Source organism: Papio anubis, chromosome 6 (assembly GCF_008728515.1).
Source record: "Papio anubis isolate 15944 chromosome 6, Panubis1.0, whole genome shotgun sequence".
NCBI lineage: Eukaryota > Metazoa > Chordata > Mammalia > Primates > Cercopithecidae > Papio > Papio anubis.
Window position 1 is genome coordinate 7,887,466 of NC_044981.1, and position 144,179 is coordinate 8,031,644.

At 40.6% G+C, this 144,179-nt stretch overlaps 2 protein-coding genes and 1 pseudogene across 10 annotated transcripts; 1 reads left to right on the forward strand and 2 right to left on the reverse strand.

The window, feature by feature from the left end:
- The first annotated feature begins 228 nt into the window (after nucleotides 1-228).
- On the forward strand, nucleotides 229-2,176 carry LOC101013676 (annotated as a pseudogene). Its single transcript, XR_645670.4, has one exon. The product of XR_645670.4 is annotated as a phosphatidylinositol 4-phosphate 5-kinase type-1 alpha pseudogene (transcript).
- A 25,925-nt stretch (nucleotides 2,177-28,101) lies between these two features.
- On the reverse strand, nucleotides 28,102-82,598 carry BLOC1S5 (biogenesis of lysosomal organelles complex 1 subunit 5). Of its 3 annotated transcripts, XR_001901534.2 has the most exons (6): nucleotides 82,432-82,574; nucleotides 80,701-80,783; nucleotides 60,167-60,296; nucleotides 41,298-41,356; nucleotides 30,022-30,374; nucleotides 28,102-28,449 (listed from the first exon to the last, which is right to left on the reverse strand). XR_001901534.2 is itself a non-coding variant. In XM_009204416.4 (5 exons), the coding sequence occupies exons 1-5, from the start codon at nucleotides 82,541-82,543 to the stop codon at nucleotides 30,195-30,197; spliced, it is 564 nt and encodes a 187-aa protein (XP_009202680.2). In that variant the 5' UTR covers nucleotides 82,544-82,589; the 3' UTR covers nucleotides 28,516-30,194. The 3 variants fall into 3 exon arrangements, 2 of the variants coding, with proteins under 2 accessions (XP_009202680.2, XP_009202681.2); XM_009204416.4 differs by lacking the exon at nucleotides 28,102-28,449 and having other exon boundaries at nucleotides 28,516-30,374; nucleotides 82,432-82,589; XM_009204417.4 differs by lacking the exons at nucleotides 28,102-28,449; nucleotides 60,167-60,296 and having other exon boundaries at nucleotides 28,516-30,374; nucleotides 82,432-82,598.
- Nucleotides 82,599-85,592: 2,994 nt separating this feature from the next.
- EEF1E1 (eukaryotic translation elongation factor 1 epsilon 1) lies at nucleotides 85,593-119,647 on the reverse strand. Of its 6 annotated transcripts, none has more exons than XM_021936980.2 (5): nucleotides 119,479-119,647; nucleotides 114,174-114,374; nucleotides 107,439-107,534; nucleotides 93,384-93,496; nucleotides 85,593-85,719 (listed from the first exon to the last, which is right to left on the reverse strand). In XM_021936980.2, the coding sequence occupies exons 1-4, from the start codon at nucleotides 119,563-119,565 to the stop codon at nucleotides 93,392-93,394; spliced, it is 489 nt and encodes a 162-aa protein (XP_021792672.1). In that variant the 5' UTR covers nucleotides 119,566-119,647; the 3' UTR covers nucleotides 85,593-85,719; nucleotides 93,384-93,391. The 6 variants fall into 6 exon arrangements, with proteins under 6 accessions (XP_021792672.1, XP_031522760.1, XP_021792673.1 ...); XM_031666900.1 differs by lacking the exon at nucleotides 85,593-85,719 and adding an exon at nucleotides 91,574-92,775; XM_021936981.2 differs by lacking the exon at nucleotides 85,593-85,719 and having other exon boundaries at nucleotides 91,574-93,496.
- Between the last annotated feature and the right edge of the window lie 24,532 nt (nucleotides 119,648-144,179).

The window sequence follows — 144,179 nt, forward strand, 5'->3', positions numbered from 1 at the left end:
CGCGGCGGGAGTTCTCCCCCATGCCAGGCGAACGGTGCGGCCTTGACCTGGTCCTGTAGCCCGGCTCCACGGGTCTGAGGGAGGCCCCAGAGGCGGCGGGGAGGCGGCCCGGCTCCACGGGTCTGAGGGAGGCCCCAGAGGGGGCGGGGAGGCGGCCCGGCTCCACGGGTCTGAGGGAGGCCCCAGAGGGGGCAGGGAGGTGGCCCGCAGAACACGGGTTCTGTAAAAAGACGTGGAGAAGATTCGATTCCGAGAAGAGGAAGCGCCGGGTGGAAAGAGAACCAGGCGGCTGAGGGGGGCAGGGCGCTGCCAAGATGGCGTCCGCCTCCTCCCAGCCGTCGTTGGCGGTCGGTTTTCCATCCTTGGATCCCGGAGTCCCTTCCTGTACCGCGTCCTCAGCGTCTGGAATCAAGAGCCCCACGGCATCCGAGGTGCTTTATGCCTCTGGCATGCCCATCAAGAAAACAGGCCATCGAGGTGTCGATTCCTCAGGAGAGACAACATATAAAAAGACACCCTCATCAGCCTTGAAAGGTGCCATCCAGTTAGGCATCACTCACACAGTGGGGAGCCTGAGTACCAAACCGGAGCGTGATGTCCTCATGCAAGATTTCTACGTGGTGGAGAGTATCTTCTTCCCCAGTGAAGGGAGCAAGCTGACCCCTGCTCATCACTACAACGACTTTCGTTTCAAGACCTATGCACCTGTTGCCTTCCGCTACTTTCGGGAGCTATTTGGTATTCCGCCGGATGATTACTTGTGCTCCCTCTGCAGTGAGCCGCTGATTGAACTCTGTAGCTCTGGAGCTAGTGGTTCCCTGTTCTGTGTGTCCAGTGACGATGACTTCATTATTAAGACAGTCCAACATAAAGAGGCGGAGTTTCTGCAGAAGCTGCTTCCAGGATACTACTTGAACCTCAACCAGAACCCTCGGACTTTGTTGCCTAAATTCTATGGACTGTACTGTGTGCAGGCAGGTGGCAAGAACATTCGGATTGTGGTGATGAACAATCTTTTACCAAGATCAGTCAAAATGCATACCAAATATGACCTCAAAGGCTCAACCTACAAACGCCGGGCTTCCCAGAAAGAGCGAGAGAAGCCTCTTCCCACATTCAAAGACCTAGACTTCTTACAAGACATCCCTGATGGTCTTTTTTTGGATGCTGACATGTACAATGCTCTCTGTAAGACCCTGCAGCGTGACTGTTTGGTGCTGCAGAGCTTCAAGATAATGGACTATAGCCTCTTGCTGTCAATCCACAATATGGATCATGCACAACGAGAGCCCTTAAGCAGCGACACCCTTCAAGTGTCAGTTGACACTCAAAGACTGACCCCCCAAAAGGTTCTGTACTCCACAGCCATGGAATCCATCCAGGGAGAGGCTCGCCCGGGCGACACCATGGAGACCGATGACCATATGGGTGGCATCCCTGCTCAGAGTAGTAAAGGGGAAAGGCTTCTGCTTTATATTGGCATCATTGACATTCTACAGTCTTACACATGTCTTAAGAAGTTGGAGCACTCTTGGAAAGCCCTGGTACATGACGGGGACACTGTCTCAGTACACAACCCAGGCTTCTACGCTGAACGGTTCCAGAGCTTCATGTGCAACGCAGTATTTAAGAAGATCCCCTTGAAGCCTTCTCCTTCCAAAAAGTTTGGGACTGGCTCATCTTTCTCTCGGCGTACGGGCTCCAGTGGCAACTCCTGCATTACTTACCAGCCACTGGTCTCTGGGGAACACAAGGCACAAGTGACAACAAAGGCAGAAGTGGAGCCAGGTGTTCACCTTGGTCATCCTGATGTTTTACCGTAGAATCCTCCTTTGGAGGAAATCAGTGAGGGCTCACCTATTACTGAGCCCAGTTTCTCACCTGTAGTTGGAGAGACTTTGCGTATGCTAAGTACAAGTACAACCTTGGAAAACTTGAACGTGCAGAGTCAGAGTTCACCCATTAAGCGCAAAGCCTCAGAAGACCTGGAAAGAGATTCTGCCTCTCTGTGATCCCAAGATGTCAGCCCTTGCCCCAGCAATGTGGAATTTTCTTCTACTTGGTCATCAAAAAAGGAGTGTAAAAGAAGCGAGGTGGGCTCTCCATCTTCTTCCTGAAGAAGAGCCTCCTCCTCTTCTCTGTCCTCATGAATGGGCATTAGTGCCTCGGACAGTTGAGGACCACAGCATCCCCTCCACTCCAGAGTTAGGTGGCACGGATTTTCAACTGGCTAACCTTGGCTTCCACAACTGAATTTTTTTCAGACCCCCATTCTTCATGCTGGAAATGAGATTACTAGACTTGGCAGTTTTCTTTCCCCTCATCTTTCACCAGGAACTGGACTCTTAATTTCCTCAGGACAGACTAGCTGGCACATTATCCCCACCTCTTTCTCTCTGATCCCTGGAAGAAGACCCCTGTAATCTCTGTAAAGGTTTTTGGGGGATAGGGGTGTTTAACCACCTCCCAACTTTTTTTTTCCCCTGAAAAAAGGAAAAAGCGCACAGCACAAAATTTCAAGCCAGTTTCAGATCAAAACTCCAGAAGTGTTGATGAGATGCCTATTCGTAGGGTTCCCTCAGAAGAGCCGCAGTGTTTGTGAAGAGAAAAGTAGTGATTGCTCTGCCAGAAGCAGCACCTCTTTAAACTCCTCCTCTCTTGATGAATTTCTTGAGGCTGAAGGAATGGAGAGAGTGGGACGTGGGGTAATCTTTACCCCTTTTGTTAAAACATGAGGCAGCCATGGGTTGGGAGATCATAGCCCTTCCTAGGCAGAATCCTATTCACTGCCAGGCTGTAATGATTATTACTGTTTTGCAATTTGAAATATATTCTGGTTGCTTTTCTAAAATATGAAGACTTACCAAGTGAATTTTAGATCATTCTCCAAAGGAGATTTTTTTGCTCTTTCCATCTTTTCCAACAGTGTTCTCCTGTTTGTGGTGCTAAGGTGAAGAGGGGACACCTCGGTCTGTTTAACAGGCAGCCCGTATCTATGAGGCCAGCAAATATTTTCTTAAACTCAAGGGGAGACAGTGGATTCTTGCCTCGGTGAGGTCATTGCTATGCCATATGTCCTACCCCCCTGTCTTCATGCAGAGAAGTTGGAAATGGGGGCTACATATGTCCTCTCCTCCCCATCTACAAGAGTTGTGGTTTTCCATCTGATCCTTCCACTGTTGTCAGGAGAAGAAGGGGGCCTGGTATCTCAGGCAGATTGTTGAATTCCTGTTCTACCCCTTCTCTATCCCACCCTGCCTTGATAGTAGGTTAGCCCATACCCCAAATAACTTTTTATATTAGATACCCCCAGTCAGTTTCTGGCGGCCTGTCTTTGCTGCCATGTTCTTTTCTACAAGAAGGAAAGAAACAATTCTTGCTATTTTTTTTCATAATTTACTATTTATGATGGATTTATGTGTTTTATTAAGGACAGAGTTCTGTAAGGGGTGGGAGGGAATATTTGAGGGAGGGCTGGGTCTTAGGGAAAGGAGTGGGAAATCCACATTTTTATGAAGTGTCTCTATTTGCCTCTACTTTGTATCGTTCAGAAAAGGCAAATGCAATATAAAAATGATATATGGTTTTAATGTAATAAACTTCAATCAGTTATTTAGAAAAAAAAAGACACTGATGGATCATTTTGATAACAATGAAGAAAGGAGACAGGGATAAGGAAAAGTTGAGGTTATCCTGTAAAGCATCTTAAAGCAGAAAGGAAGGCTCTTAGTTTGTAATTTAATACACCTGACTGTAATAATTTTAAAGCAGGAGTCAAGGAAGGAAGGCAGCTGACTATGCCATGTGTGTGTCAGCATAAGGCAAAGGCAGAGCAAGGTGAAAAGGCATGACCAGGAAAGATGATATTCATTGTCATAAATAAATGCAGAGAGAAATACATTTTTTTGTGTGAAAAAGAACTTTTTTCTGGACCCATATACTTTATAAGCATAGGGTACCACTTATTCTTCAAACTACCCAAACTAGTCATAGATGAATTTTCAATGTTTTTATATGACTTCTTTCATGAGCCTAAAATACTATTTCTTACAATGTGTCTTTCCATAACTTATCTGCTTAAAGATACCTGCTAGAGTACCAGGAGCCTTAATGAGAGGCTTCTTTAATGTTATGTTACTAGCATCACTTCTGAGACACATTTATTCATCCACTCACATACTAAACCACTCATCTGAGAAGCACTTATTAAAATTTACACTAGAACTAAGGAAACAGATAAAAGACACAATCCCTGATGCCAAGAAGTTGCCTGGCTTGCTGATGGAATTTCCTAGTACCCCATGTTATTCTTGGCTGCGCAAAAATTAAATTTTTAAACTTTTATTATTGTCTAAAATTATGGGTTATACCATTTAGAGAACAAAGCCTCACTACTGTTGCAGGTTGAGGTTACCATTGGGATATTAGGTATCAACACAGGCCCTATGACACAATCTGTGTAAAAACTGTAGCCTTTTGCATAAGGAAAAGTCTGTGTCACTTTTTCTAAAGCTGTGTGAAAACAGCAAAATTATATCCTCTTCTTTTTTTTTTTTTTTTTTTTTGAGACGAGTCTCGGTCTTGTTGCCCAGGCTGGAGTGCAATGGCTCTGTCTCAGCTCACTGCAACCTCCACCTCCCAGGTTCAAGAGATTCTTCTGCCCCAGCCCCCAAAGTAGCTGGGATTACAGGTGTGCGCCACCACACCCAGCTAATTTTTTGCATTTTTAGTAGAGATGAGTTTCACCATGTTGGCCAGGCTGGTCTCGAACTCCTGACCTCAGGTGATCCACCCTCTTTGGCCTCCCAAAGTGCTGAGATTACAGGTGTGAGCCACTATGCCTGGCCAATTATATCTTTTTATTGCTTTCAAAGATCTTCATGACAATAAAGAGAGCCAATGCTCTATCCCAGAAGGAAGAAAATGGCCATGTAACTTCTGAATGTTTGCTAGGATGCTAAGGTAAAAATGGGCTGAGGATATACGAAAGCTAAACTTCAGGTGGCACTGTTGCTTATAAGTCAGTGAAAATTAAGTCACATTAAACATTCAGTTCCTTAGACACATTAGCCACATTCCGAGTACTCAATGGTTACATATGGCTAGTGGCTACCATATTGGACAACACAGATCTAGAACACTCCCACCACTGCAGAAATGTCTACTGGACAATGCTGGAAGTAACATGGGTCTCCTAAAAAGCCTCAAAGGTAAGGTTGTACATGGTGTCCATGAGTTTGAGTGGCAAAGAAATTACCTTAAAATTATAATTAAATGTAATAAGAGATGTTTTTAAAAATTCTGTTGGAACTTCTAAACACATAATTTAGCCAAACAAAAATGATACAAATTTTCTCCTGGAACTTTGGGTGTTTGGGTCACTGTTTTGAATCTTGTCTGGGGGACAAGCAAGAGGCCATGTCCCTGTGTGTGGCCACCAGATGGGCCTGAGATCACTGACTGTGTTGTCTCGGAGTCATCCAGCTGCTGGCTGAGAGAAAAGGGAAGGACCTTCACCCTGCATGCATATACATGCACACAGACATACCCTGTCTGCCTGTTGCCAGCTTCCATAACATGGGGGAGAAACTTTTTAAAAAGAAGGTCCTCTTATTTATGTGACTGGACACTAAAAGTTTTGCCTTTGAACTAGTCATATGGAAGGAATAGAATGGACTCATCTGCAGTAGATTTTAGTTAATGCCATTTACCTGGCTCATGTTGACATACTACACTATTCTACACTCTACTTACTTGCTCAAATCGAAGTCAATTTGATACATCCTACTCTTGATCTTAAAATATAAGACAGTATATGGGTGCAGCATTTCTTGGGTTATATGGATGAATGAGACCTAGAACAATGTGAAATCTGTTACTGGGGCCTAAATGAGATTGGTCAGTGCTGGTTTCTTTTATGTCTTCTGTCTACCCCCTGGTGGAGGGATTCATTACTAGTCAGAGCCAAAGAAGGAAAGAGAAAGAGAAAAAAGCATGAATTATTTCCTGAATATCTATTCAGTTCCTCAATAATCTTGGGTTTGTTGTTTATACGAGAGTGCCAGCTCAACGGGAGAAGAGCTGAAACCCATTATTTCCCTTTGAACATGTTCTTCACTGGGAATGGCAGGAGGAGCAAAGCAGCAGGAGGGCTGTCCTGCCAAAACGCTGAACTTGGAACTGAAGGGGCTGTCGCTCTGGGTGTAAAAAAAGAGTTACGAGCTTTGCTGCTCTGTCAGGTCTGGAATCCTTCCCTTGGCTGTGGATAATACCTAATGATTCAGAGGAAGTACTGTCAACTCTTCAAAGCAGACCTAGCTAATTGTGTAATGTTATTCTGAGGCACTGGGAGAAGCCAAAAAAGAAGGGAGGCTGGGGAGAAATTCCTTCCTTTGCAATGATCAGCTTACATCCTGCACCATCAGATTTGATTATCCTTATCTTTTCTTGCATAACTACAAATGTTATGACTGGTCATAGTGACCAGACTTCCAAAAAAAAATCCAGCCACAATATTTGACTCTATGACTGCCTGTGGCGGTAAATTCCTTAGACTAGCTACATGCTGTGCAAAAAGCTATTTCCTTTGATTTATTCATTTCCCAGTTCTTAACTCCATCAGGTGCCCCCTTTATCTCACATTAGAGAATGAGGCAAAAGAAAAGAAAAGGAAAAAAGAAGTCTGTTCATTTTGCCTTATCTCTTTGCAGTTAGGCAATTTAAATATCCACTGACCTCTTTTGCTCATATTGCACGGCAATTTTTAAAATTAACTTCTTTTAACTAGCTCTTTTTTTTAATTGAATAAGTAATACAAGGACCTGATTAAAAGATTTAGGCACTACAATAAATAGAAAAAGGAAAAGTAAGTATCCCTTCCATTGCAGACCTGCAGACCCTTGATTCCCCAGACCCTACACTGAGGCAGTCATCAGTACCAGCTGCTTGTGTACACTCTAGAAATATCCAAACCCAAGCATGTATGCATTTTCTCCTTTTAAAATGTATCTTTCTTTTTCACATAATAACATCTTAGAGATCATTTCATATTATCACATTTAGTGCTAACTCATCCTTTTTCATGGCTGCATGGTATTCCCATTTGAATATGCCACACAATTGATTAACCAGTTCCATATTAATGGATATTTATGTTGTTTCTAGTATTTTTCTCATATGAAAAGCTACAACAAAGACCTCTGTACACATCTTAACATACAAATGCAAGCGTATGCATTTATTTTCATTATTTATTTATTTATTATGGGACAGGCTCTTGCTCTGTCGCCCAGGCTGGGGTGCAGTGGCACAATCTTGGCTCACCCCAACCTCTGCTTCCTGAGCTCAAGTGATTCTCCCACCTCAGCCTCCCAAATAGCTAGGACCAAAGGCATGTGCCACTGTAGCCAGCTAATTTTTGTATTTTAGTAGAGACGGGGTTTTGTCATGTTGCCCTGGCTAGTATCGAACTCCTGGCCTCAAGCAATCTGCCCACCTCAGCCTCCCAAACTGCTGGAATTACAGGCGTGAGCTACTGTACCTGGCCTAAGAATGTGTATTTTATTTTATTTTTTATTGTATTTATTTTTTTGAGACGGAGTCTCACTCTATCATCCAGGCTGGAGTGCAGTGGCCCGATCTCGGTTCACTGCAACCTCCACCTCCCGCGTTCAAGTGATTCTCCCGCCTCAGCTTCCAGAGTCACTGGGATTACAGGCACGTGCCACCACGGCCAGCTAATTTTTGTATTTTTAGTAAAGACTGGGTTTCACTACGTTGGCCAGGCTGGTCTCCAACTCCCAACCTCAGGTGATCCACCTGCCTCGGCCTCCCAAAGTGTTGGGATTACAGGTGTGGGCCATCGTGCCCAGCCAGTATGTGCATTTTAAATGTTGATAGATATTTTCAGATCGCCCTCCAAAGAGGTTATATTAATTTATACTCTCCTTTGAGAGTATGTAGGAGTCCTCTTTCTCACTTCTTTGCTAACATGTATATTCTAATAATATTTTACAATCCATCATATTCCTGTTCTGCCTGAAAAACCACACAAGGTGCAGTAACCTCTGTGTAACCATCAGGTCCTGACATTAAGCCTTTTGCCCAGTCTCCTGTAACACCACTCTCACCTGTATAAGCCCTAACATCCAACAGGCAAAAGCAGCAAGATGAAAAAAAAAAAAAAGCAAACGGGTTACATAAACCAACCAACCAGCGCCACCTACATGTCCCTGGGCTTCTGTACCACCAAATTTGTGAACTAGCCAATATGCACCTGTAATTGTTTCTGTATGTGTTTTGGGGGATGGAGTTACCAAAAGATTCCTAAAATGGTCTGCAATTGGTACTTAAAAAAGATAAGCATCAGTGATCTACGTAATTAAAAAGAGAGAAAGGGAAAGAAAATTAAACCTGGAGGACTGGATGCAGTGGCTCATGCTTATAATCACAGCACTTTGGGAAGCTGAGGTGGGAGGATTGCTTGAGGCCAAGAGTTCAAGAGCAGTCTGGGCAACACAGCAAGATCCCTGTCTCTACACAAAAATAAATTAGCTGGGTGCCATGGCATGTGCCTGCAGTCCCAGCTACTTGGAAGGCTGAAGCAGGAGGACTGCTTAAGGCCAGGAATTCAAGGTTGCAATGAGCTATGATCACACCACTGCACTCTAGCCCAGGCAACAGAGCAAGACCTTGTCTCTAAAAACAAAAAAGAGGGAAAAAAAATTGGATAAAAATCCAAATGCCTGATTTTATGGCTTAATGTAGATAAACTAAGTATTACAGTATACTTAACTACTAATATGTAAAATAATGAAATCACTCTAAACAGTGATTCTCCTATTTTAGGACTAGAAACATTTCTAAAACAAAACATGCAACCCAAAGTGGTCTTTGTCAAAGTTCTCTTACTTCAGATAGAGACATTAACCAAAAAATAGCTACCATGATCTGTCATCATTTCATAAGGTAATTTAAACACCAAAAAGTAGAAAAGCTATAACATGACAGTAAAGGGCAGTTCCTTAAGGTGGGTAAATTTAACTCTATCTCAAGTTCACTGCTCTAACCCTCACGTTCTCATTTCACCATCCCGTCTGAGAATCCAAATGACACACACAGGAAAACTCCGTCCTGTAGAATCACTGTCCATGGACTGGCATCTGAAAACTACTGCTATCAGGAACCTTCTCTTAAATTCATAAAAGCCAGGGATTCTTTCCTCTGTCTTGTATTTTATATGTGTAGTTTAGAAATCTAGAGGAGAGCAAGGCTGGGCACAGTGGCTCACGCCTGTAATCCCAGCACTTTGGGAGGCCGAGGTGGGCGGATCACGAGGTCAGGAGATCAAGACCATCCTGGCTAACACGGTGAAACCCCGTCTCTACTAAAAATATAAAAAATTAGCCGGGCATGGTGGTGGGCGCCTGTAGTGCCAGCTACTTGGGAGCCTGAGGCAGGAGAATGGCGTGAAGCCAGGAGTCAGAGCTTGCAGTGAGCCGAGATCGTGCCACTGCACTCCAGTCAGGCGACAGAGCAAGACTCTGCATTAAAAAAAAAGAAAAGAAAAGAAAAAGAAATCTAGAGGAGAGAGCCCTCGATTTTCAGTTCTGGATTTGCCACTAATTAGCTTCAGTTACTGAACCCTTCTATGAACTTCAGTACTTAATATCAGATAAGAATAACACCTTTCCTGCCCATTTCACAGGACCGACCGGTTCAAAGAAAATTAATATGTGAGCAAGTTTTTTTTGTAAGGTACCATGCTTAATATAATGATTAAGCACTAACATTTATGAAGCATTTTTGAAGTGCCAGATGCTGTTCTAAATGCTTCCCAAATGGTATCCCATCCAGCCCTGTTGGCAGCCAAGTGAGGAAACTGAGGCTCAGAGAGGATAAAGAATATGCCAAGTTCATACAGTTAGTGAGGAATAAGGTCAGGACTGGACCCCATGACTGTCTGGCTGCAATTCCATATTCTTTTTTTTCTTTCTTTCTTTTTTTTTTTTTTTTTTAAGACAAGGTCTCTCTCTGTTGCCCAGGCTGGAGGGCAGTGGTGCAATCTCGGCTCACTGCAACCTCTGACTGCCGGGTTCAAGCGATTCTCCTGCCTCAGCCTCCCTAGTGGCTGAGACTACAGGCACCCGCCACTGCACCCAGCTAATTTTTGTATTTTTAGTAGAGAAGGGGTTTTGCCATGTTGGCCAGGCTGTTCTTGAACTCCTGACCTCAGGTGATCCACCTGCCTTGGCCTCCCGAAGTGCTGGGATTACAGACATGAGCCACCACACACGGACTAATTCCATATTCTTAATCATTATGATATACTCTTTTGTAATTAGTGATATAATTATATCACTGCAGTTCTTGTATGCTACTGGCTGAATACTCTAGCTACTGGCTGAACATGCAATGTTAATTAACAATTTGCCAGACTCGAGCCCTTCTAAGTCAGCAAGACCTCCAGATGATAGCTTTTAGTTTAATAAACAAAGGATTTGCTCAGGATCCATTCAGCTAATAGAGGCCACTTTTTTATGTTCAGATATTAACCTTCGTAGATAATGACATGCCCTAGCAGGCAGAGCCCTAGTCTACATTGCTAAGTAAAAGGATTGGGCATTATCGCACTCAAGCTGGAAACATGTCATTGGGTAAAGACATAAAAAAATGGGAGGAAAATGAGATACAGAATCAGAAATGTCAAAACTTTTGAGAAGTGTAGTCAATTTGCTAAATCTTTAGTAAATACACGTGCATTAAAACAGGATATGAGGCTTGCTGAGCTGAAAACGTATACCTTAAGTGACTCTGTGGTATACTATATTTTTCTCATTCATTTGATTTTGTGATTTATCTAGAATAAAACATCACCTACTTTTTCTTTTACTCAAGGCAGAATCATTTTTAGTTAACATTGGCTTTTGGCTTTAGCATGTGGCATTAGTGCCAGGGCAGGGTCTGCTAGGAGAGAGGACAGCATCCAGAGTCCAGGAGCTGTGTGCGGGGGTGCGGCCAGCACCAGCATCCTCCATGTGCATCCTTTCTTTGGACTTTCTGGTTTTGTTCCCCCCAGCACAAGACCACATTACCTCACACTTTACTTGGCAGTTTCCCAAGTAAACTTCCAGCACCTCCACCCTTCCCCTCTTTGCTGCCTGGAGCCACACTAGTGGCAGAATAGCATCATGCTATTCTCCGTCTAGGAACTAGTTGGCTTTCCTGGTCTCTGTGGCATCTGGTCTGAAGTTCTCCCTTCAAGGTCCTACATAATTAGCTTCCATCTACTTTAGCCAATTACTTTTTCATGACTTCACCAACCCAACCCTACTTAAGGCATGCAGGGGATGTCACCTTTCTTTAGCAGACAAAATGCTTATTCTTATTCTCCCATCTGGAATTTTCTACCTGTTCCCTCTACAGGGTAATTAATATACTACGAAGAATGTAGACTTTGGAGTCAGACAAGATATAGCTATGACTCTCAGTCAGATTATCTCTCTGTCTCTCTTTCTATGTATTTTTAAACACATATTGAGCGGTTACAGCATATGAAAAACCGTGTGAAGATCTTTGTCTCATTAAGTAATTTATTCATCACTGTATACCTATGAGGTCACTATTATTAAGTTCCCGGTTTACAGATGAAACAATGAAAGCACAAGGAGATGAAGGGTAGCCAGTCGGTGAGGAGCTGAGATTCAAATCTAACACTGCCTGGAATGCAGAGCCAATCATCCTAACCATGACTTAAGAGCATCTCACTAGTTGTATAAACTTAAGCAAACTGCTTAACCTCTCCAGTCCTTAATATTCTCATGTATAAACAGGGATATAAATGTCTACTCAGCAAGATTAATGAGATTATGTGTATAAAGTTGCTATCAAAGAGTCTGGCGTTCAAAAGAGGCTCCATAAATGTTTCTGTCTTGTCTCTTTTCTGCCCAATTACATTCCATTCATCTTTTACATCCTGCCTCTTCCATGCAGCCTCTTTGGAAGATGCAATGACCTATTTCAGCCTACAGTGATTTCTTCCTCCTGTAAAATCCAAGCATTCTAAAACGTAGTTTTAAACGTTTCCCAATGATTTCATTTAACTTAGCCTTTGCTTCCTCAACAGAGGTTTTTTACAAGGCAGTAATCACATATTATATACCTCATTTACATCCCCTATAATTAGCCAAGGATACATGTGACTGGCCTAGTGATACAGTCCCTGCATACAGTCTAAGACAGATGTTGCTTTAGAAAAATTTCATTCTATATTTAACAATGCTTATAAAAAGGTATACGGCAAATACAAATTCATAATCCACCATTTATACAGTATAGGTAACAATGAATTAAAAATTCATACAGACTTCAATTTAACTTTCCTACCTGTGTATGCCTGTGCTATGCCTAGTCATTGAAGACTAACAGACAATTGGTATTTGCTTACGAAGCTATACTATATCTTGCCAAAATTCAGTATTACCAAGAAAATGACCATTCCAGAAAACATTAATAACACTTATCCTTAAATATAAACAGCAGCCCATTAGGGCTAAGTGCTTCATAGACAGCTTCATAGAGTTGAGTGTTCATGGCTGGCAATTGCCCTCTGAGGTAGCTATGACGACTAGTAAGGTAACTGGAATTTACAGAATTGGGTAACTACTGTGTTAAGCCAATCCTGGGAGTGAGCCAAGATAAGAAAGCCAAAAATGATTCCACTGCTATAAACTAAAGCCAAACAATGAAGACAACTGATTTAAGACTCCAGACACTGTTCATTCTCAAGTTCTTAACTAGGCCTAGACCACTGAAATCTGGCTCCAGCATATTCCATGGAATGAACGATGTGCCAAGGCCTATGCCTGGCCCTCCTCCACCCAGGACTGCTTTCCCCACACGGCAGGCTGCACAGCCCCACTCGCTGTCCCGTGGGGCAAGGTGGCACAAACCCTACTTCTGCTTTTAGCTTTTGTCACTGACTCTTCTTCAAGAGGTAATTTGACCTATTACCTTTTTAATAAAACAAATTGCCTCATTCCACCTATAGCTTCTCAATTTGAGTCTCCTGGCTTGAAAAGAGCCAGTGGGAGTCAAGAAACAATGAGAAAGGTAAGGGATTTTCTAACATGGATGTGTGGCCAACCACACTGTTCAGCCGGGCTGCAGCCAGGCCAAATGGAAAGATGTCTTAAAAAAAGAAAACCTCAATTTAGCGATTTTCATAATTTATGAGGAATTGGTTAATTTCAGATACAATCAGAAATAAGCATTTTTATTTTTTAATTGTTTTGTGGAGATGGGGTCTCACTACGTTGCCCAGGCTGGTCTCAAACTCTTGGGCTCAAGTAATCCTCCTGCCTCAGTCTCCTGAGGCTGGAGCCATCATATCCGGATGCCTGAAATAAGTAGTTTTAAATGCCAGTTTCACACTATACCTTTAAAAGTTATACATTTCACTACAGCAAATGTCAAGCAAATTGATTTTGAGGTGGAATAAAGAGACACGACATCGATACCTAAGCTTCCACACAGGGAAGAGGATTTACAAAGACCCAGAAAGGCAGACAGAGAATGGTCTATCTTTCTGGGAAAAGTGTCCAGAGGCAGCCGACGAGACCCCATAAGTAATGCTGCAGTGTCTCAAGTCCCTCTTCAGTCTGCTCAGTGTCCCTCCCTGTGACTCTTACATGCGATTTATTACACCTTTCACTCACAGGGGAGGATGTGTCAACACAAAGGCAAATTCAAACATTCCGATGAAATCTAAAACACAATCTAGTTTCCAAACAGCTTTCTAGTTGGCCTTGTACAGGCTCAACAGCCAGATGACTATTCTCAATTTTTTTCTCATCCCTGATTAAATAATTTACAGTACTGACTTCCCTTCAAATGAGAATTCCAGAAAGCATTGCCTAAACATTAGCAATCTTCTTAATTGTTATTCTTTGCCATGGGTACCATCAGGCTACCTTGGTGATGTTTAAATTGTTAAGGATTATAAAGATGCCTCTTCATAGGAGTATCTACCAATCCACATTCAAGGTAAAGGAGCCACGGGGACCAAAAAACTCTTACACTACCTCAACACATGTTTTGCTGAAATAGATATTCATTCTTTTCTTTTCTTTTCTTTTTTTTTTTTTTGAGATGGAGTCTCGCTCTGTTGCCAGGCTGGAGTGAAGTAGCGTGATCTCGGCTCACGGCAACCTCTGCCTCCAGGGATCAAGCGATTCTCCTGCCTCAGCCTCCCAAGTAGCTGGGACTACAGGCATGTACCACCACATTCGGCTAATTTTTGTATTTTTAGTAAAGACGGGGTTTCACCGAGTTAGCCAGGATGGTCTCAATCTCTTGACCTCATGATCTGCCCGCCTTGGCCTCCCAAAGTGCTGGGATTACAGGCATGAGCCACTGTGTCCGGCCGATATTCATTCTTTCTAGAAAGTTTGCATTTCTTATCTGGAAAGTCTGAAACAGAAGTCCCAAATTCTCTTTAGGAGTAAAAGGAAAACAAAGCTGTAAAATAAGAATAGTTCAATAAACTGCAAGTAATCTCTGGGATGGTTCCCAAAAGTGTACAAAAAGGAACCCAGGGTCATCATCTCCCAAGAGGCTGGAAGGCAGTACAAAGACAAAGAGCTCACCATGGCCAGAGCCCCTCTCAATAGTGCCGAGTGCTTGCTGATTTATTACCTCTGGTCTCTGGACTGTACTGAAGGAAACTGGAATGTCATACCTTCATTCACAACACTGTCTCATGGAATTATTTTTTCCGGATTCCTTGGGAAGTTAAAGTATTTGAGAAGAATATCAGGAACTGTTGTTTCAGCCTGTTTTGTGAGTAGATAATTGCCTTCCAACTCCATTATTTCAGGAAATGATGTGTGCGGCATTGTTCCTAGATGAGGGGAGCAATGTGTTTCAGCAAGACCCATACATGCATATGAAAACAAAACAAAACAAAAGGCGTGCAGTCTAAGTCACTTCACTGAACTCAGACTTTTAAAATCTGGTCTCTAGATAAGAGGCTGGCCCCAGACAACCTACTCACATACCAGTAACATTCTTTTGAAAGGGTGTAAGCAAAATTTGTTTTAAGAAGTGAGAAATTTTTACGAAAATTACTAAATGTGGTAATAAATAACTTGGACAAATTAAGTGCTATCAAAATGGGTTCAGCAGAGACCTATTTGAAAGGCTAAATTTTTCTCTAATTTGGGTCTGAGTCAAAGACCAGCATGGGAACTAGAAGTAAAACACATTTCATCCTGAGAAATACCTTTGATTCTATGGAATATATTAGCTGATCTTCCTGAAATGTGACATCATTTGTGGTACCAGCTGTACGGGTGTGCCATCTAAGGATTTACTAAACTAGTATTTCTTTGGTTTAATATGTATTTTAAGACCACAGAAAAAAGTCTAATCCAACTAAGTGGTCCAGGGGGAACTGTTATGGACTTCGTCCTAAGAAGCTTAAATTTCTTATGATCATGACCTGTTGACCTTTTAATGGATGGATTACACAGAGCAAATTCCCAAATGGACATCTAGAATTGATAATGATAATAACTGTTACAAAGGAAACATTAAATATAGCACCTATGAGGTTCTATTTTACATATATTAACTCATTTAATTCTCAAAACAAACTTATGAGGTTAAGTATTGGTCCTTTTACCATCCCTGTTTTACAGATGGGGAAACTAAGGCACAGATATTGTCTCAGTGCAGATACTAATCAGGCAGTCAAATATGTGACGGAAAAAAACAGGGCTGCAGATACAAATTGGGGAGTTTATAGTTAACATCCTAAGACTGGCTGCAAGGAAGTATCTGCAGGGAAGAGATAGTTGGAGGTCTGGCCTTGAGACATATCAATAATTAGAGGTTGGAAAGAGGAGGAACAGCCAGAGAGGCAGAAAGCAAACCAGGAATAGCTGGTCATCAAAAAGCCAAGTGAAGAAAGTGTTTCTAGGAGGGAGTAATCAATTGTACCTACTGCTGTGGAAAAATAGTGTGAAAACTCAAGACCATCGGATTTGGCCCAATGAAGATGGCTGGTGGTTTCAGGGGAGGAGAAGTACTGAAAGCCAGGCTGGAAAGGGTTCAAGGGAGAATACAGAATGAGGTAAGTGGACACAGCAGCAAATACTGGCAGCTCTTTCCAGGTATTTTGCTATAAACGTGAGCAGATAAATGGCGCAGTAGCTAAAGGGAAAATGGGGAGCATAGGGAAGGCTTCTTGGGGTTAGGTGGCAGTTATAATGCATTTATAATATGCTGAATTAATGATTTTGCATAATCTAAATTTTCTTCATCTTCTGAAAAAATAAAATTAGTTTGATAATTAATGTTCAAAATATGCATTTTTGTTCTGCATACATTTAATCCACGTTGTTTTGTTTTGCAAGAAGCAGGATAGGTTACAAATGGTTGTCCACACTTGGTTCAGCCAGTCAGTCAGCCTCAGCAATGAGTGTTCCAGATTACTTTTCAGTTGCTATAGCCTGCAATTTTGCTGTCCCTAATACTTACAGAGGGAACTTGCTCTTTTCTTCATGAAAACTTAGTCTAGATGCTCCTAGGTGGGCAATGGAGGGGAAATGTCCACATAGAGAACAGTAACTAGACCTCATGGGACAACATCCACCTTCTCCTTTGAGATTGCTCCCTGCCATCACCACTATCCAATACATTTGGTGTTGAGGGACAACCCCTTGCTTAACTTCCTCTACACAGCCGAGATCATGTTGGAACATTTAAAAAAAGTTTCATGCAGAATTTGGGGGTTACAACATGGAAATGGCTGCACAATAAAATATAACTAGAAAATCTGGTTTACAAAGCATAACTCACTCATCTCTGGTTCAGGTGCTCCTACAAAGATGACCGTGTGACTTGTAGTCCACTTCCATGAGGCAGAGGTTATCTGTAACCCCTGCCCACTGCGGAGGGAGAGGGAGAAGAAAGGGGCAGGGGAAGAGAGAGGGTGAGAGAGAGAGAGAGAGGTAGGTTCTCACACCCACCTAGTCCTCTTTAAGAACGCATCCCTTTCTCAGGTGATTAACATTAGTAAGGTCTATTCATTTCAGGACTTAAGTATAGAATTATTCTTGGCCTTAATTAGATACCTACATAAGATTTTAACACAATAAACCCAACATCCATACAAGGCACGCGCGCACACACACACACACACACACACACACACACACACACACCAGATACAGAAGAGAAGAGGGATTTCGTTATGCTCTCATGGTTTCAGATACCACCAGGACCTGGGATCTCCAAGTGGGAGCCTAATTCACTTCATAAGATACCTAGGTCTGTGAAAGCCAGGAGGAGCCAGTTGGAGCAAGAAGGAAGGGGTGAAAACAAATCCTTGGGGACTGCTCTGCACTTTCACCAGTCATTTGTTCAGCCCTAGGGGAATCCCGTAGGCAGCAACCTCAGGGCCGACTTACCCCACAGAACATCCCACAAGAAGGAAACCAAGAAGAAAATGTTACAGACCTCGTTTAATGTGCACATGGAGATGCTTTTATCCAGTGATGCGTTTAGGGAACCATCAGTGTCACCAAGCGCTTTAAGTTGTGTGTGTGTGTCTAGTGGTGGTAGAAAGGGGTGCTTCTCATCTGCTTCTCCTTTTTGTCAAAAATCTTAGTAAAAACTTCAAAATCTCTTCAGCACCAGATAAAAGGGAAACTGTGAGACTTTTTCTGGAAGTGAGTTGAAGAACAAACTGTTTTGAGGTAGGAAGTAAACAGAAAGGGAAGCAGGCCGGTGGGAGGCTGGGGCTGCGGCTGCAGAGTGAATGGCCCTAAACAGCAGACGCCTCCTTCAGGGACCGGGAGCTAAGAGATTCTGCTCTGCTTTCCCACCTGGCAATATGATTTTCAGAGCTGCAGCCAAATGGGTACATCCCAGGTCCCACAAGTTAAGACTCAATACAGTTCTTTAAAAAAAAAAAAAAAAAAAAAAAAACCTCAAATATAGTGGCTGATGATTAGCTTAGAGCATTACATATCACTACTGGCACTATGGTATTTTGAGGCATGATACCATCTTTGTGGGCCAGCTAAAAGCTAATCACCATGTGCATCATTGTTTCTATTGGGAGATGCATTCCAAGTTCCAAACAAATGACCTAAGTGAGGTTTTGGGGGAAAACACTGCTAATTGGGGTAATTTTTTTTCCAAAAAGGTAAAATTTCAAGTTTCTACTTTTGCAGTATATAGCTTACTTTAAAAGCTTCAAAGCCTTTCTAGAGAGAAATAGCAAAGTTTATATACCAGGTGATGACAGACTATTGAGGATCCTGAAGTTTTTATTAGAAACAATGAAACACATTCATCTAGTCTTTATGCATTCGTCATATTCAATTATTGTAAAACATAAATGCAATGTAAATAGCAAGGATAACTCAAATCTTCCTTAACCAAACTAACACACGGTGAGCCTTGTAATACAGCAAGAACTTCCCTTTTCTTTTCTCTTTATTTCAATAGTTTTTGGGGAATTGGTTGCATGGAAAAGTTCTTTAGTGGTGGTTTCTGAGATTTTGGTGCACCCATCACCTGAGCAGTGTACACTGTACCCAATGTGTAGTCTTTTATCTCTCACCCCTTTACATCCTTCCTCCCAAGTCCCCAAAACCCATTAAATCATTCTTATGCCTTTGTATCCTCATAGCTTAGCCCCCACGAACTTCCTTTTTTAATATGTGGTCAGCACATGTCCTATGCAAGGGATATAAAACACCATAACAGCATAAAACACATTCTTTGTCCTTGAATAATTTAGTCTTCTGGGAAAGGAAATGGGAAATCCTTAATTAGAGGTAGCTGCTTAATAAAGCCTGATGTATTTTCACACTGATTATAAAAAGCAAAATACTTGCCTAAAAGACAAAGACCATTTAATAACTTTCTTGATTTCCTACTTATAGTAATGGTGTTCTCAAAAGCAAAAATTGAGTCACTTTGGGCTAAGAATTACTATTTTACATAAAAAAGAAATAGAGATTATCTAAATCTGAAGCCATGCCAGTAATTGTCATAAAGTAACATAAACAGTCCATAGACATATCTATATATGGATGTTAAAAATTCCCATAATCTTAAATTCCAAACCAAGATCTTCATCTCTATCCCTGCCCTGTCTAGACTAGGAATTACTATTTTCAGCTACATTCTAAAAAAATCCTTATGCAGGCTAATAATTTCCTCGATCTATCAGTCATACATCTGAGTCCACACAGTAACCTTCCTGTAACACTTTCATCGTGTCACTTACGCTAAGAGTCCCATTACCTACAGGATAAGCACAAATTATTAAAGTTGGAAATGATGTGAAAACCATCTATGTAATGTGTTTAAAGTCTCTGTACAAATTTAGTGATGGACGCATGACCAAAATGCAAGTCTTCTCTCAACCCAGTGAACTTTCCAATTTCCAGACTGATCCACTACTGCTTCAACATCAAAGAAGTCTATGGATTATTGTCTAAACTTCCCAAAAGTATGCCCACCTGTGTTTTTGATAAACAAGGGCAGAAACCGAGCTTCAGTCAGCTTCTTAGCCCTAGTTCCTGGAACACAGGTGCTTGCTGAACTAAACTGAGTTGGAAAGGTTCTGCCATCCTTTTCATAATGCAAATCCTATTGCATTCAAGTTTTATCTTTATTACAAATGATTCCCTGATCACAACTCACAAAGACAGTTCCTACTTGGGACTCTTTAGTCATACACAGCCTGCTTAGCATATCACAGTCTTTGGTGTGGTATTATGTAATGTTACGGGCTTGGTTTTCTACTTTATTATTACATGTGCACAACTCAATTATAAATTCCTTTATGATAGAGTCCTATTTCTGACTTATCTGCTTTTTGGAATACAATCCTAACAGAGAACAATGCTCATATGTTTATTAAATCCTACTCTGGCTTCCATGCTAGGTGGGGAAAAAAATATTGACAACTAGCTCTTAAATTTCTATTTTCAACCAATTGCTGTATTTTTGTGCCTGTAAACATTAATTTAAAAATTATAACTGCCTTAACTTGGAGGAATGAACCAAGAGTTTTTTTTCTCTTTTCTCTTTTTTTTTTTTTGGAGATGGAGTCCCGCTCTGTCACCCAGCCTGGAGTGTAGTGGCACAATCCCGATCAGTGCATTGCAACCTCCAACTCCTGGGTTCAAGTGATTCTCCTGCTTCAGCCTCCCGAGTAGCTGGGACTACAGGTGCGCGCCACCATGCCCAGCTAACTTTTTTTTTTTTTTGTATTTTTAGTAGAGACAGGGTTCCGCCACGTTGGCCAGGCTGGAACTCCTGACCTCAAGTGACCCACCCGCCTCGGCCTCCCAAACCACTGGGACTACAGGCGTGAGCCACAGTGCCCGGCCAACTTTTCCAAAACCCATATAAAAACATTATTAGGAATATTCCATTTCTTAATTTGATTTTGGTTATACAAGGTGTAGCTTACTGATTTGTGTACCATTGTATACTTCAACATAGCCCAAATATAAAGGGATTTCTCACTGTACTTTTATTGCTAATAAAACCGCACATCACTTACGTAATGAAAGAATCTGTATGTTTATGACATGAAGAAAGTGAGAAAAAAATACAATTCTCCTAAAAATACAGCACTCCTAAAAAAATATAGCACTCATAACTATCACGGAACACATAGGCTTTTCCTACATTTTGGTATTTTTATTCAGCTATATAACTTACATTTATTATCTCCTACATATCTTTGTCCATAGATGGTATGCACCCATCCACATAAAACTGTTCAGAGGGGGGAAACATGTTATTACAGTGACACCTGCTGGTGTTCAGTTATAAATTTTATATTCTAACTGAAGGACAGATTTTTTGGTGTCAAAATTTTTCTTAATAAAATTTAATATTAATGTTTTCCACTGAAATAACTTGTATAATTGTTACAAACAAATCTATGTAATACACGGCTGACCACCTAAGATTTTTATTTTGTGACAATTATCTTACTGTAATTTTATTAACATTTTCTTTAAAAAGACACTTTCCCAATAAAGCAGCGTAAGTATTAAGATGACATGAAGTTTTTTAAAAAGTGAAATAACGTGTGGTTTTCTTTTCAAATTCTCTACAAATTCTATTTTAAGGGAAACTATTATATTAAATCAACATTTACAGAATATTTTCTCTGAATGGTAATGTTAGCAATATAAACAATTTCACAAAAGTCAAAAATCAGGTCTATGTAGAGAAAATCTTAAGTATAACACAGATAAACTTGTACATTGACTTCTATTATGGTAAAACTTCACACTCATAAATGGTGATAATATTTGCAATGGAGGCTAACTTTTAATGCCTGCCAGGTCTCAACCAAACTTTTGTTTTTTAAAGTTAAAAGGGGAAAACAGGCTGGGCCCGGTAGCTCACGCCTGTAATCCCAGCACTTTGGGAGGCCGAGGCAGGCGGATCACGAGGTCAGGAGATCAAGACCATCCTGGCTAACACGGTGAAACCCTTTCTCCACTAAAAATACAAAAAAAAATTAGCCAGGCGTGGTGGCAGGTGCCTGTAGTCCCAGCTACTTGGGAGGCTGAGGCGGGAGAATGGCGTGAACCCTGGAGGCGGAGCTTGCAGTGAGCTATCGCGCCACTGCACTCCAGCCTGGGCAACAGAGCAAGACTTTGTCTCAAAAAAAAAAAAAAGCTTAAACAGGGGAAAACAATTGCTCCAAGGAATGCTGGAATGCACATATCCTCATTCATTTGAAGTTTTTTAAAAAAACCGGTACTGACCACATTGGCTGCAGAGTGGTCCTGCTGGCCACAGGGGACTGATGAAAGGGCTGGATCTTGTGCACACACTCTCTCCTCTCTTGCTATCAGTAAATGCTGCACCACTTGAGCCTGGTGTTGTCTGCTCTAAATGTCCTTGAATCATGCACTGGCCTCTTCCCAGGGTGGCACTTATCTATCTTAATCTTACCTACATTCATGTTACATTCTTTTTCTTTTTTCCCATTTTTGTGTAGAGACAAAGTCTCACCATGTTGCCCAGTCTGGTCTTGAATTCCTGGCCTCGTGATCCTCCTGCCCCAGCCTCCCAAAGTGCTGGGATTACAGGTGTGAGCCACTGTGCTTGGCTTTTTTAAATTGATAGATAATTGTATATATTTATTAGGTACAATGTGATGGGTTGATACATGCATACATTACAGAATGATCCAATCAGGCTAATTAACATATCTATCACCTCATGTTATATTCTATCCTACGGCAAAGCCTGACCACACAGCGAATGGAGAAATAATAGTAAGTATCTCTAATGATTCAAAATATTTCAGAGCAGAATTTCACATATTGACTTATTGTTTGTAGTACATGAGACTATCACTTTAGAAAGCAATGTAATTATAAAGAAAAAATTTTGGATTCATCTGTACTATGGATTTTCATATCACTTACGGAATTTTTTAAATACCATGAAGGTATTTAGTCTATCTGATGTGTTGTTGCTAGCTCAACATCAGGTGGGCAAAACACTATATTCCTTGTATTTCTGCGCTGTTTTGCTCTCTCTTTAAAAAAATATAATGGGTATTTCTTGGTTATAATGATGAAATAAGATTAAACTACATATGAAGCACTTAAAAAGTAGGCTCTACATTGTGTTATACAAATATGAGTATTGTGTTTAACTTACCTTAATTTTGACTATTTCTTCAGAGATAATTTGAACCTTGAGTTTTTGTGAGGATCAAATGTTAATGTACGTACTAACTTACTGCTCTTTGATGTGTATCACATCTGAAAATCCAAGTTTGTTTTCTCTTGCTTATGGAACATAAATAGGAAAATACCAGAGGAAATACTGTTTTGCTATTGTTGCCAGACCAATCACAAGAAAGCATTATTTGTAGCAGTTAAGATTCAAAAATGAGCAGAGAGCTGGGCACAGTGGTTCACGCCTATAATCCCAGCACTTTGGGAGGCTGAGGCAGGTGAAGTCAGGTGTTTCAGACGCCAACGTGGCGAAACCACATCTCTACTAAAAATACAAAAATCAGCTGGGTGTGGTGGCAGGTGCTTGTAATCCCAGCTACTTGGGAGGCTGAGGCAGGAGAATCGCTTGAACCCAGGAGGCGGAGGTTGCAGTGAGCCAAGGTTGCACCATTGCACTCCAGCCTGGGCAACAAGAGCAAAACTCCGTCTCAAAAAAAAAAAAAAAAAAAAAAAGGCGGAATGAGGAAGAGCAGGCAGTAAGTGATATGATACAACTGATTTCCAGTCTCCATTCATTGTATGACCTTGATTTGCACCAAGTCAATAAAATATTAACATTTTATTGGGGTTGAAAATTATGAAATAATTATAAAACCTTTCTGAAAGACTAAGAACAAGCTACTAGAAAATATATCGTCTGTAATGGAAGCTTCAAATATTTTGACTGAATTAATGTTTAAAATATTTTTCAGGTATTTTTCATCCTGACAGAGACTTACAGCCCCAAATGGGCGGGGGGGGGGGGGGGGGGGGGGGAAGCCTCCAGGGTACAATTTCAAGAAAGGCAGACATTATGCTAAATTCCAAAGCAATCAAACCCTCTACCTTTTCATTTGCAATGGCCAACAGAAAACCCACTACCTCTAGACATATGCACAGTAGAAAACTGTTCAAACAGCACATGGAAATGTTCAGATAGAAAGTTTATGCATTATAAGAGCAAAGAAGAGAATTCACTATGTATCTTGGAGGCATCTGTGACTCCTCCAGATTTTCATGGCACTTTGGGTTTAATAGCACAGATCAAGCCCCTTCTATCTAACATGCCCATAATAGTAGCCTGAGACATTGTCGCAAACCACGATAATGTCCTAAAGATTAAAAATTCCAAAATTGAGTATTCAGATAAGAGTTATGCAGGTTTAGAACACTACTGGACTCTTCTTTGCCTTCATTAGCTCATAAACAGTAAAAGGCCAATCCAATAGAAGCAATAGAGACAACCATTATTAGTTCATGGATAATAGGAAATAATCTAATATAAAAGATTTAGTATAATATTGAAAGAAAAGTAAAAAACTATCTTTTACACTAGAATATGGGCATGTTCTTTTTTGGAGAAATTTTAGTATAATAAAATCACCATGTACTTGTCTAACATGCCATTTCTGTACAGAGAAATCTGTCTAGCCACTGAACACCAGTAATGCTAGAAAACAATTTAAACTTTATTTATTATTCTTGGTTGAATTTAAGGCAAATTAGTGACAACAACTGAAGGCAGATCAGGAGACAGGGACATTCCATAGGGTAACTGAGCTCTGGATAACTGCCCTAAAGGCGTCCCCATCCCTGCAGCCTGGGAAGGCCCCACTTGTTAGAAGCCATACCTGCCTGAGGGACAGGAATCAAAGTGAGGGACTTCCCACCTGCCGTAACAAAACACCACAGGCTTGGTGGCTTAAATAAAAATTAATTTTCTTACAGATGTGCTGGCAAGAAGTCTAAGGTCAAGGTCCTGAAAAATGTGGTTCCTATGAGGCCCCTCTTCCTGGCTTGCAGATGGCTGCCTTCCTGCTGTGATCTCAGGACTTTTCCTCTATGTGCAGAAAGAGAGCTCTGGGGTCTCACTTCCACGCCCTATGACCTCATGACCTCATTTAACCTTAATTACCTCCTTAAAGGCCGTATCTCCAAATACAGTCACACTGGGGTTACAGCTTTACTCGATGAATCCAGGGGAGACAAAATTCAGTCCATGACAAGGACTGAGCTGGATGAGCAGGAGGATTTGTAAAGCCTCAGAGGGCACTGTCCTCAGGAAGTAAACTAGGAGAACACCTAAATTTACCCTTCTTCATTATTCAAGAAGAGATACAAAGGAAGGAAAATGTCTCCTCTGGGAACGCCTCATCACAGCCAACAGTCACGGGTGTGTAGGGCTGACATCCACATTGTGTGTGAGTGTGGGTGCAAAAGCTTAAGGAGCAGAAAAGGCAGAGGCAGGGAATCCAAGGTGAAAACTGATTTTGAAGTGGTCTGTGGTTTGTAGTGTCACAAGAAACAAACTGATGCTACAGGGGGAAAAAAAAATCTTCTCTGTAGGACTATACTTGAAATTTTTAAAAAACCTCCGAAAAGAAAGTTCAGAGGAATGTGAGCTTTAAATAAAAAATGACTGACCACATTAGGAAACTAGTCACCATAAACTTGTTTCAGCAAAAACAACAAGCAACAAACTATAAATTCAGATCCACAAAAAATATTGAAATTACCACACACAGAATGTAAAATAAGTACTTTTAATATGTTTAAAGAAAAGAAAAAGAGGGAATAATGGAACTACCCCAGGCAACCCAGGAAAGTTTAAGAAAGAACCAAACAACTCTTCTGAAAATCAAAAAATATAATAACTGTAATTAACAACTTAATAGATGGGCAAAATAGGTTAGAGATAGAGTGAAGACAGAATTAATGAAATAGATTTAAAGAAATTATCCAGAATTCAACACCTAGAGACAGAGAGATGGGAAATATGAAACAGGGATTAAGAGATACGGAGAGGATGGTGAGATCATAAAACGGAAATGTAATCTGATTTCCTGAAGGAGAGAACAGAGAGAATGAGGGAGATACAATATTCAAAGAGGCAGTAGCTGAGAATTTTTCAGAATTTATGAAAAGTACCAATTCTCAGATTCAGGAATCTCAATGAATCCCAACAGGACAATGAAAAGAAATACGCAGCTAAACATACTGTAGTATGGCCACATTTGACTGTAGAACACTAAAGATAAAGATCTTAAATATGACTTGGGAAAGAAGGCAGATTAGCTACAAATACTGATCAGACTGACAACTGTCATTTCAGAAGCAGCAATGGAAGCAAGAAGACAGTAGAATATTATTAAATACTGAGAAAACAGCTGTCAATCTATAATCGTATACCTAGCTAACTTTCAAGGATAATAAAATAGTAAACTTCTAGGTAAATCTACATAAACACTGACTGTACAAAATAACTACTTTTGTAGTTAAACGGAGATAGAACTAGAATTCCAGGCAACAATTTGTAAGTTGAAGAGATAAATCAGACTTTGTACAAAAATCTCTAATGTACAGGAAGAGAGTAAAGATGTTTACTTTAGATTCTGTTAACTATGCAAGTTAAATTTCCTACTAAGCACTTCATTAAAAGTTAATTTTTACATGTAAATAAAATACATATCAAAAGTGGTTTGGAAACTGGGAAATGTTTAACTTTGAAAGTAGAAGAAAAGTAGATGGAAAAACAAAACAAAAACTCAAGCTGAAAGAAAGCAAGAAACAGAAAAGGTGGGACAAAAAGCACAAAATAAGATGATATAAATAAATATCAATATATCAGTAATTCTGACAAATGTAAATGGATTGAACTCCTTAGCTGACAAATGATCAGAAAGAAAGAAAAACATCCAGTCACACTTTTTTTTGTTTTTTAAGAAAGAGTCTTGCTCTGTCACCCAGGCTGGAGTGCAGTGGCGTAATCTTGGCTCACTGCAACCTCTGCCTCCTGGGCTCAAGCGATTCTCCTGCCTCAGCCTCTTGGGTTAGCTAGGACTACAGGTGCACGCCACCATGCCCAGCTAATTTTTGTATTTTTAGTAGAGATGGGATTTCACCATGTCGGCCAGGATGGTCTCGATCTCCTGACCTCATGATCTGCCCACCTCGCCCTCCCAAAGTGCTGGGACTATGGGCATGAGCTACCGCCCTGGCCCCAGTCACACAGTTTTTAAGGGGCATATCTAAAACATAACAGCAAGGTTTAACAGAAGGATTAAAAAAAAGATATATCCTATAAATCTAGCTAGCTGGCATAATCTATATAAATATAATATATATTTTATGTATTTTTATATGTCTATATTTATAATTATAACAAGACTTCAAAATATATAAAAATATATAAAACTAAAATTGACAAAATTATAGGGAGAAATTGGTAAGTTCACTAGAATAGAAAATTTCAACACATCTCAGAGTCTGAGAGATTAAGTAGAAGACAAAAGAATAGTAAAATGGAAAAAAATTGAACTACATAATTAACAACTTTGGTCTAACAGACATCCAACAACTGAAAAACAAGCATACTTTTCAAGCAATCATGAAACATTTACAAAAACAAGTTATAATCTAGGTCATAAAGCAAATCTCAACAAATATTAACAGATCAGTCTTACCTGTACCTATTTTCTGTCCACAATTCAAATTCAATTAAAACAGAAATCAATAAACATAAAATTTAAAAATATACATGCTAGGAAATGGGAAAAAAAGCCTCATACATATGTTAGTCCAGAAAGAAATCATAATTAAAAATACACAGAACTTAAATCTTTCTATAGTGCTTTAAAAATATAAAACATTATTTCATTTGATCCTTACAGTAATCCGATGAGCAATGTAGAACCCATAGTATCTCTGCTCAACAGCATAAACACAGCAGAAATGTTACAAACTGGCTGGGCACAGTGGCTCATGCCTGTAATCTCAGCACTTTGGGAGGCTGAGGTGGGCAGATCACTTGAGATTAAGAGTTCAAGACCAGCCTGGCCAACATGGTAAAACTCCTTCTCTACTAAAAATGTAAAAATTAGCTGGACATGGTGGTACATGCCTGTAATATCAGCTACTCAGGAGGCCGAGGAACAAGAATTGTTTGAACCCAGGAGGCAAAGTTTGCAGTGAGCTGAGATCACGCCACTGCACTCCAGCCTGGGTGACACAGTGGGACTCTGTCTCAAAAAAAAAGAAAGAAATGTTACAAATTATGCAGTTATTAAAATTATTTTTTACATGTAAATAAAAAACATATTAAAAGTGATTTGGCAACTGGGAAACAGAAGCAGAAGTGTTCACCACTAAAAATATCAAAAGGAAGGTAAATAAACCAACTCTTATAGAAGCTATGCTGAATAGTTAAAAATGTTACAAGGAAATAACTGAGTATCTTAATGTCTAAAGCTCAAAAAGCCCATCAATTCATTTTGGTTTAGGAAGTCCCTTAGGTATTTATGGAATATGTACAAACTTACAAGGTAAAGTATTATTCACATGAGATGAACACAAACTATCAGAAATCTTTGCTATACAAGCTGGGTAGCCACAGTTAAGAATATATTCCCCTCACACATACAATCTTAATTTCTTGGTTACAGCATTCGTTCAATGATGTGTTGGCAATTAATCGCATTCCAAAAAGTGTCCATGGTACAAAGGGAATTTTCATTTAAGGCTCCCCTCCCTTTTCATGTGTGGGATATTTTTGGAAGTATTTTTTTTTCCATCCACTGAAAGAGAATTAAGAAAATTCCAACATGCCTTGGTGTCAGCAAGTGTGCTTTTTAGTCCAGGTACCAGCAAATGATTGATGAGCCTGTCAAGCCTACAGTAGCGGATAGAGAAAGTTGGCAGAAGTTCAGTGTTACTGAAAAAAAATCTCAAATACTTATTTCATCTCCTCTATTAAGTTTAATCACATTTTCAACATGCAGCCAAGAATGAAGCTTTGACAGTAAGCCATACATTTACACAGGCAGGCATTGTCAATTTTCTGCAGTCGCCACACTGAGATAACACAAGAGAGCTGGATATTTTCTTTCGTGTGCCTTTCTTTACTAAAGAGCAATAAAAAATATGTGAAAGATTTATCCATACCTCAAATTCGTTTACCATAAATCTCTTGAAATTATTGCATTTACTTTTGCTTGGTTTATGGCAAATAAAAAATCAACTTAGTTCTTCAGTTAGATTTTTTTTTTTTTTTTTGAGACAGAGTCTCACTCTGTCATCCAAGCTGGAGTGCAGCAGTGCCATCTCAGCTTACTGCAACCTCCACCTCCCAAGTTCAGGTGATTTCCATGCCTCAGCCTCCTGAGCAGCTGGGATTACAGCGTGCACCACCACGCCGGGCTAATTTTTGTATTTTTAGTAGAGACAGGGTTTCACCATGTTGGCCAGGCTGGGCTTGAACTCCTAGTCCTCAAATGATCCGCCTGCCTCGGCCTCCCAAAGTGTTGAGATTACAGGTGTGAGCCACTGCACCCAGCCTCAAATTAGATTGTTAAATGCAGGTTTTTAAAGATCACAGTGATGACAGAACTGGTACATGTTTCATCATAATATACCTGCTTATGAGAACAGACATTAGCACTAAAAAGGATTTACATTTAACATGGACCATTTGCCATGTGGGCAAACACTTCTGGTTCATTCAAAGCCAGGAACTTTATATGGTTCCAGAGGGACTCCCTGGCAGATTTTGTTGATTACTCCACTAAACAGTCGAAACATGTATAGATATTATTTATCTTATAAAGCTTACCCACAGCAAAACAGACACAAAAATGAGGTAAATACTATGGGCAAGATTATAGTTCTTGGAAAAACTAAATGTCAAAATATATTTTTGGTAAGCTGTTCTTACTAAGCATGATGTAAAAGCTGAAAATAGTTAAGTGTTGGAAGGCCACAAAACTTAACGTGTCTTCTCATCCACAGAAGCCCGTGGCATTACGCTGCACTGTAAAATGAGCAACGCTTCCCAAGAGGCAGTTCCAATACCAACATGGCCATCTTTGCCGCAGTAGGGACAATGTTGTCACTCCCACCTCTCTGAAATGTGAGCTCTGCTCCAAGGACAGTTGGGTTTTTTTTTTTTTTTTTGGTCTGCATTACTCATGCAGTAACACTTTGTACGTTCTTTCAACAGCCAAGGAGGCTGTGACAGCTAGCTTCTATACCTGCCCATTAAGCCACAACAATAAACAATTGTTAACCCTATATAGAAATGAATTAAATGATCTTTTTAAGAAGTCTATACCTACAGTTCTCTGAGCTAATCAATGGAAAAGATGATCAATTCTGACTAACAAAGAGTACATTTATTCCATTGTCCTTCCTACTTCTCTTCATTCAAATAATCATATAGGCACTTAAAGCTGGAAAGATGTAGCACCTTTCTTTAAACATCCAATCAGAATGCCAGTAGAAGCTTCTTTCTTCTGATACAAGAGTGCCACTGAATATATTGCTAAGCTTGAAGCAGAGGCTAAATGGTTTGGTGGGAATATTTTTCAGGAGAGAGGTGAACATATTCACATTAGTTTGTGATTGTTGTGGTTCAAGTTCTTAAAAAGTTGAAAATTTCGCTAGGTCCTTCTCCATCTCAGCATATTGTTCTTTAAGCCTCCCCATGGCTTTTCTGTGCTCTTCATCCACTTCAGCCCTTTTGTTGGGTTGCTCCTTCATGAAGTCGTCCCACTGGAGCGTATGCTGTTTCTCACTAGCTACTAAGTGGTCACTATGAATCTGAGAAAAGAAATTAGAAAGTCACATGACATTTTCCAGACAATAATTTCATAACATTATCTCTTGATATTTGGTTACCGTAACAATCGGCTGGGAAGTCACAAGGAAAAAGTTGTGTTATAATATCCAAAAAAAGATGACACACTAGAGACATCTAAGGCTTCTCTCATTAAAATTAAACATGGATATTCTCATTTCCTAAATTTTAAAAGCAGGCTGGGCACAGTGGCTCACGCCTGTAATCCCAGCATTCTAGGAGGCCAAGGCGGGTGGATCACCTGAGGTAAGGAGTTTGAGACCAGCCTAGCCAACATGGCAAAACTCCGTCTCTACTAAAAATACAGAAATTAGCTGGGTGTGGTGGCACATGGCTGTAGTCCCAGCTACCTGGGAGGCTGAGGCATAAGAATCGCTTGAACCCAGAAGGCAGAGGTTGCAGTGAGCTGAGATGGCACCACTGCACTCTAGCCTGGGTGACAGAGTGACACTCCGTCTCAAAAAAAAAAAAAAAAAAAATTTTTTTTAAAGCATATAGTATAAAACGATAAAATCAAACACAATCCAAGTATTTTTTCATATTTCTATTTCTCCTCAAATACCATTTCACTGCAGATATTTTAAAACCGATTTTTAAAAATACATGCTAAAAGAATCATTGCTATAAGAAGTCAAAATGTCTGTCTTACATAAAATATTTTTAAGTGCATTAAAAAGAATCATAAATTATTAGTCACTAGAGGAGAACTCGAGAAATCTCTTCTGGGCTGGGCACAGTGGCTCGCGCCTGTAATCCCAGCACTTTGGGAAGCTGAGGCGGGCAGATCACCTGAGGTCAGGAGTTCAAGACCAGCCTGGCCAACATGGCAGAACCCTGTCTCTACTAAAAATATAAAAATTAGCCGGTGTGGTGGCGTGCACCTGTGATCCCAGCTACTCGGGAAACTGAGGCAGGAGAACTGCTTAAACCCAGGAGACAGAGGTTGCAGTGAGATGAGATCACGCCATTACACTCCAGCCTAGGTGACAAAGTGAGACTCCTTCTCAAAAAAAAAAAGAAAGAAAGAAATCTCCTCTGGGTCAGTTCTAGTCCTTAAAGCAAATCAACATCTCAAACATCTGCGTCAAATGTCTCAGTTCTTGAGATGTTCCTTAATACTGCTATATAAGGATGAAAGGTTTTTTGTTTTTCTTTCTAGCACCACAGTAATACAGATAAAATGCTGTATAAATAAAAAAGGTATAAATTTAGTTTTCTCCCTCCTTCCAAAGTATAATTTCAATTATTAACTTTGAATACGTACAACAAAAATCTAAATAGAGAGTATGAAAAAATAACTTTACATCCCTATTTCAACTATTCTACATGTATGTCATTAGCAGTTAAGTTTTGATACAGATTAGGTTCTATTAAACAAACAAAAACTGGGATATGCAAACTATAAAAACATACAAGGTCGAATTGCTTGAACCCGGGAGGCGGAGGTTGCAGTGAGCCAAGACTGCACCATTGCACTCCAGCCTGGGTGACAGAGCGAGACTGTCTCAAAAACAAAAACAAAACACCCCCCCCCCCCCAATAAAGCACCCAAAGTCACTGTTAATTCTGGCATATTAATTCCAGCACTTGAATGAAAAAGGGACACGCAGCGTACTCAGATGCTGGTTAACTCAGATGTCAGCCACTAGAAAAACAGCTACTAGGAAAAAGAAACCATCTTCAGGCTGTTCATCATGTTCTTGCTGTTCTATTTTCTCTCTCATTCGGGTCAGGACGACAAACAGGATGAAGGGCTGAATAAACCAATGTGCTCTAAGTACCCATAAAATGCAAATTTCTGCTAGTTGTTTTGCATAGCTACTTCTAAAAGCCTCTCCTTTAAGATGACATTATTCTCATTTTACAGACAAAGAAATTAAGGCTTAAGGACACTTTATCCTACATGGTCACTCACCTAATAGCTTGGTTGTAGATTCAAATTTAGTTCTCTCTGATACCCAAACCTATGCCTTTTCTATCACAGAGTACAAATCAGATCTTTCTAGAGGAAGTTTTACATAGGTAGCTAAAAATCTCTTTCACAAGACAAACGCTCTTGTGAGAGCCTTTTTGCTAGGCTGATCTGAAGCTCCCCAGCACCAAGACTGTTCAACTTCAGACTCACGTCAACTTCTTTCCAATTGAAAATTCTTGGTCAAACATTCCTCTAAAATGTTTGACTGTTCCTTTACAGTCAAACATTGCTCTAAAATATGTCCCACAGACACTTGGGATCTGAACAGATATTACAGTGGTAGGGACAGAGGATTAGGGAGGGGTTTACTCATCCAATAAATTTGTTAAACAGGTTAAACAAAATGCAAAGAATTATTTTAACTTTTCAGCCTTATAGATTATAACTCTCCAAAAGATGCATGAAGAGTTTATTGAACTATTCTGATGGAACTTTAGAAATAACTGTTACAGTCTAAGAGAAAAGCCACAGTCACACTAGAAAAAGAAAAAATGCAGATAAACTTCATCAAAATGATATTTAGCTTTAGTTGTGTTTTAATAAACACAGAGAATATTAAACATGCATACTCAGATGTTATTTAATTTGTTCATTTCTTTGTAAATGAAAAGTCATCATTGGCTCAGCTGACCCTGCGATGTGGACCACAAGGCAAGAGCCCGTGTTCCCCTTCCCAACCAGAATGCATTTTATCCAGTACAGCCCAATAAAGAAAAATGTAGCTTTGGCAGGCATATAAACCTCGCTTCAAATTCTGGTCTACCTGTCACTAGTTGCATGATGCTGAGCAACTTAGTTTCTTTAACTTTAAAATGAGGAAAATAAATACTCCGCATCCATAAATAATACTTATAAAGACTAGAGGTAGAACATGTCAAGTTCCTAGCTCAGTGCCTGAGGAACTTAATAAAAGGTAAATATTATACAAATCACAAGCGAAGCATCTAGAAGGCAGATCACTCTACTTTTATCCCCCTGCCATTTCAGTTTTTGTTCTTTAATTTTAATAATTTTAGCAACATATTGTAATAATTCAAACAATATAGACAACTCAAGAGCAACAGACTTTCCCCTCCATTCTTATATTCAATTTAATCCTCGATGCAGCCATTATTAACCATTTGGCTACAAGAACAGCCTTTAAGATACTGCAATATATTAGTGAATAAGATACTGCCAAAGATCAGTATTTCTATTGTGTAGTTTCAGAATATTATGAATAAAGATAAACATATTCAAGTAGCCTGTTCATATCAGGCATATCGCTTATTGGCCTTGTAGGCTGAGTGAAAATAAGCTAAAAGATGACAATCGCCAAATCCAAATAAAAATCTAGTTTTGCTTCCTCATCAAGAAGTTCTTACAGTCACTCCATGCTATCGTTTCCTAGTTGCCCAGGCTGGAGGGCAGTGGCACAATCTTAGCTCACTGCAACCTCTGCCTCCCGGGTTCAAGCGATTCTCCTGCCTCAGCCTCCCAAATATCTGGGATTACAGGCGCCCACCACCACACCAGGCTAATTTTTGTATTTTTAGTAGAGACAAGGTTTCACCACGTTGGCCAGGCTGGTCTGGAACTCCTGACCTCAGGTGATCCACCCACCTCTGCCTCCCAAAGTGCTGGGATTACAGGCATGAGCCACCGTGTCCGGCCCATTCTTACATTTTTTACAACAATTAGTAAAGAAAAAAGGGGAGGGGGTCGCCTATACATTCATGTATTGACAATACTGCGGTCTTTACATACAAATAAAACCCAGCTACCTGGAAATAACATTTATCTGAAACTTAGTTGAGAACGTGGTAAGACCTTTAAGTCATCCAAAAGAAAAAGGTACTACAAAGTCCATTTACAAATATTGCAGGGCTCATGAAAAGCTCTTCTGATTCTGAGCCTATTTGACCTACATTATACACAATTCTAACCAGCTTAGTTAACTGGTTTCTAAGACAACACCCTATTAAAAAATCACAAGTTAGAAAATGAAAAGGCTGATAAACGAGGGAAGAATAACAGGCATCAGCCTTATAGCAAAAGAGGAGGCAGATAAAAAACTTAAAACACACAGTATCTGAGGGCGGCTGCTACAGAAACAGCACAGTATCTTTCTCCTTCCCTAATGACATCACCATATTCACCATTATATAAAGTCGGATATGCTCAATAATGCCTGATTCCTACAAAATTATTCTGTAACATTTAATAAATTTTTTAAAAAACATAAAAGTATAGAATATCTTTTTTAAGATTTCCATCCAAAGTCATCAAAGTTCATGGTGACAGATGACAAGAAGACCCATCGAGACATGGAGACCTACAACATCTCCATTAAGGAGATGCCCCTCAATGTTGCTGACCTTGTCTGAGAGGCTGTCCTGCTACCTGGCCCCAGCTAGGGGCAGAGGAGCAGCAGGCATGTGAGGATGGCATGGACATCTTGTCACTTTTTTCTCTGTACAAATACCACTTCCTGAGGCAAAAGAAGTTAACTGTGAACACGTCAGACACCCTTTTCTTTGGGGTAGGCTCTTGCCCTAGGGGCCATTTCTTCTCCCCAAAAACACTAATTCATTTCCCTAAGCTAGTTACCTCCAGATTCCAGAGGCTCTCCCCACCCCAGCTGAGTTTCTCTGGATATCATTCAAGGGACTATGTCACTGAACTTCATTTGCTGGAACAAATCTGGAGGGAGAGCTCATAAAACTCCTGAGTGAGGCTGCCCAGGGGATTGTCCCCATGTAGGGGAAGCAGAGGAGAGAAAATGGTAGCCATTTTTACATTGACATTGTTTTGTATAGTGTTTATTGATTCAAGAAACATAAAATTCTGAATAAAATGACGTGGAAACTGCTCCTTAAAAATAAAATAAAGAAATCAGAAAAACAACAAAAAAAGTGGTTAAAGTTATAAGAACGTTGTGCTTAAAGAATATAAAAACCTTGGTTTTTTCATAGAATTACCATACAAAGCAGCAATTCCACTATTGGGCATATTTCCAAAAAAATTAAAAGTAGGAACTTGAACAGCTATTTGTACACCCACATTTACAGCAATGTTATGCATAATAGCTAAAGGTGGGAGAACCTAAATGTCCACAGACAAATGAACAGATAAACAGAATGTAGTCTACACATACAATGGAATATTATTCAGCCTTAAAAAAGAAGGAAATTCTGACACATGCTACAGCATGGACGAATCTCGACGACATTACACTAAAGAAATAGGCCAGTCACAAAAGAGACAAACGTTATATGAGTCTACTTACACGATGAACCTAGAGCAGTCAAATTCATAGAGCTAGAAAGTAAAATGGTGGTTTCCAGGGGTGGAGAGAAAGGGGAATGAGGAGTTACTGCTTACTGGGTACAGAGTTTCAGTTTTGAATATGAAAGAGTCCTGTGGGCTGGGTGTGGTGGCTCACGCCTGTAATCCCAGCACTTTGGGAAGCTGAGGTGGGTGGATCACCTGAGGTTAGGAGTTCAAGACCAGCCTGGCCAACATGGCAAAGCCCCGTCTCTACTGAAAATACAAAAATTAGCTGGGCATGCTGGGCATGATGGCAGGCGCCTGTTGTCGCAGTTACTCGGTAGGCTGAGGTGGGAGAATTGCTTGAACCTGGGAGGTGGAAGTTGCAGTGAGCCGAGATCACGCCCCTGCACTCCACCCTGGGTGACAAAAGCAAAACTCCATGTCAAAAAATTAGTAATAAATAAATTTAGAAAAAAAAGGTTCTGTGGATGGATGGTGGTGATGGTTGAACAACAATGTGAATATAGATAATGCCACTGAAATGTACATTTTAAAATGGTTATGAAGGTAAATGTTATGTTATATGAATTCTGCCACAATAAAAAAAAAAGTACATCAAGTTTCAGTGGGCTCTTCTTAAATGGAATCAACTGCACTCTTCAAGATAAACTTAGAAAATGCCAACTTTAAAAGAAAATGAAGAGAATTTATTAATAATCTATAACTACACACCAAAAGCAATTAACTATAATGGTGCTATCTCTTTCTACTTAGTAAAATATATACATAAGTTACAACAGAGAAAGAAATAATAATAAACTGGCATGCATGCAGGCACTCACCGCCCTCCACCAATTACAGATAATTTGAAATAGAAACCAATCCTGAAGACAGGTGTCTAGAACCAGGTATATAAAAGAAGTCTGGATTACGAAACAGAAACACACTTCTGCAGAGATTCGTCTAAGTCAGTGATTTTCAATGGGGGGCAGGGGAGGGCATTTTACACCCCTCTCCCCCAGGAGATTGTTGGTTATCATAACACAGGTTGTGGGAAGGTGCTACTGGCATCTAGTCGATAGAGGTCAAGGATGCTGCTAAACATCCTGCAATGCACAGGATAGCACCCACAATAAGGAATTACCAGGTCCAAATAGTGCTGAGGTTGAGAAACCCTGGTCTACGGGAAAACTCTGAATAATCCAACTAAGGTCTAAAAGGTCTTTTAGAGCATCTGCCAGTAATGTACATGCCATTAATGTTATATATGCCTTACAGAGACACAGGAAAAACCACTTCCTTTGGTGAGGAGTGTCAGTATAACAACTGCCAAAAACGATTTTACATAGAACAGTATGTACTGATACGTTACTCTATTTTCAAACTCTATTAAAAACAATGTATAAGCCATTTGAACTTGCTGCTCTCATGAAAGTAATCATAAAGAAGGATAACTGCATCTAATAAATATTTGTGGACAAGGTGAATCAAAAGCATTCACATTTACTTCATAATTACTTCCAGTCTGGTTGAACAGGGCTTCAAAAATTGACACCTGTGCATGAACCTAAATTTAAATTATTGACAGATATTATTAACCATCTCATCTCCACCGGTGGCATATTTTTAAGAGCCAGTGAATTTTATAAGCCAATAATATTTTCCTTTCACTATTCTTATTGCTAGTGCCCAAAATGCAACTTTGTACTAGTGGTAGTTTTGAAGACATGTCAAATAACTAGGGAATGTGCATTTATTGTTCTTCTGAATGTCCTTTTAGATATCAATTGTGGGAAATATGATTTGTATGAATGACGTTTATCAGTTTACTTCCTACAGAAATCCACAAATTGTCTTGACATAAAAGAATTAATGATTTCAAGATCAGCCTGACCAAGATGGTGAAACCTCGTCTCTACTAAAAATACAAAAATTAGCCACAAGTGGTGGTGTACGCCCGTAATCCCAGCTACTTGGGAGGCTGAGGCAGGAGAATCGCTTGAACCCAGGAGGCAGAGGTTGCAGTGAGCTGAGATGGCGCCACTGCACTCCAGCCTGGGTAACAGAGTGAGACTCCATCTCAAAAAAAAAAAAAAAAAAAAAAAAAAAAAAAAGAATTAATGAGTAATGGCAGGAGTCTATTTGATTTCATTACTACTCCCATCTTTGTTCTGAGAACCTTTCAAATATATAAAATGTATGCAATAGTATAACCAAGGGCAACAATTAACATTAGGTTGAAAATGCAGCTAGAGGTCAGGTCTTTTGCTTTGTTTACATTGGCTAGATGAGAAATTAAACTTTACCTTTATGACATATGTGTGTGTGCACACACATGTGTATGTGTGGGGTTTGAAACCTCTGCCATGTCACAGTTTCAGAAGAAGCTACATATGGCAGTAAAACAAAAAAGTAAAAGAAAAAGAAAAAAGAAATAAAGACACGACTGAAAGTTTATTGCTCTAATAAAAATGTAAAGAATTTTTACTTTTTTCTGAGCAAAGAAGTACATCTGTTTATGACTTTAAGCTGGTTAATTTATTAAATTATCTTCAGGAAAGAAAATCAGGGTAACAAATCTAAGTCTGCTTACAAACTAAGTCTCACAGACTTACCAACTTCTGGTGAAACAAAGTTTCAGTATATTTTAAAATACTAATTTTTAATATATATTCTATAAAAATTAGTTTTAAAATACCCCTAGACATAATATCTATAAGAAATGTCCTTCAGGCTGGGCACAGTGGCTCATGTCTGTAATTCCAGCACTTTGGGAGACTGAGGCGGGTAGATCATCCGAGGTCAGGAGTTCGAGACCAGCCTGGCCAACATGGCGAAACCCTGTCTCTACTAAAAATACAAAAATTAGCTAGGATTACAGGTGTAATCCCAGCTACTTGGGAAGCTGAGGCAGGAGAACAGTTTAAACCTGGGAGGCGGAGATTGCAGTGAGCCATTGCACCACTGCCCTCCAGCCTGGGCGGCGACGGAGTGAGACTTCGTCTCAAAGAAAAGAGAAAAAAAAAAGAAAAAGAAAAAAAGAAGTGTATTTCATATTAAATATTAAAATATTCTTTTTTTTTTTTTTGAGATGGAGTTTCACTCTTGTTGTCCAGACTGGAATGCAATGGTGCAAACTTGGCTCACCGCAACCTCCGCCTCCCGGGTTCAAGTGATTCTCCTGCCTCAGCCTCCCCAGTAGCTGGGATTAAACGAGGCATGCACCACCACGTCCAGCTAATTATATATTTTTTAGGAGACACGGGGTTTTTCCACGTTGGTCAGGCTGGTCTCAAACTCCCGACCTCAAGTGATCCGCTCGCCTCAGCCTCCCAAAGTGCTGGGATTACAAGTGTGAGCCACCACGCTCGGCTTAAAATATTCTTATTTCTTGTGGCCAGTGCTTTTTAAACCATGGGATAGACAGCACTTTTTAATTTGCAAAATCATCAATGGGAAGGTTTCTCAAGTGCTTCTTCACAGACTCTAACAGACTATGGCAGGGCTCTTATCCACACAGTGACTGCTCGCATCTTAAACAAATAGTGAGTTGGCAGGAAAAAAATGCTACTCTACATTTTGACAGTGAGATACAATTTTCAAAGTCATTTCAAATAATTTTTATAATGCAATTTACCCTTCGATCTATCAGATAAGTAGAATAGATCATTATTTTGCAGACGAGGAGCTGGAAGCTCAAGGATTTGTCCAAGGGCTTATAGCTAGCTAGTAAAGGGAACCAATACCAGAAATAAAAGAAGCCAGGTATTCTTACCCAATCTGGTCATCTTCCTACTATACACAGGGCCAATACACCACATGTAGAAATAGTTCAAAGCGACAAGAGAAACTGTTCAAATTAAAATTTAATTTTCAGTTCCTTCTGCTCAAGAATGACAAAAATTGCCATTTTTCAGAACTATAACTGCTTTGACAATGTCTTAGAAAAACAGACCAATTAATGTGCTGGTGCACACTCACCTGAATCTACTTAAATCATACAGCAACATGTCAGAGAGGTAACATGTAGCATGCGATACGTCTTCATTTTTATTTTGAGAGCCAAGAGAACCGCATGTGTTGAAATATACAGCCAGTGTTCTATCAGATAGTTATTCGGCTTCTCAAAAAACGGAAAGTTTCTGATGTCCCCACAACAAATTGTTTAATACAGCATTTAAGATCATCCACAATAATCTCTAGAAATGTCCATTTAGACAGTCTCCATACCAGGTCCACGAGACCATATTGACTTCTCACATCTTTCGCCTTCACTTACAATGTATTCCTTGCCCTACAATATCTCTCTTCTCATCTTCCAGTAACTGAATTCCTACCAATCAAGGTCAGGCTTGAATGCCATCGTCTTCCTAATAAATTATACTTTTGCCAAGATCCTAAAAAGTTATTAGTAATGATCACAGTTCTCACTTTATCCTCTATTATTACAGGGTTAGTGCTTTGGGACTCCAAGACTTTTAGCTCCTTAAGTGTAGGAACTGCCCTAAAATTAGCAAAATCCATCATCCCCAGTGGCACCTAGCACAGCAGAGGAATTAAAAATGTATCTGCTGTCCAGTCTGTCATGGTCCACTTACGTACCCCAGCCCTGCCTGCCTTTCCAGCACTCCCTGCACGCTGTGCAAGCACCCCATCCTGACACAAACCTCCCTGACCACAGATCTGCCTGGCCACTGCATCCAGGAGCTCAGCCATGGCCCTGCTTCCCGAACGGCCTGCAGGGTCCCACTATCCTTGGGCAGCATTCCCATCTGTCTTAAATGTCAAGTCCTTTCAATAAAGTGTAAATTAGCAAATTGTTGACTTTTCAAACTTTATATCAACGTTTAGATTTAAGCAGAGGGTACAGAAACTGAAACTCTGAGAAGGCTCATTCCATTATATTTTTATACAGGGACAGATCTGAACTATTATTGTGGATTAACCACAACACATTCCAGATAAATGGAGACAGTAACATTTGTCGATACACACACACAAGCAAAAAGGTATTATTTTCAGAGTGACTTAGTCTTTTCAATGTTTTTTAATAAGTGTAAGATGTATCTTCATCAGTTTAGAGCAATGAGTAAGTTACAAAAACACTTGATGATAATTGCAAGTGAAAAACACCAAATTATCACAGGAACTTAAATTCTTGTGCTATTTTTCCACATCTGAATTTAGTTAATATATAATTCAAATAAGCAAAGCACTGCCCAGCAAATGATTCAAATACTCCTATGGCTATTCATTAAATAACCTATCCACAGGCATGAATGCTTCCTTTTCCAGAAGAAATATACATAATATACTCAATACTTCAGGCTCAGAGGAAAGATTTATATCTCCAATCTGGTGGATATTTGTTGTTACATGTAAAAGTCCTATTTTCTCTCTCCTCCAGGAGACAAATACCACTTTCAGGGAAAAGATGGAAATGTTGAAAAGGAAAAAAGAGAGTTCTGCAATTTCAATTTATAAAAATATTGATGGTATGACCACGTGACCATACCTTCTCAACACATCTTCAATGAATCAGCCATTTTAAAATATGTAAAAATCACTGCATTCAGAGAATTTTCTGATCAAAAGCAATTGCTAATAATGTAACAAACACCCAAGACTTATATGCCCCGTTATCTAAATGATCTTTTACCTTTTTTCGTTCCTGTTCCCTCTGTTGGAGTCTACAGACTGAATCATTAGCTGCTTGCACTGAAATAAAAAAGACATGGGTTTTCAGTCAGCAGACCGTGTTCAAGGAAACACATACCTGGGGGAGGAGTATGTGTGGAGAGCATGTGGATTGTTTTAGATCTCAAAAAACTATGAGAAAACTGACATTATTTTGGTGGTGGTGAGATGGCCAGAAAGGGAAAGTAAGTTTTGCCAATATATTCAGGATGTCATAATTAGAACAATAATTCTTGAGCTTTGAGCTATAAGCTGAAGGACATTTAAATACTAACTCCAATGACAGACTGTCTACGACCACCTCAGAATTCTCCAAAAAGATATAAAATGCCAATAAATTTATCACAACATTCTGATTGTGACGTTACATTGTCTGTCTGTCCCCACCGTCCCCCCTTTCTCTCATTCATACTACTGCTCTCTCACTGCAGTACCTGGTAACTACATGACTTCAACACCTTTCTACTCTTCCTGCCTGTGCTCTCTTGATTTCTAATTTATCCCAGCTGCCACTGCAAGATTCCGCTTCCTCTAGACCATCTCCATTAAGTCATTTCTCTTTCTCAAGAACTAACTGCTAGTAATAATTATTCTAATTATTTATTGAGTATTTACTAAGTGCCAAGATCTATGTATTATCCCTCTTAATCCCACATTCGTATTAGGAAATGATCACTATTCCATTTTACAGATGACAAAACTGAGGTAAAGAGAGGTGAAGCTGTCAATCAAGGCGGTTATACAACTAATAAGTACAGGAAACAGGATTTCAAATCAGATCTTTCTGGCTCCAAAGACTTGGCTCTTACTATCAACACTTTACTGCCTCTTTAATTATTTCATCAGTGAAACCAGTTGTAATTCTTCCCTTATTTAAACCTTTTCATCTGCCAGACACATTTTTTTCTGTCGATAAATGTTCTCACTTACTTCATCCAAATAAAGACATGTAGTGTGCAGGCTAAGAGTGAGCCTTAGTCAGTCAAATTTGGCACTCAGTTGTGTGAATGATCTTGGGCATATTTGCTCGCTCAATTATTCATTTGTCAAATGTTTACTGAGCATTTGCTTTGTGCCAGGCACTGTTCTTGTTGGCGCTCCTATCTCTCAGCACCTTAGTTCCTCATCTGTAATATGAACATAACTACTAATGACAGGGCTTCAGAAGTGACATAAAATTTAAATGAGAACACAGTACATACTATGCTTAAAAGTAAATAATTTCAATATTAATAATGATAACCACTTAGAGTAGTTCTTTATATAAAATAAGCAGTCAGGCCGGGCGCAGTGGCTCATGCACGCCTGTAATCCCAGCACTTTGGGAGGCTGTGGCGGGTGGATCACCTGACGTCAGGAGTTCGAGACTAGCCTGACCAACATGGTGAAACTCTGTCTCTACTAAAAATACAAAAATCAGCTGAGAACGGTGGCACACGCCTGTAGTCCCAGCTACTTGGGAGGCTGAGGCAAGAGAATCGCTTGAACCTGGGAGGCGGAGGTTGCAGTGAGCCAAGATCGTGCCACTGCACTCCAGCCTGGGTGACAGAGCGAGACTCCATCTCAAAATAAATAAATAAATATATATATATATATGTGTGTGTGTGTGTGTATATATATAAAATAAGCAATCAAGAACTGTTCACTGTTACCAATATTCTATTTATTGTACTATCCCTAAAGAAAATCCTTTCCTTATTTCTTTTCACTAATTAAACTGTTTTGTTTCAAAAGCCCAGTTCAAGGTTTACTGTCTTCATAAAGCCCTCCTGTTAGTCTCTTCCCTCTGAGGATTTTCCCTATTTGAAATTCCTTTATCAGATGTGTGTGTGTATCCTACCATTTATTAATATCTTGCATTTGCTGAAATTGGAGGTTTGTCTAATTGTTTTAAAATTATGTCTTCCCACCCCACCCCAATCCGGCCCCAACTAGGTCACAAGTTCCACAATAGGGCAGGGACTGTGATTTCTCTTTCAGAGAAATGTTAGGCCTTTCCCTCTGGGAATATGGTAGAAGAGAAGAATTTTGTTTTCAAAAAGTTGTGTTTTTATCAGTAACCATTAATTTTAGCTATATCAAAAGTAATATTTAAGTACTGAAAATTAGGTTCCCAATCATTTTTTTTTAATAAAAGAAAATATTTTTTTAAAAAAGAGTTGATTAGATCTGCCTTCTTTCTGTGGCATATTAATATGACATCATCTTTCCCAAGCAGTGCTTCTATCATTTCCTGGGCTGGTTTTTTCCCCCACTGGCTCTGCGAACATAACTTAAAATCCATTTGGCAGCTGTTAGGAGCTTCATCACTTTCAGAAGATTCTGAGCCTAACCTAAAAGAAGAGTTACAGGCTTCTGCCACCTACTTTGTGATTTGTAACGTCCTTTAAAATTGTAATCAGAACACATCTGACAAAAGTGCACTTCTGTTCCGCATCACGATTGCTACGTTTAGACAGAATATCCACTTTCAGAAATCACAGTCCCTTTGAAGCAATTTGCCTTTTAACTCTTCAGGCACACAATGGAAAAGGTTTACTTTCTGAATTTATGAAACTTGCTTTTCTAAAGTTGAAGACAATCACCATACTGCACCAAACATTCCCTTTTTGATCAATTAGTGACACCAAGAAGGCCCATTTCTCTGAACCTTCCCATCACATCTGCATCACTTACTGGCTGTATAACTCAGTACGAAGCCATCTGCCCTGTTGTCTCAGTGTTTTAGGAGAGACTTAAAAAAAAAGTCAAGAATTTATCAAGTGCTTTTCTCTTAACCAAAAGATTATTCAAGTAGATCTGTGCCACGCACCACAGTTAACAATGTCCTATTTTCCTCACATAAAAGAGAAACAAATTCACTATATCATGGTGTCTATAAGTAAACCTCAAACACACACATAAGAAAATAATTTCAGGACTTGCAGTTCCAAAATGCGGGTATAGAAGCGAGCTAGCTTCACTCTCCACAACAGAAAACGAAAATCAGGTACACAGTGCCAGCAATACCCCAGAACTCAAACATGTGGGTGAGACAGTTCTCAGGGCCACAGAGACATGAAAACACTCTGAGGAGACAGGAACAGAATCGCACTTCCATCTCTGTACCATTCCTTCCCCAACCTGCCTTGGCACCAAGCACATGGGAAATTTCCCTGACTCATGGTTTCTATGCTAAAAGAGGGATCACAGTGAACGACCAGCTTCCCCACCATCTTGGGCTCCCTGGCAGGAGAACTGTCCCTGCCTTAACCCATGGAAAGCATTGGTGATACCTTAGAGGCAGACATATCCTCGAGGACAGCCAGAGATAAAGGAGAGAGGTGCCACTTCCATCCCTAGCCTTTTAGAAACTCTGTTCTGTAACTCAGCCAAAGAAGACATCAAATCAAAGTGGCTACTCAGCAGCACCACACTGCAGGAGATTCGTTCCACAGGTGCCCTGGGTACAGAGGCTGCCTAGCCAGCCTTCCCACACTAACAAGATATCCCTTTGGGGACCTCCCCTATTCAAGATGAGTGGCATTTTGATTGTTTACTAGAACTAAGGCAGACGGGTTTAAGATGCCATCTAGTGCTGAAAAGAAGCAGTGACCTAGTAAAAGAAAAAAGAAATCTGCAGGTAAAATACAAAGAATCTCTAAGCAAATGGATCCAATAAAAACAGAAACAAGACAGAGGAAATGGGAATAAATAACTAATGCTTCAATGCAAAGACACAGATGTACATCCACAAGAAACAACAGCAAACAAGGAACGTCTGAAGATCTCCCTAAACAGACAAAGCAAAGAACCAGTCAGTGAATGACCTCAGTGAGATGGCAATAAATGAACTCTCTGACCAACAACGCGAAATAGCAGTTTTAAGGAAACTCAGTGATCTACAGGATAACACAGAAAAAATAATTCAGAAATTTAACAAAGAGATTAAAATAGATTTTTTTTCTTTTGAGACAGCTGTTGCCCAAGCTGGAGTGCAGTGGCACAATCTCAGCATACCACAACCTCCGCCTCCTGGGTTCAAGTGATTCTCCTGCCTCAGCCTTCTGAGTAGATGGGACTATAGGCGTGCACCACCACGCCCAGCTAATTTTTGTATTCTTAATAGAGACGGTGTTTTACCATGTTGGTCAGGCTGGTCTCAAACTCCTGACCTCATGGTCCACCCGCCTTGGCCTCCCAAAGTGCTGGGATTACAGGTGTCAGCCACCACACCCAGTCAGATTAAAATAATTTTAAAAAATCAAACAGAAATCTTGAAACTGGGAAATACATTTGCTGAACTGAAAAATTCACTAGAGACTCTCAGCAGTAGAATGAATCAAGCAGAGGAGAGTCAGTGAGCTCAAGAAAGGTCAGACACAGTGGCTCACTCCTGTAATCCCAACACTTTGGGATGCCAAGGCAGGCAGATCACTTGATGTCAGAAGTTTGAGACCAGCCTGACCAACATGGTGAAACCCTGTCTCTACTAAAAATAGAAAAATTAGCTGGGTATTGTGGCAGGCGCCTGTAATCCCAGCTACTTGGGAGGCTAAGGCAGGAGAATCGCTTGAACCCAGAAGACACAGGTTGCAGTAAGCCAAGATCACGCCACTGCACTCCAGCCTGAGCGACAGAGCGACAGTCTAAAAAAGAGAAAAAGAAAATCACATCTCAACAGACTCAGAAAAAGCAACTGACAAAATCCAGCATCTCTTTATGATTAAAATCCTCAGCATAACTGGTATAGAAGGGACACACCCTAAGGTAAAAAAGCCATCTATGACAAATCCACAGTCAACATTAGACTGAAGGGGAAAACGTGAAAGCATTCTCCCCGAGAACCGGAACAAGACAAGAATGCCTACTTTCACCACTGCTATTCAACATAGTACTGGAAGTTCTAGCCAGAGCAGTCAGACAAGAGAAAGAAAGGGCATCCAAATCGGTAAAGAGGAAGTAAAATTGTCAGTGGTCGCTGATGATATTATTGTATACCTAAAAACCCCTTAAGACTCATCCAAAAAGCCCCTATAACTGATAAATGAATTCAGAAGGTTTCAGGATACAAAATCAATGTACACAAATTAGGAGCACTGCTATACACCAATAGCAACAAAGCTGAGAATCAAATTCAGAGCTCAACCCCTTTTAGAATAGCTGCCAAAAAAGCAAAATACTTAGGAATATACTTAACCAAGGATGTGAAAGACCTCCACAAGGAAAACTACAAAACACTGCTGAAAGAAATCACAGACAACACATATGGAAACATATCCCATGCTCAGGAATGGGTAGAATAAATATTGTGAAATCTCCATAATGCCAAAAGCAATCTACAAATTCAATGCAATTCCCATCAAAATATCATTATCAATATTCACAGAACTAGAAAAAAAAATCCTAAAATTCAGATGGAACCAAAAAAGAGCCCACATAGCCAAAGCAAGATTAAGCAAAAATAACTAACCTGAGGTCATCACATTACCTGACTTCAAATTACACTACAAGGTTATAGTCACCAAAACAGCATGGAACTGGCATGAAAACAGGCACATAGACAAATGGAACAGAATAGAGAACCCAAAAAGAAAGCCAAATACTTAGAGCCAAATGATCTTTGACAAAGACAACAAAAACATAAACTAGGGAAAGGACACCCTATTCAACAAATGTTGCTGGGATAATTGGCATGTCACATGTAGAAGAATGAAACTGGATCCTCGTCTCTCACCTTATGCAAAAATCAACTCAAGATGGATCAAAGACTTAAATATAAGATCTAAAACCATAAAAATTCTAGAAGATGGCCGGGCGCGGTGGCTCAGGCTTGTAATCCCAGCACTTTGGGAGGCCGAGACAGGCGGATCACGAGGTCAGGAGATCGAGACCATCCTGGCTAACACGGTGAAACCCTGTCTCTACTAAAAAATACAAAAAACTAGCCAGGCGAGGTGGCGGGCGCCTGTAGTCCCAGCTACTCGAAGGCTGAGGCAGGAGAATGGCGTAAACCTGGGAGGCGGAGTTTGCAGTGAGCTGAGATCCGGCCACTGCACTCCAGCCTGGGCGACAGAGCAAGACTCCGTCTCAAAAAAAAAAAAAAATTCTAGAAGATGACAGTGGAAAAACCCTTCTAGACACTGGCTTGGGCAAAGACTTCATGTCCAAGAACTCAAAAGCAAATGCAACAAAAACAAAGATAAATAGATGGGACTCAATTAAACTAAAAAGCTTCTGCACAGCAAAAGAAATAATCAGCAAACAGACAACCCACAGAGTAGGAAAAAAATCTTTGCAAACTATGCACCCCACAAAAGACTAATATGCAGAATCTACAAAGAACTCAAACAAATCAGCAAGAGAAAAACGATGCCATCAAAAATGGGCTAAGGACATGAATAGACAGTTCTCAAAAGATATACAAATGGCCAACAAACATGAAAAATGTTCAACATCAATAATTTTTGGGGATATGCAAATCAAAACCAGAATTTGATACCACCTTACTGCTGCAAGAATGGCCATCATTTTAAAAAATTTTTAAAAATTGATGGAACGTATCTCAAAATAATAAGAGTTATTTTATGACAAACCCATAGCCAATATCATACTCAATGGGCAAAACCTGGAAGCATTCCCTTTGAAAACCGGCAAAAGACAAGGATGCCCTCTCTTACCACTCCTATTCAACATAGTGTTGGAAGTTCTGGCCAGGGCAATCAGGTATGAGAAAGAAACAAAGGGTATTCAATCAGGAAAAGAGGAAGTCAAATTGTCCCTGTTTGCAGATAACATGATTGTATATTGAGAAAACCCCATTGTCTCAGCCCAAAATCTCCTTAAGCTGATAAGCAACTTCAGCAAAGTCTCAGGATACAAAATCAATGTGCAAAAATCACAAGCATTCCTATACACCATTAACAGAAAAACAGAGAGCCAAATCATGAGTGAACTCCCATTCAAAATTGCTACACAGAGAATAAAATACCTAGGAATCCAATTTACAAGGGATGTGAAGGACCTTCAAGGAGAACTACAAACCACTGCTCAATGAAATAAAAGAGGACACAAACAAATGGAAGAATATTCCATGCTCATGAAGAATCAATATCCATGAAAATGGCCATACTGCCCGAAGTAATTTACAGATTCAATCTATCCCCTTCAAGCTACCAATGACTTTCTTCACAGAATTGGAAAAAACTACTTTAAAGTGCATATGGAACCAAAAAAGAGCCCACATTGCCAAGACAATCCTAAATCAAAAGAACAAAGCTGGAGGCATTCAAACTATACTACAAGGCTACAGTAACCAAAACAGCATGGTACTGGTACCAAAACAGATATATAGACCAATGGAACAGGACAGAGGCCTCAGAAATAATGCCACACATCTACAACCATCTGATCTTTGACAAACCTGACAAAAACAAGCAATGGGGAAAGGATTCCCTATTTAATAAATGGTGCTGGGAAAATCGGCTAGCCATATTTAGAAAGCTGAAACTGGATCCCTTCCTTACACCTTATACAAAAATTAATTAAAGATGGATTGAAGACTTAAATTTTAGACCTAAAACCATAAAAACCGTGGAAGAAAATAGGCAATACCATTCAGGACATAGGCATGGGCAAGGACTTCATGGCTAAAACACCAAAAGCAATGGCAACAAAAGCCAAAATTGACAAATGTGATCTAATTAAACTAAAGTGCTTCTGCACAGCAAAAGAAACTACCACCAGAGTGAACAGGAAACCTACAGAATGGGAGAAAATTTTTGCAATCTACCCATCTGACAAAGGGCTAATATCCAGAATCTACAAAGAACTCAAACAAATTTACAAGAGAAAAACAAACAACCCTATCAAAAAGTGGGCAAAGGATATGAACAGACACTTCTCAAAAGAAGACATCTATGCAGCCAACAGACACATGAAAATATGCTCATCATCACTGGTCATCAAAGAAATGCAAATCAAAACCACAATGAGATACCATCTCATACCAGTTAGAATGGCGATCATTAAAAAGTCAGGAAACAACAGGTGCTGGAGAGGATGTGGAGAAATAGGAATGCTTTTACACTGTTGGTGGGAGTGTAAATTAGTTCAACCATTGTAGAAGACAGTATAGCAATTCCTCAAGGATCTAGAACTAGAATTACCATTTGACCCAGCCATCCCATTACTAGATATATACCCAAAGGATTATAAATCATGCTACTATAAAGACACATGCACCCGTATGTTTATTGCAGCACTATTCATAATAGCAAATACTTGGAACCAACCCAAATGTCCATCAATGACAGACTGGATTAAGAAAATGTTGCACATATACACCATGAAATACTACACAGCCCAAATGGATGAGTTCATGTCCTTTGTAGGTACATGGACGAAGCTGTAAACCATCATTCTCAGCAAACTATCACAAGGACAGAAAACCAAACACTGCATGTTCTCATTCATAGGTGAGAATTGACAATGAGGTCACTTGGACACAGGGCAGGGAACATCACACACCGGGGCCTGTCGTGGGGTGGGGGGCTGGGGGAGGGATAGCATTAGGAGAGATACCTAATGTAAATGACAAGTTGATGGGTATAGCAAACCAACATGGCACATGATACCTATGTATCAAACCTGTACGTTGTGCACATGTACCCTAGAACTTGAAATACAATAATAAAAAAAATTGATGTTGGCATGGATGTGGTGAAAGGGGAACACTTTTACACTGCTGGTGGGAATGTAAACTAGTACAACCACTACGCAAGACAGTGTGGAGATTCCTTAAAGAACTAAGAGTAGATCTACCATTTGATCCAACAATCCTACTACTGGGTATCTACCCAGAGGAAAAGAAGTCATCATACGAAAAAGACACTTGCACACGCATGTTTACAACAGCAGAATTCACAATCGCAGAAATATGGAACCAGCCCAAATGCCCATCAATCAACAAGTGGATAAAAAAATGTGGTGTATATATATATACATACACACATGCACACAGATATACACACACACTGTGGAATACTATTCAGCCATAAAAAGGAATGAAATAATGACATTCACATCAACCTGGGTGGAATTAGAGACCATCATTCTAAGTAAAATAACCAAATGTCGTTATGTTCTCACTTATAAGTGGGAGCTAAGCTATGAGGACACAAAGGCATAAGAATAATACAGTGAACTTTGGGGACTCAGGGAAGGATAGGAGAGAGGCAAGGGATAAAAAACTACACATTGGGTACAGTGTACACTGCTCAAGTGATGGGTGCACCAAAATCTCAGAAATCACCACTTAAGAACTTATCCATATACCCAAATACCACTGTTCCCCAAAGTCTATTTTTAAAAAGGAATAAGAATCCATTTTTTTTTAAAGGCATAGAGTGGCTGAATAAACAAGACCCATCTCTATGCTGCCTATGAGAAAGGCACTTCACCTATAAAGGCATGCAAGTTCTATGTGCTGATGAAAAGAACACATATTCTGCAGCAGTTGGGTGAAATGTTCAGTAAATGTCAGTTAGGCCTTACATTTCCATGCAACCAGAAAAAGATATTCCATGCAACTGGAGACCAAAAAGAGCAGGAGTAACTACATTTAAATCAAATAAAGCAGACTACAAATCAAAGACTGTAAAAAGAGACAAAGAAGGTCACTATATAATCATACAGGGGTCAGTTCAGCAAGAGGGTGTAACAATTATAAATATCTATGTACTCAACACTGGAACTCCCAAGTACATAAAGCAAACATTAATAGATCTAAAGGGAGAGACAGAAAGCAATAGAATAGCCGCAGGAGACTTCAACTTCCCATACTTAGTAATGGACAGATTATCCAGACAAAATCAACAGAGAAACATTGGAGAGTTCAACTACAAACTCGACCAGGCCTTAGTGACACTTACAGAACCTTCACCCAATTGCAGGAGGTTACATGTTCTTTTCATCAGAACACAGAACATTCTTTGGAACAGATCATATCTTAGGCCACAAAACAAGTCTTAACAAATTCAAAAAGATAGACATCATTATCAGGTATATTTTCTGATCATAATGGAATAAAATTAAAAATCAACAACAAGAGGAAACTTGGAAAATACACACACACGTGGAAAGCAAACAACAGGCTTCTGAACAACCAATGGGTCAGGTAAGAAATTAAGAAGGAAATTTAAAAATCTCTTGAAAAAAATAAAATGAAAATACAACATACCTAAATCTATGAGATACAGCAAAAACAGTACTAAGAGGGAAATTTATAGCAACAAAAGCTTGTATCGAAAAAATAGAAAGACTTCAAATAAACAACCTAACATTGAACTTCAAGGAACCCAAAATTAGTAGAAGGAAAGAAATAATAGAGACCAGAGTAGAAATAAATAAAATTGAGGCTAAAAAAAATCAAAGAATCATTAAACGATTATCAACAACTATACACCAACAAATTGGAAAAGCTAGAAGAAATAGATAATTTCCTAGACACATACAAGCTACCAAGCACAAACCATGAGGAAACAGAAAGCCTCAACAAGCTAATAATGAATAACAAGGCTGAAGCCATGATAAAGTCTCCTGTCAAAGAAAAGCCCAGGACTCGATGGCTGCATTGCTGAATTCCAACAAACATTTAAAGACAATTTAACACCAATTCTACTCAAGTTCTTTAAAAAACTTGAAGAGGAGAGAATATTCCCAAACTCATTCTACAAGGCCAGCATTACCTCGATATCAAAATCAGACAAAGACAAAACAAGAAAAAAAAAAGAAAACTACACACAATATCACTAATGAATGTAAAGGCAAAAATCCTCAACAAAGTAGTAGCAAACCAAATTCAACAACACATTAAAAAGATCATTCACCATGGTCAAGTGGGATTTATCCCAGGAATGCCAGGATGGTTCAACATATGCAAATCTATAAATAAACCATATGGTAATTTCAATAGATGCTAAAAAAGCATTTGATAAAATCCAACATTTTTATGATAAAAGCTCTCAACAAACTAGGTATAAAAAGAACATAGCTCAAAACAATAAAGGCCATATATGGCAAACCCACAGCTAACATATTGAACGAGGAAAAATTGAGAGGCTTTCCTATAAGATCTGGAACAAGAAAAGGATGCTCACATTCACCACTTTTATTCAACATAATACTGAAAGTCCTGCCAAAGCAATTAGGCAAGAAATAAGGGCACACGAATTGGAAAGGTATTAAGTCAAACTATCTTTGTTTGCAGATCACATGATCTTATATTTAGAAAAACCTACTGACTCACCAAAAAGCTCTTAGAACTAATAAATGTACTCAGTAAAGTTGCAGGATACAAAATCAACATACAAAAATCCATAGCATTTATATACGCCAACAGCAAGCAATCTGAAAAAGAATCAAGAAAGCAATCCTGTTTACAATAGCTACAAAGAACATAAAATAGCTAGGAATCAATTGAACCAAAGAAGTAAAAGATCTATACAAGGAAAACTATAAAACACTGATGAAAAAAATTGAAGAGGGCACACAAAAAAGGAAAGATATCCATGCTCCATAACTGGAAGAATGCCATTAAAATGACAATAATACCCAAAGCAATTTACAGACTCAATGCAATCCCTATCAAAATACCAATGACATTTTTCATAGAAATAGGAAAAATAAACCCTAAAATTTATACAGAACCACGAAAGACCCTGAATAGTCAAAGCAATTTTGAGCAAAAAGAACAAAGCTGGAGGCATCACACTACCTGATTACAAAGCGTATTATTAATACAAAGCTACAGTAACCAAATCAGCACGATACCGGCATAAAAACACACAGAGCATGCATGGCACAGAATCAATAACCCAGATATAAACTCGCAAACTTATAGCCAGCTCATTTTCAACAAAGGCACCAAGAACATACAATGGGTAAAGGACAGGCTTTTCAATAAATGGTGCTGAGAAAACTGGATATCAATATGACTGGGAAAACTGGATATCCATATAAAGAAGAATGAAACTAAACCTCTATCTCTCACCATACACAAAAATCAAACAAAAATGGATTAAAGACTTAAATCTAAGACGTGAAACTATGAAATTACTAGAAGAAACTCTAGGGGGAAACACTCCAGGACACTGGTCTGGGCAAAGACTTTTTTCTGTAAGACCTCAAAAGCAGGCAACCAAAGCAAAACCAGACAAACGGGATTACATCAAGCTAAAACGCTTCCGTGAAGCAAAGAGAATAATCAACAAGTTGAAGAGACAACCCACAGGAGAAGAAAGTATTAGCAAACTATTCATTTGACAAGGGATTAATAACCAGAATATATAAGGAGTTCAAACAACAATATAGCAAAAAACCCAAAGAATCCAATTTTAGAAATAGGCAAAGATCTATTTCAAAAGAAAGAGACATTTCTCAAAAGACATAAAATGGCCAACAGGAATATGAAAAAAATGCCCAAGATCACTAATTGTCAGAGAAATGCAAATCAGACCCACGAGGCAGCATCTCTAGTTAAAATGGCTTTTATTAAAAAGACAAAGAATAATGGATGCTGGCAAGGATGTGGAGAAAAGGGAACTCTCGTACACTGTTGGTCAGAATATAAATTAGTACAACCACCATGGAGAACAGTTTGGAGGGTCCTCAAAAAACTAAAAGTAGAACTACCATATGATCCAGCAATTCCACAATACTGGGTATATATCTAGAAGAAAAGGAGAGCGACATCTGCACTCACGTGTGTATTGCAGCACTAGCCAAAATATGGAACCAACCTAAATTTCCATGAATGGGTAAGAAAATGTGGTATACACAATGGAATATTATTCAGCCATAAAAATGAACAAAATCCCATCTTCTGCAGCAACATGGATGGAACTAGATGTTACTATGTTAAGTGAAATAAGCCAAGCACGGAAAGACAAATACTGCATGCTCTCACTCATATGTGAGAGCTAAAGAAATGGATCTCACGAATATAGAGAGTAGATTGGTAGCTACCAGAGGCCAGGAAGTATAGTGAGGAGGAGGGCATGAAGACAGGTTCATTAATAGATATAAATATACGGTCTGATGGAAGAAATAAGACCTAGTATTTGATACATCAGTAGGCTGACTATAGCTTACAATAACCTATTACGTAATTCAAAATAGGTAGAAGAGATAATTTGAATGTTTTTAGTGAAAAGACAAGACAAATATTTAAGGTGATGAATATGTGAATTACACTAATTTGGTCTTTACAAATTATATGAAAGCATTAAATTACCATAAGTATCCCCAAAATATGTACATTATACAATAATACAAAAGTAAAGTTATTTTCAAAAAGCTAAGTAAACGTAGTATTAACTTAAAAAAAAATAATTTCAGCTTGGCATTAGGAACAGATTTTGGCCGAAGGCTCACTCATTCACTTCAATGAACAAATAACTACTGAGTGGCTATAAAGTAGCAGGCACTGTTCTAGGTGCCTGAGATACCACAGTGAACAACAAGAGTCCTGAGCTTACAGGGAAGACAGGGATTTGGGACCAGGCTAAAACCACAAATGTGGAATTTAATTATTGATTGGTATACAGATGATATTGAAAGGCGTGATTCTGTATGAGCTCACCAAGCAAGTGAGTTTAAACAGGAAAGAAGTCACGGAACCAAGCCTGCAAGCGCCGCAAGGTTAAAAGTCATGAAGGTAAGTGGGAACTAACAAAGTAGACTGAAAAGGAAGAGCCCGCGTTGTAGGAGGAAATCCAAGAAAAAGTGATAATCCAGGAATAAAGGCAGACTTTTCTTACTACCTTTTCAAAGATATATAGAAGTAACATCCTGAAGTGGAACTTGAGCTCTGGAGGCAGAAGAGCTAGGCTTGCATAATAGTTACTCCAATTATTATTGGAGAATCTGGAGTGTTTAACCACCATAAATTTCAGTTTTCTCAACTATAAGGCGGGGAAGATGATAAACACTTATTTTACTGGGTTATGAGAAAAAAATGAAAAAATACAGGCGAAAAGTCTAACTAGTAAAGTGCTATATAAATTAGTTTGTATTTTAAATTACAGTGTGTTCTTAAAGATTTCTAGGTAAAGATGGCAGAGTGAAGCAAAATCACACAAACAGTCCCTTAGATGACTCTCAAGACAAAGTTTTTTAAAAGGTAAAATACTTCACCATTTACTAAACAGTAAAGAATTATAATTGCATACAATAAACTTTGAAAAGTAGTAACCAAGAATAGGAACACAGATTGTAGTCAAGAACTGAGATTCGTGGTGGCTCATGCCTGTAATCCCAGCACCTTGGGAGGTCGAGGCAGGTGGATCACGAGGTCAAGAGATTGAGACCATCTTGGCCAACATGGTGAAACCCCGTCTCTATTACAAAATTGTTAGAACTCTAATACGCTTTAATTTGTAGAAAAACAGACAGGGGAGGGGAGAGGAAAGAAAGGAAAAGAACATATGAAAGACAGATAAGACAAAGTATCCATCCTGGAAGAAAACCTAATAAAAGTCTCTATAAGTCCTTTGCAATAGAAAGTAGCATTATAAGCTCAATAAATGTGATCAAACCTGATGATAAAAATACAGAATGAAATGAAAAATGAAACTACAAAGCCAAGGAAACAGAGAACTGTAACATCATTACAGATACAATAAATAAAATCAGAAACAAAGGAATTGAATCAGGTTGGTTGTGGTGGCTCATGCCTGTAATCCCCAGCACTTTGCAAGGCAGAGGCAGGCGGATTGCTTGAGCCCAGGAGTTTGTGACCAGTCCGGGCAACATGGCAAACCCTGTCTCTACGAAAAAATTAGCCAGCATGGTGGCGCATACCTGTAGTCTCTGCTATTTGGAAGGCTGAGGTGGGAGGATCACCTGAGTCCAGGGGGTCGAGGCTGCGTGAGCCGTGACCACACCCCTGCAATTCAGCCTAAAAAAAAAGGAATTGAATTGTCTACAATTAAACATTGGCAGAATTTTAACTGTAGAACAGAAAGCAAGTATTATAAACCCTGACAAAGTTAAATTCACAAGTGAGAGAGTAGTGGAAAAGTGGCAGGAAGGGAGGGTTGAAAATCCTCCATCTCTCATGGCAAGGCATTAATTAATGCTACTAACAATTTGGACATAATACAAATGAACAGAAACAACATGACTACAACTTTTAATTGTTTTCTATAATTATTTTCCTCATAATGATCTTTTAGTAACTACTATATTTGATGGTACGAAGTACTTGTTTCAAGGTACTGTCTTCCATTTTACTTTAATTTTTGTTCTAATTCAAATGAAATTAAAGTTAATACTTTAACTTAAAAGTTATATGATCCCATTCTTATCAAATGTTTTCTCTCCCTCTCATACCTTCCCCCCAACTTCTCCTCCCCCCTGCTCATTTATCCAGCTATCATTCTCCATACATCGTTCTTGAATACACATAAAGATGCCTGGAATGGTGTTCACCAAAGTTAAAAAGCAACAGCTTTTTTAAAGTAGGTTGTTGTTGCTGTTGTTGCTGTTGGTTAGAGACAGGATCTCACTCTGTTGCTCAGGCTGGAGTGCAGTGGCATCATCATAACTTGTTGCAGCCTTGAACTCCTGGGCTCAAGCAATCCTACCACCTCAGCCTCCCAGGTAGCTGGGACTAGAGGCGCACCTCACCACACCTAGTTAATTTTTTTCAATTTTTTTGGTAGAGAGAGGGTGTCTTGCTTTGTTGCCCAGGCTGGTCTTGAACTCTTGGCTTCAAGCAATCCTCCAGCCTAGGCCTCCCAAAGTGCTGGGATTACAGGTGTGAGCTACCATGCCTGGCCTGTTTCTTTCTTTTTACGATTTATTTTCTTCTTTATTTTTTGCTTATTACTAAAATACATTAGGTTTTACTTTTAAATAATGCAAAAATAAAGTCACTGTTCTTAAAAAGAGAGAGGGAGACAAGGAGGGAGGGGATATTCTTTTATTATGGTCATGTTAGTTTATTTGAATGAGGAATAACCTAGAAGCTGTCCATCCTCCTTACTCTCTGAAAATCAAAGGCTGAGTCCTTGATACTAAGACAAGATCTCCTGACACCAAACGTGGTGAAATTTACAAGTCTATTAAATAATTAATAAATAGAACACAGACACCTTGTCTCAAGGATGAAAAAAAGGTAATGGCTATATCTTCATAACAAGTTACTTTATGGGTTGCTCTTACATACCTTGATGGAGCTCCTGTTTACTTTTTTGTGGTTCTTAAGGAACTACAGAAGAGTTTTGGTTCTAAAGCCTCTGCTCACCTAATCTCAGGACACTCTGCAAAGTAGGTGGCAATGCAGCCAAAAGCAGAAATGGTTCCAAGCTGAGTTCTGTACTAGGTCTCCATTCAGAGAGTTCTAGCTGGTCCCACCTTCTTGGCCCTTCATCTGTTAGTTTTGTGCACAATGTCAGAACAATGTGTAAGACCCACATTTGTAGTGTTCTGAGAGGCACAGCTGACCACACACATAGTGTCAAACACGTATATGAAGAGATAAATGTGATGGTTCTACTAAAAAGCACAAAATGAAACCCAACTTATCAATAGTCTTGTACTATTAAATACTGAGATCAATATATTCGATACATAAACTTGCTTAAATGATTTTGCACAACTCCCAGATCGATTGGTAGTGAAAATAAACAAGTCAATACATTATTTAAAATGTCACTTTTAAACATGAAATTTGCCATGAAAGACAGCTTGGCCCAGACTAATTTTCAAAACTACATCAGTTTTAAAGGCAGCGACACTCAGCGATAAAAGGTACAAGAAAATACTTCTGTCAGAGCTTACTACAGAAACTTTTCCTGCTTCCAGCAGAAAACTGTTCGGAAAGCCATTGCCTGGTTTCTACAGCTGGCAAGACCCAATGTATTCCACACACAATGGAACCTCAATTACTAACTTCACATTTTTATGTTTTAATTCTGCCTTTCAAGAAAACGCACTTAATCTGGATTGTAAATTATCAGTAATACTTTTGTACTTCACTGAGAAGACCGTAATTTTAAGAGGCTCGTCCTCACATCTTCAATAACTCTAGCCCCAGAATGAAGTAAGTCAAAATAGTTTTCACTCAGTTTTACAAAATTTAGTTTTATATACTTACAATGTGGAAAAGGAAAGGTGTATGCATGTCTGCAAGGCATACGTAAACATCTTATTGATAACGGTTGCAGTTTTCCTTTTAGCATGCTAACTAGAATGTTTGACAGGGTTAAGGATGTGGTTATGAACAAATGAGGGCATGTTTGTTGTAAAATGCAAAAGCCTAAGGCCAATTTTATACTTCTGCTGTTCCACTCCGAGAAACCAAATGTGACCTGGGAGATCTATGTTTTCCAACCTCCTTTTAGCATTAGAGTACACAAAAGCATTAACTTGGACCTGGACACAAAGACTTATTTAATTCAGTTATTAACCAAGATCTCTCTGCTGCCTTTCTTCACCAGCCATTCTACTGCAGGTCAGGTTTTTTGTTTTTCATGGGGTTTTTTTTGGCTTTTCTTCTCCTTCAGAAAGATCTGTTTCCATTTTGTACTTCAGTAACCCAACATTATTTACCAGCGTTATCCCCACTTGTTGCTCTTGAATTCCTTCCTGCACAACACTTGGACAAGCTGAATATTGGCAATATAAATCTGGATTTTCTTAAATACTTCAAATTTCTAAATCAGTTACTAATAAAACTTTTATTTATTTTGTTATGGTTTGATATTAAAAATATTCATTTTGATCAACTATCTCTCCACATTAAAATATTTTACTTAATGAAAAAAAGTGATAAAGTATAAACATTTATGAAAACATTATTTTCTAAATAAAGCTACCTCTAGTCCCCTGTGTGAAAAAGAAGTTTCATCTCAGATCTTCCCAGTTCCTGGTCATCAATTTTTTTGTTTTTTTTTTCCGAGATGGCGTCTCGCTCTGCTCACTGCAACCTCCGCCTCCTGGGTTCAAGGGATTCTTCTGCCTCAACCTCCCAAGCAGCTGGGACTATAGGCGCGTGCCATCACGCCTGGCTAATTTTTGTATTTTTAGTAGAGACGGGATTTTACCATATTGGCCAGGTCGGTCTCAAACTCCTGACCTCGTGGTCTGCCTGCCTTGGCCTCCCAAAGTGCTAGGATTACAAGCATGAGCCACCGTGCCCAGCCTCAAATTTTATATATATATATATATAAATTTTTTTGTAAAAATAGGACGGCCATGGTGGCTCATGCCTGTAAAAAATTCCAGCACTTTGGGAGGTTAAGACAGGTGGATCACTTGAGGCCAGGAGTTCGAGACCAGCCTGGCCAACTTGGTGAAACCCCATCTCTACTAAAAACACAAAAATTAGCCAGGCGTGGTGATACACACCTGTAGTCCCAGCTACTCAGGAGACTGAGGCACGAGAACCACTTGAATCTGGGAGACGGAGGTCGTAGTGAGCCGAGATCCCACCACTGCCTTCCAGCCTGGGAGGCAGAGTGAGACTGTGCCTCCAAAAAAAAAAAAAAGAAAAATTAGTAAAAATAGGTGAAAAATATTTTGACTTTCTCACACACTAAACAGACTGTCTCGTGTACCACAGATGCACACAACTCACTTTGGAGATTAATGCTGTTTGGAGATTAATTAATGGCAACACACATTAATCACTAGAAAACCACTTTCTCTGTAACTGAGCTTCCCTCTCATATATCCAGGTTAAGAACTTTCCCTCTCCACTTCTCACCATAATACCCAAGAAAATACATTGTGGTGTAGCATTCATTTGAAATGAAAAGCAATTAAAAAAAAAAATCGCTAACTCACATCTCTGGAGAACTTGGCTGAGGTTGTCTCGCATTGTGTCTCTACATTTGGGAAGAGTATGTTCATTTGTTTCATGGATCATATTCTTCAAATTTTCAAGAACTCGCATTTCTCGAAGACCACGCTTTTCCTATTAAAAGAAAGTAAATGACTAATAAATATGGTGTCTTTTTCTTTTTTTTGTTTTTGAGATGCAGTCTCACTCTCTCACCCAGAGTGGAGTGCAGTGGTGTGATCTCAGCTCACTGCAACCTCCACCTCCCGAGTTCAAGTGATTCTCCTGCCTCAGCCTCCCAAGTAGCTGGGACTACAGGCTACAGCCACTATGCCTGGCTAATTTTTGTAATTTTTTTCTTTTAGTAGAGATGGGGTTCCACCATATTGGCCAGGCTGGTCTCAAACTCCTGACCTTGTGATCTGCCCACCTTGGCCTCCCAAAGCGCCGGGATTACAGTTTGGAGCCACCATGCCCAGCATATTGTGTCTTAAATCTTAGTAATTACTTTCTAAGATATCCACCCAGGTTTTGGTTGTTAGGTTATGACTTACTACTGAAAATTTATGCAGACTCCTTCTAATTATTTGGCAATAAATGCCTCATAACCCAGAGGCATTTTTAAAATTATGAAATGCTCCAAAAGTTGCAATATGAGTAATATTTTTATAGCAATGTTAAAAAATTGGCAAGAGAAATACTAAAAGAACCAGAAAAATGGCCCAGATTGCCACATATTTTATTAGAAGGAAATTAAACACCCCTGATCTGATCTTAAATTTCATTTTGTCATTCTTACTATCATATAGCTTCTATTATTATGTGCTATATTTTTTATCTGATTCTTTTTTCTCAAAATAAAAATGGGTAGTAAAAGTAATATGTAGATACTTCCCTATATAGAAAAGAACACTGAAGGCCTGAGGCTATTATCATTAGAAAGACCTCCTCATATGGTTGGCCCTGGCTTGGGGCTGGAAACTTGACTAGTAAACAGTTCCCTATGTTGGTATAAAACCCTTCCATAAATTACAAAAGTGGTTCACTGTGCCTGAATGGTTTACACCAAGCTTGTCCAACCCGCGGCAGATGGGCTACAAGCGGCCCAAGACGGTTTTGAATGCAGCCCAACACAAATTATAAAACTTCCTTAAAACATTATGAGATTTTTTGTGTGACTTTTTCTTTTTTAGCTCATCAGCTATTGTTACTGTTAGTGTGTTTTACGTGTGGCCCAAGACAATTCTTCTTCTTCCAGCATAGACCAGGGAAGCAAAAAGATTGGACACCCCTGGTTTACACAAACAATGTGATTAATGTTGAATATCTCTTTCCTTCTGGAAGTCTGAAAATGTACATCCTAGGCAGAGGATGCCTCCTTGACCAGTCCCCAATGAAACCCCTGGACACCTAGGCTCAGGCAAGCTTCCCTGTAAGATTACACTTTACATGTGTTGTCACAACTTGTCACAAGGGGAATTCAGTGCATCCTGTGTGACTCCACGGGGGGAGGACTCTTGGACACTTCTACCTGGGTTCCTCTAGACTGCTTCTACCCGGGTTCCTCCAGACTGCTTCCCAAGCACCTTCTCCCTTTGCTGACACTGCTTTGTACTCTTTTGTCATAACAAAGCTTGCCACAAGTATGGCCATATGCTGACTTCTGTGAGTTCTTCTAGTGAATCACTGAACCTGCAGGTGGTTTTAGGAACTCCGAAAACATCTCCATTACAGAAAGTAGAGCAAAACCACCCTCCCTGCCCAAAATGAGGGTGGGCTATACTTAGTAACTTGCTTCCAAATAATAGAACAGGGAAAGGGAAAAATAGTAACATTATAGTAGAGAAAACTAGCAACATGATAGTTGAGAAAACCAGCAAATGCAGTAATACCTCAACCAAGCCAAGAAGGTTCATATTATCAGTGGTGTCATGTTGATAGCACGCACTCCTTGATATAATGTGATAAGGGTACTTTACCTTTGTGGTATTCTTTCCCAATACCCAAAACCCCAGTCTAGTCATGAGAAAAACAACAGACAAATCCAGATTGGATACCTAGCCAGTACTCAAGACTTATGTAAAGGTCATAAAAAATAAGGAAAGGCTGAGGAACTGTCACAGACCAAAGACTAAGGTGGCATGATGATTCAATGCAATGTGGTACCCCAGATTAGATTCTGGAACAGAAAGGGGATTGTAATAGAAAAACTGGTAAAATTCAAATAAAGTCTGGTGTTTCATTAACAGTAACGTATCAATGTTGGCTTCTTAGCTTTTACAAATGCAGCATGGTAATATAAGAAATTAAATAACGAAAGAAAGTGGGTGAGGTGTTGATATGGTTTGGCTGTGTCCCCACCCAAGTCTCAACTTGAATTGTACCTTCCAGAATTCCCACATGTTGTGGGAGGAACCTAGGGGGAGGTAATTGAATCATGGGGGCCAGTCTTTCCCATACTATTCTCGTGATAGTGAATAAGTCTCTGAGGGACTTATCATGGGTTTCCACTTTTGCTTCTTCCTCATTTTCTCTTGCCACCACCATGTAAGACGTATCTTTCAGGCCAGGTACGATGGCTCACGCCTGTAATTCCAGCACTTTGGGAGGCCAAGGCGAGTGGATCACGAGGTTAGGAGTTTGAGACAAGCCTGGAAGCCTGGCCAACATGGTGAAACTCTGTCTCTACTGAAGATACAAAACAATTAGCCAGGCGTGGTGGCACATGCCTGTAGTCCTAGCTACTCAGGAGGCTGAGGCAGGAGATTCCTTTGAACCTGGGAGGTAGAGGTTGCAGTGAGCCAAGATTGTGCCACTGCACTCCAGCCTGGGCGACAGAACGAGACTCCACCCCCCCCCAAAAAAAAAAAAAAGGAAGTGTCTTTCACCTCCTGCCATGATTCTGAGGCCTCCCCAGCCATGTGGAACTGTAAGTCCAATTAAACCTCTTTTTCTTCCCAGTCTTGGGTATGTCTTTATCAGCAGAGTGAAAACAGACTAGTACAGTAAATTGGTACCAGTAGAGTGGGGCGTTGCTGAAGATAGCAGAAAATGTGGAAGCGACTTTGGAAATGAGTAACAGGCAAAGGTTGGAACAGTTTGGAGGGCTCAGAAGAAGACAGGAAATGTGAGAAAGTTTATCAAAGCTGAATGGCTTTGATAAAAATGCTGATGGTGATATGAACAATAAGGTCCAGGCTGAGGTGGTCTCAGATGGAGATGAGGAACTTGCTGGGAACTGGAGCAAAGGTGACTCTTGTTATGCTTTAGCAAAGAGACTGGTAGCATTTTGTACTTGCCCTAGAGATTTGTGGAACTTTGAACTTGAGAAAGATGATTGAGAGTATCTGGTGGAAGAAATTTCCAAGCAGCAAAGCATTCAAGAGGTGACTTGGGTGCTGTGACAGGCATTCAGTTTTATAAGGTAAGCAGAGTATAAAAGTTCGGAAAATCTGCAGCCTGACAATGTGAAAGAAAAGAAAATTTCATTTTCTGAGGAGAAATCCAAGCTGGCCGCAGAAATTTGCATAAGTAACAAGGAGTCCAATGTTAATCCCCAAGACAATGGGGAAAATGTCTCCAGGTAATGTCCATGGTCTTCATGGCTGTCCCTCCCATCACAGGCCTAGAGGCCTAGGGGGAAAAAGTGATTTCACGGGCCAGGTCCATGGCCCCCGTACTGTGTGCAGCCTAGGGACTTGGTGCCCTGTGTCCCAGCCGCTCCAGCAGTGGCTGAAAGGGGCCAACATACAGCTTGGGCTGTGGCTTCAGAGGGTGGAAGCCCCAGGCTTTGGCAGCTTCCAAGTGGTGTTGAGCCTGTGGGTGCACAGAAGTCAAGAATAGAGGTTTGGGAACCTCTGCCTAGATTTCAGAAGATGTAAGGAAATGCCTGAACGCCCAGGCAAAAGCTTGCTGCAGGGGCGAGGCCCTCATGGAGAACATCCGCTAGGGTAGTGCGGAAGGGAAATGTGGGGTCGGAGCCCCCACACAGAGTCCCTACTGGGACACTGCCTAGTGGAGCTGTGAGAAGAGGACCAGCGTCCTCCAGACCCCAGAACGGTAGATCCACCGACAGCTTGCACCATGCACCTGGAAAAGCCGCAGACATTCAACGCCAGCCTGTGAAAGAAGCCAGGAAGAAGGCTGTACCCTGCCTCCCGGCCACAGGGCCGGAGCTTCCCAAGACCACCCACCTCTTACATCAGTGTGACCTGAATGTGAGACGTAGAGTCAAAGGAGATCATTTTGGAGTTTTAAAATTTGACTGCCCCACTGGATTTCGGACTTGCATGGGCACTGTAATCCCTTTGTTTTGGCAAATTTCTTTCATTTGGAACGGCTGTATTTACCCAATACCTGTACCCCCATTGTATATGGGAAGTTAACTACTTCACTTTTTATTTTACAGGCTTACTAGGTGAAAGAGACTTGCCTTGTCTCAGTGGAGACTTTGGACTGTGGACTTTTGGGATTAATGCTGAAATGAGTTAAAACTCTGGGGGACTGTTGGGAAGGCATGATTGGTTTTGAAATGTGAAGATGTGAGATTCGGAGGGGCCAAAGGTGGAATGACATGGTTTGGCTCTGTCCCCACCCAAATCTCAACTTGAATTGTATCTCCCGGAATTCCGGGGAATAGAATTCCAGGAATTCTATTGTGGGAAGAATCCAGGGGGAGGTAATTGAATCATGGGGGCCGGTCTTTCCTGTACTATTCTCTTGACGGTGAGTAAGTCTCACGAGATCTGATGGGCTTATCAGGGGTTTCTGCTTTTGCTTCTTTCTCATTTTTGCTTGCCGCTGCCATGTAAGAAGTGCTTTTGCCTGCCACCATGATTCTGAGGCCTCCCCAGCCATGTGGAACTGTAAGTCCAATTAAACCTCTTTTTCTTCCCAATCTTGGGTATGTCTTTATCAGCAGCATGAAAATGAACTAATACAGGGGTACATGGGAATTATCTGTACTATCTTTGCAATTTTTCTACAAATCTAAAATTAATACAAAACAAGAAGTTACTAAAAATAGAGTGGTAACCTTGACTATGAAAAAATAATAGGTTAGTTATGTTACTGAAGTGTTTTTATTTTTTTTTTGAGCCATTCTTATATGGCCAGCTTCTTACTTTTTCTAATTTTCTCATAATAAGATATTAACAACTTATACAAATGTTGCAAGAGAATAATATAATGAACTCTCATATACTCATCACCAATCTTCAACAGTTCTTACGACTGATTTTTTCCCCTCCGTAATGCTCCATACACCTCATCCCCTCTAGATTATTTTGAAGCAAATCCAAGAAAGTATATCATTTCAACTGTTAAATATTTCAACCTGTATCTTTTTGTTTGTTTGTTGTTGTAGAGACAGGGTCTTGTTCTATCACTGAGATCACACTACTGCTGGAGTGCAGTGATGTGATCATGGCTCACTGCAGCCTTGAACTCCTGGGCTCAAGCAATCCTCCTGTCTCAGCCTCCCAGTAGCTGGGATTACAGGTGCACACCACCACACCTGGCTCATTTTTCTTTTTTAAAAAATTTTGTGTAGAGACAGAGTCTCACTTTGTTGTCCAGGCTGGCCTCAAACTCGTGGGCTCAAGCAATCCTTCCACCCTGGACTCCCGAAGTACTGGAATTACATACATGAGCCACCATGCTCAGTCTCAACATATATTAGTATCTTTAAAACACAAGACTTGCCGTAAACAAACAATAAGACCAGTTCTCTCTCTATCACACACACACACACACACACACACACACACACACACACACAGACACAGTTAACAGTAATTTTTCTTTTTTTTCTTTTTTTTTTTTTTTTTGAGACAAGGTCGGGCTCTGTTTTCCAGGCTGGAGTGCAGTGGCACAATCTTGGCTCACTGCAACCTCTGCCTCCCTGGCTCAAGCGATCCTCCTACCTCAGCCTTCCAAGTAACTGGGACTACAGGCGCACATTATGACACTTGGCTAATTTTTGTATTTTTTATAGAGACAGGGTTGTACCCATCTCTCTATAAAAGACATTTGTTGACCACGTCTGGCCAACAATTTTTTAGTATCATGAAATATCAAAGTAATGTTCACATTCCCTCACATGTCCTATGTTTTTTATCTCCCAGTTTGTTTGAACCACAACCTAAACAAGTTTTATGTACCGTAATTGATTAATATGTTTCTTAAGTCCGTTTTAACCAATAGATTTCCCCTTTCACTTTTTTCCTTTGCAATTTGTTGGAAAAAAGTGAGTCATTTGTTCTGCACAGTTTCCCACAGTCTGTTGTTTGCTGAATGAATCCCCATGGTGTAATTTAACATACTCCTTTGTCTGTTCTCTTTCCTGTAAATTAGTCGTTAGAACTAAAGCCCTGATCAAATTCAGGGTTCTATTTTTTGTTTGCAAGAATTTTTCAGACATGAGTTGTATATTCTCAACAGCATCTTGGTAGCATTCTGTCTTTGTTTACTAGCAGAAATACTCTATGAAGAGAAACTGCCCCTATCAACAACTTGGTTACTCCGAGGAATGTTCACATACAAAAGGCAAAACAGAACACTTGATTCTTTCTCCCTTATTTACCAGTTTCAAAAATAATGAGTTTGCTCCCTAGTATTCACTAAAGGTGATTAGAAAGGTTTTTTGTTTGTTTGTACATATCCCTATGACTCACAGATTTAAAGATATTTGAAGTTTTTCAATCCATTGCAGTATTTCTCACAGAATGAACGCAAGGCCTTTTGCACCAGATAATTGGTACTCAGATTATCCTAGCTTTGTCCAGTGGGAGCCTATTCAAGCTGGCTCTGGAATGCTTCAGACAAAACTCTAGTATTTTGTAGTAGGTCATTTGCTTTCTGGCATGATCTGATGCTCCAGGTTCATCCTCTCCATCTCCTGCTCTGGACTTGGAATGAGCATGTGTCTAACTCCCACTGGGATGGAGAAAAGGAATTCGGAGACTGAAAACTAAGGCTGCTCACTGCTATTGGGTTGGTCACTATTTCTAACTTTTCAGTGGACAAGGCTAGGAAATATGTATTTTTAAAAAGAATAGATATATCTTGAGTTTATATTGATAGTCAAACTCAAATTCAAGACCATAGAATTTCTAATTACCCTCTTCTGTTTTATCTCTTCCCAGTTATCAAAACACCAACATAATTATTTTTTATCACTGATTCAATCAAGTCGTAATACCAATACTAGCATCAAGAAAATGATTACTAAAAAAAGAAATTTAAGATTTTTTTTAAAATTTTTTATTTTGAAGATATATTTCACTAGGATGTAAAGTCAAATCATTGTGCCTTGAAATTACATGGAAGAGTTGGCCGGGCGCGGTGGCTCACGCCTGTAGTCCCAGCACTTTGGGAGGCCGAGGTGGGCGGATCACCTGAGGTCAGGAGTTCAAGACCAGCCTGGCTAATATGGTGAAACCCCATCTCTACTAAAAATACAAAAATTAGCTGGGCATGGTGGTGCGCACCTGTAATACCAGCTACTCGGGAGGCTGAGACAGGAGAATCGCTTGAACCCAGGGTGGCAGAAGTTGCAGTGAGCCGAGACCACACCACTTCACTCCAGCCTGGGCGAACGAGACTCCACCTCAAAAGAAATAAAAGAAAGGAAATTAAGAAAGAAAGGAAAGAGGCCGGGCGCAGTGGCTCATGCCTGTAATTCCAGCACTTTGGGAGGCCGAGGCGGGCGGATCACCTGAGGTCAGGAGTTCGAGACCAGCCTGGCCAACATGGTGAAACCCCATCTCTACTGAAAATACAAAAATTAGCCGGGCATGGTGGCAGGCGCCTGTAATCCCAGCTAACTGGGAGGCTGAGGCAGGAGAATCTCTTGAACTCGGGAGGCGGAGGTTGCAGTGAGCTGAGATCGTGACACTGAACTCCAGCCTGGGGGACGAGCAAGGCTTTGTCTTGAAAAAAAGCAAGAAAGAAAGGAAAGAAAGAATGTGGAACAATTTCTCTCTAAGTAGCAATGTCGCCATCCAAAAACACAGACTTGTTTCTTTAAATTTTACTTGACTCTTAGGAATTGCTCTTTAAATTTAAAGTTTACCTTAAATTATGTAAAATATTTATATGGCTCCAAAACTACATCTGTAAAACAAAATACATTCAAAGAAGTCTAGCTTCTACTATCCTCCTATCCTTTGCACCCTATCTCCTCCACAGCTTTCCCTTTAGGTAATTATTAACTTATTCAACCACTGTTTTAAGTATATACATGCATATACAAATGCATACGTGTCAATGTGTGTATAATTACGTATATACCTTTTTTTTTTTTTTTTTTGGAGATAGGGTTTCACTCTGTTGCCCAGGCTGGAGTAAAGTGGTGTGATCCTGGCTCATTGCAACCTCCGTTTCCTGGGCTCAAACGATCCTCCTGCCTCAGAACCCAAGTAGCTGAAAGAACAGGTAAAAGCGATATGCCTGGCCAATTCTTGTATTTTCTGTAGAGACGGGGTTTCATCATGTTGCCCAGGGCCGGTCTCAAACCCCTCAGCTCAAGCAATCCATCCACCTCAGTCTCCCAAAGTGCTGGGATTACAGGTGTGAGCCACTGTGTCCGGCCAATGTATATACTTCTAAGCGTACACAAGCATACCTCACTTTACTACGCTTTGCAGATACTATGTTTTTTAAAAATTGAAGGTTTGTGACAATCCTGTTTCAAGCAAGCCTATTGGTGCCATATTTCCATCAGCACGAGCTCACTTTGTGTCCCTGAGTCACATTTGGGTAATTCTCATAAAATTCACAAGTTTTCATTACTATTACACCTGTTAGGGAGATCTGTGATCAGTGATCTTTGATGTTACTGTTGTCATAGTTTTGGGGTGCCACAAACCACAATCATATAAGACCACGAACTTAATCTATAAATGTTGGGTCTGTTCTCACTGCTCCACTGACCAGCCATTCCCCCATCTCTTTCCCTCTCCTTGGGCCTCCGTATTCCCCATGACACATTGAAATTAGGCCAATTAATAACTCCACAATGGCCTCTAAGTGTTCAAATAAATAAAGAGTCATACATCTCTGACTTTAATCCAAAGCTAGAAATGATTACACTTAGTGAAAAAGGCATGTTGAAAGCCAAGGCAGGATGAACGCGAGGCCTTTCGCACCACATATTTAGCCAAGATGAGAAGGGAAAAGAAACATTTTTTTTTTTTTTTTGAGACAGAGTCTCTCTCTGTCACCCAGGCTGGAGTGTAATGGCATGATCTCAGCTCACTGCAACCTCTGCCGCCAAGGTTCAAGTGATTCTCCCACCTCAGCCTCCCAAGTAGCTGAGACTACAGGCAAGCACCACCATGCCTGGCTAATTTTTTTGTATTTTTAGTAGAGACGGGGTTTCGCCATGTTGGCCAGGCTGGTCTTGAACTCCTGACTTCAGGTGATCCGCCTGCCTCGGCTTCCCAAAGTGCTGGGATTACAGGCATTAGCAACTGTGCCCAGTGGAAAAGAAAGATTATTGAAGGAAATTTAAAATATTACTCCATTGGGAGGCCAAGATGGGCAGATTACGAGGTCAAGAGATCGAGACCGTCTTGGCCAACATGGTGAGACCCATCTCTACTAAAAATACAAAAATCACCTGAGCGTGGTAGCGCACTCCTGTAGTCCCAGCTACTCAGGAGGCTGAGGCAAGGGAATCGCTTGAACCCAGGAGGTGGAGGTTGCAGTGAGCCGAGACTGCACCACTGAACTCCAGCCTGGTGACAGAGTGAGACTCCATCTCAAAAAAAAAAAAAAAGGTTATTCCAGTGAACACACAAATAAGAAAGTGAAACAGCCTTATTGCTAATAGGGAGAAAGTTTGAGTGGTCTGGATAGAAGACGAAACCAGCCACAACATTCTCTTAAGCCAAAGCCTAATCCAGAGGAAGGCCCTAACTCTGTTCAATTCTATGAAGGTTGAGAGAGGTGAGGAAGCTGCAGAAGGAAGGTTTGAAACCAAGCCAGCAGAGGTTGGTTCATGAGATTTGAGGAAAGACACCACTTCCATAACATACAAGTGCAAGGTGAAGCAGCAAGTGCTAATGTAGACTGCAGGATCTAGCTACGATCATTGGTGAAGGTGGCTGCACTAAACAACAGACTTTCAATGTATATGAAACAGCCTGCTACTAGCAGAAAACGCCATCTAGGACTTTCATAGCTAGAGAGAAGTCAATGCCTGGCTTCAGAGCTTCAAAGGACAAGCTAACTCTCTTGTTAGGGGTTAATGCAGCTGGTGACCTGAAGTTGAAGCCAGTGCTCATGTACCATTCCAAAAATCCTAGGGTCCTAAAGAATTATGCTAAATCTACTCTGCCTGTGCTTTATAAAAGGAAGAACAAAGCCTGGATGACAGCACATCTGTTTACAGTATGGTTTACTGAAGCCCACTATTGAAACCTACTGCTCAGAAAAAAAGACTCCTCTCAAAATAGTACTGCTCAATGACAATACACCTGGTTACCCTGGAGGTCTGATGGAGATACACAAGAAGATGAGTGTTGTTTTCATGTCTGCTGATACAACATCCATTCTACAGCCCGTGGATTAAGAAATCACCTTGCCTTTCAAGACTTATTACTTAAGAAATAAATTTCTTAATAGCTGCCAGAGACAGTGATTTCACTGATGGATCTGGGCAAAGTAAATTGAAGATCTTCTGGAAAGGAGTCACCATTCTAGATGCCATTAAGAACATTAATGATTCATGGGAAGAGGTCAAAGTATCAACATTAACAGGAGTTTGGAAGAAGTTGATTCCAACCATCATGGGTGATTTTGAGGAATTCTAGGCTTCAGCTGAGGAAGCTGTTACAGATGGGGTGGAAAAAGCAAAACAACCAGAATAAGAAGTGGAGCCTGAAGGCCGGGCGCCGTGGATCACGCCTGTAATCCCAGCCCTTTGGGAGGCTGAGGCTGGCAGATCACGAGGTCAGGAGATCGAGATCACCCTGGCTAACACGGTGAAACCCCATCTCTACTAAAAAACTACAAAAAAATTAGCCGGGCGTGGTGGCAGGCGCCTGTAGTCCCAGCTACTCAGGAGGCTGAGGCAGGACAATGGTGTGAGCCCAGGAGGCGGAGCTTGCAGTAAGCCGAGATTGTGCCACTGCACTCCAGCCCGGGCAACACAGCGAGACTCCATCTCAAAAAAAAAAAAAAGAAGTGGAGCCTGAAGATGTGACTGAATTGCTGCATCTCATAATAAAACTTGAACAGATGAGGAGATGCTTCTTATGGATAAGCAAAGAATGCAGTTTCTTGAGATGGAATCTACTCCTGGTGACATCAGGCCAATTAATAACCCTACAATGGCCTCTACAAGTTCAAGTAAAGAAGAGTCACACAACTCTCACTTTAATCAAAAGCTAGAAATGATTACACTTAGAAAGACGTGTTGAAAATGCTGTGAACACTATTGAGATGACAACAAAAGTTTTAGAATATTATACAGACTTAGTTAATATAGCAGCAGCAGGGTTTGAGAAGACTGAAATTTGGAAAAAACTTCGACTGTGGGTAAAACACTACCAAGCAGCATTTTATGCTACAGAGAAATCTTTGTAGAAGGAAGAGTCAGTTGATGTGGGAACTTGATTGTTGTTTTAAGAAATTGCCACAGTCACCCCAACCTTCAGCAACCACCACTCTGATCAGTCAGCAGCCATTAACGTCGAAACAAGATTCTCCATTAGCAAAAAGATTATGACTTGCTGAAAGCTCAGATTATTAGCAGCCTTAACAAGAAAATATTTTTAAATTAAGGTATGTACATTGGTTTTTAGACATAATGCTACTGTAAACTTAAAAGACTACAGTATAAACATACTTTTCTATTAATTGGTTACCCAAGTAATTTGTTTAACTTGCTTTATTACAATATTCACTTCATTGCAGAGGCCTGTAACCAAACCCACAATATTTCTGAAATATACCAATAATATTGTACATACTTTTAAATTACCATTCTTAAACAGAAACGTGATACAGACTTTTCTTATTTCATGAGTCAAATTCATACACACATACATAATATACATATAAAATCTTTCTCTATGTGATCTTTGTTTTCTCTTTTTGGTGCATCTTTTTGTTATTTAGAAAAGTTGGTGTTCTTGTTCTCATGGTTATGTTTATATTAACACAGATCAAAGATCCCTAACTCGAAAATCCAAAATCTGAAATGCTCCAAAATTCAAAACTTTTTGAATGCTAACATGATGCTCAAAGAAAATGCTTATTGGAACATTTTGGATTTTGGAATTTTTGATTAGGGACATCCAACCTATACTTTATATAACTTTGTATATAATACCTTCATCTTTTTGGTGACTGTTTATTGGTTCCTTACTTATTAGCAATATTAATATTAGGTGTTAATCTTCTCTTTTCCCAGCTTTTCCCTCCTTTTCGGGATCCAATTTGAAACAGCATCCTTTTACTTCCAGTTAATATTTACAAGGCAATCGGTAAGGAAATCCTACTTTTCATAGACGCTCACCATTTCCTTCTATTTTCTGATAGTTGCACTACATCTTCACTGTCAGAACACAGAGCCACTGGATATTACACTGTCTGCCTTTAACTATGGTTTAGTCTTAATTCTGAAAGTAAATATATATTGAACGCTTACCCACTGTTGTTAGGCAGAAGTCTCTCTAATCATTTTGGTTAGCTGAAATTCACTCTGTTGTATAACAGATTCCTTAGGAAAGGCTCATTGGAACAATCATCCCAGAGTCCTTGCGTGACCTAATAGTCTGTGGTTCCTGTACCTGGGGGTCAGTTTGGCTGGATATAAAACCCCTGGCTGTTATTCCGTTGTCTTCTGGCATGAGACAGATACATCTGTTAACAACTGTGTTTTCTTGCCCTTATAAAGGACTTAGCCATTTTGTCTGGATGCCCAAAGGACTTTTTTCTATAAAGTCTAATAGATTTATTGTTAACTATCTTAGTGTTGTCTGTTCTGGGTTAATTTTCCCTGAATGTAGTGTGCCCTTCAATATAATTTTAGTAGTATTGTACTTCAAGAAAGTTTTATTGACTCCTAGTTTTTATATTTATATTTGCTCTATTATATTGCTTTGGTCTTCTTTTCTAGTGGCTCATTATCACACATATTTCAATTTTTCATTTCAATTTTCAACTTCACTTAAGGACTCTTCAGTTGTTTATTCACCCGTGTTCCTTTTAGTTTAGTTTTCATTTCTGACATGTTTTTAAATTTCTTTTTCCTGAATTCTTTCACCTTACCTTTTATTTTTGCTAATTATTTTACCTGACCATTTCTGAGTTTTTCCTTTTATGAGGTATATTGTTCTTTCCTTGCTTCTACAATTTTTTTTTGTTTGTTTTGTTTTTTGTTTGTTTGTTTGTTTTGAGACGGAGTCTCGCTGTGTGGCCCAGGCTGGAGTGCAGTGGCGCGATCTCGGCTCACTGCAAGCTCCGCCTCCCGGGTTCACGCCATTCTCCCGCCTCAGCCTCCCGAGTAGCTGGGACTACAGGCGCCCGCCACCACGCCCGGCTAGTTTTTTGTATTTTTAGTAGAGACGGGGTTTCACCGTGTTAGCCAGGATGGTCTCGATCTCCGGACCTCGTGATCCACCCGTCTTGGCCTCCCAGAGTGCTGGGATTACAGGCTTGAGCCACCGCGCCCGGCCGCTTCTACAATTTTCTTATGCTCCCAGAGCTCATCTTAAAATACTAGGTTTGGCTGGGTGGCTCACGCTTGTAATCCCAGCACTTTGGGAAGCCGAGGCGGGTGGATCACCTGAGGTCACGAGTTTGAGATCAGCCTGGCCAACATGGTAAAACCCTGTCTCTATTAAAAAATACAAAAACCAGCCAGGTGTGGTGGCGGGTGCCTGTAATCCCAGCTACTCGGGAGGCTGAAGCAGGAGAATCACAGGAACCCAGAAGGTGGAGATTGTAGTGAGCCGAGATCACACCACTGCATTCCAGCCTGGGAGACGAGTAAGACTGTCTCAAAAAGTATATAAAATAAAATACTAGGTTATAGTTTTATTTTTTGTGTAGTCAAATCTTTCTTATTTCCTTGAGGAATATTATTCTGTTCTTTATCCTCTAATAAATTGTGTGGGATTTGACTCTTGCTCAACTGTAAGTGAAATTAGTTTTCCACTATTTTTAGAAGGGAGGGGTGGTCACAACAGCCTTTTTAACTTCAGAGTTGTAGAACTCCCTCTTTTGTTTCACAAAGTATTCAGTTTCCTACAGCTTTTCTACAGTGTAAAACATTATTGTGAAAGGGTGTTTTGGTTTGGGAGTTCCAAAGCCCCTGACTGCTTCAGCACCGTTAGGCTTTCCAACAGCCCGCTAGCACCTACTCCTAAGTTGGAGCCTGTGAAGTCCCCTCCCAGTTTCTGCTGCTGTTCTCCAAATGGCCCAGTGCTACAGTTTGAATGTATCCCCCAAAACTATGTGCTGGAAATATAACACCCAATGCCACAGTGTTGGGAGGTGGGGTCTGGGCCTAATGAGGGGTGATTAGTTCATGAGGGCTGTGCCCTCATGAATGGGTTAAGGTCATTATCAAAAGTATGGGTTCCTTTATAAGTAGACAAAGTTCAGACCCCTTATCTTTCTCTCTTAACTTTTCTTACCTTCTGCCTCCCACCATAGGATGACATAGTCAGAAGGCACTCACCAGATGAAGCCCCTTTGATAACTTCCCAGCCTCCAGAACTGTGAGCAAAATACGTTTCTCCTCATTATAAATTACTCAGTTTCAGGTATTCTGTTCTAGCATCACATGACAGACTAAAACACCCATCAGGCTTCCCAAATCTATCTGGTGGGAATTTTGAGGTTGTCTAGCACTCAACGCTCTCACAAGTCCCTCTGCATTCTTTCCACTCCCTCTGGCAGTTCTTATACCACAGAAGCCTTTTAGCTGTTGGTGACTTGGCCACTGGTATCATGGGTACCCTGTCGCCTGGTTTTATTACAGATGTAGATTGGTTTTGCTATGCTAATTGCTCTGTTTTTAGATATATTCAAGGAGAAAAAAAAAACAAACATAAAACTATGCCACCACCACTGCCACCTTCTCCAGATGGCACTGTAATACGGAAAAATCAAGAGAGTAGGGGAAACGACTTCATTGCTTATGGCAGACTAATTTACATGTACAAGAAAATGATCTCTCAATTCAAAGACAAACAAAACTAAGAACAGAGAGGGGAGCTATGCAGTTCCATTCACAGGACAGATTACTCCGGGGCCTATAAATGGGCTTTGGGGTTCCAGGGTGCTCCTGAAATTGTAGTCAAATTGAAGACATATGTTCTCTATGCATTTTTCTGGGGAAAAAAATTCTTAAAGGAGTCCGTGACCTACTAAGAGAACCACTTATTTAAAGGGTTATTTATTGTAGCAGGCAAACTGGTACTTACAGTAAGTGAATTAGTAGCCATACCTCTCTAACAGCCCATTAATAATTAATTTAAAAGACAAAAAAAGGCCTGGCGTGGTGGCTTACATCTGTAATCCCAGTACTTTGGAAGACCAAGGCAGTTGGATCACCTGAGGTCAGGAGTTCAAGACCAGCCTGGCCAACATGGTGAAACCCTGTTCTCTACTAAACAATATACAAAATTAGCTGGATGTGGTGGCATATGCCTGTAATTCCAGCTACTTGGGAGGCTAAGGCGGGAGAATTGCTTGAATCCGGGAGGCACAGGTTACAGTGAGTTGAAATCACACCATTGTACTCCAGCCCGGGCAACATGAATGAAACTCCATCTCAAAAAAAAAAAAAAAAACTCATGACACTATTCCACAAAAAAGACATTAGAAAGTCTCTTCCCTTAAACTCACCATCTGGTATGCGTTTGTTTTTATGCTGATATTTTTAACTGAGGGGTACTGTTCACACTTATCACACAAGGAAGAATATAAACTAACATTTGTTTATTTATATATGTACATTGTTTCTGGCATGAAAATTCTCAGAGCAAAGCTCAGCACTCATAAAACTTGGTTTCTGATGTAATCTGACAGCATCAGAGAGAAAATGAGAGACTGATATAATTTAAATTTTTCTTTCAGTCACAAGATTTTAAACCATACAGTGTATACATATACTTATCACATGTTATATGGAACAGACACTCTGATAAAATGATGTTTTAACCTGACAGTGTCTCTAGTAATCTAACTAAAAACAAGAAATCAGGAGGTCAAGTGAAATTCTTGTGCTGCCTTTGGAGGAATTTTCTCTTGCTCAATTTAACCCACATTGGAATTAATTAAAACAGTCCCTCTCAACTCCTGTGCTTACTGCACTGTTAAACACTTTTCTTTCTGCCTCTAATTTCAACCAACATTGCCTTTACTTTTCCTAACCCCTATTTTTCTTTCAGTCCAAACAGCACCTGCTCTATGAAACTTTCCCTGAGCTCTCTTAGAAGTTTCTCCAGTTGTTTCCTCTTCTGAGCTCTCAAGTCTTTTGTGCTTATTTTATTATAATAATTACACCATGACGATTCTTTGTTTACATGCCTTTCTTCTCCCTAGATGGTAAACTTCATGGAGGTGGGAATTGTTTCCTATTTATTTTTTACATGTCTGGTATGACAGGTATCTCTGCCTCCATTCTCTTCTCTCTCATTATCAACACCTAAATTTCATTTGGAGTGGCAACATGCCTATAACAGAGACTGCTAGCTACTTCCTACCTGCCTTCCTTTTTGCTACATGAAATGCACATGTAATGGGTGGAGGTCCAAAAGCCACCTTGTAGGCTGAGCATGGTGGCTCATGCTTATAATCCCAGTACTTTTGGAGACTGGGGTAGGAGGATCAGTTGAGCCCAGGAGTCCAAGTCCAGCATGGGCAACATAGTGAGACCCTGTCTCTACGAAAATTAAACAAAAAAAAAGGCCGGCCATGGCGTTGTAATCTGGAAGAATCATGAGAGAGCAGGGTAAACTATTTCATTCCTTATGGCAAACTAATTTACATGTACAAGAAAATGGTCTCTCAGTTCAAAGACAAACACAACTGAGAACAGAGAGGTGAGCTATGCAGCTCCATTCAGAGGATAGGTTACTGTGGTCCCAGCTACTTGGGAAGCTGAAGTAAGAAGACTGCTTGAACCCAGGAGGTTGAGGCTGCAGTAGGCCATGATACTGCCACTGCACTCCAGGCTGGGTTACAGAGTGTGACCTTGTCTTAAAACAAAACAAAACAAAAAAGCCAACTTGTAAGCATAAGGACAAAGGCAACATCCCAAGGGGATAGAAGGTAAAACTGGAAGAAAAAGCTGACATCATAGGACCACCATTCCAGCCCTATGCTAACTCTAAACTCTGCATATTGTGATAGAAAATTAAGCACTTGTTAAATCCACTATTTTTCAGATATCTGTCACTATCAACTAAACATATTCCGTACTAATATACATAGGTATTCAGTAACTATTCCATAAAGCATTGCATGAATAAAGTTTGCTAAAAACGCAACAAGGAACTTATACAGGATTATATACTCTCTAAGCATGTCTAAATACTTATTGACTACCATGAGTCTCTGCTCTTTTCTACATGAGAAAGGCCATAACAGTTCCTCCAAGGCTAGAAAGACAGTGGCACAGAGGACAATGCCTTTACCCACTGATACTATGACATGAATACTCACTGGAAGGATTTCACCTGAAAGGTGAGATCCTTATGAATCTCTGTCCATAATGTCCATTGGAATCAAGGGGAAAAGAGTTTGTATAAAGTTAGGAGAAAGACAGTCAACTGTCCTTAAATACTAATGAAAACAAAAAGAGAGTTTAAAATAGCCTAACAGTGCTTCAGTAATTTAAGTAATGCTGCCACCATGTGGCACTTACTCCCTTCTTTTACAAATAAAATTTTATAAAGAAAAAGCTAATTGTTGCCATATACCTTAAGTTTTTTAAACATATAAACAACTTCAGCTTTAAGTGCTAGCCAGTTTTTCTTAAAGTAAACAATATTCAAATGGCACAGAAAAGACGGCACTTCCAGGAGGTGCCAGCAGCTCTGCTTCGCCGCTCTTCTCTATCTAACCACGCCGCTTTGGGCAAAGACCACATTTATTCATTATCTGATATCATTGTTTCGGCCAAGATAGAAAAGAAGTACAAATAATGCAGATGTATATTCAAACCTAAAGCCTCTGAAACACGTTCAGCTTTTTCCCTCTAATCTGAGAGGAGAGTATAACAGACAGAAAAGGCATTTGAGCCTGAGGTTCTACGCTACACTAAACCCTCAGGAAGACCAATGAGGGAGGGAAGACCAATTGCTCTTGTGTTGGTCACTGTGTGAAAAGACTGGATCAAGCACTTTTCAAGAAAAGCAACTCAAACTTAGCTGATAAAATGTTCTTGAGCCCTTCAGAGATCATTCTTCAAAAATAAAGACCATTCTTCAAAGCACTGTAAGAATGAAGGGTGGGACTATGTCTGTCTTATTCACTGGTAAATCATTACTTCCTGATATTATGCCTCACATAAAATAAGTGCTCGACACATTTTGTTTGACTTTATATAATCAGCTGTTACTATAAGCTGTTTTGACCTGTTAAATTTGTAGTAATTTATTACATAGACTTAGAAAATGAATACAGTGCTATATAGAGAAGTAAATTAGGGTGACATGATAGAGTGTACTGATGATGGCCTTGGACTAAAGGGCTGGAGGTGATATTTAACCTGCAATCTAAACCAAAAATAATGAGTCCTGCGAAAAATGAGAAGTAGCAGCATCTTAGGAAGATGGAATTGCTGATGCTTAACAATAGTGATGTGTTAATGAAAAAGAAAGGAAGAATTGTGGCTGAAACACAAGGAGTGAAGAGTTGTATACAATAAAGTCGGAAAGACAAGGAGAGGTCAGAGATCATCTAGGATTTTTAAGAACAGCCAAGATTTGTAGGCAGCACGGTAAAGGAATAGTCTCTGGATAATTTTCTATGTCTCCCACATTATTCTTATTCATAATAATAAAAAATAATGATGACAAATAAATAAATATCAAAAAGATAAAAAAGACTTAATTTTTTTTAATGATGACAATATGGTATAATCAGATTGTGGGAACTTACTGCTTAATGAACAATGAACCAATTATGTACATTAATTAACATATTAACTAAACCAATTATACAAATTAACATACATGTTACTTAACGTGTATAATTAACTTGGTTATGTATCTAGTTAATTCCTAGGTACCAGACAATATTCTAAAATGCACATATCCTGTAAAGTATTACACAGTTTTTGAGTCACAGCATCTTTTGCACCCAGAGATGGTTATCTAATGCAACAGCTCTGGCCCTCTACCTGAGTGCTCTGTACCAACTGGGTTTATTAAAAGGTTCTCTCCTTTTGGCATGTTTGCACATCCTGATTGGTCAGTCTCAAAAAAACTGAAACTTATACAGAATTACAAAATTGTTTGTGTAACACCATTTACCATCCCAACGGTAGTTTGAGAAGTTACCACTTAAAGCACAATAAACCAATTATACATGTACAAAGCTACAGTAATATGAAACAAGATGGCATGTTCGTGCATCACTGTCACTGAAACATAGTATGTAAGGTAGAGTGGCAGGTGGTTAAGCTAGAAAAGCAGGAGTCAGGTCACAGAACAATGCTTGGACTTTATCCTGAAGACAGAAATATTATCAAAAGTTTTAAAAAGTGAAATAATGTTAGATTCCCCTGGCAGCAGGGTGAAAACTAATTTGACTTGGTTGATAAAGCAGGCAAACCTGTCAGAAAGAACGGACATTTATGAGGTAAACATCTAGGTAACGTCTAAAAGATGTGGTCACTGAATGTGGAACCTATAAGAAAGGAAATAGCCAAGGATAATTCTCAAGTTTTAATTTGACTGCTTGAGTGATTGGTGATGTCTCAATTGAGGAAAAAAAATACAGAAAATGAGTCTGGAAAACTCAGACCCATCAATCTCTAAAATCCCTTTTTTTTTCACTGTATCTCATTTTATAGATTTAAAAATCCTTTTTTTTTTTTTTGAGACGGAGTCTCGCTGTGTCGCCCAGGCTGGAGTGCAGTGGTGCGATCTCGGCTCACTGCAAGCTCCGCCTCCTGGGTTCACGCCATTCTCCCGCCTCAGCCTCCGAGTAGCTGGGACTACAGGCGCCCGCCACCTCGCCCGGCTATTTTTTTGTATTTTTAGTAGAGACGGGGTTTCACCATGTTAGCCAGGATGGTCTCGATCTCCTGACCTCGTGATCCACCCGCCTCTGAGATCGACAGATATTAAATGCCCCAGAGTAGGCACCAGAACTTATGTCTCCTGCTGTTTAGTATGGAATTTATCCCATTAAAAACAACAATTTTTACCTCTTCATCATTTTTACTTCGTATATTTTATGAACACATGAACTAAAATCAGATTTTAAAACTGGGGAATTTCTCTTCTGTATAATAACACACTAACAATTAGGGAAGTACTTTTATAAAATAAGTTTAAATACTCACTTCAAATTCTTTTACAAAATAACGAGTTTCACCTTGAATAACTGGTCTGTGATCCAAAAGCCTTGAATGAATTTCTCCAAGATCTGTAAAGATAAAATGAAATTCAGGGTTAATCCATGCTAAATGGCATCATCTCTAGCTTGTTTTACTCTCTGTCTTCCCCACCAAGAGATGAAGGTTAAAATCCAGTTTAGACTACGGACTAAGAGGAAATCTCATCCACTGCCAGTGGATGCGTGCACTGATGCAACTGCTTTTGAGAACAATCTTTCAGTATCTAATAAAGTTGAAGACATGTATACCTAGCATTTTCATGCCTAGGTATGTAGCCTAGAAAACTTGCACAAATTAATAAGGCCATTTATACATATTTATTACAGCATAGGTATCAAAAGAAAAAACGGGAAACACCTTAACCATACTCATATAATGGAATTCTATGAATCATCAAATAAAAATAAATACATCAGAGTTACACTTATCAACATAAATATAATAAAAAATATAATACATATTTTATAATAAATATAATAAAAAGCAAGTTTCAGGAGGATTAAAGCCACTTACATAAACCTTTAAAAATATTCAAAATATTTCCTTTTGGGATAGAGATAGAAGCCACAAAACTATAAAGAAATGCGCAAGAATAATAAACACCAAATTCTGAATGGTGGCTACCTTGAGAGGGGGGAGGGGAATGAGTGCAATTAGAGCAAGACACAGTGGGGCTTTTAGTAATTTATTTATCACGGTGGATGGTGAATGTTCACTGTAAGTCTCTTTTTCATAAGTCTGAAAAAGTCATTAAGAAGGTCTGAATTTAAGTCTTTTGGTGACTCAATTTATTATTCTTCTTAGTTACAGCTATGCAGTTTAAAATGCAAATCTCAAAATTCCTTGAGAAATTAAAGTAAGAAAATGTGGTATTCATGTTCATTCACTGGCAATGTTCCCCAAATTTTTCATTTTTGCAGACATACGATGGGCAGATTTCAATTCTCTATTTTAAAGAATTTTATTAGGACATATCTTCTTAAGCAGGTCAAGTAGAAAAAATACGAATACAAGCACTGTATATAAGCACCGTATATATCTGGTATATATAAAGAACTACAATTCAACTGTCAAAGACTTTCCCGCAGGAAACAGCGTTGTGAGCTTTAGGAGTCAAACCTAATGCAGGTTCTGTGAGAATCTAGGTTGTAACCTTCTCCCAGCTCAAAGCACACAGGACACACGGACATTTCTGAACGTGAATGGTTCTTTACGGTGCTATAGGGCGCTTTCGTAAGTGTATCTCTCACTTACTCCTCGCACGACCAGGAACAGATCGGGGAGGAGAGTGGGTAAAGCCAATGACCCGAAGTCACTCAACTCCTAAGCGACTGCCCCCGCCTCCCAAGTCCAACGCCCTTTTCACTATATGTCGGTCACGAGGCTGCCCAAAGGCTCTGCGCCCCGGGGTCCTGAGCTTGCGGAATGGACAGGGGCGGGCCTGATGGCTCAGGCAGGGGCGAGGAAAGCGGGGAAACACGAGGAGCTGGGCTGGTTGGTTGTAGTGGGACGCATTTGGAGCGGGGAAAAAGAAGGGAACCAACCACCACGCCCCCACCCGCACAAACGCACGCGCGCCAGCCCGGGAGCCGGGGGTCGGCCCGGGTCAGAGGGCGCCGCCTGGGAGGTGAGGCTGTGCTAGGAACCACCAGGGACTATAGCCCTGACACTCCGTACCCTTGATAATGAGGTGCGCTGAGCCTGCAGTCCCCAGGGAGTCCCTCTTCTTGCTGCCACCGCCCGGGGAGGCCTCACAACCCACAGGGGTCTCTGTCCCTCCGCCACTCATCCCGACCAGTTCCGCCCACCCGCGGCCGCGCTGCGCCTGCGCAAACCTGGCCGCCCTCTTTCAAGGCGCGCTCGGGGTTTTTTTTGCGTCATCACAGGGCGCCGGAGAAATTCAATCTATTCAGCGGGCGGTGCCGGAAAGGCGTCTGCCGTGTAGTCAGGGTGTTAACTGGCAGAAGCTCTTGCCGCCATGCTGGATCAGGGCGGATGCTGCTGGAATAGGAAGGTGCTTGAACGTTGGAGCTAAACTCAGAGCCCTGGTTATTTGGCTCAAGGCTGATGCATTCCAATGCAGTTGCCACCTATATCTGCTGAGAATACATTCCAAGACCCCCAGTAGATTCCTGAAACTTCATATAGTACTGAACCATGTATATACTATGTTTTTTCCTGTATATACATATGATAAAGTTTAATTTATAAATTAGGCACAGTAAGAGATGAACTATTAGAACAATTTAATGAAAGTTATGTGAATGTAGTCTCTCTCTCTCAAAATATCTTATCGTACTGTCCTGCAGGTAATGAAACCGCAGAAAGTGAAACCTCAGATAAGGAGGGACTACTGTATAGCAAAGTCAATCAGTTGGGGGCTGTTTCTCTATTATGCCATGAGTGTGGCAGACTATTCCTGCCTTTCTTTTTAGACACCTGTTTCCTAGAATGCTTTTCTTGCTCCCTCTGCCTATTCAAGTCAGTAAACTTATGCTGTATAATAAAGAATTTGACTGGACTTTGACTCTGGTTCCTGGGAGGTACCCTCAATCCTTGGAATTTCCCAGGTGATAGAATTGTCTTTGTTATTAATGCTGGGCCTCTGGGAATGCACCTGAGTTTATGCTAATGAGGTGACTCATGGAGGGCCCAAGATGATTTCAGAATGGCGGTTGACCACGCCAGAAGGGCCGGCCAACCATGAGGGCTTAGGCTTTGAGCCACATAAACAGGCCTACCTCTGGGGAGCAGATGAGGGCTGGAGACTGAGTTCAGCCATGTGGCCAATGATTTAATCAACTATGCCTACATGATGGAACCCCAATGAGTACTCTGGACATGGAAGCTCAGGTGAGCTTACTGGTTGGTAATCATTCATCAAAGTGCCAGGAGGGTGAAGCGTTCCTGAGGACACGTAAGCTTCTATTTGGGAAATCTCCCATATCTCGCCCTGTGCATCTCTTCATTTGGCTGGTCCTGATATGTGTCATTTATAATAAAACTGTAATAGTAAGGAGAGCACTTTCTTGAGTTCTGTGAGTCATTCTGTGAAACCTGAGGGAGTAAAGCAAATAGCAATGAAACATCATGTGTAGAGAGAAGCTGCATGGGTGAGAACTGAGGCACCCTAGCAGACAGTGCTCGGGCCCTGGGCATATGACAGAGACAACTGGTCAGAAATGCAGGTGGCCTGGGAACCCCAGAGCTTGTGGCAGGTGTCTGAAGGGGAGTCTTGAGGAGGAACATGCTTTGACCTCTGAAGTCTGTGCTAACTTTGGATAGCACTGCGGTTTAACAAACACTTACATGGCACTTGCTACATGCCAAGTAATACTGTAAGTGGTCTACAAATTTGCATTCGTTTAATCCTCATGGCTGGCCTTAGAAGTCGTTATTATTATTGTCCTCATTTTACAGATGAGGAGGCTGAGGCACAGAGAGGTTAAATGACTGCCTGACTTGTATGTGGCAGAAACAACTGACTCTGTGTATGTGTTTAAGTATAGGTGGTGGGTGAAGAGAGAATGGGGAAGGGAGATTTGGAGAGAAGGAAGAGAGAAGCCATATTAACTTTAACAGGCCACATGGGCTTTTCATTTTATCGTTCAAAACATTTAACAAATACTTTATTGAGCAGCTGCTATGTGCCCAGCACAGTGCTAGGAACTAAGATATAGTGGTGAACAAGACTGATGCAGCCTTTTCCCTTCCTCATGGAGCCTACAGGGGCGCCAACACTGAATAAGTACACAATTACTTTTCTGCAAGTCTGTTGCTTGTAGCCTGTGAATATGTGTTCTAGCCATTTGATTATACACTATTGAGTTGTATTGTTCTCTGCGATGGTGAGGTCCAGCATATGCCTCTGTTCTCTCTCTGCTTTTACAGAAATCTTTACACAGCAGCTCAGACAGCTAGGAGACTGAGAAGCAACACTGGCAGTGCCATTTCACCTGGCACATTCAGCTGCTATGAGTGTGTCCTTGGGCTTTAAACCATGAAATCTCAAGAGTTTTGGGACTCTTATCCTCTCCCTGAAGGTCTTGTATTATCTCTTATTGTCTCTGGATTGACGAGACTTTTCTTGGATTTTTTAATGAAATTTGTATTGAGATATTTGTAGATTCTCATGCAGTTGTAAGAAATAATAGAGTTTCCTTTTACACTTTGCCTAGTTTCCCCCAGTGGTAACATTTTGCAAATGCTAATATTACAACCAAGATATTGACATTGATACAATCCACCAATGTGATTCAGATTTCACCAATTTTCCTTGCATTCATTGTGCGTGTATATGTTTAAGTTTATGCAATTTTATTATGTGTAGGTTGATGCATCTATCATTACAGTCAACATACTGACCAGTTCCAGTGCCATAAGGATCCCGTTAAGGTTCCTGTTTATAACCACAGTTACCTTTCTCCCTGTCCCCACCCTGACTTCTGGTAACCTATCATCTGTCCTCTATTTCTAAAAATTTTTTCACCTCAAAAATATTATAGAAATGAAATCATACATTAAGTACCTTTACATTTTTAAGAATAGCTGTACTCACATCATAGCCTCTCTACAAGATTGGAGAATCGATATCATATACAAATATAACCATGGGATTATAAAGGGATTTTTCCAATTACTGTGCTTTTTGAGAGTCAAGACATCTAAATCATGGAGATATTGTCAATTTAGTAGAAGTAAAGTTCTGACTTTGGGGATAATTATTTGCTGTAATCCCATATTGAATCTTGTGAAAATTTAAAAATAAATGAGTAATTACATGTATACAATGAATAAAATTATAATTTATTCCTTAGTATAAGCCCATCAAGGGGAACCATAATCGGCACAGGGTGGGAGATGGAGGGACTCCTAAGTTTGTTTTGTGTTCTATCAAATCCACGCCACGAAATTTCCTCTGCAACATCTTCTATTGACATTATTTCTTATCTTCATTTGTCTAACCTAATTTAGAAATGGGTTAAAAAATAAAAAATAATGCAAAAACTGATTAAGGCAAAGGAGGAGAAAAGAGTAGGTGGTCTTGCTGTTCGCAGTGGCTCATGCCTGTAATCCCAGCACTTTGGGAGGCTGAGGCAGGCGGATCACCTGAAGTAGGGAGTTCAAGACCAGTCTGACCAACATGGAGAAACCCTGTCTCTACTAAAAATACAAAATTAGTTGGGCATGGTGGCACATGCCTGTAATCCCAACTACTCGGGAGGCTGAGGTAGGAGAATCGTTTGAACCCGGGAGGTGGAGGTTGCGGTGAGATGAGATTGCACCATTAATCTCCAGCCTGGGCAACAGGAGCAAAACTCTGTCTCAAAACAACAACAACAACAACAAAAAAGAGCAGGTGGTCTTTTTGGGTGAGGTACTAAATATTACTGTGTAGCAATCTCATAAAGTTTTGGAAATGCGGCCAGGTGCGGTGGCTCACACCTGTAATCCCAGCAGTTTGGGAGGCTGAGGCGGGTGGATCACCTGAGGTCAGGAGTTCAAGACCAGCCTGACCAACATGGTGAAACCCCTCTCTACTAAAAATGCAAAAAAACTTTAGTATTAGCACCGTGCGTGGTGGCAAACACCTGTAATCCCAGCTCTTCGGGAGGCTGAGGCAGGAGAATCGCTCAAACCTCGGAGGCAGAGGTTGCAGTGAGCTAAGATTGCACCACTGCAGCGCAGCCTGGGCAACAGAGCAAGACTCTGTCTCAAAAAAAAAAAAAAAAAAAGTTTTGGAAATGCTTAGGGCACACTGGGCAGGAAAGCCAGTTTACTGTGAGGTAACATGCTTTGTATTAGCATTAGCGGTCTTTTAGGCTGAAGCAACTTTATAATCCAGTACTGAATCTTCCTGTACCAACTGCTGCTAGTAGTTCCCCCAGAGAAACTTCTGGTGTAGCTCCACCATTCGGAGAACATGCAGGGCTTACTGCAAGAGCTACTAGAAAGTAACTGCTCCGGTGACAGAGCCAACGCACTGGAACACAGAATGCATTCCCTCCACCACCCTGGGCACACCTTCATTAAACTGGACTCAGCTGTGCAAAAAGACAAAAGCATGAGTTGTTGTGTACATGCAGCTAACTCTGTGTATGCCTGTCACCTAAGCTTTGGACAGGTGTAGTGCAGTGGTTTGCATGGTATGGTCATCACAGCAGCAGTATTAGAATCCTCCTGAATCAGAAACTCAAATTGGATCCCAGAAATCTGTGCTTTGAGAAGCCCCAGGTGATTCCCATGCATGCTAAGGTCTGAGAACCAGTGCTTTATTGCAGTGTCTATTTCCTGTTCCCTCAGCATCTGATAATGAGAGTCAATGATAGAGTTCTTGTATCCAAGTGACAGTGCTCAAGTCAAATGGTGAAAGCGGTCAGGAACTGGAAACCTCATGAGGTCAGTCTGAGAGTTGAAAACTTCTAAGGGTTTTTAAGACAAGGTATGTGTGTTGCAGAAGGTCAGGAAAAATGGGGATGGGGAGAAGGAGAACTTACATTACATGAACAGACTAGTTCATAGACTGCACCAAAGCAGCTTTGGAATTTGTAATCAGGTGGCTGGAAGTTTCTCATCTTGCTCAAAGCAAGCCTGCGGCCTTATTGTTTAGAGCTACGTATGCCTTGTCAAATTGGTCATATGGCTACTGTATTTCAAGCTTAACTTGGATAGACAGGCCTGCCAGGCACAAATTTCTCAAGCTGATGATATTGGGGAGAACAAAAATTATCCACTGCAAGACTCCGAGGACAGATGACACCCAGCAGGAATGGCAAGCCAAATCTGCAGGAGCCATAATACTATTGGCTAGCCCTAGGGACCTGGCCTCTTTGAAGTGGAAGAGACAGTACGAATGAGCCATCAAATTAACTCACTGGGCTGAAAAAGATGCAATGCTTTCATTACCCCCAAAGAAACAAAAGTTTAAAACATTAAAACATTCCTAAAGGAATCATGATAATGGAAGCAGAAATCCTTGAGATAACAGCAAAAATGGCCAGCATCTCAAATTCTCCTGCCTTCCTGCCTACCTTCTTTTGGCCTCCCTTCCTTAAGTGAAAGATGAGTTTTGCTAGATTAGGTAGCAGTTGGAATTAGTTTTATTTGCTAGCAGTATTGGGAATAAAGGCAAAGCCTGCAGGAATGTGGGCGCCAGCAACAAGTAATCATTATTGCAAAATCAAATTCTCCATCTCATCTCTGATATGCCTGTATGTAACCCTAGAGCTGGGCTTCACAGTGTTATAAATCCAGCATACAAGCCACAGAGCAGTGGGATGTGGAGCCCCTTGTGTATCTAAAAGCTCTGCCCAGCAAGAGAGATATATGACGGTAACTTTCTCCCCATTGCTTTTGCAATAAAATTCACCCAGTGCTCCAGGAAGAGTTGGGAATGTAATTCAGCTTCAATAAATCAAGACTAAAATTAAGATGGCCAGATATATAGCAGCCTGCTCAGGTGTATGGAGAATTTGAAATTTAGTGCCCTGGTAATGGGTAGTAGCAGATTATCTAATTATAGAGAGAAAGAAGAAATATTGCTCTCTGGGGGAAAAAGCTAAATGCTCTAATCCATTAAACTACCACCTCCCTGCCAAAGCTAGATTAATATTTAAGTTCATGTAACATCTGACTTTTTTTTAAAAGGCATTAAGTCAAATGTTAGAAAAAAATGTAAATGAAAAAGCTATAGTTCACAATAATTCTAATTTGACCACTTGTCAAATAGTGTATTTTATCTTTGGGTGTGATGTACATGTACCTGATTATAATGGAGTTCTATTCCATCCTAACAATATATCTGCTTAAATTTTTATCAACATATCTTGAAGCTATTCTGGGCAGACTTGCTATTCTGGACGGACTTTCAGCGAGTCTCTCATGAATGACTTTTTTTTTTTTTGAGACGGAGTTTTGCTCTTGTTGCCCAGGCAGGAGTGTAATGGCACGATCTGATCTCGGCTCACTGCAACCTCTGCCTCCCTAGTTCAAGCGATTCTCCTGCCTCACCCTCCCGAATAGCTGGGATTACACACATGCACCACCACATCCGGCTAATTTTGTATTTTTAGTAGAAACAAGCTTTCTTCATGTTGATCAGGCTGGTTGCGAACTCTCGACCTCAGGTGATCCGCCCACTTCGGCCTCCTAAAGTGCTGAACCACCGCGTCTGGCCATGAATTACATTTTTAAGGGGGCACTGACGGTATGACGCACTGGCAGTGGGTGATGGTTCACATTCATTCCACTCCTCCTTTCCCGCCTTCTTCATCCCTGTGGGAGATCTAATGTGCTTATTTACTGACTGTGGTTAACCGTGGGTTCAGGTATAATTGGGTGGGGTCAATGGAAGATCAACGTGTAACTGGGGGTAAACATGAGAATTCCTATATATCTGCTAAAAACCTTAGTGAATAATCTTATTGCTGAACTGGGGGTGGGAGATGGGGTGTTTAACTGGGAAGTCAGGTCATGGATGAATGATTATGTCATTCTTGGAGCTATGTCACCTTTTCTACCATATTGTGATAGGCGTCGCTTGGGAAGAGACTCGCAACCACAAAACTACACAAAACACTTCAAGATCTCTTGGATACTTGGGTATAACCGTGGCTGTGGTCGTTTGACATTGTTCCCATTCTAGAATTTCTATTTGTTTTAAAACTCGTTTTTATTCTAATTAATGAAAAAGTTCACGGATGTTTGGCTGAAGAGTGATTCTTCCCTACTTGGAATTTTTGGTCTGTTCTTGAAAGTTACACATGGAATAGGGACATATATCTAATCAGGGCAGTTGAATCAAATCCAGTGAACATGGCAACAGATGGTCTTCCAACCCTGAAATCATACAGTTCCCATTTCAGCCATGGTCTAACCAAGGTGGTGGTTAGCATGTGGGTTAGTCTCTGCCTCCTCTCTAGCTCCTAAATTAACACGAGATCATATTACTGTTGTAAAATTCCCATACAGAGCTCAGAACATATTAAATACTCAGTAAATGATATCTAATTATTTACTTTCAAACAATGCTGAGTGGCTGGCAGCCTCCCAAAGAGTGCTCTATACACCCTGTTTCAGGAATATGTTCACAGACCATTGGATCGTAAACTTTATGAGAGCAGGGATGTGACTGTGTTATCTGCAGGGCCTAGCAGAGTGTCTGTTACACAGTATGGCCTAAATAATATTTGGGTTATCATTGGTCAGTGCTGTAGGCTTCTCGGAATTACAGAAAGGAAATCCTTGGAAAGGGGCTTTCACTTTTCTGAAGGAAGATCATTCACAAAGATAACTGTACTGTATCTTAGACAGGTCTCATCAATCTTTGTTTTTAAGAGACAGGGTCTCACTCTGTTGCCCAGGCTGGGATCCAGTGGCACAATCATAGTTCACTGTAATCTCAAATCCTGGGCTCAAGTGATCCTCTTGCTTCAGCCTCCCAAAGCACTGGGATTACAGGTGTGAGCCACCACACCTGGCTCACTGATCTATTAGAAACAAAATAAGAAAGACAGCATCGTCCTTTTTTTCAACAGCTTGAAAAATGTAAGAATCAGACTTTTTTATTTTTTTATTTTTTGAGACAGAGTCTCACTCTTTCACCAGGGCTGGAGTGCAGTGGCACAATCTTGGCTCACTGCAACCTCTGCCTCCCGCGTTCAAGTAATTCTCCTGCCTCAGCCTCCCAAGTAGCTGGGATTACAGGTGCCTGCCACTACACCCAGCTAATTTTTTGTATTTTTAGTAGAGATGGGGTTTCACCATGTTGGCCAGGCTGGTCTTGAACACCTGATCTCGTGATTTGCCTGCGTCGTCCTCCCAAAGTGCTGGGATTACAGGCATGAGAGACTTTTTAAACTGGTAAGTAATGTAAATTCGTGTTTTATCAAAATCTCAAGATGCTCTGCCACCATTTTTATCTCAGATAGGCTCACATGTTGAGCAGGTTGGTACTTCAGGGATGATTGGCAGGTGGGAAAAGTCTTAATAATTTGGCTTTATGATTTTACAATCTTCCATAGCAGTTTGTCCTTTACTCATAACTTTCTACATATTAGGCACAGTGCTGGGTAATTTTTATACATTCTCACTGCAAATTAAACGAGATCAGTTATCTTTACCCCCATTTCATCGGAGAAATTCCATGTGCAGTAACTCGAGTGAGGTCTCATAGTTAACACATGGTGAGGCTGGTGTGCTCGACTCCACTGCTTCCCCACCCCCAAATTCTTTCATGCTGTAATTCACATATGACAACATTCACCATTTAAAGTGTACAAGTTAGAGGTTTTCCATATATTCCCAGAGTGGTGCAACCATTTCATTTATTCTTAAAATTATGCACCCATTTATTTTATCTAATACTTAGGGCAGCTTTTTCTAGGTTGGCAGAAACTGATTCCACAAGTTAATTAAGTGGCATTTTATGGCACCCCCTGTAAAGCAGTTTACGGTGAAGTTTGAGCAGACATTTGTGTCTGAATCTCAGTCCCTTGACTATTGGTTGGATGATGTTGGGTTAGTTCCCCACCTCTGTGTGCCTCAGCTTCCTTATCGGCAAAAGGGGACAAAAAAGGAGTGAATTCACTTAAAGCACTTAGAATAGTGCCTGATATTCACTGAATGCTCAATAAATGTTAGCTATTATTATCGTTATTAAAAGTTTTAACAGATATTTTAAAAAGCATTAACAGATCTTCATAACTCTGCATACTACAGAATCCTAAAATTGGCTCTGAATCATGAAAATTAAACTGTCAGTGCAATGTGGTCAGTGGAAATTGTATTATATCCCAATTCTTTGCAAACTGATGATCCATGTGATGTCAGCAATTTATTAACAAAAGATCTTACACAATTGATCATTTGGCACTCAGAAGGCATTTTCCCATTTAAGCGTTACTCACTGTGACAGAGGTAGCTGGTTGCCCATGTAGTATCCCTTTTCCTTCTTTTCTCATTGACAGAGCAGAGCTTTATTCTGGGTGCCCTCCGACTACACATCTGGCCTCCTCCCAGCTGGAGTGGCCAAAATTGTAAATCAATACAGCTGAATAGGGCTTCCAGGAAAGGCCGTCCAGGGGAATTGAGAAGGCTGGGAGAGAAGCCTTTTGCTGTCCCCGTCTTGCTCTTTCTTTGGGTCTTAATCAGATTTGATGTCTGGAGCTCTGACATTAATATTGGACCATACATTGAACTTTAGAATGGAAACCACTCGTTCAGCATGGAGCAGCAGAGACTGGAGCTGGATGCTCACACCAAAGGTGGACTATTTCCTAACTTCTTTTACATGAGAGAAAAACAACCCACCTTGATGTTATTGGGTCTTTCTGCAATATACAGCTGTACCGGTAACATATACATGTAATTTACACTTATACTTTTCTCAGTCAGCTCAAAAGGAACTTAAAAGAACAGAACATTCTTTTAACAGATTGAGCACCGACTGTGGTGTGCCAGTGATTGTTCTGAGGGCTGGATAAGCAAGGGAAAATATAGTCTCTGCTCTCAAGAAATTACTGAGCCTGGCAGAAGAAACAGATAATCAAAAACAGTACAATGATGCCAGTGCCAGAATCAGGGGCTAAGGGCGGGACAGACTTGCCTTCCATGAGGACATTGACAAAGTAGAATACTGAAGAGGTCATCAGATGAGAAGACAAGGGCATTTCAGGCAAGTGCCCGACAGAAATGACCCAAGAAGCACAGTAGAAATTCTACAAGGAAATGAATTGTTTTGATCTGGATGCTGAGAAGATGATCTAACCCTTGGCTGCAGAAGCCAGGTCTTCATCTTTCGACCATCCCTTCATCCTCCAAGATCTAAGTTAGTTGCGAGAAGTCCTGGGACTTGGTGGTACCAAGTAATACCTGTTCCATCAGTGTTTTGCACAATAAAGAATTGCCTAGTGGACTGAGGGATTCAGAGGAATTTAAGACACAGGAAGAAGTGGGAAGAGGGGTCGCTTGACAAAGAGGTGGTCTCCCTCTCTGTCCTCCCGCCCTTTCCTCACTGCTGACCTAAAATGAAGGAAAAGAGTGAAATAGTTGGGATGAGAATGCTTGGTGGCCTATTTCCTGTTGCCTCTATCTGTCCTGCTTCAATCCTCCTGCTGACTGGGAGGAGAAGACAGAAGTGTTGGGGCTAGGCGAAATTTGCAGCAGTGAACCATAATGTGGCATGCTTATAGCAGCCCCAGTGGTTAGCGCGAAAAGTACATAGACTTGGCCTGCCCCTGTAAGACACATAACAACTCCCGCAATTAATGTGAACCCTGTAGTCTCCGAACATACACGAATACAAATTTACAGTTTTTAATTTAAAGATCATGTCATAAAACTAAAAATACTCTGAGGGCAACAAATTGTGAAATACATCATGTAAAAACTGTCTTGATCTGTTATACAGGAAGATGTGAAAGACTGTGGGTTCCTTTCTAGAGCACCACAATAAAGTGAGTATGACAACAAAGTGAGTTGCACAACTTTTTCAGCTCCCTAGTCCATAGAAAAGTTACGTATATACTATACTGGAGTGTATTCAGGGTGCCACAGTATCATGTCTAAACCACAATGTATACACCTTAACTAAAAAATATTTTGTTGCTAAAAACAGCATTAATGATCACCTGGGCCTTTAGGAAGTCAATCTTCTTGCTGGTGGAGGGTTTTGCCTCCATGTCAATGGCTCCTCATTGATCAGGGTGGTGGTTGCTGGAGGTTGGGGTGGCTGTGTCAATCTCTTAAGACAACAATAAAGTTTACCACATTAATCGACTCTCCTTTCAAAAAACATTTCTCTGTTGCATGTAATGCTATTTGATGGCATTTCAACCAAAGTAGAACTTCTTTCAAAATTGAAGTTAGTTCTCTCAAACCCTGCAGCTGCTTTGTCAACTAAGCCTATGTAATAGAATAAATCATTTGTTCTCATCTCTAGTGTTCACAGCATCATCACTAGGAATAAAGTCCACCTCAAGAAACCACTTTCTGTATTTACCCATAAAAAGCAACTCCTCACTGGGTGCGGTGGCTCACGCCTGTAATCCCAGCACTTTGGGAGGCCGAGGCCGGCGGATCACAAGGTCAGATTGAGACCATCCTGGCTAATGCAGTGAAACCCCGTCTCTACTTAAAATACAAAAATAATTAGCTGGGCGTGGTGGCAGGGGCCTGTAGTCCCAGCTACTGGGGAAGCTGAGGCAGGAGAATGGCGTGAACCCGGGAGGCAGAGCTTGCAGTGAGCCGAGATTGCACCACTACACTCCAGCCTGGGCAACAGAACAAGACTCTGTCTCAAAAAAAAAAAAAGTAACTCCTCATGTGTTCAAGTTTTACCAAGAGACCGTGGCAATTCAGTACCATCTTCAGGCTCTACTTCTAATTCTAGTTGTCTTGTTATTTCCACCACATCCGTAGTTGTTTCCTCCACTGAAGTCTTGAACCCCCTGTCATCCTTTAGAGTTGAAACCAACTTCTTCCAAACTGCTGTTGTTATATTTTGACTTCTTCCCGTGAATCTCACAAATGTTCCTAATGGCATCTAGAATGCTGCATCCTTTTCCAGAAAGTTCTCAATTTACTTTGCCCTCTCCATCAGAGGAATCACTATCTATGGCAGCTATAATGGTGGCTATAGCCTTACAAAAATGCATTTTTTTTTTTTGAGATGGAGTCTCGCTCTGTCGCCCAGGCTGGAGTGCAGTGGCTCAATCTCGGCTCACTGCAAGCACCGCATCCTGGGTTCATGCCATTCTCCTGCCTCAGTCTCCCGAGTAGCCCACCACGCCCGGCTAATTTTTTGTACTTTTAGTCGAGACAGGGTTTCACCGTGTTAGCGAGGATGGTCTCGATCTCCTGACGTTGTGATCTGCCCGCCTCGGCCTCCCAAAGTGCTGGGATTACAGGTGTGAGCCACCACGCCTGGCCTACAAAATTTATTTCTTATTAAGAAATAAATTTTTATTTATTCCGTTCACCTCTGCATCTCAAAGTGCTGGGATTATAGGCATGAGCCACCTCACCCAGCTAGCACTTTCAATTTCCTTAAAACTTTTCCTTTGCACTCCCAAGTTGGCTGTTTGGTCCAAGAGGCCTAGCTTTCAACCTGTATTGGTTTTGACATGCATTCCTCAAGAAGCTTAATCATTTCTAGAGAGAGAGACGTGCAACTCTTCCTTTCACCTGAGCACTTAGGGGCTACTATAAGTTTACTAAGTGGCCTAATTTGAATACTCTTGTGTCTCGAGGAAGAGGGAAGCCCGAGGAAAAGGGAAGAAACGGGGAACAGCTGGTCAGTGGAGCGGTCAGAACACACACAACATTTATTAAGTCTGAAGTCTTATATGGACATGGTTTGTGGCACCCCAAAAATAATAACAATAGTAAAAAAGGTCACGGGACACAGATCACTGTAACAGATACAGTAATGAAAAAAATTCAAAATAATGTGAGAATTACCAAAATGTGACACAGAGACATGAAGCAAGCACAAGCTGATGGAAAAACGGTGCCAACAGACTCGCTCGAAGCAGGGTTGCCACAAACCTTCAATGTGTTGAAGATGCAGTGAAATGAGGTGTGCCGTGTTCACACACCTGGCCTGTTAAGCCTCCTGACTCAGTAACTTAAGAGGCAAAAATGGGGGCCTGTTACAATCCTCATTTTGTTATAAACAAAAAAATCATGATTTGCCTGGAGAAGAGAAAGGAAACTAACCTTACTGATGGCCAAGAGCTACGTATTAGGCTTTTTTCTTCATGTTGTCTACATTAATCCTCCTAATTTAGCATTATCTTTTTATTTTTGGAGATTAAGAAAACATGATTAACTGCTTTGTTTACAGTCATACAGCTACTAAGTGATTATACAGGACTCAACCTGAGTGCTGTATATTTCCCAAGTATCTGCTCTTTCTGTTAGAACTTTGACGGGTCCACTGGTCAGACTCAGCATCAACATGAAAACATTAAGTAGCATTAAACGGGAAAGCCCCCGAAGACCCCATTTTTCTCATTATTCGTAAAGATAAGGTCTTTAGCGCTACAATAACTATTATTTATTCAACCAGCAAGAGTTATAAAATATACAGATCTTTTAATGAGGTGCCTCCGCTCTTCACACAGCACTTTAACAGCAGTTCTTTCCATGAGAGTTGGCTTTCAGTTTGGAAAAAATCTAGTAATTAAAAATCCAAAATTAGTGGGACAGTAAGACTTTCCCATCTCCGTTTTTATATTTATTTTCCTCCTTACAGGAGGAAGAATTTCCCATATCTTTTTGACCACTGCATATTACAATAAGCCTAACAACAAAAAAGAATCATTAACTCAAGAGGACCTGGAAGAACGTATCTTCCTCCAGTTTCCCGGAGGGCAGTTCGGTAGTTAGTTTCACCCCAATGAACACTGACTACAGAAAGAAAGGAACAACCAAGAAATATTTTTTCAACCACATTTACTAGCTCACATAAATATTTAAAACAAATCCATCTGTCTTCCCTGTTTCCTTGGCACAATTTATCACAGTTCTTAACAAACTACCATAAATATCCATAAGGGGAAAATGAATTTTAGAATATGAAAGAGAGATTAATAAATAGCCAAATATGTCAACCATTGAAAGGACCACCAATTTTTTTTAAGATTAAGCCCCTGATTTGCAACTTTTATTGAAATAAATGTCATCTATTAAAAACAAGGTTAATTGATAACTTGATCTCAACTTGTTTAAGAGCAATTGAATTTTGACATAAAAATTGCAAAACTTCAACTAAAGAACAAATAAAACATTCAGACACAAGTTTACACTTCAAAAATTCTATCAACTTCAACAAATAATGACTGACTGTATATTAATTTACATTAGTCCTGTGGCCCAGAGTACATTTTCCATTTAAAACATTTTTAATACATCTTCTGTATGGCATGGACAGCTTCTAGTGGGAATTAGTATAGAGTCTGTTCTTGATGAAGACAACACTAGACAGATGTTGCCTGATGCCTGGATAATGCTGAATGTGACAAAACCAGCGAGACACATTAAGGTATTTCTCCTTTTCTTGAACTGTCAGGTCAACCTAAGTAGAGATTAAAAACATACACACACAACACAGATGTTACATAAGCACAACTATTAATACCACTTAAGTAGGAGATAGAAGTTGAAAAACAACAACATCAATCCCCCAAGAGTTCTCAAAAGCCAACATATTCAGATAGGAGTAAAAGTTTCAGCCCAATGAACACTGACTTGTAAAAGTTCTTCATGTTCAATGCTATGTTCAGTTCAAAACCAGATGTGCTTCCTGGGAAATATCAAGTTTTCAACAAATGCAAAATTTACATTAACTGAGGATTTGGAGGTCAAAGAATTTGTTTTTTACTTCATTGGAAAGGAAGATAGATTAAGATACAGTTCTTTCTCTACTATTTTTTAGTAGACCTAAAAAACCGAAATGATCCATTTCAAGTGAATATTGCTTAATATAAGGGGGGGCTATTGCTAGTGGCATGTGACTCAGATGAAGGAGGCTGAGTAAATGCATGAGAACAGACTTTCGTAATTCTGTTTGCAATAAAGCTGAACTCAGTCTTTTAGTGAATGTAGCAGTTCACCCAATTTGCTATCAAGCTACAAGAATGCTCAGATTTGGTTAGAGGGAGATGTGATACAAACTGCAGGTGCTTATCATTTCACTGGGCTCAAATTCCGAAGTAGGTGACTCAAAGACTTTTCTCTAAGATAAATTTTGGAATTATTGAGAGTTATCAGGTAGAGAGAAAACCAGCAGGGCAGTAACTTGCAGCCATGCCCCATGAATGGGTAGTGTAGTTCCTTCTCCTAAGTCACATTTACTAAACAGATAGTGCAAGTCTCTATAACACTGACAGGAGTGTTTGCAGAAAGAAAGAACTCAGTCACCCCGTAAGCGGTACAAACCCACCAGCTGCCTGCTTGTTGGGAGACATTTTTAGTGAGATGGATGTCCTTTGCTTTTCAGAATTTAGCACATACTTGTTCTACAGGCAAGCATTCTGCTGTTACCAGATCACCAAAGGTGAAGGACAAATCACTCTACATGCAATCATTATTACAGAATACAAAAGGATATTAACAATACAATGAAAAAGTAGGCAGTATTTTCTCATTAAATGTTCATTTGGAATCATATTTGTTGGCTCAGTTGACTTAAGTTGTTAGCAGGGAGAATCTTCACTGCTTCTGTTTCATAAAAATGTAAGTTCTGGGTTTTAGTGATACTTACTGAAATCCCACACACAAGCTGCTCTAGCACATCATAAAAACATATTCATCTGTTTAAGGTGTGTAGGTTGTGTCTACTTAGAAAGATGTTACTATAACTGTCTCATCTATAACAGTCAGTCCATGGCACAGAGATAAAGAACACATCAGTCAAGAAAACTGGCCAAGAATGTCTTTTTTAATGTAAAAGTTTAATGTTTATTAAGAAAATTCATGGTTTCACACGTAAAGAATTACATTAGGCTACCTGGTAGATTCAAACTGAAAGGAGCATCTCCGTGTCAGGTGTGTTTTCATAGGCAGCACTTAATCATTTGTGGACTAAACTGAGCATCAGTCTATATTTCAAAAATATTTTGAAAAATATTTTGTAAAAGAGCATTTTGTTCTCTTTCTAAATCTTTACTATATGTAAACTTCACCAAGGACTTCAAAAGAAAATGTATGATTTATTAAAAGCTCAACCAGTAATAAACACAGCTGCAAATCTAACAAGAAATGGGAGCTTTCTTACGAAAAATGAATGAATGAATGAATAAAATTCAAAATCAACTTCGACAAATTTATTTGCTGATAGTTAAAGCAAACAGATGTAATAATAAGTTTTACTCCAACTTGATTTCATGTTAGCTGCTGAAATATATGATGATTCAAATCTGACCTCTTTCTTACCATTTTAGTCCTTTCATAGCTCTTTCATTTCAGGTAATTCTCCACTCAGCTATTTGGTAAAGCACTTCCAAACAACAGGGTACTAATGCTTGTTTATATTCAAGTTGTTCACACAGATTTTAAACTAGGTAAAAAGGGCAATGTTATCTGTATGATATTTGTATTTCAGAACAGCATTTGCTGTCACAGAGGACTAGTATATGTTGCTCACAGGCCTATTATTTAAAACAATAATAACACACAGAACACAGCAAAACAAATATTCTCCAACTTAAACATTTTACATTTGGAGTCTCCAGTGTCAGGATTATCAACAGACCCACAGTACAAAATAGTTTTTATTCCAAGAGCTCCTAAAGCTTCTAATGATTCCTAATTTATTCCAATGATTTTTTTTTTTTTTTTGAGACGGAGTCTTACTCTGTTGCCCAGGCTGGAGTGCAATGGCGCGATCTGGGCTCACTGCAACCTCTACTTCCTGGGTTCAAGTGATTCTCTTGCCTCAGCCTCCCGAGTAGCTGGGACTACAGGCACATACCACCACGCCCGGCTAATTTTTTGTATTTTTAGTAGAGACGTGGTTTCGCCATGTTGGCCAGGCTGGTCTTGAACTCCTGGCCCCAAGTGATCCACCAGCCTTGGTCCCCCAAAGTGCCTGGGTTACAGGCGTGAGCCACCGTGCCCAGCCCCCTATTCCAATACTTTTTAGCTAGATGATCCATTTTACAATAATTTTAGATGATCTATTTTAGAGACTACATTTATTCATTTTCCCTCAGGAAACTTTTGCCAGAAACTCACAGAGTTTTTCAAAAAGGATGAGGTTATGGTTACCAGTTTCACCTCTTTTTACAGTTTAAACTTTGGAACTTGTCCCTTTGAGTCTGAGATAATTATGAATGACCTTGACTTCTTAACTCTGCTACTTTTTTGGAAGACATTCCCTATATAAACTTCCTGTAAACAAAGAAATGAACAGATTTCTCCCCTCACCAAATTTACAGATTTTAAAAACATTTCTGATGGGATCCCCTGGACTACTTCACTTACAACACTGGTTTTCCACCATCCCTTTCTAGCTAAAGTTCTTTTTCCTTTCTTACAACAGGAAATAATGCAATTGTTCTAGTTACCATTTCCTGCTTCATGTCAGTCTGCATGCCAGTGTGTCTATAGTGGTGCTTGGCTCTTTCTGCCTAATAATTCCTTTTAATTTATATTGGCACTCTATCACAACTTTGAACTTTAAAGCCAAGCAGATAATATTCTGAATCACTAATTTTCCATGAAGTCATGTGAGAAACACTTTAAGTGACCCGTTCCAGATCAGGGTGACACGCTGCTTTGTTACCTTTCCAACTGGCACCACGCTGCCGCCTTTGGGACATTCTTTAGGGCCAGGGCTCCTGGACTATTTTGCAGTTATTTCTTTTATTTTTCCTTTCTTATAAAAGAACCACATGCCTCCAATGGTGCTCCAAACTTCAGAACAAAAGTATTTCAGTTGATAACAATCTTACAGTCAAGAAGCACATAATATTACAAAGGATTTTAATAATCTTGAGTAACAGTCTGTTCACAGGGATGACTATCTACTAGTGAAATCACTTTAAGAAAGCAGTGAGTCACTGGTGTTATAATAAACAGCCACACTAACAGGCAGTATAACAAAGGAAAGGCAACATAATATTCCTCAAATGGAGTTAAGATAGACCAGATCTCAGAATAACTCAGCCATGACTAAAACTGGGCTCACAATGAAACAAAATACAGTGGGATTATCTGATGACTCGAAGGTTCCTTGACTGCTGTTTTGTACACTGTGCTGATTACATATTCCGTACTGAATAACATGAACAAACAAATGAAGGAATGCATGAGGCCAAAAATAAGTAATACTGCCAAAGCAAACAAAGCACAAAGACCTGGTAAATATCAGCAGGTGGTCAACCTGCACCTCACACCTACCCTACCTTAATTTAACACCTAGAAATCATTTATTCCACATTTGTATGTATTTGTACCCAACTTAACAGGAATGCCATTTAACACCGCAGTGCGATTCTGCCATTGTGTAGGTTTTAGTCTGTGAGGCCTGTTCCTTGAGAAGGTGTTTATTTCTGATTACTTTGCCTGCACTTGGACTAGAGTGGGAGAGATACTTTGACTCATGACAGGAACCCAAAAGGATGGTCAACAGTGATTTACATATTAATCTATTCAATTTCACTTTGAAAAAGATAAGGATATCTTTAATCATAACATCCTAGTCACTATATATGAAGAGGACATACATTCCAAAATAGAAAATGTTAACACATAGAGAGTGCTAAATATTGTTAAAAGTAACCCTAACTTTAACATGCAGTACTGAATGAAACACTTCTAACCTGCCTAAAAACCAAGTGCCCTCCAGTGCACTTAGACTCGTAATTAAATAACTTTGCAGATAGTGCTATGAACATTTTGCACTATAGGATTATGACCTTGTTCATTCTGCTGGCAAAGGAATTCCAAACAAGTTCCCTCCTTTTCAGAGCATTTCCTTTCCTTACTGCAAAACCTGCATAAACTAGAGGAAAGGAAAATTTAATTACACACTTGGATTATGAGTTGCACTTCAGTATCATCTTTTTTTTTTTTTTTTTTTGAGACGGAGTCTTGCTCTGTCGCCCAGGCTGGAGGGCAGTGGCGCATTCTCGGCTCACTGCAAGCTCCAACTCCCGGGTTCACACCATTCTTCTGCCTCAGCCTCCTGAGTAGCTGGGACTACAGGCGCCTGCCACTGTGCCCAGCTAATTTTTTGTATTTTTTAGTAGAGACGGGGTTTCACCGTGTTAGCCAGGATGGTCTCGATCTCCTGACCTCATGATCCGCCCACCTCGGTCTCCCAAAGTGCTGGGATTACAAAAATACTCTCCTTCTTAATGACAGCCCGATGCCACAGCAAGCCAGATCTTGTGGGTCTGAAAAGACATTCACTAGCCTGCTGGCTGTCATCACACAGGATGACTGATGACATTTTTCCTAATATAAAGCTTAAAAAGTTAAATGTCAAAACATATGTCACATTTAAATATATATATTTTTAAAAAGTCAACAAGTTTGTTATTGTGGTTTTCAGATAGAAATTGTTCTTGGAGCCCTGTTGGGTAGCCGTGCTCACAGCAGCACAGTCTTACTAAAATCAAGTACAGACTCCCCCAAGTTCAAAGACTGTATGTAGGCTGCCACCAGGAGAGAGATGCTTAGATACCTTAGCAGCAAATCCTCTTTACCTTAGAGGCTTTTTCATTTTGAAATGAGGTAAGTTGTGCCTCATCATCATTTTAAATTCCAAAAGCTACTAAAATATATTGAACCTAGAATGGAATAAAAAGAAGCTGGTAATCAATGTATTTCAACTCCAATAAACTTTCTCTACATTTAACTAACATCACTTAAATTATATTACACTTTCACTACAAAGATAAAAATTCTGAAATAGGAACTATAAATGGGTACCAGTTGTTAAATATTGTTTTATTTATTTTTTTAAGACAGGGTCTCTCTGTTGCCCAGGCTGGAATGCAGTGGTGCAATCATGACTCACTGTGGCCTCGACCTCCCTGGGCTCAGATGATCCTCCTACCTCATTCCCCCAAGTAGCTGGGACTACAGGCACAGAGCTACCATGCCTGGTTAATTTTTTTCTTTTTTTTTTTTAATAGAGACGGGTTTTGCCCTGTTGCCCAGGCTGGTCATGAACTCCTGGGCTCAAGCAATCTACCTGCCTCAGCCTCCCAAAGTACTGGGATTACAAGCATGAGCCATCATGCCCAGACTTAATATTGCTAATCTCAATACGTATTTAGCTGTGCAAGGCACTGTGCTAAAAGCCAAGAGGGGATGAACAGAAATCAGACATATCCTCTCCCGTCCCTTATTTTGTGTAAATTGAATCATATTCTTTGTAAGTATGGGGAACATTCATTCTACTTCACTCCTGTTGTCCCAATGTAATTATTAACAGGTCTTCTTTCTTTTTTTTTTTTTTTTTTTGAGACGGAGTCTTGCTCTGTCACCCAGGCTGGAGTGCAGTGGCCGGATCTCAGCTCACTGCAAGCTCCGCCTCCCGGGTTTACGCCATTCTCCTGCCTCAGCCTCCCGAGTAGCTGGGACTACAGGCGCCCGCCACCTCGCCCGGCTAAGTTTTTTTTTGTATTTTTAGTAGAGACGGGGTTTCACTGTGTTAGCCAGGATGGTCTCGATCTCCTGACCTCGTGATCCGCCCATCTCGGCCTCCCAAAGTGCTGGGATTACAGGCTTGAGCCACCGCGCCCGGCCAACAGGTCTTCTTTCACAGTCAAGTGTTTTGGATGAGAAATCATGTGGTCACCCTATTTACAAAGAACATGTGTAATCAAACTTATCATAAGCTTTCCAAAACAATGAAAATTCCCTTAGATAGCCAAGGCCATCCAAATCTTCAGATATTTTTCTGACAATTTTATGATTCTATATTCTACTCATCTGCCTCGTTCATTAATAACATAATATTCTGACCAGAGATTAGCACTGGATTCCATTTTCTCTACTTCATTAATTGCTTTCATGTAAAACAGTCTAATTTCTTCAATAAGATTAATATGCCCCTGAAAATAGTTTTATACTTCTGTTGTCTCCCTCCCAAGTATAAAATAGTGGGCATACACAGTGGGCTTTCAATAAATCATTTAAAACTCATAATAGTCTTACACTAAATGAAGGATCATTCTAAGCCATTACAATAATGTTGTAGAATTTAACATAATCACTGAGGGATCTTTGAGGAACAATTCACAATAAAGTCAAGTAAATTCAAACCTAGGGATTATAGCTTGAGTAGGGGACTAATAACTGTATTATGCATTATTACAGTATGTTTGTGGGGTGAGGGGAAACCAAAAGGAATCCACTTCTACGACTGTCATGAAGCCCAGGAGTTCTGGAGGGAACTACATTCCATTCTGAATTTTCTGGTTACAATCCCTGTCTTCTCTCTGCAACCTCAACTGAAAACCCAGACTCATGAGGCCTCAATCTGTGCCCTCTTATTCTTGGCAAATGGCAAAGCCAACTATGTAGGAGGCTTTTTCAGAGGAGAAAACGACTTTGTTTTTCCAAAAGACAAACCCTCCACTTTGCTTTATGAGGCAGATAGCAGCCCCAAACCATGGACAGGTTGGGGCCTGCGCAGGCCTCAATTATTACGGTATTTCATAGTTTATAACACAAAGAGCTTCCCCACACATTAAGACACTTCAGTCAGAAGACCTAGTTTGGCCCTTCCAAAAACTGAGCACTGCGCCTTTAAACCTCAAGTTTCCTAAGCATTAGTTTCCTTCTCTGTAAAAGGAGGCTAATAACACTGGTCCTATTTCCTTCTTAGTGATGAGGCACAATGAGAAAGTATATAGGAAACTCCTTGAAAAGCATAGAGAAATACGTTTAAAATTTTATTCAGTGTTTATGCAGGGGCGACTACATACACGTGCCAGGAATTACCTCAGACAATGGTGTTACAAATATGTGCCGCTACAATCATTGAGTCAAGCAGCTTATAATTTAGAGAGAGAGATTTTCAAAGAATTACAGTAAGAGTGAAACAAGCTAGACCTAAGGTGTATATGAGGTACAAACATACACACAGGAAGGAGCACCTCAATACGGTTTAGGGGCCTGAGAGGGATTCAGCCGAGGAATGAGCGGGAACAGAGAGATACTTGGAAAATGCAAATGAAGTGGGGAGGAAAGGAAGGGCTGGGACCAGGGAGCAAAAGAGAAGAGCAATGCAAGGACGCTGGGTAGAAAGAGCCCAGCATCCAGCAGGCTCTGGGGCACATGTTGTGGCTGAGAGAATGACAGGAAGGAGGATAGCAAGGGAGGTAGGAGTCAGACGAATTGAGACAGAATTTCACTCTTGTCGCCCAAGCTGGAGTGCAGTGCTGCGATCTCTGCTCACTGCAACCTCTGCCTCCCGGATTCAAGTGATTCTCCTGCCTCAGCCTCTGGAATAGCTGGGATTTCAGGCACATGCCACCATGCCCGGCTGATTTTTGTAGTTTTAGTAGAGACGGGGTTTCACCATGTTGACCAGGGTGGTCTCGAACTCCTGACCTCAGGTGATCCACTTGCCTTGGCCTCCCAAAGTGCTGGGATGACAGACGTGAGCCACCACGTCCGGCTAATTTTTGTGTTTTCAGTTGAGATGGGGTTTCGCCATGTTGGCCAGGTTGGTTGCAAACTCCTGACCTCAGGTGATCCACCCGCCTTGGCCTCCCAAAGTAGCTGGGGTGAGCTACTGCGCCCAGCCGAGTTAATTATTTTGAGAAAGAAAAAGACGCGGTCATGAGAAAGACTGCTCCAAGGGTCACCAATCTCATGTCTTACAGTCCATCCTCTTTAGATGAACAAAAGATTCTAAATACTGGAACTTGGGCAATGTCATCGGGATCAGAGGAAAAGACACATGTGAGAGGCATTCAGGAGCTGGACATCAGGATCTGACTGACTGGATGCATGAGGTGCACAATGCACAAAAATGCATGAGTTTGTTTTTTTCCACGGGGGAAGATGGGTGTTGGGGTGATGGGGAGCTGAGCCAAGCTTTTAGGCAGAGAGATGGGTGTAAGAAAGCACACACTCTGGGGCCAAAGTGTCTGGTTTCTGGACCTTGTTCCACCACTTACTTAGGCAATCTCAAAACATTTGACCTCTCTATGCCTCAGTTATCTCATCTGTAACATGGGGCTGATAATATTAGTGCCTATCCTATATGGCTGTTATTAGGACTAAATGAGTCAACATTTATACAGCATGAAGAACAGTGCCAAGAACATACTGAATATTATGTCATTGTTCACGAACAAATTTAAAATAAAGAGACTGACCATGTAGGTAGTGGGCAAGACTGAAATAAAAAGAAAGGAAATACAATCTGGAGCAAAGATCCAGAAAGGGGGCAGGAGGTGGAGAGGAGATTGAGGTAAGAGTCAGATGAATGGTGATATGGTTTGGCTGTGTACCCACCCAAATCTCATTTTGAAATGTAACTTCCACATGTCACAGGAGGAACCTGGTGGGAGGTAACTGTGTCATGGGGCAGGTCTTCCCTGTGCTGTTCTTGTGATAGTAAATCTCATGAGATCTGATGGTTTTATAAGTGGGAGTTCCCCTGCACCAGCCCTCTCTGCCTGCTGCCATCCATTTAAGACATGACTTGCTCTTCCTTGTCTTCTGTCATGATTGTGAGGCTTCCCCAGCCATGTGGAACTGTAAGTCCATTAAACCCTTTTTTCTGTTTATATTACCCAGTCTCAGGTATGTCTTTATCAGCAGCATGAAAATGGACTAATACAAATGGATTGGTCTAGGAAAAAGGCAAGGCTGAGACCAGGAAAAGGAGACAAGATAGACAAGGATGCACAATCAGGCAGGCTGGAAAATGAAGGGATTCAGATGAACAGCCTCCATTTTTCTAGTCGAATGATGGAGGAAGGCTTGGTGATAAGGACTAAAGATAAAGGAGGAAGGACAAGGAAGGGGCTTAAGGAAAGAAGTGAAGGTTTGGAAGTATCCCTGGGAGAAAAATAAAAAAAAAAGGAGCTGATCCAGTATGAGAGCCCGGCTGCAATTGGATAGTAAACATTTTTAGTGGCAGTAATCTACAGTGTTGTAATTTCTCCAGTAGAGCTCAGCTTGGATCTTGGATGTAAGAATGAAGACATTTATTTGGACTGGCCAAGAGCCGGGAACTTACAGGGAAAAGGTGGTGACTGTAGGGTAAAGCAAAGGAGCTGAAGATATTAAGAGGATGTAGCTGAAGTTACACAAAAGGGGGTCTAGGTTGGGTGGGGAAGAAAGTATACAGATTTGGAAAAGAGGAGTCAAATTACATCAGATAGAAATTAGACACTAAGAGATTAAAAGAGCTAAGATAAGCCGTGTATTAGTCAGGGTTCTCTAGAGGGACAGAATTAATGGAATATATAAATACATAAATAAAGGAGTTTATTAAGTATTAACTCACACAATCACAAGGTCCCACAATAGGCCATCTTCAGGCTGAGGAGCAAGGAGAGCCAGTCTGAGTTCCAAAACTGAAGAACTTGGGAGTCTGATGTTTGAGGGCAGAAAGCGTCCAGCATGGGAGAAAGGTGTAAGCTGGAAGGCTAAAGCAGTCTAACCTTTTCATGTTTTTCTGCCTGCTTTATGTTCGCTGGCAGCTGATTAGATGGTGCCCATCCAGATTCAGGTTGGGTCTGCCTTCCCCAGCCCACTGACTCAAGTGTTAATCTCCTTTGGCAACACCCTCACAGACACACCCAGGATTAATACTTTGCATCTTCAATACAATCAAGTTGACACTCAGTATTAACCATCACAAGTGGTTACACAGAAGATGGGGGTACTGAAGTTAAGATCTAGAGGTAGAATGGTAGGAATATGGGGTCCAGGGGATGACGACAAAACCTAAAGCATGGCTGGAGAAGTCACTGCTGAAGAGGAGCAGAAGCATAGGAAGAAAATCAAGGTCAAAGAAAAGGAAGCAACTGTGTTAACTGGATATGTGAAAGGAGTTTTTACATAGGCACCTTGTATACGGTAATTCCTTTCATTTTTATTTGATAAGCTGAAAATGCAAATCTGATTTAAATTCAAGATAAAGTTTTAAAAATCATTCTGAACACTACAGAAAAAAAGCTAGTAACTATTCAAATACTCACTATAAAGCGATGAAGTCCATAGTACAATAGGATATCTGCTAAGGTAAAGTTATACCCTGTAAGGTAGACTTTATCTTCAAGATATGAATTAAGATCCTAGAAAAAAAAACCAAATAAATATTAATGTAAAAAACAGTAATAATAAAGTTAATTACCATATAACAACTTAAAAGATTTAGGCTACTAGAAAACAAAATATCGCCATTTAATAAATTTACTCTTTGACATTAATATTCATTCAAAATCACAAATCACACGCCAGTCACCTTATTTTAAAAAAATAGGCTAAACATTACTAGTCTTAAAGAAACAAGAAAACATTAGAAAATGATATTCAAAATGCCATCTATGATCATTTTAAAGTCTAGCTTTTTGTTTTTAGAAACATTTTGTTACTCATGCTCGTTAGTTACACTTATTTTTTCCATTACAATATAAAAAATTCCCCAACAATTTCAATCTCTTTAGAGAATTCTAAGAAACTCTACATCCATGAAACAATAATTCACCCATTTCCCCTTGCCTCTAGGTCCTGGCAACCACCATTCTACCTTGTTTCTATGAATGTGACTACTTTAGATACCTCATATAACAGCAATCACAAAATATATGTACTTTTGTAACTGGCTTGTTTCATTGAATATAAAGTTCCTCCGTGTAGCATGCAGCACATGTCAGAATTTCCTTCCTTTTTAGGGCTGTATAATATTCCACTGTGTGTATAGACCACATTTTATTGATTCCTGTGTCAACAGACATGGTTGTTTCCACGTTGGCTATTGTAATGCTGCTGTGAACAGGAGTGTACAAACATATCTTCAAAACCATGCTTTTAATTATTTTGGGTATATACCTACAAGTACAATTGCTGGACCATATCGTAATTCTATTAATGTCTTGAGGAAGTGCTATTCTGCTTTTCATAGCAGTTGTACATTTTACATTCCCACCAACAATGCACAAGGGTTACCATTTCTTCATATCCTCACCAACACATGTTACTCTGCGGGATCTTTTTTGGTAGTAGCCATCCTAATGGGTGTGAGATGATATCCCATTGTAAACGTGATCTACATTTTCCTAATGATTAGTGATTCCAGCATCTTTTCATATGCTTGCTGGCCACTGATATATCTTCTTTGGCTAAATGTATACTAAAGTCCTTTGCCACTTTTGAAATCAGGATATTGGGTTTTTTTGTTGCTGAGCTGTAGGAGTTCTTTACATATGCTGAGTATTAACCCCTTATCACACATATGATTTACAAATATTTTCTCCTACTCTGTGGGTTGCCTTTTCACTCTGTTGTCTCCTTTGATTATGTCCAGAAATGTTTAATTTTGACATAGTCCAATTTATGTATTTTTACTTTTGTTAGAGGTATTGTCTGGCAGACCAGCATGAATACGTCAATTTCCTGAGATGGAAACTGTTGGCTTCTCTTAAAATTAACACTTAAATTTAGCAGAACAGGAATTTACATTGAATTACAGTCAATTAAGTGAAACAACAGATTCATAAAACCTTCAGAGGAAGATTTTGTAAATAAGTTATATGAACTATTATTAGATATTCTTTGAGGCTCCTCTAAAGACTAGATATAAAACACTGTCCAGTGATCAACAGCATTTATTCTAGAATAATTCCTTAAACTATAGAGAGGGCATTTTGTTCCGATTCTCAAATCACATCTGTCTTAGTTCACTTGGGCAACTGTAATAGAATATATAGACTGGGTGGCTTGTAAACAAGAGAGATTTATTCCTCACAGTTCTGGAGGCTGGAAGTCTAAGATGAAGGTGATGGCAGATGCAGTGTCTGGTAAGGGCTTGCTTCCTGGTTCACAGGCAGCCGTCTTTTCACTTGGTGGAAGGGGTGAGGTCTCTCCCAGGCCTTTTTTTAGGGCAATAATTCCATTCATGAACGCTCTGCCTCCAGGACCTAATCACCCCCAAAGACCCCACCTCCTAACTCCATCACTTTGGGGGTTAGAATTTTAACATATAAGTTTGGGGAGGGAGAGTCAAACATTCAGACCATAGCAACATCCCAAAGTGTCTGGAATATAGTGGTTCAGCAGTCAATAAAAAATGTTTGCAGAATTTAATTTAATCTCTTTGAATTTGCAAACAAAGTGAACATGATACATGCTCAACATGAAGAGAACGCGGAGGAAGACCTTTATGATAATCCACTTCCACTTAATAAAGAGTAAACACATTTTCTCTTATGATTTTCATTTAAAGACAGTCATTTTCAAAACAGTATATGAATATGGGACCCTAAAGGTGGTACAGATGAGAACATAAAGGAATATAGACATAAATGAGACAGGCATGGAAGAATCAAAATAAAATTTCGGTGGAAAGGGTAGAATGTATTGGTATATTAGGGACTACCACTTAAATTTTACGGTAATCTGTTGAATGGATATGATTTCTCTCCAAATATCTTCAGAGAAATCAACTTTGAGAAAGTATAAGAAATTAAATATCTTAATTAAATTTCAAATAAAATAAATACATCTTCATTTAATTTCAAGAAGAAAGACCTGAAACAATAACAGTTTTGTATATTTTCTCCAAAAACAGAATCTATATGCATATTTTAGGGATAAAGACCCCCCCTTTTTTTTTTTTTTTGAGACGAAGTCTCACTCTGTTGCCCAGACTACAGTGCAGTGGCACGATCTTGGCTCACCACAACCTCTGCCTCCAGGGTTCAAGCAATTCTCCTGCCTCAGCCTCCTAAGTAGCTGGGACCACAGGCACACAACATGCCCGGCTAATTTTTTGTATTTTTAGTAGAGATGGGGGTTTCACTATGTTGGCCAGGCTGGTCTTGAACTGACCTCGTGATCAGCACGCCTCAGCCTCCCAAAGTGCTGGGATTACAGGCGTGAGCCACCGCGCCCGGCCAAGACTCTTAAAAATGTAGTTTTTATAAACGATGACTAGGTAATATTTTCTGGGTTCATGATATAACTAAAATTTTTCCTACCAAAAGACAGAGTTTCACACATTCAAAATATTCACAGGTGAGAACTAATTATGTCTGACGTTTGCGTCTTTTTTTTTTTTTTACAATTCTTTCTGATGCTATTGTCAAACTTTTTAAATACTTCCCCTACAATTCCACCTGATTTTTATTTTTCCTTCCGTCTATCAAACTTTCTAATAATACAAAAAAGTTGAAAAAGCAGTAAAATAAACAACTATATATACCCTCCATCTAGATTCAACACGTTAGTGTTTTGCACTGCCTGCTTTTTGAAATTATATACTACCTTATTTATGAGGCATTTAAACTTAGCATTGTGGTTTTAGCACTGAAATGGAACTTTGACAAATAAGAATTAAACCCTTTCATAATATCCTAAAAGCAAGAGTTTTAAAAATAAATAATAAAAACCTATACAGCCCAGTATAAACACAGGCAAAAAATACATGTAAATTTTTAAAAATAATAAAATAGCTCATAAGCAGTATGAAAATGACACATTATTAATTGTATTCAAAAAAAATAAGCAAATAATTTTTTTGTTTGTTTGTTTGAGACAGAGCCTTGTTCTGTTGCCTAGGCTGGAGTACAGTGGGGTGACCTTGGCTCACTGCAACCTCCACCTCCCAGGTTCAAGTGATTCTCCTGCCTCAGCCTCCTGAGTAGCTGGGACTACAGGTGTGCACCATCACGCCCAGCTAATTTTTCTGTTTTTAGTAGAGATAGGGTTCCACCATGTTGGCCAGGCTGGTCTCGAACTCCTAACCTCAAGTGATCTGCCCGCCTTGGCCTCCCAAAGTGCTGGGATTTCAGATGTGAGCCACTGTGCACAGCCTCAAACAAATAATTTTTAAATTTTCTTGTTTTGGTAATTAAATTGGGGTAGTGAAGGAGAAAGAGGTAATACCATGTTAGTTTTGGGGAAGAGGCCACTCTATTATGCTACGATACTATAATGATGTACTTTTCTAGAGGACAAATGAGCAACATAGCTTAAACATATATAGCTTTTAGGCTAGCAGTTTATCTTGTAGGAATTTAGCCTAAGGAGGCTGGGCGCGGTGGCTCACTCCTGTAATCCCAACACTTCAGGAGGCCAAGACGGGCAAACCTCTTGAGGTTAGGAATTCAAGACCAGCATGGTTAACATGGTGAAACCTCATCTCTACTAAAAATACAAAAAAATTAGCTGGGTGTGGTAGCATACACCTGTAATCCCAGCTACTTGGGAGGCTGAGGCAGAAGAATCACTTGAACCCGGAAGGCAGAGGTTGCAGCCTGTGTGACAGAGTAAGACTCTGTTTCAAAAAAAAAAAAAACAAAAAGGCTAAGGAAACAATGGGAATGTGCTCAAATATTTAGCTACAATCTAGTAACTACCAAGGGATACATAATTTAAATTGTGGTATAATTACAGTTAACCCTTGAACAACGCAGGTTGGAATTGCACAGGTCCACTTAAACACAAATTTTCTTCTGCCTCTGCCACCCAAGAGAACAAGACAAACCCTTGCTCTTCCTCCTCCTCCTCAGCCTACTCGATGTGAAGTGAAGACTATGAGGATAAAGACCTATATGACAATCCACTTCCACTTAATGAATAGTAAACGTATTCTCTCCTCATGATTTTCTTAATAATATTCTTTTCTCTAGCTTACTTTAAGAATACAGTATATAACACACATAAAATACAAACTATGTATTAATTTGCTTTATGTTACAGGTAAGGCTTGCAGTTAATGGTAGGACATTAACAATTGAGTTTTTGGGGAATCAAAATTATACATGGATTTTCAACTGCTCAGGGAGTCAGTGCCCTGCATTGTATATGATGCAACACTAACATGTTATTAAAAGGAGAATGTAAGTGAATACTTGTTGACGTAAAAAGGTGTTGACAAGACATTGTCAGTGAACAAAAAAACAGTTTACTGGCCAGGCGAGGTGGCTCACACCAGTAATTCCAGCACTTTGGGAGGCTGAGGTGGGAGGATCATTTGAGTTCAGGAGTTAAGACCAGCCTGGCCAACAGAGAAACCCTATCTCTACTAAACACACACAAAAAATAAGGCATGCATGGTGGTGCGCACCTGTAATCCCAGCGTACCTGTAATCCCATTTACTTGGGAGGCTGAGGCACATGAATCGCTTGAACCCAGGAGGAGGAGGCTGCAGTGGGCCAAGATTGCACCACTGCACTCCAGCCTGGGTGACAGAGTGAGATCCTGTCTCAAAAAAAAAAAAAAAAACAAAACAACCCTTTTCTCATCCGTGCATGTGGCCAAAATCACACTGCAATCCACTCTATACATAATCAGTCTCGCCTGCCAGTCTGAGTTCTGTAAGGGCAGAAACTGTGTCTAATGCACCACCAGCCCTTAGAACTGCATCCTGGTGCATTGCAAGTGCTTATGTTGTAGGTGCAGATGAGCAGACTGCGGTCAAACAAGGAAGACAATGCAAACTGCCCAGCTCCACATACATTTCAAAAACAATGCAAATTGCCCAGCTCCACATACATTAAATAGAGGCTCCCAATTAAATATTTACATGTCTCAGAGACAACACTTTGGAAGTTACTTCTATGCTTCTAATACCACATCTATTAATGTAACTTTTGAACCTTAAAAACCCAATTCATTGAAATTCTGTTCCTATCTTTCAGAATCAAGTTCATTACTATCCTTTCCTTTGGAAAACTATAAAAGAAGGTTGTGTTCACTTTTTATTTGCCTGAAATCTCAAATTCACCTGGAGGGAGGATATGACTGCTTCCCCCTGGAAATACTGTCAATAGTAGGGGCACAAGAGAAGGGTCCCTGTGAATGACCACTATGGTATTAAGAATAAATGGTTGATCACGACAGACATACAGAGGGCCAAGTTCTGAAACTGAATTTCTACCAGTTCTCTTGATGGCATCTATCAAGAACACAGTTTGAGCCATTTTGCCCAACGTGATAAAGGAAGACCTTTCTTGCGCAACTTTTATTGCCATGATAAAACAATCACAATAAAATTAAGAAACAGAAGGAATTTCTACAGCGATATGCTGTTGTCTGGATAATCTCTCAAGTTTCTCTCAAATTTAAAGCTTCAACAAAATCTTTTAAAATCTGCTTTCTTTTTATATAAATAAATTAACAAAAATAACTTTGGAATTTTTTTTATTCTTGGTAACTCTGAAGCTATATCCAGTAGATTATTTTATTATTTGATGCCTTTGAAAATAAAAATTTAAAGCAATGATTCTCAAAACAGGGAAAGGTGAGCTTTCTCAGATGAGAGTTTTTTCAAACTACAGCCCTAAAAGATTCTGATTCTCTCTTGCCTCTAAGAAAGTACTTTACCTGTTAGAGAATCGAGATTGTCGAGTGGAGCATCACATTAAAAAAACAAGAAAAGTCATATTATGATACTGTAATTACTATGACAAAGGTTCTGAAGGAAAAGCACAGGGTGCTGTGACTGCATATAGAAAAAAAAACCTCATCCAGCTGAGAGAGAAGTAGTCAAGAAAGTTTCCAAGGCAGTTACCTCAGCTGAGATCTGAGGGGGAGGGCGGGGCGGGGGGAGGACAGAGTCTGTTCTAGGCAGAGGGAATAACAGATGCAAACTACTGAGGCAGAAGGAAAGAGGTGAAGAAAGCCAACAGCTGCAGCTTTTTAATCTGAGGGGAAAGAGATTTCTGATTAACAGTTCATGCATTTCAGCCTATAAGAGAAGTCATGATACCTTCAGCAGTGTGTGGATATCATTTTTACTGGAGTGTCCATCTATCTGAGTGACCCTGTACTCTAACCATTGCTGAACGATTGCTTTTTCTTCTGCAGTACTCCCCAGCAAATATTCTTTGTTGGCTTGCTTGACGAGATGAGCTGCTATAGTAGTCAATCCTGTTAGACTTGGACCATTGTTTGTCTGAAGAACTGGAATCTTAAAAAGAAAAAAAAAAAGTTCACAGAATTTAAAAAACAAAGACCACATCATGATTACAACTTCTAAGTAACCACAAAATCCCTCAACTGTTTTTTGAAATAATCCCGGATTTTACTCTAAGATACTAAATTACATACAAATGAAAGTCTGGAAAATAGCAGTTAAATAATTTACAATGTGGTAACAGATGCTTGATGATGAAACTGCTATTAACATTGCAAAAATCAGTATAATATTACTACAATAATTTTAAGCTATGTACAATGAGAGAAAATGGAAACTCTAATTATACAGTATTAATTTCAATCAAGCTTACCTGCACCCTATTATATAGCAAAGTGATCGTATTTAAATAAACCTGACTTCATGTTTCCCCTATTACAATAGCAACACAAGTTTGCTTGTGTATAAGAAATTGACAATTAATTTAAATTTTCTTGATACACAAATAAGCATAATGCATTATGAGAAATGTAAAAGAAAATGGAAAGTATTACCTAATGGGAAGACTGACCAAACACAAACAGTAACTATACAATCTCAATGACTTTAAGCAAATGAAAAAAGAACTATTTTTTTTTTGGTAAGACTGCTGCTTTTTTCTGCAATGAAATAGCATCTTTTTTTGGGGGGGGGACGGAATCTCACTCTGTCACCCAGGCTGGAGTGCAATGGCATGGTCTCAGCTCACTGCAACCTCTGCCTCCTGGTTCAAGCGATTCTCCCACCTCAGCCTCCCGAGTAGCTGGGACTACAGGCATGTGCCAACACACCCAGCAATTTTTTGTAATTTTAGTAGAGACGGGGTTTCACTATGTTGGCCAGGCTGGTCTCGAACTCCCGACCTCGTGATCCACCCACCTCGGCCTCCCAAAGTGCTGGGATTACAGGTGTGGGCCACCGCATCCAGCCGAATTATATCTTGTTCTCTGTAATGATTTACACTTTGCAAGGCATTTTCATACACCTACATCAACAGCACTTGGTGAAGTCTCCAAGGAGATTAATACTCTACAGGATACAGATTCAAAGTCAGGAAGTAACTTCAAAGTAAAGGTGGTAAAAGTTCTTTCCACTTTCCATTCACTATTCATAGCTCCTTGACTTCTCACTTCTGCCTTCAACTCAAATGAAACCACAATCTCTAGGATCACCAATAAATTAAATGTACTGAAAGAAAACAATACGGAACCCTCTGAGGGGTGCCAGTAATGTTCTGTTCCTTGACTGGGTGGTTACCTGAGTGTGTTAACTTTGTGGTAACACCAAGATGTGTGTACTGAATGTATGGTATATTTGGGGGAAAAAAGAGAAATCAAATGACTCACAATGGCTGGGCAGGAGGGGACAGAACTAACTCTAAAGACAATTATTTGTAAAAATAAATTATCCACAACCCAACCATGCTCTAAAAAAATTCCCAGTTACCTTCTCATCTAAACATTACATCTTGTAAGATAAGGTAAGTAATCTCATCCTCATTTTACAGATAATAAAAACCAAGGTCGCTAGGTTTGCAATGGCAGAGCCAGTGTTTGAATAAAGTCCTATTGGCTCAAACGTCCATTTTCTTTCCTTTACATAGCCCTAAAGTACACAATTCTTATGCAGTTGCAATTATGAGACATATACTATTTTCACATTCATTTTAAGGTTCCATAGTCCTCAAAGTAATTACTTTTAATGGCTGCATTATGCAATAGCTGTGTACTGCATAATGATGTTCTGGTCAACGATATTCTGCATGGCATATCCAATGGCAGTCCCCTAAGATTACAGTCAAGTATTTTTACCGTACCTTTTCCATGTTTCAATATATTGAGATGCACAAATACTTACCATTGTGTTACAACTGCCTACATTATTCAGCACAGTAACACATGCAGTACGGGTTTGTAGCCTGAAGGAGCAATAGGCTACAGGCTATATCATATACCTACTGTTTGTGAAGTAGGATATACTATCTAGGTTTAAGAATACTCTAAGGCTGGGCGCGGTGGCTCACGCCTATAATCCCACCACTTTCGGAGGCTGACGCGGGCGGATCACCTGAGGCCAGGAGTACGAGACCAGCCTGACCAACACAGAGAAACCCCGTCTCTACTAAAAATACAAAAACTAGCCAGGCGTGGTGGCCCATGCCTGTAATCCCAGCTACGCAGAAGGCTGAGGCAGGAGAATCGCTTGAACCCAGGAGGCGGAGGTTGCAGTGAGCCAAGATTGCGCCATTGCACTCCAGCCCAGGCAACAAGAGTGAAACTCCACCTCAACAAAACAAAACAAAACAAAAAACCCCCAGAACATTCTATAATGTTCACACAATGATGAAATTGCCTAACGATGCATTTCTTGAAACATATCCCTGTCCTTAAATAACACGTGCTGATGTACCATAATTTAGAGAATCACTCTCCCGGATAAGGATCTCTGAACTGCTTTCAGTTTTTAACTATGATTGGTAATGCTGCAGAGAATGCCTTATTGCTGGCTCACTGCTATCAGCTGTCTTCCCAAAAAATGGCTGAATCTTACCACATATGGCCAGCACTTTCCCCATACAAGCAAACAGAAATTTTCACTAGCTGCTCACTGCTAAAATGCTTTAATTAAAATAAAATTTAAAACTACACTCTGAACTCCAGAGTCTTCACAGTTGGGCCTCAAACTGTTGATTTGGGGTTTACCTTGCATTGCATCATTCCTCATACTGGTTTACTTACTGCCATAAACTTCCCAATCCTTCATCATTTATTGGTTTTACACATCTTTCAAAGCATAATCCCTTAAACGCCAGCTCTTCCATGAGTTTATAAATCCATTTTTAGAGTCAGAATTAACTTCCCTTTTCACACTCCTCAACAGTGTTTTCCTCCATGTGGAGTCCTAATTAGTGAAAAGAAGTCAGGTTGAGGGGACCAAGGGAAAGCAAAAAGAGAAGGCCGATAAGCTACAAGTCTGCCTTTCTTCATGGTCCAGGACACAGCCTTTCTGCACAAATAACTCAATAATCTTTCCGTGTCCAGCTATCACCGAACCTCTGGCTGATAGAAAACTCAAGTTAGCTCACTGCAACCTTAGTGTTATCAGTACTGCACAAATCCCTCTTCAGCACACAGCAGAAGTACTATTCCTGAAATCCCCGGCCAGCCTTTGTTTCCTTGCAGTTAGCTCCTCTCTTACTAACTTGCCCATTGCACTCTCGCAACATATTTTCATACTTTCTCTAATAAATCTGCTTTTCTTTACCTACAGCTGTCCTGGTGAATTCTTGCCCTGGCGCCACCAGCCCCAGAGAGTTGCTGCTCACCCGCGACAGTCCATAAAGTGCTTATTATGTTGTGCTTTAAATTATTTGCTGATGATTGTTTCTCATACTAGGTAATACTCATATCTTGGCAATGGTCCCTAAAAAATATAAACTACACCAGGCGCGGTGGCTCACGCCTGTAATCCCAGCACTTTAGGAGGCCAGGGCAGGTGGATCACCTGAGTCAGGAGTTCAAGATCAGCCTGGACAACATGGTGCAACCCCATCTCTACTAAAAATACAAAAATTAGCCAGTCGTGGTGGCGCACACCTGTAATCCCAGCTACTTGGGAGGCTGAAGCAGAAGAATCGCTTGAACCCGGGAGGCAGAAGTTGCAGTGATCGGAGATCATGCCATGGCACTCCAGCCTGGGCAACAGGCGATACTTCGTCTCAAAAAAAAAAAAAAAATCTATATATATGTGTGTGTACATATATATGTATGTGTACATATATATGTGTGTGTACATATATATGTGTGTGTACACATATATATGTGTGTGTACATATATATGTGTGTGTATATATATGGCACTCTTTCCATTTAAATGGTTGCAATGTTTGTCCACTCGGTCATATATATTATATTTATATTATATATGTATTACGGAATATATACAGTAAACTAGCGAGTAGGGGCTTGAAGGGACAGAATCATCACTGGGGCAGAGGAAACACCAAAAGAAGGTCACTTTGGCTCCGATGCCTACTCTGCCACCAATCACAGGGCTGAACACTTAACCTCTCTAGGCTTCAGGTTAACTTAAATAAAAACCATACTACTACTTTCTAAACAAGATCTTCACATGGACCAAATGAAGAAGAGAAAAAATTAAAGACAAAAAACAAACATCATTTGGAAAAAGATCTCAAAGGAGCAAAAAAAAAAACATATCCAAAGTAGTCTTCCTACAACCAATTTCCTTCTCTAATACATTCCAATACATTCCCTCTACGACAAACAACTGTAAAACACAAACGTTCTAACAGTGCCTCACCAGGCAATCTCATACCTTGTGATGTAATCTCCTCCTCTAATACATTCCCTCTACGACAAACAACTGTAAAACACAAACGTTCTAACAGTGCCTCACCAGGCAATCTCATACCTTGTGATGTTTCCCTCATTCTCTGTGGGTCGCACACTTAAATTGATACCCCAAGGCTTTAGAAACGCCTTCCCCGAATCGCCTAGATTGGGCCAAGACTCCTTAGGTGTTCTCTTTGCCATTTATGGTGCAACGTGGCACTCCTTCAATTTAAATGGTTGCAGTGTTTGTCCAACCGGCCAAAAAGCAAGCTTCCTGAGGGGAGGAAGCGTGTTCCCCTAAATCAGCACTGAATTCCCCAGGCCCAGCACAGTGCTACCTGGTACCCTGTTAGCTATCACGGAATCGCTGAGTAATAACTGAATGAAAGGTGCGATTACGGTTAAAAAAAAAAAAAAAAAAAAGCCAGTTAATACTGAATACAAACGCGGGGCTTCCAGGTTGGTCTAAGAGCCCTGTGAGGACCCTCCTGCAACTGGTTTCGTTTCTTCATAATGGGATGATTTCCCAGGAGGTGAAGTTCAGGCCGAGCCCGACCTGAGCTAGTTACCCCCTCCCTCCGGGAGGTAGGGCGGCAGGGGCCGAGGCCCAGAGGTGCCAGCCTGCTCGCGGCGCAGACACGTGGGGAGCTGGGTAGCAGCATCCTCACTCCGCCGGTATTGGGTGGCCGGCCCGGGTACTGCCAGGGCTCGGCAGGCCCCGCTCCCGTCCACCTCTTCCCCTCTGCGCCGCCTCTCCTTCTCACCTGTCGCTCGCCCTGAGCACTGTATTTGTTCCCCTTACTCAGTCCCAGGGACTTCTCCAGCAGCGACAACTCTGCGGCCGCCGCCATCTTCCGGCCGTAGCGCCGTAGCTCCTGGCAGAGGCGAGACCTGCAGAACAAGAACCTCCCGCATTGGTGGAAACGGAAGTCCCACTGCTGCAAACTTCAGCGGCGATTGGCTGAACGGAATGGGCGTGGAGAGCGCGGGCCAAAGCGCAGGAGGTGGGGCCAGTGGAAGGGGCGGGGCTGAGGGCGGGGTGTGAGACAGGTGGAGAAGTGATGGCAAATTTCCACTCGAAGTGTTGGGGAGTTAGTGGTAGAGCGGCCCCAGGGCCGGGCTTCGGTGGCTGCAGTAGACTGGATCTCTAAATAGCAATCTATTGACATGGCTGCCAGCGGTAACTCGTTTATTAACTCATTTGCTAGTCTAAGAGAATTTATATATGATGGGAACTGAAATTTACCTTAGTTTGGCTCAGAAATCTATACATTTGAACAATCAAATTGAATAGCAAAGAGTTCACAATCCATTAGGAGTTTCTTTTTTTTTTTGAGACGGAGTCTTGCTGTGTCTCCCAGGCTGGAGTGCAGTGGCGTGATCTCGGCTCACTGCAAGCTCCGCCTCCTGGGTTCACGCCATTCTCCCGCCTCAGCCTCCCAAGTAGCTGAGACTACAGGCGCCCGCCACCACGCCCGGCTAGTTTTTTGTATTTTTAGTAGAGACGGGGTTTCACCATGTTAGCCAGGATAGTCTCGATCTCCTGACCTCGTGATCCACCCGCCTCGGCCTCCCAAAGTGCTGGGATTACAGGCTTGAGCCACCGCGGCCGGCCCCATTAGGAGTTTCTAACGTGTAGCATAATTCATGAGGATTTTAATTGTGTTATAGTGGTGAATTCGAAAAACTGGTTTTTCTACTGTTAATCTGCAGCTCAACACTAGCAGTAGAATTATACATTTAAAGATTATTCACAGACCCCTATGTTAGATAGGGGTCAAATAATTACAGCTCAGGGAAATCAGCCGTTAATGGAATTAATGATCTTTATTTGCAGTACCAGAAAGCTAGTTACGTAATTTATGAAGTTTTGGTATATAAACAAGGTGCATAACTTTGCGCCACTAACTTGCTACATTCTTGTATCTTCAAAAAAAAAAAAAAAAGAAAGAAAGAAAATTAGTAGTATATTAGTAGTATATATTGAATATTTCTAAAAGATTTGTGAAAATACTAAATATTTTCCACATTGAAGAATGAATAAACAAAGTGTGTATTAGTCTGAGAGAAATAGAAAAATCCTACAAGGTAATTCATCATTGAGTCAGAAATATCAAAGTGTAGTGGGGAATGTTGTTACTGTGTTACACCTTCCCTATCCCAGAATACTTAATGAGTTTACTCTGGCAGCAGAAGTAAACATAAGGAAAAGAAACTTTTGCCAAATCAACATAACAAAATACAAAATAAATTTCAGTATAAGTGGATTGTTAATGCACTAATTATCTGTATTACTTTCCATATTCAGATAATTGAATGACTATTCTACTACTTTTTAAAAGACTAGCCCTCTAAGATAATTCACGTATCTATTTTCAGTGTTTAGGTACACTTCTTGCTTGTAATAAAACATTTAAAAAAATTTAACATTTATCCAATGCCAATGGGTGGTATAATTAAAATAAGGTTTGACCTTCACATAATTATAGAATATCAAATTAAAAAAGAAATCTGTAAAAAACTGAAAGCAGAACAAAGCATATTGCACATCAAATTGATGACATCATCACCCAGTGTGGACCTCTTTTAAGTAACTTTATAGCACAGTCATTTAATTGTATACTCTTAGTAAGATATGCTTTAAGGACAAAATTCATGAAAAACTGTTTTTGGTTCTTTTTGTTTGTTGGTTTGGTTAGCATCTTGGCAGTGTCAGTGTTGGTATGGTGCTGCATATGTACTGTGGAATAAAGCAAAGACTCAATCATGTGGTGTTGCTGGGAACCTGGGTTTTTGTTGTTGCCAAAAACAGAAGCAGTTGTAAGGTAGATGACATTAAATCAAAACTTTCTGGTCCTGAATTTGAATTCTAATATCAGTATGAACTTATGATGCTTTTATCTTAAGGAAAATGAAAAGTATTTCCTACCTAGTTCTGTTTACTTAAAAGGCCTAGAAACAAGGACAATTGAATGGCAATGAGCACCCCAGCACCCAGATTCTGGTTTCAAATACTATTTCCCACAAAAATAAATGAGGGCTCTTTGGAGATTGGCTGAATCCAGACCTGGGCAGGAGATCAGTCTGGACCACCTTGTTGTGGTAGAAAGGAAAGAAAGTATCTAAGAGTAATGAGGGGAGTCAAAGGGTAGGGTCAGATCACTTGAGGGTCAATAATAGTCATTACAATTTGAGGGTCAATAAGAATAATTGCAATGAATTGAAACATGTTGAATATGTTTAAATCTATGAGTTCATAATGATACTAAAAAAAACAAGAACAAAATAAAAATAACCCTCATTGGTCATCTTTGGAGGATACTAGAGATCCAATTCATTATTTTGAAAAATTATAAAGAAAACACATAAAGAAACCAACATTTTTTTTCATGATTATTCTCAGGGAAACTAAACTCTGATGAGAAAAATGTCTTTATAGAATTCTAACTAATAAAAACAGAACAATAGAACATCATTGTTTTGCAGCTACTGATATAATAATGAATCTAGGTGACAATTATCAATAACTATTCACCTCATAAAAACAGAGACAAACAGACATAAAGTGCTTCTGAGAGAGGGGTAGATCATTGCCCAGTCTTGCCAATCGAATGTGAATTTGACCAAGCCTTTTGATCTGTCAGTCAATTTACAAGAAATAATAGTGGGAAAGAGGATCATGTTAAATGATGTCATGGAGATGCAATGAGCAAATTCTAGATCATGAAAACTATGGGACAAATGATCCAGTTGTTTCAACAGGTAAATTGCAAAGCAAAAAGAAAAGGCAGAGAGAGGTGAACCTATAAGTTGAAAGCGTTATAAAGGAACTGTCAACCAATTGCAATGTATAAATCTTTTTTTCAAGTCTGATTCCAACTAATAAACTGTTAGTTTTTTTTTTTTTAAGTGGATTGTCACGTCATGATTGTGGCCAATGTCTACTACATTCCATTTTATATACTATGGATATTGAATTACATGCCCAAATTCACATAACTAATAGAATCATCTGGGGATTTAAAAAAAAAATCCATGTCATACTGGAGATTCTGACTCACTTTATCTGGGGTGGGACTGGGCACTATTATTATTATTTTTTTAATCCCCAGCTGTGTCTAATATGTGGCTGGAGTTGAAACCCTCTATGGCCGATGGAGAATTTCAACTCTGCTTTCTAGCTTTTAAACAAACCACACCATTCTGACTTTCTAATGTCTCCTTTCTCTGTTATTATGGTGAGCAGGTGCAAGCTTTACTTAACATTAGACATAAGAAAGAGGAGAAAGCTTATATTTTATTAGAAGGAATCAATAAATGTATTTTTAGATGGTCTGCATATTTGATCTGGAGATATCTATATCAAGACAGCCTTCCTCATAATAAAAGTAACTTGATGAATTGATTTTGTCAAATAGAACACTTCTCTAATCTGCTATTATCATAGTCAAGTTTTAAATCCACAGTACCTCAGGATATAAATTAAATGTCAAATGAAATTAATTTGGCAAGTGGAACATGAACTGGATGGCTTTTCTTTTTGGAGCATGCCTGACAGCTTTCTGTATGTCATACAGGCATCTGTTAAAATGAGCTGCATATGCCAGAAACTGTTACTGTATCAGATTGCTCTTAGCAATGCCATCATCTGCAAATTTTCAGTTTTAGAAGAGTTTAACTTTCTGTTTCAGAATATGGTAGGGTTTTAAACTTAGGTGTGAATGATATTAAATATGTGGTAAGTGAAGTGATGCAGGTGCCATACATGCATTTTGTTCTCTCTATAGATACTTCTCATATCTATGTATGTCTTGCATTTATCACACTTGTTTCTTGAGCCCTTACTATGCACCAGGCACTGTACAATGCACTGGGGACACATTGATGAACAATCCCCATCAAGCTTAGAGTATCTTGAGAGGAAAGACACTAGAAAAATTTTGTGATAAGGCAACGATCAGGAAGTGGAAGGCATGATAAAGAACGCAGAGAAGGCACCCGGCCAGGTGCGGTGGCTCATGCCTGTAATCCCAGTACTTTGGGAGGCCGAGGTGGGTGGATCATGAGGTCAGGAGTCCAAGACCAGCCTGGCCAAGATGGTGAAACCCCGCCTCTACTAAAAATACAAAAATTAGCCAGGTGTGGTGGTGGGCACCTGTAATCCCAGCTCCTCGGGAGGCTGAGGCAGAGAATTGCTTGAACCTGAGAGGTGGTTCAACCTCACTGGGAGGTTGCAGTGAGCCAAGATGGTGCCACTACACTCCAGCCCGAGTGACAGAGTGAGACTCTGTTTCAAAAAAAAAAAAGATTGCTTCCAGGAGGTCGTGGTGCTCAAGTTGAGACTTGAAGGATGAATAAGAGTTGGTCAGGTGAGAGGTGGGGTGGAAAACTGAGGGAGAGTTCTGAGCAATGGGAATTGCATGTGCAAAGGCTGCAAAGTGGAAGAGAGCATGATTCTTTGGAGTAACTGTTCAGGCTAGACAGGTAAGCAGATGCTGGATCAGAAGGGTCCTTGAACGATGCCTCTAAAAATTTTTAGAGGCATCTGGGCATCCTTTGTTTTTGGTGGTTAATTTTGTGTGTCACCTTGACTGGGCTTCAGGATGCCTGGCTATCTGGTTATACATCATTTCTGGGTGTGTCTGTGAGGGTGTTTCCAGAAATGATGAGCATTTGAGTTGGTGGACTGAATGAAGAGGACCACCCTCACCAGTGTGGGTGGCCATCATCTGGCCATCATCTGGTCTGTGAGGACCTGGATGAAACAAAAGAATGAAGGAAGGTGGAATTTGCTCCTGACCTGACTGCTGAGTTGGAACACTGATCTTCTCTTGCCCATAGTGCTCCTGGTTCTCAGGTCTTCAAACTCAGATGGGAATCTGCACCATCGCTCTCCAGCTCTCAGGCTTTTGAATGATACCCCCATGGATTAGTCTGTTTTCACGCTGCTGATAAAGACATACCTGAGACTGGGCAATTTACAATTGGAAGTGGTTTTTTACAAGAGGAAGAGGTTTATGGGACTTACAATTCTACATGTCTGGGGAGCCCTCACAATCATGGCGGAAGGTGAAAGGCACATCTCACGTGGTGGCAGACAAAAGAAGAGAGCTTGTGCAGGGAAACTCCTATTTTTAAAACCATCAGATCTCATGAGACTTATTCACTGTCACGAGACCAGCATGGGAAAGACACACCCCTATGATTCAATAACCTCCAACCAGGTTCCTCCCACAACACGTGGAAACTGTGAGAGTTACAATTCAAGATGAGATCTGGGTGGCGACACAGCCAAACCATATCACACCATCTTTCCTGGGTCTCTAACTTCCAGATAGCAGATCACTGGACTTCTCAGCCTCCACAGTTGTGTGAGCCAATTCTTGTCTACAGTCATATTATTTATATACACCTATCTCTATGTATCTATATCTTTAGGTATTGCATTCGCTGTTTGTATCTCCTATTAGTTCTGTTTCTTTGGAGGACTCTAAAGCCTCCTAGGCATCTCAGACTCATGTCTGACCTGAACTATTATTTTCCCCCAAGCTGCTCCTTCTGCACTAGTCTTGATCTTGCTGACTGACGTTCAACCAGTTGCTCACATCAGAAGTCTACATGCCATCCTTGACTCTTCTCCTCGTTCATGTTCTATATGCAGGCAACAGTGAATGGACTCAAGCCCCGTGACAAAGAAATCCTCCTTATCCTGCCACCCCAGCATGGAAAGACTGGCTAGAAGTCTGTACACTGGATTTGTGTTTGGGCCCAGACTTCCTCTGATTTCTGTGGATCCCCTGATGGCTGCCTTTACAGCCACATCTCTCATCCCTACTGCTCATGCCTTAGCACACCCACCATCACGGGCCATCTGAAATTTGTCAGTGGTCTCCCACCTGAGGTCCCAATATCTATTTAGTACCCTGCCCCATCCGTCCTCCACTCTGCAGCTCAGGTGATCTTTCTTTCTTTCTTTTTTTGAAAAAACTTTTTTTTTGGAGGGGGGACAGAGTCTTGTTATGTCATCCAGGCTGGAGTGCAATGGTGTGATCTCATCTCACTGCAACCTCCACCTCCCAGGTTCAAGCAATTCTCCTACCTCAGACTTCTGAGTAGCTGGGATTATAGGCGCGCACCACCACGCCCAGCTATTTTTTTGTATTTTTTAGTAGAGACAGAGTTTCACCATGTTGGCCAGGTTGGTCTCGAACTCCTGACCACGTGATCCACCCACCTCAGCCTCCCAAAGTGCTGGGATTACAGGTGTGAGCCACCACGCCTGGCCTCAGGTGATCTTTCTTAGCTGCCAATCTATTTGGTGACTCCTTCCAGAAAACATGCCTGTGGTTCTTCACGGCACTTAGAATTTAGTCCAGACTCCTTCATCTGGGAGCTAAGGTCCTTTGTAACCTGATCTCTGCTGCCTTTTTCACGCTCACTTCTAGACACTTCCTGCGTGGCATTTTTTGCCGCCAGCCCTGGCCATCTCCTCACAGTTCCTGGGAGCCCAAACTATTCTCTTGTCTCTGGGCCTTTCTGTCTCTGGTTCACTCCAGCAGGAATGCCCCTCTTCCTCTCTTAGGGCTGAATCTGAGCACTCATAACAGCCTTGGGAATGCTCCCGACACAAGACAGACCCCAGTGTGCTGAGGCTGCCTTCTTGGTGTCTGCCTGCCCTGGCTGGCACACTGACTGAGAACACAGACCGCATCGTGTTTGTTACTGAGTCATCGCACTGGGCACCAGCCTTGGAACAGGGTGAGCACTGGGTACATTCATTTGCTGAATAAATAAAGAATCATGCAAACATATGAAATGATGTTGAAAGCTAGGTCAGTGGGTCAAAACAACTAACATGCGAACTGTGAGGATCTTATACAGTCTCATCTTTAAGCAAACATTAAAAACCAAAAATTTAAAAACCCTTATGTGATGGGTTGACCGGTGCAAATGAAAATGACTCGAAACTACAAGTCAGGAATGGGCAACCAATGTACTGAAAGAAAAATTGTTTTCTTTCACTAGTCTCCCAAACACTCATTCATTGATCCCCCAAACCACCTTCTTTGGGCTCAGGAAGTGGCCATTTATTACATTATCACCATCATCATCACCATCGTCCTCATTCTCCTCCCTCTTGGTATCTGGCTATCAAGCATTTATTCATCATTGCTGTGTGCTGGTCTGTGTTCTAAGCTCTTGAATTAACTCATGAATTATCACACCAGCCTTTGAAGCAGATACCATTGTTATCCCTATTTTATAGATGAGGTAATTGAGGCTCCAAGAAAGGTAAGAAAATGAATTTTCAGAGCATTACAGATAGAAAAGTATCTTAGAAAAGAACAAAGTATCCCCCAGATTATGAGGCCTGCCCTGACATCCTCTCTGTCGCCTCCTAATTCTCCAACTCAGCGCCAACTCAATTTAGAACTCCAGGCTCTACTCAGGGGATGCCAGTTCATCAAGGCTTGGGTGGATCTTGGCTTGAGAGCCATGCTGGGGACCCTGCTGCACAGTGTCACTGAGATTGTTGCAGAGGAGGTGTGAGAGGGGAGCTGTCAGCACAGCTCCAACCACAGCCCTGGGGACAATGACAGCAGAGAGTCACAGGATTTTTAGCGGCAGAACATCTTTCCCACACTCTCTGGAGGAAGGCTCAAGGGTGGAGCATGTCCTTGGTGCCACCCTTCAGGTGAAGAGTCAGCCTGATCTGACTCTTGTTGGTGACAGGCCAATTCTTTCTGTTCAAGAGCAGCACAGGCCATTGGAGGGACATGTGTCCTGAGAACTACTTCCTTTCAGACTGTGCCCAGGGTCACCTTCTCTCTGAAGACTTTCCTAATCCCTTCCCACCCTCACCCCCAACCCAGGCAGCACTGGTCACTCTGTGTTGTGGGTTCTGCTGAAACCCTACATTTGCTCCCTACAAAGAAATTTGCCATACTTCATCGCACCTATTTATTCACATTTTGGACTCTTCCAAATAGACTCTAAGTCACTTGAGATGAAACTGACAGAGTAGGCATTCAATAATATTTCTAGAATGAGTAAATGAAAGTTAAATGAATAGTAATCATTGGGGTGAAATATTAGAGGGACAGAGGAATGTTGAAAGAGAATGGGGCTGGGTGTGGTGGCTCACGCCTGTAATCCTAGCACTTTGGGAGGCTGAGGCAGGTGGATCACTTGAGGTCAGGAGTTTGAGGCCAGCCTGGCCAACATAGTGAAACCTTGTCTCCACTAAAAATACAAAAATTAGCTGGGTGTGGTGGCGCACGCCTGTAATCCCAGCTACTTGGGAGACTGAGGCATGAGAATCACTTGAACCCGGGAGGCAGAGGTTGCAGTGAGCTGAGATCATGCCACTGCACTCCAGCCTGGATGACAGAGTGATACCCTGTCTCAAAAAAAAAAAAAAAAGAAAATAAAAAAAAGAAGATGGACTTTAGAGTGGTGCAAAGGCAGCTGGGCATGGTATCATGCACCTGTGGTCCCATCTACTTGGGAGGCTCAGGCAGGAGCCCAGGAGATTAAGGCTGCAGTGAGCTATGGTTTTATTGTGAATAGCCACTGCACTCTAGCCTGACCAACAGAGCAAGACTTTGTCCTAAAAAACAAAAACAACAACAAAAAACCAAAGAAACACAAAAAGAATAGAAAGGAAGAAAAAAAAAAAAAGAAAAAGAAACAAAACAATATACAGGCTCAAGGACTAGCCATCCACAAGCTGATGTTGAAGGGCTCCACGTGTTCCCATCTGTGACAGGGACTGTTGGTTTCCTACCCCAAAGCTATTTTCCTCTCCTTTTTACCATATAATGGAGCACAGCTTGCATAATACTGCCAGGAAGTACAGGGGCAAAGCTTATAAAACAAAGGTTGATAACTTTGGTCCCAAGTCGGTAACTTATTCTTTCATGGCATTTCTCCGCTAATAATTTTTCAAATGGTTTCTAAAGAGTTACCTTAGAATCTTTTGTAAACTTCAGTTCATTTTAGACTTTTTCTTTCTCCATAACATTCATGTGTGTATTAGTTACAGTTGTCTTGATAATAAGTACTTCCACTGTCTCAGGGGCTTAGCACATAGAACACTCACGCCACAGTTCAATGTGGGTCTCTGATTGCCAGTCATTTAGGAACTCAAACTTACAGTCTAGTGATTCCATCATCCTCTAAGGCCTCAAAGTCCCTTTCTGGGCCCTAAGCTCTTGTCATTTGAACTATAGATGAGGCAAGAGGGAGACCATTGAGGACTAACTAAGTATTATGGGCTAGGTCTGAAAATGTTGCACATCACTTCGGTCCACGTCTCATTGGCTGACACTCAGTCAGGAAGACACACCTGGCTAAAGGGAGGCTGAGTGAAGTGATCTGATCTGTGTGTCTGCTGGTTATTCTGCACCTGCCACACAGTTTTATTCTCCATTCTCCTTTGCCCTGCTCTTTGACACAGAAGACTGACACTGTGGATGAAATTACCCAGAGTCTCCTACCTTCTGGCTTCCAGATAGGTTCAGTGTGGGAGGCACAGTTAAGAGATTGGAGAGCATGAGTTTGGAGTATTTATGCCTTTCTCCCTTCCTGCATTTGGCTGTGCAGTAGAGTCTGACTCTGTTTGTAATGTTTGACTGTTCACAGCATTTAGGCCTCCACCCACCCTTGCCCTGCCCACCATCATGCATCTGGGACTTCATGTAAGGAACTCCCCATCCCCAAGCTCCTGAGCTCTTGATGCAGTGGTGTGTTTGAACCCCTCAGCTTCATCCAGCTTGCACCTGCCCTTCCCCAGAAGTCCTCCGTATGTTAGTAATAGACTTTCTTTGTTACTCTCTTGGTGCATGAAGGAGGGTCATTAGTCTCCACATCTGATCTATTGATTGGGAAGAAGTCCGTTCCCTGTTGGTGGAATGACCAGAAAACAGGCTGTGTTATCTGAGAGCAGTTGGTAACCTAGAAGTGGTCATGGCTTTCTATTCTTGCGAGTCCATGGGCACCTCAGCTTCCCAGATTGATTTTCTTAATGCTTTCCATGCTTCTGTATCTAGTACTTTCTTTAGAGTGTCTTGGAGCATCAGAGTCAGATTCTGTTTCCTGCAGGAAACCTGATGGTATGGGAAGAAGAGGGAACTGGTTTGGTGAGCATTTAGTCAGTTGCTGCCACATTATGGTCAGTGCCAGTTTTTAAGTTTTATCCTTGGTTTGCAGTGAATGTGGATATATATGGTCAACATCATTTGTCTAATATAAATGTACTTATATATATATAAAATACATGTACTGATGAAAGTAGATGGACTTTTATGAGGAAATTTAGTAGATGAGGGTCTTTTTCATATTGAAAAATTTTACTTTCAGATGCTTTTTGACATTAAAATGGCATTTGAACATTGGGATGAAGACTACTCATCTGAAATTGGGCTTTGGCTAACTGGGGACAAATATGCTTTGTATAAATTTTCACTGTAGGGTCCAAAGTAATTCTTTTCTTTTTTTTTCTGAGACAGGGTCTTGCTCTGTTGCCCAGGCTGGAATGCAGTGTCGCAATCTTGGCTCACTGCAGCCTCCGCCTCCTGGGTTCAATCAATTCTTCCACCTCAGTCTCCCGAGTAGGTGGAATTACAGGGCCATGCCACCACACCAGGCTAATTTTTTTCATTTTTAGTAGAGACGAGGTTTCACCATGTTGGCCAGGCTGGTCTCAAACTCCTGACTTCAGGTGATCCACCCCGCCACTCCTAACCTCAGCCTCCCAAAGTGTGGGATTACAGGCGTTGAGCCACAGCTCTCAGCCAGCCCAAAGTAATTCTTAGCGAAAGAGTACTGCTGTAAAAATAAGTCTGCAAACTAGATGCATTTCCCTCTCCAATTCATCCTGCTGAGATGCACATAGATGTGTGTGTCTCAGAATCAGCTGTTGCTGGGAATAGATTCCTTGTCATTAAGAAGGAAGATGCCAAGGGAGTCAGGAGGAGAGGTATGTGTTCCCACAGTGCTGCGTGGAATTCCACAGATGACCCAGCTGCTCGTGTCTTGCTGTCAGTTTCTGTAGTTAAATCAGGCAATTGTAACTTGTGTTTCTCTACTTTGTTTGATTTCATATCACGCATCCTGCAAATTGGCGGGCATTTTTCAAATTCCCTTAAAGTTTGTGAACAAGAATCTCCAAGGAGCACTTGCCATCCCTGTGCCTGATTTGTGTGTGCTCACTAGCTTACAGCTTTTTCCAGGCTCTCTGGTGTTAAATTAATAACAAATGATGTAGAGCTGACAGGCAGGTGAAACTGGAGAGAACCGTGATATTAAAAAAAAAATCTCAATCTATTATGTAGCACAATGTGCAACACTTTGTCAGATTTTGCCTGTAGGTATCTTAATTTTACTTAAATATTTTGCTCATATCTTTTTAACCCAGAGGATGGGAACATAGCCCTTAGCATCTCTCAAGCAGACTGTGTAGCATATGTTAGTGTGATACAGAATACCAAACTCTGCCAGTTATTTGGCATTCTTTGAAAAGGCACTAGATAAAATAAAAATAAGATAAAAATACTTGCATGGTGGAGGAATTGTCTGATTCTCACTTGAAGTTATAAGGGGCATATTTTGGATCAATATAAACATTATTTTCTCACAGGCAGAGCCATCCAACTATGACTGCCTCAAAGTTAGTGTACTGTTTGTCATTGGAAGGATTCAAGCAATTGGAGATCATCTGCCAAGATTCTTTGGAAATGATTCGTTGCAAGTATGCAGAATATTGGAAGAATACTTTGCAGTTTTTAAACTACATATATTAATCTGTTTTACATATTAAATATAAACATAATCTTTTAAAAATACTATGGAAAATTAATATACACACAAGTAGGGATAACAATATAACGAACCCTTATTACTGATCACCCAATTTCAGCAATGAGAACATTTCTTTTAAAGAACAGTGCCACTGCTAAAAACAAATTTAGAAGCTTCTGGATTGGATGATGCCTGAAGTCCCCCAAATTCTATTTTAGAGGCAATGTAAGGGTCAGCTTTTCCGTCTTGCAGGCCATTTTCTTAGTGTAAATTGAAAGATATATTGATTGTTCCTCCTGTCCCCCAGAGCTGTCCTCTCGGTCACTGGTCTTCTTAGTCTCCACTCCTAGCTTTGCCGGGGACAACTACTTGTTTCTCTGCTGGCTCATGTCTAAAAGTTCTAGATATAACTCTTGGATAAAGATTGCTCCTTCTCTATGGCGACCATGGAAGGTGAAGATGGAGCAGGCTTCACGCCCCTTTTCTGCTCTTTTCCTTTGTTTCCTTCCACACCACCAGGCTTTACTTTTTTTTCTATTTGCAAATCATTTATCTGCAAAGGGTCTAGAATACAGAATCCAGAACTCTTACAACTCAATAATAATAAGACAATAACCCAACATAAAAGTGGGCAAAGGATTTGAACAGACATCACTCCAAAGAAGATATACAAAGCTGGACACGGTGGCTCACACCTGTAATCTCAGCACTTTGGGAGGTTGAGGTGGGCAGATCACTTGAGGCCAGGAGTTCGAGACCAGCCTGGCCACCATGGTCAAACCCCATCACTACTACACATACGAAAAAAAAAAAAAAAATTAACTGGGCTTGGTGACACACCTGTAATTCCAGCTACTCCAGAGGCTGAGGCACGATAGTGCTTCAACCCAGGAGGCAGAGGTTGCACTGAGCCCACATCGCACCACTGCACTCCAGTCTGGGTGACAGAGTGAGACTCTGTCTCACAAAAAAAAATATATATATATATATGAATGGCCAAGAAGCACGTGAAAATATGCTCCACATCACTAGTTGCTTGGGAAATATAAATGAAAATCACAGGTGTACTTCGCAGTAACTAGGATGGCTTTGATTGTTTTAGAAAGGCAGAATAAGTATTGTTGAGCATATGGAGAGATTGGAACACATACATACTGTTGATGGGAATGTGAAATGGGGCAGCTTCAGTGGAAAACTGCTTGGCATCTCCTCAAAAAGTAAAACATAAGACCATAAGCCCCAGCAGTTCTACTCCTGCACGTATACCCAAGAAAAACAGAAGACGTATGTCCACACAAAAACATGTACATGAATGTTAATAGCAGTATTATTCACAGTAGCCAAAAAGTGAACACCACTCAATGTCTATCATCTGATAATGAATAAACGTAGTATGTCCATACAATAAAAAAAAAAAACCCACCAAGCTTTACTGAAAGGTTGAGGCAACTGCAGGGAATGACAGCAAAAGGAAAAAGCCTAAAATTTCCTTCCAGATTTGACTGTCCCTTTCACTCAAGAACTGGCCCCATCCAGAAGTTATACCTGTCCCTAGGGGTCCCCTCATGGACATTCACAGACCCCAATTTCATTTCTTCTGTCCACAGATTGGCACAATTTCATAAAGGTGCTTCTTTTTGCTAAACTTCCATGATGTGGCTGTCCATTGGTCTTTCAGAAAACCACCTCTTAAGCACCCTAAGACTGATCTCTCTCTTCCAGTCAGTTCATTTCCCCAAGGCTGGTCTGACTTATTCAGTTTAGGATACCACTCCGGAAGAAGAGTTCCAGGATGACAGTCGATTTTGGCCTTGTCTTGCCAATGACATGGAGTAGTTCAAGGAGATATGAATGTTCCAAGCCCACCCTCACCAGCGGGGCCACTATCTCCCTTTATTCCCCATTTTATTCAGTGAGTAACTGTTAAAACAAATGTAATCACTCATTTCCTAAGGATAAACAAATGTAATTACCCATTTCCTAAGGAGCGTTTAAGCTGTACACTTGAAACTGAAGGTCACAAACTCTGTAGCCGGCAAATTGGACCTAGTATGTGGATATGTTTTGTTTATCCAGTATGATGTTGGCTTATATAGTTAAAAGAAATTGGAATAGCTGGCAATCCTTAAAGTCGAGAGATTTTACATAAAAATCCAGATTTCTGGCTTTGCTTGAGGAATAGGAAAACCTGGCAACTGAGCGTTCATTCCTGCTTTGGAACCAAGTGTCTGGAGGTGAGTGGGTTCTGCTTCTTCTGGAAGAAGGGTGATCTCTCTTTGGTTCGACTCAGACCTCATTTTCTCCTTAGTATTCCCCAGAAATAAGGCAGTGAATTAGTTACTTTTTATCATCTTGCACAGGCCCATTTCTCTTTCTTACCTGGCCCCTTAGGCATTTGAATTTGTGAGCCTTGATTTAAAGCCATAAAGAAGAGCAATATTTTCCTGACTGCTCTGTTAGCACCCCAATGTTATTGTCTGCTTCTTATGCTAAGAAGTGTAGGTCCTTTTTAAAAAATATCCTCCCCATGCATTCAAATTTGTCTTCCCCAGTTCTGCAGCTATTTTTTTTTTTTGAAAGGCTCATTACTGAGCAGACATCTCTTTACAACCCACCTCTGTAAATCCCTAAATGAATAACGAACTTTGAAATGACTTCATGAGGTTCTCAGCTAAAGTAAACTATCAACTGTACAATATGGGGAGAAGAGACTAAGGGGAAAGAAGTGACTTTATTTTTTAGTAATACATGACTCAAAACCTCTACTATTCATGATATCACCCCTACCCATGCATGGCTTGCTTCTGGGGTCTCTGAAATAGAATGAATTAATATTTCCATTTAGTTTTATTCTTGAAAGGGTGAGTTTCTCCACACGCAGCATGACTTTGTCTTCTGGATAGAGGCAGTAAATAAGCAAACAGTAAATAATTTAAAAGATTCAGTAGTGATAAGTGCTGTTGAGAAAATAAAAGAGATTTATGTTAGGAGGTGGGTTCAGGAAAGGTCTCTCTAAAAGGGTGGCACTTGAAGTGAGATCTAAATGACATGAAAGAAGGTTTCTGTGGTATAGCAAGTACAAGATTCTGAAGCACAACAGATGTTGATTGAAAAGGGGTTGAAGAGAACTTGGTGAATAGAGAGGGGGAGAGATAGGGGATGAGGTCACAGTGAAGCATAAGGACTAGAACATCAGGGGCCATGATAGGGTCTTTGGGTTTTATTTCAAATACACTGGGGAGCCTTCAGAAGCTTTAAGCAGGGGCATGATGTAATTTGCTGTACACTTTTAAAGATCATACTGGTAGTCATGTGAAGAAAGGATGGTGGGGCAGAATGAATGGCTGCAGGGAAATGAACTTGCAAGCCATCTACGGGGTTCAGGTGTGGGATTACACAGCTTGGTCTATTACTTAGGATTAGGATTGTGATACTAATGGGTGATTATGTCATAAACTCAACTACATTGGCTTCATCAAAGGGGTTTCTCACATAATAAGAAGTCTCTTGATGGCAGTCCATGGCAGTCCATGGTTGCTTTTTTTTGCCTTTAGAGTCCAGGGTCTTTCTGTTTTCAGCCTCTGTCATTCCAACATGTTGCTCTTGTTCTCATGGTTGACAGATGGCTGCTGTACCTCCATTGCATGTGCCTTTTTAGGCCAGGAGGCCAAAAGGGAAAAGGCACTTCCCTTTTATCAGGAAAATATTGTACTGGCTATGGTTATCTGCAGAAAACTGAATTTACTCTAGCAATACTACTGCAATCCTACTTGGCCCCTGTGATGTTCAAGACCAGATGCTAAAGCTTCATCACCACTGCTCCTGGAAGATCCAGATCAGACTGAGTTCCCAGCACAGCTACCTCCCCTATTCTCTTCTTCTTCCCTAGTAATGGAAACCCTGATTCATACATGGACTCATGACTGTCCACAAGAAAGACTACATTTCCCAACTCCACGCATCTAGGGGAGGCATATGGCTCGGTTCTGGTTAGTGGGATTTAGGCCAAAGTGTCATGTGAATGAGCCCTCCCTTGTCTGACCTTCTTCCTTTTGCTGACTGGAAAGCAGATGTGATGGCTTGAGCCACAACAGCCATCTTGGATGATGAGGAGGAAGCCGTACATGAATGTGGCAGAAAAACAAGAGAAGAAGCCTGGCTTGCTCATGACTATGGCGTTGCCACATCTTGCTTTCTTCAAGAAAAGTGTCTAAATGGCTTTCTTTCTAGTCTCCAGTGAGAATCCGAAAATCTCTATTGTTAGGAAAAGCCCCATCTAGAGGAAGGGCAGAAAGCAACTGAAACCTAGCTCCCCTCCTCACCCCTGTCCCTGTTCCCCAGGGACTAAAGGTTGGATGGGCCTAGGTGATATGATGAAATATGCCAATCTTGATCATGTGCCAGATGCCTCCATGTCAATCTTCTGGCTCCCCTGGGTCATATTGGAAGAAGGATTGTCCTGGGCCACACATAAAATACACTAACACTGACAATAACTGATGAACTAAAAAAAGGAATTGCAAAAAATCTCATAAGTTTTAAGAAAGTTTATGAATTTGCGTTGAGCCACATTTAACGCTGTCCCAATGCATCCTGAGGGCCATAGGTTGGACAAGCTTTTTCTATGTAATCAAGAAATAAAATTTGTTTTGCTTATGCCATTTAGTTTTGTGGGTTTTTTTTTCTGCCACATATGTAGCTAAACCTAGTCCTAATTATGTCAAAGATTTTATTTGAATGTCTTTTGTCTACCTGGCAAAATCTTATTTATTCTTCAACACTCAACTCAGTATAAACTAACTACTTTCTTGTCTTCTCCACGATAGAACTATTCACTCTCCTATTTCTTGTTTAAAGTATTGTTTGCAGCCATCTTTTCCAGCACATATATATCTATATATTTTTTTTTTCTGATGCAGTCTTACTCTGTTGTCTAGGCTGGAGTGCAATGGCACGATCTTGGCTCACTGCAACCTCTGCCTCCTGGGTTCAAGTGATTCTCCTGCCTCAGCCTCCTGAGTAGCTGGGATTACAGGTATGCACTACCATGCCCGGTTATTTTTTGTGTCTTTTAAGTAGAGACAGGGTTTCACCATGTTGACCAGGCTGGTCTTGAATTCCTGAACTCAGGTGATCCACCTGCCACAGCCTCACTTACAGGCGTGAGCCACCATGCCCAGCCTCCAGCACATCTTATATTATGTTATATTAATGGCTTATATCATGTCACCTTTGCCTGTCAGTGAACTACATGAGGATAGAGACGTTATTTATCTGTGTATATCTGGTCTTACAACAGTGCCAGATAAAATGGTAGATATCCAAAGCTAACTTGAACGTTTACTTTTTTTTTTTTTTTTTTTTGAGACAGGGTCTTGCTCTGCCCCTCAGGCTACAGTGCAATGGCACCATGATGACTCCCTGCAGACTGGACCTTCTGGCCTCAAGTAATCCTCCCACCTGGCCTCCCAAGTAGCTTGGACTACAGGTGCGTGCCACCGTGTCTGACTACTTTTTAATTTTTTTTTGTAGATATGAGCTCTCACTATGTTGCCCAGGGTGGTCTTGAACCCCTGGGCTCAAGTGATCCTCCTGCCTTGGCCTGCCAAAGTGCTGAGATTATAGGTGTGAGCCACTGTGCTAGGCCTGAACTTTTAATGTTTGATTTTTGTCTTTTTCACGTTTCAATCATGGTTGTATGGTTTTGATTTTTTCTTTCTTCTGGTGGGGATTACTGGGGGAATCTGAAAGCTTTATGCATGAGAAAAAAAGTTGCTGTTTTATACAGATCAATGACATTTTGCAAAATTTATTTGTAAAATTACCCAGAAGTGGAAGTCTTACAGTGTCATTTCTGTCACACACTGTTCACTGGGGCTGCCCAAATTTAAAAAGAAAGGAAATAGATTCTACCTCTTGAAAGAGTGGTGGCAGCCAGGTGCGGTGGCTCACGCCTGTAATCCCAGCACTTTGGGAGGCCGAGGTGGGTGAATCACTTGAGGTGAGGAGTTCGAGACCAGCCTGACCAACATGGTGAAACCCTGTCTCTACTAAAAATACAAAATTAGCTGGGCACAGTGACGGGCACCCGTAATCCCAACAACTGGGAAGGCTGAGGTAGGAGAATCGCTTGAACCCAGAAGGCAGAGGTTGCACTGAGCTGAGATCGTACCATTGCACTCCAGCCTGGGCAACAAGAGTGAAACGCCATCTCAAAAAAAGAAAAAAAGAAAAAAAAAAAAAAGAAAGAAAGAAAGAAAAAAGAAAGAGTGGTGGCAAGATTCTGGAAGGGCACAAAGGGGCTAAAACTATTGTTGCAGCCAGTTTTGAAAAATGCAATCCGCTACCATCTATCTTCTGGCCACAGCAATGCATATCCCTCACACATTCAAAATACATTTGCCCTAAAGCTTCATCCCATTTGGACTTCAGGCTGTGTCTCAAGGTCTAGACTCCCAACACTTAAATCAGGTCCAAGTGGGGATGAGGTTCTTCAAATATTGTTCCTCTCAAGCAGCTCCTTGAGAACTGTTCCTTTTGATCGGAAGACCAACCAGTGGCTACTGGGTCAGTCCTCTCAACATGCAGTGGTAGGATATTTGATACCAGAGACTCTGTTCAAAAAGAGTGTGGACTCCTTAGTGAAGTTATCTGAGTTTGGTTTATATTGACCCAACCTTTTACTTCATCTGAAATGGTCATTTTTTTTTTTCTAGCCCTCAGTTGGAATCCTAAACTCCATTTTAGAAACTCCTCGTCTAAATGGCAGTACTCAAATCGGCTCGTTGTTCATCCTACCCAAAGACTAAAGGCTGGGTCAGGGTTGATGAAACCATGGGAGTGGTAATTTTATGAATTAGACTTCTTTGAGGGAAGGAATGTCCTGTAATGTGACCATGGCTGTAATCCCAGCACTTTGGGAGGTTGAGGGTGATCACCTGAGGTCAGGGAGTTCAAGACCAGCCTAGGCCAACATAGCCAAAATGTCCCCCACTGAAAATACAAAATTGGGGCTGGGTGTGTGGTACACGCCTTGTGTATCCCGGGACCATTTGGGAGGCTCAGATAGGAGAATCGCTAGGAACCTGGGAGGTGGTGCCAGAAAGAGCCAAGATCACACCATTGCACCAAACAGCCATGAGACTCCATCTCAAGAAAAAAAAAAAAAGGAGAGAGAGAGAACTAAAGTGAATGTTAGTCATTATGTGACTTTAAGCTTCCTCACCAGGGAGGTAAGGTCCTAACCACATTCTTTCCAAAGCAGCTGTCTGATTTGAAGACACTGTAACATCTGTGGGCTGAAACTCACCTTTCACCTGGATGCAGAGATGTGAGGGAGGTGTTACCTTATCTCAGTGTTAGACTCAAGGAAAGTACTTCTCTGGCAGGGGAGTGGGCAGGTGTGGGGTTCTGCAGTATGGTGAGGAGACTTCATCCAGTTGGACAGATTGTGGATCTGGATCACTTGGAAAGGATGATGAGGCTTCCTTGGGCTTACTAGCAAGACAAAAATGATGGCTGCCATATGAAAGGATGTCTTTGTGACAAAGACGTGTTGACAGCACACGATGAGGGAGACATGTTCATTATCTTGATTGTGGTGATGATTTCACCATTGCCACTTATCAAATTGTCCAATTTAAGTACTGTAGTTTTTTTATGTCAGTTACATCAACAGAACTGTTTTCTAAAATGTGAAAATAAAAAAGAAGAAGAAGAAAAAAAGGGTAAGGGCACACAGCAGTTTATAGGCACACAATTCTGAAATCCAGCATGTGCTGCCAGCTCTGTGATTAGGGCTCAATCCTAATGTCTAGGTCGAACACTAGGCCTTAGGATTCAATGTGGCTCTTGGCTCCATCTTCTGAAATCCTCTTTTTTTTTTTTTTCCATAAAATGTGGCCCCTGTGCACACTTGAGTAATTTTCTCACTCTGTTTCTTACTCACAGAAATTTGAGGTTTTAAAAGCTTCATTTTATTTTTTTACTATCTATCCCTTTTACTTCAAGTAATGGTATTCCTTTGAAAGTGTTGTATTTTATTGTGTGAATCAATTTGTAATTCATTCTGTTAGAAAAGCCACAAATCTCTTCCCAAATATCTCTAGCTTAGACTCCCTGTAAGGCATCTGAGGGACAATGACATGAAGACTCATCTTACAGGGACTTTTTTTTTCTGTTTGGAAGGGCAATGCCTTCCGAGACCATAACACATGGTTTTACAGTTACATCCTTGACTTCATCTTTAGTTCATGCTTCCCTGATAGTGCCCTGGAGGTTTTGTTTGTTTGTTTGTTTGTTTGTTTGTTTTGCATAGGGGAGGGTTGGGTCTGGAAGGTATTTCTTACTTTTTGTATTTTTTGTATTGTTTGTTATGTGGAAAGCCAAGGAAGGAAAACAGTTTTATTTTTAAACCTAGCAAGACCTAGCTGCTTTATATTAACAATTCTTTCTTTATTTAGTTCAGTTCGTTTCTCTGCTTACATTTTACTGTAAGTGGCAAATAGAGTCAGGCATCACCTTCACCACTTTGCTTAGAAATCTCCTCAGCTAATGTATAGTTCATTCCTACATTGCTATAAAGAACTACCTGAGACTAGACCATTTATGAAGAAAAAGAGGTTTAATTGACTCCTGGTTCTGCAGGCTGTACAGGAAGCATAGTTGAAGAGGCCTCATGAAACTTACAATCATGGTGGAAGGGGAAGGAGAAGGGGAAGCAGGCATGTCCTACCTGGCTGGACCAGGAGGAAGAGAGAGAGAAGGGAGAAGGGCTACACACTTTTAAACAACTAGATCTTGTGAGAATTTATTCACTCTCATGAGAACAGCAAGGGGGAAGTCTACCCTGGTGATCTAATTATCTCCCACCAGGCCCCACCTCCAGCACTGGGGATTACAATTTAACATGAGATTTAGGTGGGGACACAACTGCAAACCATATCAGTTAGATTGTCCCTTTCAGAATAACGTTTTCTTTTCTTCATATTTTTGAGACAGAGTCTTTCTCTGTTGCCTAGGCTGGATTGCAGTGGCATCAACTCAGCTCACTGCAACCTCCAGTTCCCAGGATCAAGTGATTCTCTCACCTCAGCCTCCTGAGTAGCCGGGACTACAGGGGTGTGCAACCACACCTGGCTAATTTTTTGTTTTGTTTTGTTTTTGAGATGGAGTCTCACTCTTTTCCCCAGGCTGGAGTGCAGTGGTGCGATTTTGGCTCACTGCAAGCTCCACCTCCCAGGTTCACGCCAATCTCCTGCCTCAGCCTCCCGAGTAGCTGGGACTACAGGTGCCCGCCACCACGCCTGGCTAATTTTTTTGTATTTTTAGTAGAGACGGGTATCACCATGTTAGCCAGGATGGTCTTGATCTCCTGACCTCGTGATTCGCCCGTCTCAGTCTCCGGAAGTGCTTGGATTACAGGCGTGAGCCACCGCGCCCAGCCTAATTTTTGTATTTTTTATAGAGATTAGGTCTCTCACCATATTGTCCAAGCTGGTTTTGAACTCTTGGGCTCAAGTGAGCCTCTCACTTCAGCCTCCCAACGTGCTAGGATTACAAGCATGAGTCACAGTGCTTGGCACTCAGTGACATTTTCTATTTCCATGTTCTCATAGTGCTGGAGTTTAGATATTTGTCTGCTCTGAATCGCATGTTGAAATTTGATCCCCGAGGCTGGGGATGGGGCCTCAACAGAGGTAACTGGGTCATGGGGCAGATCCCTCATGAATAGATGAATGCCCTCCCTTGGAGGTGAGTGAGTTCTCACTCTGTCAGCTACTGAGAGAACTGGTTGTTAAAAAAAGGCTGGGACCTCCCTCTTTCTCTCTCGCTCATTCTCTCGCCATGTAACCGCTGCCCACACTGACTTTCCTTCACCTTCTGCCACGAGTGGAAGCAGCCTGAGCCCCTCACCAGAGGCAGGTGCTGGCATCATGCGTCTTGTATAGCTTGCAGCATCGTGAGCCACATACAACATCCATCTTTCCTTCCTTCCTTCCTTCCTTCCTTCCTTCCTTCCTTCCTTCCTTCCTTCCTTCCTTCCTTCCTTCCTTCCTTCCTTCCTTCCTTCTTGCTTGTCTCTGTCATCCAGGCTGGAGTGCAGTGGCACAATCTCAACATACTGCAGCCTCTGCCTCCCAGGTTCAAGAGAATCTCCTGCCTCAGCCTGACAAGTAGCTGGGATTACAGGCATACGCCATCATGCCCAGCTAATTTTTTTTTTTTTTGTATTTTGAGTAGAGACGGGTTTCACCATGTTGGCCAGGCTCGTCTCAAATTCCTGGCCTCAAGTGATCCACCCACTTTGGCCTCCCAAAGTGCTGGGATTACAGGCGTGAGCCAATGTGCCTGGCCGAAACATTTTTCTTTATAAATGACCAACTCTCAGGCATTCCTTTACAGCAGCACAAAATGGACTAAGACACATAGGCAACAGTGTTACTAGATTTTTTGCTACTAAATAACAAGGATCCCCTTTCCTTCCTCTAGCTTCTGGTAACATTTTCTTAACTTTTTTTATGAGCCCTCTATGACTACCTCTTAGGGGCCATGATCAATTCTGTTAATGGTCTCTTCGGGGTCCTTAGGACTTCTACTGACGACTAGTTCGTGAAGCCACTAGCATATATTCTACGGTCTTACTAGAGCAGCAGCCCACTTGCAGGTACCAAAATCTGTTGTTTTTTCTTTTGAGACGGAGTTTTGCTCTTGTCCAGGCTGGAGTGCAGTGGTGCAATCTCGGCTTGCTGCAACCTCCGCCTCCTGGGTTCAAGCGTTTCTCCTGCCTCAGCCTCCCAAGTAGCTGGGATTACAGGCACCTGCCACCACGTCCCGCTAATTTTTGTATTTTCAGCAGAGACGGAATTTTGCCACCTTGGCCAGGCTGGTCTGGAACTCCTGACCTCAGGTGATCCGCCTGCCTCAGCCTCCCAAAGTGCTCGGAATACAAGCGTGAGCCAGTGTGCCTGGCCCCAAATCTGTTTTTAACTTATCCATGTAGTCCGTGGCACAGCACCTGGTAGACGCGGATATTTGCTGTAGAATTATATTTTTCAGTTCTTTATTTTTGTCTTTTTTCACATTTTAAATGATGGGCATAGGTAGTTATGGTTATTTTCATTTTTTCTTATTAGATGGGGTCCAGTGGGGAATCTTAAAGCTTTCTGCATGAAAAGAGAGTCGTAGTTTTTACAACAGATCAATGACATTTTGAAAAATTTTTCTTTTAAAATTACTTGAGCACACAGTTTGAGACACTGTAATTTGTTTCCATTCCACAAGGGCATTCACAGGGGCCAGGTAATAGTTTATCAAATAAACACAGAGACCAAAGTCATTTGAAATTCAGACTGATTTTCTATCTTTTTTGGGGGAGATAACGGGAGGTTGTTGAAAAAGATAAACCTTTCATTCATTTTTATTTAGGGCCATTCTTGCCAGCAAGGGAAATTTAATCCATTCCAACCACCAAATCATTGACTGTACATTTATTCATTAAAGTAATCAATCAGCAGGAACAGGGTTTTCTTTCTTTTAATATATTAAATGGTAAAAATGATGGGTTCATAAAAGTGTCTAGGAATTTTCATTTCTTATCTTAAGTCAGCTGTCTGCAACAGTGTAATCCCAACAGTGGGACTCTGACATAGCTTGCCTGCTTTTTCAGTTGTTTTATGTGCACATGTGCCATTTGTCCATATATGTAGCTTCCCATACGCCCCTGTGCAAGAAGAGAGTGCCGGCAACAGTAATTCAGATTAAGGGCACAAGAGAGAACAGAAGCATCAGAACTGGCACATATCTGGAGACAAACACTGGCACCTTAGTCAGTAGTTGATGCACTTCTCCAACTGTCCCTGCAACTGCTCAGTCCTGGTGTCTATGACTGACAAGCCCTGTGGTCTGTCCTCTGTCATAGACCCTGGCAGGAACAAATCCACTCACAGTCTTTGAATTTCAAAAGCAGATCATAAATGAATGCAATCACACAATCATTTTTCTGTCATCATAAACAATTTATGAGGATGGTCTTTGATATTTTTTAAGATGGTTGATATTTTAAAGAAAATAGCACATTTGGCGTGGTGGCTCATGCCTGTAATCCCAGCACTTTGGGAGGCTGAGGCGGGTGGATCACCTGAGGTTGGGAGTTCAAGACCAGCCTGACCAACATGCAGAAACCCTGTCTCTCCTGAAAATACAAAATTTGCCAGGTGTGGTGGCAGGCACCTGTAATGCCAGCTGCTCAGGAGGCCGAGGCAGGAGAATCGCTTGAACCCAGGAGGTGGAGGTTTCGGTGAGCTGAGATTGCGCCACTGCACTCTAGTCTGGGCAACAAGAGTGAAATTCCATCTAAAAAAACAATAGCACATTTAAACAGTTTTTATTGCTGCACAACTTGCACACAGAAAAGTGTGCCGGTTGTAAACATACATCTCAACATTTCACAAAGAGAACACACCTGTGTAACCAGCACCCAGATCAAAAAGCGCCCTCTCATGCACCCCTTTCTAATCCTTCCAGTTACTGATCCTAAAAGTAACCACCACCTTGACTTCAAATACCATAGATTAGTTTTGCCTGTTGCTAGAACTTTATATCAACATAGGTATATGGTAAGTAGCTTTTTAAAAGCATTTATTTTTAAAGCTTTGTTCAGGCA

Excerpts from the sequence above, each read along its gene's own strand:
- BLOC1S5 (XM_009204416.4), bottom strand. The coding sequence starts at position 82,543 with ATGAGTGGCGGAGGGACAGAGACCCCTGTGGGTTGTGAGGCCTCCCCG. Across the intron at positions 41,357-60,166 it reads CAGCCAAGTTCTCCAGAGAT|TGCAAGCAGCTAATGATTCA; the intron begins GTGAGTTAGCGA and ends TTTTTATTTCAG. Across the intron at positions 30,375-41,297 it reads GGGAACAGGAACGAAAAAAG|ATTCATAGTGACCACTTAGT; the intron begins GTAAAAGATCAT and ends TTCTTTTCTCAG.
- EEF1E1 (XM_003897031.3), bottom strand. The coding sequence starts at position 119,565 with ATGGCGGCGGCCGCAGAGTTGTCGCTGCTGGAGAAGTCCCTGGGACTG. Across the intron at positions 114,375-119,478 it reads GTGCTCAGGGCGAGCGACAG|ATTCCAGTTCTTCAGACAAA; the intron begins GTGAGAAGGAGA and ends TTTCTTTTTAAG. Across the intron at positions 107,535-114,173 it reads ATATCCACACACTGCTGAAG|GATCTTAATTCATATCTTGA; the intron begins GTATCATGACTT and ends TTTTTTTTCTAG.